At 42.3% G+C, this 127,341-nt stretch overlaps 2 protein-coding genes and 1 long non-coding RNA gene across 4 annotated transcripts; 2 read left to right on the forward strand and 1 right to left on the reverse strand.

The window, feature by feature from the left end:
* The first annotated feature begins 32,850 nt into the window (after positions 1-32,850).
* LOC115199711 (mothers against decapentaplegic homolog 4) lies at positions 32,851-37,814 on the forward strand. The gene is made up of 10 exons (XM_029762049.1): positions 32,851-33,090; positions 33,424-33,598; positions 33,678-33,707; positions 33,824-34,039; positions 34,452-34,559; positions 34,707-34,757; positions 34,864-35,047; positions 35,188-35,356; positions 36,460-36,598; positions 36,896-37,814. The coding sequence occupies exons 1-10, from the start codon at positions 32,851-32,853 to the stop codon at positions 37,105-37,107; spliced, it is 1,524 nt and encodes a 507-aa protein (XP_029617909.1). The 3' UTR covers positions 37,108-37,814.
* Positions 37,815-53,635: 15,821 nt separating this feature from the next.
* Positions 53,636-95,340, forward strand: LOC115199712 (MAP kinase-activated protein kinase 5-like). Of its 2 annotated transcripts, none has more exons than XM_029762051.1 (14): positions 53,636-54,857; positions 68,074-68,147; positions 73,873-73,948; positions 74,469-74,566; positions 74,833-74,941; positions 75,225-75,314; positions 75,495-75,590; positions 75,693-75,773; positions 76,022-76,209; positions 76,468-76,588; positions 76,798-76,928; positions 77,129-77,244; positions 77,407-77,511; positions 95,129-95,340. In XM_029762051.1, the coding sequence occupies exons 1-14, from the start codon at positions 54,822-54,824 to the stop codon at positions 95,215-95,217; spliced, it is 1,410 nt and encodes a 469-aa protein (XP_029617911.1). In that variant the 5' UTR covers positions 53,636-54,821; the 3' UTR covers positions 95,218-95,340. The 2 variants fall into 2 exon arrangements, with proteins under 2 accessions (XP_029617911.1, XP_029617910.1); XM_029762050.1 differs by lacking the exon at positions 95,129-95,340 and adding an exon at positions 81,022-81,544 and having other exon boundaries at positions 53,638-54,857.
* A 13,073-nt stretch (positions 95,341-108,413) lies between these two features.
* Positions 108,414-108,897, reverse strand: LOC115199606 (uncharacterized). The gene is made up of 2 exons (XR_003879384.1): positions 108,825-108,897; positions 108,414-108,481 (listed from the first exon to the last, which is right to left on the reverse strand). It is a non-coding gene; the product is annotated as an uncharacterized LOC115199606 (long non-coding RNA).
* Between the last annotated feature and the right edge of the window lie 18,444 nt (positions 108,898-127,341).

A 127,341-nucleotide genomic window follows, 5' to 3' on the forward strand; every position in this document is an offset into this window, starting at 1 on the left:
TGTCTCAGGGTTTTGCCTGCCAAATGAGTTCTGTTATACTCACAGACACCATTCAAACAGTTTTTGAAACTTTAGGGTGTTTTCTATCCATATATAATAAGTATATGCATATTGTAGTTACTGGGTAGGTGTAGGAGGCAGTTAAAAATGGGCACATATTTTTTCAAAAAATTCTCAATACTGCCCCCTAGCCCGTAGAGGTTAAAGGCTGAATAGCACAAAGCGAGTAAGCAAAGGCACTATGTGTAATCCTGGGATTAAGTGTATTTATTGGTATAATTCTATAATGGCCTATAGTTATCTGTACTTAATCATATAATGGCCCGTAATAATGTTATAGTCAGATAATAGCATGTAGAAATCTTATAATTGCCTATAGTAATCTGTATTTATTATTTTATGGAAATAATGTATTGGCACGCCACCAATATAATTGATCCAAGGAACTAGAGGGGAGGGGAAACCCCACCTAGAGGAAATAACTTAGATTTGGAAACAATGGTGAGATATGGTTATTAGCATAAAGTGGAGGACTATGAAACTTGTATAAGCATGTAACTGTATAAAAGGAGTGGACTGAGACTGAGTCCGGCAGTTGTTCCATGGTCCAACTGGGCTTGTTACTTTGTAATGAAATCTATTTGAATTCACAGGCTCCGGTATCTCAAATCAAAACAAATGTATTTGTCACATACACATACACACACATGTAGAGAAATGCTTGTGCTTCTAGTTCCGACTATGCAGTAATATCTAACAAGTAATCTAACCTAACAATTTCACAACAACTACCTTATACACAAGTGTAAAGGAATGAATAAGAATATGTACATAAAAATATATGAATGAGCGATGGCTGAACGGCATAGGCAAGATGCAGTAGATGGTATAGAGTACAGTATATACATATGAGATGAGTAATGTAGGGTATGTAAACATTATATAAAGTGCCATTGTTTAACCTCTCTGGGCTAGGTGGGACGCTTGCTTCTTCATCAGATGACAATCTTAGGACATTATGTTATACAATACATGCATGTCTGTTCAATCAAGTTCATATTTATATCAAAAACCAGCTTTTTACATTAGCAGGTGACTAGCATGTGACTAGCATTCCCACCGAACACTTCCGTTGAATTTACTAAATTACTCACGATAAACGTTCACAAAAAACATTACAATTATTTTAAGAATTATAGATACAGAACTCCTCTATGCACTCGATATGTCCGATTTTAAAATAGCTTTTCGGTGAAAGCACATTTTGCAATATTCTAAGTAGATAGCCCGGCATCACAGGGCTAGCTATTTAGACACCCAGCAAGTTTAGCATTCACCAAAGTCAGATTTACTATAAGAAAAATGTTATTACCTTTGCTGTCTTCGTCAGAATGCACTCCCAGGACTTCTACTTCAATAACAAATGTTGGTTTGGTCCCAAATAATCCATAGTTATCTTCAAACAGCGGCGTTTTGTTCGTGCGTTCAAGACACTATCCGAAGGGTAAATAAGGGTTACGAGCATGGCGCATTTCGTGAAAAAAAATTCTAAATATTCCATTAACCTTCTTCGAAGCATGTCAACCGCTGTTTAAAATCAATTTTTATGCCACTTTTCTCATAAAAAAGCGATAATATTCCGACCGGCAAAGCCTGTTTACATTCAACGAGAGAGAAAGTAAAAGCATGCTATCCCCTCATGCACGAGCCTCGTCTAATGGCCCTCTGATAGAGCACTTGCCAAACGCGCTAGTGTGTTTCAGCCTGGGCCTGGGTCATTCAGCTTTTTCCTGGGTTCTGGGAGCCTATGGGAGCCGTAGGAAGTGTCACGTTACAGCAAAGATCCTCAGTCTTCAATAAAAAGAGCCAAGATGGACAACAACTTGTCAGACAGGCCACTTCCTGGTCACAATCTTCTCAGGTTTTTGCCTGCCATATGAGTTCTGTTATACTCACAGACACCATTCAAACAGTTTTAGAAACTTTAGGGTGTTTTCTATCCAAAGCCAATAATTATATGCATATTCTAGTTACTGGGCCGGAGTAGTAACCAGATTAAATCGGGTACGTTTTTTATCCGGCCGTGTAAATACTGCCCCCTATCCCCAACAGGTTAAAGTGGCTAGTGATACATTTATTACATACATTTTTCATTACTACTGTGGCAAGAGATGAGTCAGTATGTTGGCAGCAGCCACTTAATGGTAGTGATGGCTGTTTAACAGTCTGATGGCCTTGAGATAGAAGCTGTTTTTCAGTCTCTCGGTCCCCGCTTTGATGCACCTGTACTGACCTCGCCTTCTGGATGATAGCGGGGTGAACAGGCAGTGGCTCGGGTGGTTGTTGTCCTTGATGATCTATTTGGCCTTCCTGTGACATCGGTTGGTATAGGTGTCCTGGAGGGCAGGTAGTTTGCCCCTGGTGATGCGTTGTGCAGACCTCACTACCCTCTGGAGAGCCTTACGGTTTTGGGCGGAGCAGTTGCGGTACCAGGCGGTGATACAGCCCGACAGGATGTTCTCAATTGTGCATCTGGAAAAGTTTGTGAGTGTTTTTGGTGACAAGCCGAATTTCTTCAGCCTCCTGAGGTTGAAAAGGCGCTGCTGGCCTTCTTCACAACGCTGTCTGTGTGGGTGGACCATTTCAGTTTGTCCGTGATGTGTACGCCGAGGAACTTAAAACTTTCCACCTTCTCCACTACTGTATCTGAGTGTCACGCTGGTATAAACGATTCAGAGACAGGCACAGGAATTGTGGTGGCTCATTTCTGCATTACCAAATGAGGAGAGTTACAAACTTCACTCACAAGTCAAGAGTTATACTTAAAACTACATCTTTAATAATTAAGATGCTTTTGCAAAAGCACTTGACCTTCAATGATGTGCTATCTCTAATGAACCATTGAAGAGTGATTACACAAAAATACAAAGATCTTTTATACCCAAGAGCCACCCCTCTCAACGTACATGACGAACAACAGATCTTAGGAACAGCTCACAAAGGTTAAATTTTGTATGAAAGATATCTATAAAACATAGCAGACAGCAACTGCTGTATCAAAAGTGTTCATTGTATAGACCAGTATCTGGTCCTCCTACCCCAAACTGGAACCGTCTCTCCCTGGTACGGTATAGAACAGAACCATTAGCTCATCCAATGGCATAAATCAATTGACAACTCTAGATACTCCCATCTCAAGTAAACCCCCTCTTGACTCCACTCCTGGACAAGAACACTGAGGGGAGTGACTTGCGCACAGACATTGCGGAGACAAATAATTGATTCCCCATTAACCTGTCTGGGCTAGGGGGCAGTATTGAGAATTTTGGAAAAATATGTTCCCATTTTTAACTGCCTCCTACACCAACTCAGAAGCTAGAATATGCATATTATTGTTCAGGTTTGGATAGAAAACACTCTGAATTTTCTAAAACTGTTTGAATGGTGTCTGTGAGTATAACAGAACTCCTATGGCAGTCAAAAACCTGACAAGGTTTCAAGCAGGAAGTACCCTGTCTGACAAGGAGTCGTGCGTCTTGCATCTTTTTATTGAAAAGTAAGGATCTTAGCTGTAACGTGACAATTCCCAGGGCTCCAATAGGCTCTCAGAGCCCGCGAAATAACTGAAGGTTTACGAGGGAGCCTCAGGTTGAAACATATTATCGCCTTTTGTAAGTGGATGCTCCGAGGACCTTTGAATGATGCGCGTGCATGAGTCGCTTCTGAGGAGAAATTTTATTCGGCTGTTTAGGCTCAATGCATACTCCCGGTCGGAATATTATCACTTCTCTACGACATAAATGGCATAAAAATTGGTTTTAAACAGCGGTTGACATGCTTCGAAGTACGGTAATGGAATATTTAGACATTTTTGACACGCCAATGCACCATGCGCGAAACCGGGAAGAAGCATTCTAGAACTCACGAACAAAACGTCGCTGTTTGGATATAACGATGGATTATTTGGGACCAAACCAACATTTGTTATTGAAGTAGAAGTCCTGGCAGTGTATTCTGATGAAGAACAAGCAAGGTAAGAACATTTTTCTTATAGGAAATGTGATTTTGGTGGATGCTGACCTGGGTGGGTATCTAAATAGCTAGCCCTGTAATGCCGGGCTATGTACTTAGATTATTGCAAAATGTGCTTCATCCGAAAAGCTATTTTAAAATCGGACATATCGAGTGCATAGAGGAGTAATGTATCTATAATTCTTAAAATAATTGTTATGCTTTTTGTGAACGTTTATCGTGAGTAATTTAGCAAACTGTTAGTAAATTCAACGGAAGTTTGCCGGGGGTTATGCGTTTTCTGAACGTCACATGCTAATGCAAAAAGCTGTTTTTTGATATAAATATGAACTTGATTGAACAGACATGCATGTATTGTATAACACAATGTCCTAGGTGTGTCATCTGATGAAGATCATCAAAGGTTAGTGCTGCATTTAGCTGTGGTTTGGGTTTATGTGACATGATATGCTAGCTTGAAAAATGGCTGTCTGATTTTTTCTGGCTGGGCACTCTGCTGACATAATCTAATGTTTTGCTTTCGTTGTAAAGCCTTTTTGAAATCGGACAGTGGGGTTAGATTAACAAGATTCTTGTCTTTAAATAGCTGTAAAATAGTCATATGTTTGAGAAATTGAAGTAATAGTATTTCTAACGATTCAAAAACCGCGCCACTGGAATATCAGTAGCTGTTACGTAGGTGGGACGAAATCGTCCCACATACCCCAGACAGGTTAATCACGCCATCCCTTCACATGGTTTAACAATACATTCACATATGACAAGTATCTCACATAAGCATATTATGCAAATAAAACATCTTAATTATCTATGTTACCCAACTAATTCTGATTCATCCTCCACATTCCCCTCTCAAGGGACTCCGTCCCTTCTAGAGAATCAGAACAGTAACGTTACAGGAGAACCAGTGTCTAAACACAGGCTTCATCACAACAGAAAAGACAGTCATCTCTCTGAGTCCCCTCTCAACTTAAAAGAAAATCACAAGATTTAAGAACATACATTCACATAGAAAATACATATATTCTACATAAACCAAAAATTACCAAACAATAACTCATTGCATGGGTTCCTCCACATAACATCCCAAGAAACTCAGCACTGTCTCTTATTTCAATCCAACACATGTTCTAAGCACTCTAGCAATTTGTCTGGGAAGGTTATGATACACAGTCACCTGCAAGAACCCATGAAGAAAAACAAAAAATGCATACAGTTTATGAGATTCAAAGCTATATTTTCCATAGACAGTGAAAAGCACATAATTAATGCATAATGCAGTGCATGCAACAATGGAGTTTAATAAAATAATCTTTAGTTATCTATCACACTCCAATGGATCAGTATAGTATGTTGAAAATGACTATTTCCATCCCAGAAACTAAAATTAGCATATCTTGTTGTACAAATCCAGGTAGTGACTACTAGTTAAAATAAAATGTATCCCCTTGGTGCCTAATGAACATGACCCAAGATAAGCATCATGATTCCACTATTTATAAGGCAATGCCTATAGATCAAATAGATTAGGATCATTTTCACTCTCCAGATCAGAGTTCACCCATGTCATTCACCATGGCATGCTTATAATAGCGTCAACATCTTTAGTTCATAACAACAATCAAAAAAATCATCCCTATCACATTCATTTCTTCACTCATATAGATTTTAACATACTCAACTCAAATCAATCCTTCAGTTTTAAAAATCATTAAATTTCCAAATAAAATCATAATTAGAACCCAGCTAATTATCCAACCAAAATTTTAAAATGACATTGCTCAGTGATTCAAATTGGTACTATCACTCAAAGTAAAAAACTCAATTTTAACAAACATCAATATTAACAGAATGTACATTTATATTAACATCCAGTATAATTATCCCATAATTCTACTATTCATTTTTTTTTAATCACGATTATTATACAGATCAGTATCTCAATGCATTCTTAATCTAAATTACTATAATTTTACGTGGTGTAGACCTCTACAATCAACCTGATACCCCAAAAGTCTAAACAATTTTGGGCACAGTTGACCAACCCCTCCTCCAGGCACTGATTCTTCTGGCGTCCTTTTCGTTCTTCTTCAGATAGCTTTACAGTTCAAAGTGAATGGCCCATTATAATGTCCCAATTTCAATGTTTCACCTTAGACGCCCATTATGTCTTGTCCAATAGTCAACCAGTATACCAGCAACATAAGAGAAGTTTAGAACAGCACCTTTCTCCATGCTCACTCCACGTGGACTCCTCTCACACTCCTGAGAGAAACATGAGAGAAAAGTAGTTGATAGCTTAGATCGGATACTGTACACCGGTTGCTGGCTCGGCCATTTCTCTCAGTAGAAATGGTACGGACAGGGCCATATTCAACGCCTTTGTCACTCTTCTTCAGCCAGTTAGAGGGGGTTTGAGGTACACACACTATTTGGTCCAATTATCTCTTCCATGCATTAAGATACTATCTGATGTCACTTTTCATTATAACCTCGAAAGAACAGATCAGAACAACAATTTAGTTCAGTTCATTAACTACATGATAAATTATTACTTTTACCAATTATTCTTAATACAAATGTATAAACATATTTCAAAGAGAATAACAACAAGTTCTATTGAAACTATTCTTTCAAATTGGCTTATACTTCCCATCACAATTTCAACTCCTTCGCAGGGCCACAGAATCAGGAAGTTAGACCTATAACCCATCGGGAATAGAACAGAACAAACATCACAACAATACAATCCTTCACATATCACTCAAGGTGTGTAAACTTCAATCCAAAACCTCAAAGGACTGAATCCAAACCTCAAAGGACTGTCTCCTCCCCCATTTTTTTAACACATAACTCTCCATGAGAGTAATTTATTAAAAAAACACAACTACTGGTCAAAAGATAAAACAACATTTCAAATAACATAATCAAATGAAAATCACAACTCTGAAAACCTCCAGAAAGAAAAATTATAGTACCCATATGGTTATAGGAAAATAGACTTATCAGCCCACCCTTAGTTAAAGGCAATGCCCTCTATCACATAGGACCAAATTACAAATATGTCTAAGAACTTTAAACTCCATCATAATTATCAATTTCACGAATTACCTTGAAATCAGTATAACAAATTACCTAAAATTCATTATCCAAATGGCTTTCCAATGAGGGTGATCAGGCAACAAGGAAAAGACAGGATACGGGTCAGAGGTCATACAAACCCCTTCACAGAAATGTTTCTTCCTATTTTAGACAAATTAAATTCACATGTTTAATTAAAACTCAGAAAATAAATCTTCAAAAAATTCCATGTGTGTATACCCCTTTAAGATATCTTAGCACTAAGTCAAATGGAAAACTCACCAAATCCAAAGGAAATAGAAAAACATATCAAACATGCTATTTTAAAAACACCAACAAATAGTAATAACAAATGTGTTGTGTGTGGGTATTTGCAAACCCTGAAGTAAAAACAAACAAAAATTTGCCAGGCCTTTCCATTTTGGTAGTTTACGGCCTCAATCTCACTCACCCAAGATTATAGCCCCAGGAAACATTCCAAAGAGAGACAATGAAATCCCCATTTCCCCCCCAAAAAACATAAAACACTTTGTTAGAATTCATAATACTACACCAATTCAGAAACCCAAAAGTTAACTACAAACAAAACCTAATAATAATGATAATTCCACTGTACTCCCTCAAATCATTAATCATTAGTTTTAATCTACATCAATGTATATGTATGCTTAATTGAACATGCGTTACCAGGATAATTGTATCTAAGGGTATAATTACTAGACCAATGTCCAACAAATATGTGATAGCATTTTCTCCTTTGGATTGTTCCTGTTACCCCACTAAATGTATAAACAATTCTGTAAAAAATGTAGGTCATTTCTCAGCATAAGGAATCAGCAATATTTAATCCCAGGCATTTAATAAAATGTTGTTTGGGACGTGTTCTCCCATGTCTCCTTTAACATACATACTTTAGTTGACTTCCATCCGTCCCGGAGGAAAGAATCCTACTCAAACACATCAGACAACACAATGTTTAATTAAGTGAAATCAACACCAAAAATAAACAATAAACAGTAAACAATAAACAAACCCATAACCTCTTTCCAGCAATCAAATCATTTCAACCTGTTGCATAAATTTAGTAAAACACACATTTTGTTTAACAAATCTAAAACCTTTCAGAAGTTTGTGCTGTCTCATCAGTGTAAGAATCAAAACTAACTTTTTTTCACTCATAATATACAATGTTTTCATTCCCCAAAGGTCAATACTGTTCAGCTCGTACATTAATGATCTTCCTTCTGTCTGTACAGGGTCTGAAGTTCCAATGTATGCAGATGATACAGTGATAAATGCACGCAAATAACAAACAACAAGCTACACAAGAACTCACTACTGTAATGGTTCAGATGACAAAGTTGCTCAGGGACTCATGTTTGTATCTCAATAAAAAAATAAAAAATAAAACACAGTCTGCATGTTTCTCACAAAGAAAACAACTGATGCCCCTGAGACAGATGTCTATGTATCAGGGGAAAGGTTCCAGGTGATATCTGATTTTAAGTTCCACGGCATCATACTTGATTCCAACCTCTCTTTTAAAAAGCAAATGAAAAAGGTAATTCAAATAACCAAATGCAACCTAGCTAATTTCCAAAACATATGAAATTGTTTTACTACTGAGGTAACAAAACTATACTTCAAATCTAGGATATTCCCCCACGTAACATACTACTTTACTAGTTTGGCCCAAGCTTGCTTTACAACATTAAAACCCATTCAGTCTGTCGGCAAACAGTCTCTCAAAATGCTTGAGACTATCCTGCCATTAGACACACACAACTGTGATTAATTTGCACTGTCCCTGTAAAAATACAAATAAACTCAAACTGCAATCCACTTTACTGACCTGACATTGTTCCACGTAATGGAAACAGATTATAATGTTAGAATACATTAACTTCCTGTTCAAATTCACTGGTGTTACCTAAACATTCAAACCAAGAATCAATAACCTGAAACTATCACAAACCTTTTACGATTCAACTATCCAGACCTGAATAGCTTACCGCCAAATATAGCACAGCACTCACAACCAACTCTCCTATTTCTTTACCCGTGAGCAAAAATATAACCCCTACTCAAACAACGTTCTGCCTTACCTCTATCATAAGATTAAAACCAAACTTTACAACTTCCTCTTCTCTTTTGGCTTCACATTTATGAAATGTCCAAGACTAAAAATAACATGTAAATTGCCAAATTTATAAAATACTTCATTCAACTCTTTTAAACAAAAAAAAACACATTTCGGTGGGCCTAACTCTTTCGCAATTACCTCTCCGCTCATCATAATTCATTAGATTTAGGTAACTGTCTCTTCCTTGATTCAGTTATTTAAATTCAACTCCCCTTCTCTGTATGTTATTTCCAGCAACAGACAACGAATTATCAAAAATGTATCAAAACTATTTATGTTGAATGAATTCGAAGCTATTAAAACGTTAAGTTTATATCTTCAACAAACACTAGCGACCGTATCTTTCCAGGCAAAACATATCAATAATTGAATTACAATCAGAAAGGCAGATTTTAGACCATTAGCGAATTGGCCAGGAAACGAACCCAGGCCTCCTGCGTGACAGGCAATAATTCTACCACTGAACCACCAATGCTATTTAAATGAACAAGACTTCCCGCAAATAAACCCACTTTACAATTGTCTGTAGTCGTAAAATCAGGCACGTACTACCGAGACAATTCCCAGAAAATACCCCTAATTTAAAGGTCCAAGCTTTACTCCAGCGATGATTCTCACATGCAAAATGAATTGATTAGCAGTCAAAGAGTAAAATCGACATTCATAGACAAGGTAACAGATATTGCGCCTTTTAATGAAAGTAGATTATGTTTTCTCATGCAACGTATTTCAATTACTTTACTACATCACATTAATCACGCAATGATAATTAGTTTGATGGATACCCTAGGCTTTGTACGATATTATAAATTACGTCGAGATTCCATCTTAATTCGCTCTAACTTTATGTAAAAACGGTTTATTTCAATAAATCCAGCAACTCCTCTCATACTGGAAGGAAAAATTAAACAGTTTCAGACCTTAAGGGCAGTTTTATTTCAACTGTTGTACCCAGACGGATATAATCCAATAAGCTTTTGTAGTTACATCGTTAGGGTAAGAAATCAATTTCTAGAGGACAATTTCCCAAACATTGTAGACAGTTTAATAACGCTTAAAACCTCATCTTTATCAAATTATCCATTAAAGATACCAACTCAAAACCTACGTACTGTCACGGCTGTCTGAAGGATTGGACCAAAATGCAGCGTGTTTGTAGTTCCACATATTTTATTTATCGTGAAACTAAATGCAATATACTAAATACTTGAATATACAAAAAACAACAAACCATGACGCAGAGAGGAAAAACACACTACTCAAAAATTAATCACCCACAACAACAGAAAGAACTTACAATTACATTTACATTTACGTCATTTAGCAGACGCTCTTATCCAGAGCGACTTACAAATTGGTGCATTCACCTTATGATATCCAGTGGAACAACCACTTTACAATAGTACATCTACATCTTTTTGGGGGGGGCGGGGAGAAGGATTACTTTATCCTATCCAAGGTATTCCTTAAAGAGGTGGGGTTTCAGGTGTCTCCGGAAGGTGGTGATTGACTCCGCTGTCCTGGCGTCGTGAGGGAGCTTGTTCCACCATTGGGGTGCCAGAGCAGCGAACAGTTTTGACTGGGCTGAGCGGGAACTGTGCTTCCGCAGAGGTAGGGAGGCGAACAGGCCAGAGGTGGATGAACGCAGTGCCCTTCTTTGGGTGTAGGGACTGATCAGAGCCTGAAGGTACGGAGGTGCCGTTCCCCTCACAGCTCCGTAGGCAAGCACCATGGTCTTGTAGCAGATGCGAGCTTCAACTGGAAGCCAGTGGAGTGTGCGGAGGAGCGGGGTGACGTGCGAGAACTTGGGAAGGTTGAACACCAGATGGGCTGCGGCATTCTGGATGAATTGTAAGGGTTTAATGGCACAGGCAGGGAGGCCCGCCAGCAGCGAGTTGCAGTAATCCAGATGGGAGATGACAAGTGCCTGGATTAGGACCTGCGCAGTGTAAGGCAGGGTCGTACTCTGCGAATGTTGTAGAGCATGAACGTACAGGATCGGGTCACCGCCTTGATGTTAGCTGAGAACGACAGGGTGTTGTCCAGGGTCACGCCAAGGCTCTTAGCACTCTGGGAGGAGGACACAATGGAGTTGTCAACCGTGATGGCAAGATCATGGAATGGGTAGTCCTTCCCCGGGAGGAAGAGCAGCTCCGTCTTGCCTGAGGTTCAGTTTGAGGTGGTGATACGTCATCCACACTGATATGTCTGCCAGACATGCAGAGATGCGATTCGCCACCTGGTTATCAGAAGGGGGAAAGGAGAAGATTAATTGTGTGTCGTCTGCGTAGCAATGATAGGAGAGACCATGTGAGGATATGACAGAGCCAAGTGACTTGGTGTATAGCGAGAATAGGAGAGGGCCTAGAACCGAGCCCTGGGGGACACCAGTGGTGAGAGCACGTGGTGCGGAGACGGATTCTCGCCACGCCACCTGGTAAGAGCGACCTGTCAGGTAGGACGCAATCCAAGAGTGAGCCATGCCGGAGATGCCCAACTCGGAGAGGGTGGAGAGGAGGATCTGATGGTTCACAGTATCAAAGGCAGCAGATAGGTCTAGAAGGATGAGAGTTAGAGGAGAGAGAGTTAGATTTAGCAGTGCGTGACAGAGAGAAGAGCGGTCTCGGTTGAATGGCCAGTCTTGAAACCTGACTGATTTGGATCAAGAAGGTCATTCTGAGAGAGATAGCAAGAGAGCTGGCCAAGGACGGCACCCTCAATAGTTTTGGAGAGAAAAGAAAGAAGGGATACTGGTCTGTAGTTGTTGACATCGGAGGGATCGAGTGTAGGTTTTTTGAGAAGGGGTGCAACTCTCGCTCTCTTGAAGATGGAAGGGACGTAGCCGGCGGTCAAGGATGAGTTGATGAGCGAGGTGAGGTAGGGGAGAAGGTCTCCGGAAATGGTCTGGAGAAGAGAGGAGGGGATAGGGTCAAGCGGGCAGGTTGTTGGGCAGCCGACCATCACAAGTCGCAAGATTTCATCTGGAGAGAGAGGCGAGAAAGAGGTGAAAGCACAGGGTAGGGCAACGTGGGCAGGACCAGCAGTGTCATTTGACTTAACAAACGAGGATCGGATGTCGTCAACCTTCTTTTCAAAATGGTTGACGAAGTCATCTGCAGAGAGGGAGGAGGGGGGATGAGGATTCAGGAGGGAGGAGAAGGTGGCAAAGAGCTTCCTAGGGTTAGAGGCAGATGCTTGGAATTCAGAGTGGTGGAAAGTGGCTTTAGCAGCAGAAACAGAGGAAGAAAATGTAGAGAGGAGGGAGTGAAAAGCTGCCAGGTCCGCAGGGAGGCTAGTTTTCCTCCATTTCCGCTCGGCTGCCCGGAGCCCTGTTCTGTGAGCTCGCAATGAGTCGTCAAGCCACGGAGCAGAAGGGGAGGACTGAGCCGGCCGGGAGGATAGGGGACATAGAGAGTCAAAGGATGCAGAAAGAGAGGAGAGGAGGGTTGAGGAAGCAGAATCAGGAGATTCGTTGGAGAAGGATTGAGCAGAGGGAAGAGATGATAGGATGGAAGAGGAGAGAGTAGCAGGAGAGAGTGAGCGAAGGTTGTGACGGCGCAATACCATCTGAGTAGGGGCAGAGTGAGTAGTGTTGGAGGAGAGCGAGAGGGAAAAAGATACAAGGTAGTGGTCGGAGACTTGGAGGGGAGTTGCAGTGAGATTAGTAGAAGAACAGCATCTAGTAAAGATGAAGTCAAGCGTACTGCCTGCCTTGTGAGTAGGGGGGGACAGTGAGAGGGTGAGGTCAAAAGAGGAGAGGAGTGGAAAGAAGGAGGCAGAGAGAAATGAGTCAAAGGTAGACGTAGGGAGGTTAACCTGTTATGGATAGGGGGCAGTATTTTCACGGCCGGATAAAAAACGTACCCGATTTAATCTGATTATTACTCCTGCCCAGAAACTAGAATATGCATATAATTATTAGCTTTGGATAGAAAACACTCCAGAGTTTCTAAAACTGTTTGAATGGTGTCTGTGAGTATAACAGAACTCATTTGGCAGGCCAAAACCTGAGAAGATTCTGTACAGGAAGTACCCTGTCTGACCATTTCTTGGCCTTCTTGATCATCTCTATCCATTACAGTGGATCTCTGCTGTTACGTGACACTTCCTACGGCTCCCATGGGATCTCAGAAGGCGGCAAAAAGCTGAATCGTGGCTTTGCAGGCTCTGGCTGAAAAACATTAGCGCGTTTGGATAGTGGCCAGTAACAGTACTATGAGACTCAGGCTCGTGCACGAGGGGATAGCATGCTTTTATTTTCTCTCTCTTTGTACGTATACACGCTTTGCAGGTCGGAATATTATCGCTTTTTTACGAAAAAAGTGGCATAAAAATTGATTTTAAACAGAGGTTGACATGCTTCGAAGTACGGTAATGGAATATTTAGAAATCTTTTGTCACGAAATGCGCCATGCTCGTGACCCTTATTTACCCTTCGGATAGTGTCTTGAACGCACGAACAAAACGCCGCTATTTGGATATAACAATGGAGTATTTTGAACCAAACCAACATTTGTTATTGAAGTAGCAGTCCTGAAGAACACCAAAGGTAATCAAACTTTTCTAATAGTAAATCGGAGTTTGGTGAAGGCTAAACTTGCTGGGTGTCTAAATGGCTAGCCGTAATGGCTGGGCTATCTACTGAGAATATTGCAAAATGTGCTTTCACCGAAAAGCTATTTTAAAAACGGACGTATTGAGTGCATAGAGGAGTTCTGTATCTATAATTCTTAAAATAATTGTTATGTTTTTTGTGAACGTTTATCGTAATTTAGTAAATTCACCGGATGTTTGCGGGGGGTATGCTAGTTCTGAACGTCACATGCTAATGTAAAAAAGCTGTTTTTTGATATAAATATGAACTTGATTGAACAAAACATGCATGCATTGTATAACATAATGTCCTAGGGTTGTCATCTGATGAAGATCATCAAAGGTTAGTGCTGCATTTAGCTGTGGTTTTGTTTTTTGTGACATTATATACTAGCTTGAAAAATGGGTGTCTGATTATTTCTGGCTGGGTACTCTGCTGACATAATCTAATATTTTGCTTTCGCTGTAAAGCCTTTTTGAAATCGGACAGTGTGGTTAGATTAACGAGAGTCTTGTCTTTAAAATGCTGTAAAATAGTCATATCTTTGAGAAATTGAAGTAATAGCATTTCTAAGGTATTTGAATAACGCGCCACAGGATTCCACTGGCTGTTACGTAGGAGGGACGATTTCGTCCCGCCGGCCCTAGAGAGGTTAAAGTGGAAAACCACACTACAGGCTGATCCAACTTTGATGTAATGTCCTTAAAACAAGTCAAAATGAGGCTCAGTAGTGTGTGTGGCCTCCACGTGCCTGTATGACCTCCCTACAATGCCTGGGCAAGCTCCTGATGAGGTGGCGGATGGTCTCCTGAGTGATCTCCTCCCAGACCTGGACTAAAGCCTCCGCCAACTCCTGGACAGTCTGTGGTGCAACGTGGCGTTGGTGGATGGAGCGAGACATGATGTCCCAGATGTGCTCAATTGGATTCAGGTCTGGGGAACAGGCGGGCCAGTCCATAGCATCAATGCCTTCCTCTTGCAGGAACTGCTGACACACTCCAGCCACATGAGGTCTAGCATTGTCTTGCATTAGGAGGAACCCAGGGCCAACCGCACCAGCATATGGTCTCACAAGGGGTCTGAGGATCTCATCTCGGTACCTAATGACAGTCAGGCTACCTCTGGCGAGCACATGGAGGGCTGTGCGGCCCCCCAAAGAAATGCCACCCCACACCATGACTGACCCACCGCCAAACCGGTCATGCTGGAGGATGTTGCAGGCAGCAGAACGTTCTCCACGGTGTCTCCAGACTCTGTCACGTCTGTCACGTGCTCAGTGTGAACCTGCTTTCATCTGTGAAGAGCACAGGGCGCCAGTGGCGAATTTGCCAATCTTGGTGTTCTCTGGCAAATGCCAAATGTCCTGCACGGTGTTGGGCTGTAAGCACAACCCCCACCTGTGGACGTCGGGCCCTCATACCACCCTCATGGAGTCTGTTTCTGACCATTTGAGCAGACACATGCACATTTGTGGCCTGCTGGAGGTCATTTTGCAGGGCTCTGGCAGTGCTCCCCCTTGCACAAAGGCGGAGGTAGCGGTCCTGCTGCTGGGTTGTTGCCCTCCTATGGCCTCCTCCACGTCTCCTGATGTACTGGCCTGTGTCCTGGTAGCGCCTCCATGCTCTGGACACTACGCTGACAGACACAGCAAACCTTCTTTCCACAGCTCGCATTGATGTGCCATCCTGGATGAGCTGCACTACCTGAGCCACTTGTGTGGGTTGTAGACTCCGTCTCATGCTACCACTAGAGTGAAAGCACCGCCAGCATTCAAAAGTGACCAAAACATCAGCCAGGAAGCATAGGAACTGAGAAGTGGTCTGTGGTCTCCACCTGCAGAACCACTCCTTTATTGGGGGTGTCTTGCTTATTGCCTATAATTTCCACCTGTTGTCTATTCCATTTGCACAACAGCATGTGAAATTTATTGTCAATCAGTGTTGCTTCCTAAGTGGACAGTTTGATTTCACAGAAGTGTGATTGATTTGGAGTTACATTGTGTTGTTTAAGTGTTCCCTTTATTTTTTTGAGCAGTATATTTAGTTTCTACTGTACTGCTAGTTGGTAAAGCTGGCTGGCAATTGATCTCCAATCAGAGGTAGCGTGGATCAGCTGCCTCCAACTGGAGATCAACCCAAAAAAACAACATAGAAATAGAAAAACTAGAACTAAAACATAGAAATAGACAACATAGAAAAACCAAAACACCCCCGTCACACCCTGACCTACTCTACTATAGAAAATGACATCTTACTAGGGTCAGGACGTTACAGTACCCCCCCCCCCAAAGGTGCAGACCCCGAATGCAACAAAAACAAAAGAAACCACAAAACAAAAGGGAGGGTAGGGAGGGTGACAAAAGTCTACGGCGGCTCAAATGCAGTCCACATAACCTTAACCTCCAGCATAGGAGGCGGCTCCAGTTCTGGGCGTACTCCCCGCTCCACCCGCTGATCCTTCTGCTTTATTACCACCTGACCATGGATCGTCGTTGAAAGAACTGGACTGTAGATCATTGCTGGAGGTTCTGGGCTGCAGACCGCCGCTGGAGGTTCTGGGCTGCAGGCCGCCGCTGGAGGTTCTGGGCTGCAGGCCGCCGCTGGAGGTTCTGGGCTGCAGACCGTCGCTGGAGGTTCTGGGCTGCAGGCCGCCGCTGGAGGTTCTGGGCTGCAGACCATCGCTGGAGGCTCCGGACTGGGGAGCGTCGTTGGAGGCTCCGGACTGGGGAGCGTCGCTGGAGGCTCCGGACTGGGGAGCGTCGCTGGAGGCTCCGGACTGGGGAGCGTCGCTGGAGGCTCCGGACTGGGGAGCGTCGCTGGAGGCTCCGGACTGGGGAGCGTCGCTGGAGGCTCCGGACTGGGGAGCGTCGCTGGAGGCTCCGGACTGGGGAGCGTCGCTGTAGGTTCCGGACTGGGGACCGTCGCTGCAGGCTCCGTGCCATGGATCATCACTACAGGATCTGCGCCATGGATCATCACTGGAGGCTTTGTGCCATGGATCATCACTGGAGTCTCCAGGCCATGAATTATCACTGGAGGCTTTGTGCCATGGATCATCCCTACAGGCTCCGGGCCATAGATCATCACTGGAAGCTTCGTGCCATGGATCATCCCTGCAGACTCCGGGCCATGGATCATCACTGGAGGCTTCGTGCCATGGATCATCCCTACAGGCTCCGGGCCATGGATCATCACTGGAGGCTTCGTGCCATGGATTATCACTGGCGGCTTCAGACCATTGATCATCACTGGAGGCTTCCTACGTGGAGCTGGAACCGGTCTTACCGGACTGGGGAGACGCACAGGAGACTGGGTGCGCAGAGCAGGCACAGGCTATACTGGGCCGTGGAGACGCACTGGAGGTATGGAGCTTAGGCCTGGCACACCCCGTCCTGGCTGGATGGTTATTTTAGCCCAGCAATGGCGGAGTGCTGGTACAGGACGAACTGGGCTGTGCTGGTGAACGGGGGGTACCGTGCGTAGTGCTGGCGCAGGATAACCTGGGCTGAAGAGACGCACCGGAGACCAGGAACGCTGAGCAGGCACACTCCTTCCTGGCTGAGTACCTAGAACGGCAACGGTGAGGGGCTTGCACCGAGCGCACTGGGCTGTGAGTGCACATTGGCGACATAGTGCGCATCATCGCATAACACGATGCTTGCTCGGTCACTCGCTCCCCACGGTAAGCACGGGGAGTTGGCTCAGGTCTCAACTCCGACTTCGCCAATCTCCCCGTGTGCCCCCCCCCCAAAAAAAATGTGCCGCTTCCTCTCGGGCTTCCATTGTTTCCTTGCCTGTTCCTCCCAGTATCGCCGTTCTGCTTTCGCTGCCTCTATCTCTTCTTGCAGACGGCGATACTCCCCAGGCCTTGTCCAGGGTCCTGCCCCATCCAGGATTTCCTCCCAGGTCCAGTCAATCGGCCCACGCTGCTTGGTCCTTTGTTGGTGGGTAGTTCTGTTACGGCTGTCGAAAGGAGGGGACCAAAGCGCAGCGTGGTGAGTGTTCATGATAATTATTTAATAATACGAAACACTTTAACAAATGAAACAAAACGAAAGCCACCAGTTCTGTCAGGTCACATAATACAAAACAGAAAACAACTACCCACAAAAACCAGGTGGGAAAAAGCTGCCTAAGTATGGCTCCCAATTAGAGACAACGATAGACAGCTGCCTCTGATTGGAAACCATACCCGGCCAAAACATAGAAATAAAATACATAGAATGCCCACCCCATATCACACCCCGACCTAACTAAACAGAGAAAACGGCTCTCTCAGGTCAGGGCGTGACACACACACACACACACACAAATGCAAGCTTTGCAGGTCCATCAACCCACCTAAATACCTATCACACCCTACAGTAACCTGTGGATCATGAGATAACCTTCATAAATCAGCAGAATCAAATCAAAGTGTATTTGTCACGTGCGCCGAATACAACAAGTGTAGACCTTACAGTGAAATGATTACTTACAGGCTCTAACCAATAGTGCAAAAAAGGTATTAGGTGAACAATAGGTAGGTAAAGAAATAAAAACAACAGTAAAAAGACAGGCTATATACAGTAGCAAGGCTATAAAAGTAGCGAGGCTACATACAGACACCGGTTAGTCGGGCTGATTGAGGTAGTGTGTACATGTAGATATGGTTAAAGTGACTATGCATATATGATGAACAGAAAGTAGCAGTAGCGTAAAAGAGGGGTTGGCGGGTGGTGGGTGGGACGCAACGCAGATTGCCCGGTTAGCCCAATTAGGGCTAACCGGGCTACTACCTAATTGGTCAGCCCAATTAGGTAGTATGGTAGTATGTACATGAGTGTATAGTTACAGTGAGGGAAAAAAGTATTTGATCCCCTGCTGATTTTGTACGTTTGCCCACTGACAAAGAAATGATCAGTCTATCATTTTAATGGTAGGTTTATTTGAACAGTGAGAGACAGAATAACAACAAAAAAATCCAGAAAAACTCATCTCAAAAATGTTATAAATTGATTTGCATTTTAATGAGGGAAATAAGTATTTCACCCCCTCTCAATCAGAAAGATTTCTGGCTCCCAGGTGTCTTTTATACAGGTAACGAGCTGAGATTAGGAGCACACTCTTAAAGGGAGTGCTCATAATCTCAGCTTGTTACCTGTATAAAAGACACCTGTCCACAGAAGCAATCAATCAATCAGATTCCAAACTCTCCACCATGGCCAAGACCAAAGAGCTCTCCAAGGATGTCAGGGACAAGATTGTAGACCTACACAAGGCTGGAATGGGCTACAAGACCATCGCCAAGCAGCTTGGTGAGAAGGTGACAACAGTTATTCGCAAATGGAAGAAACACAAAAGAACTCCCTCGGCCTGGGGCTCCATGCAAGATCTCACCTCGTGGAGTTGCAATGATCATGAGAACGGTGAGGAATCAGCCCAGAACTATACGGGAGGATCTTGTCAATGATCTCAAGGCAGCTGGGACCATAGTCACAAAGAAAACAGGTAACACACTACGCCGTGAAGGACTGAAATCCTGCAGCGCCCGCAAGGTCCCCCTGCTCAAGAAAGCACATATACATGCCCATCTGAAGTTTACCAATGAACATCTGAATGATTCAGAGGACAACTGGGTGAAAGTGTTGTGGTCAGATGAGACCAAAATGGAGCTCTTTGGCATCAACTCAACTCGCCGTGTTTGGAGGAGGAGGAATGCTGCCTATGACCCCAAGAACACTATCCCCACCGTCAAACATGGAGGTGGAAACATTATGCTTTGGGGGTGTTTTTCTGCTAAGGGGACAGGACAACTTCACCGCATCAAAGGGACGATGGACGGGGCCATGTACCATCAAATCTTGGGTGAGAACCTCCTTCCCTCAGCCAGGGCATTGAAAATGGGTCGTGGATGGGTATTCCAGCATGACAATGACCCAAAACACACGACCAAGGCAACAAAGGAGTGGCTCAAGAAGAAGCACATTAAGGTCCTGGAGTGGCTGGAGGGTCCTGGAGGGTTTTGCCACCAAGTACTAAGTCATGTTTTGCAGAGGGGTCAAATACTTATTTCCCTCATTAAAATGCAAATAATTTTATAACATCAGCAGGGGATCAAATACAAAATCAGCAGGGGATCAAATACTTTTTTCCCTCACTGTATAGTGACTATGCATATATGATAAACAGAGAATGGCAGCAGCGTAAAAAGAGGGGTTGTGGGGGGGCTCACAATGCAAATAGTCCGGGTATCCATTTGATTACCTGTTCAGGAGTCTTATGGCTTGGAGGTAAAAATTGTTTAAAAGCCTTTTTGTCCTAGACTTGGCACTCCGGTACCGCTTGCCATGCGGTAGTAGAGAGAACAGTCTATGACTGGGGTGGCTGGGGTCTTTGACAATTTTTAGGGCCTTCCTCTGACACTGCCTGGTGTAGAGGTCCTGGATGGCAGGCAGCTTAGCCCCAGTGATGTACTGGGCTGGGCCGTATGCACTACCATTTGTAGTGCCTTGCGGTCAGAGGCCGAGCAATTGCCGTACCAGGCAGTGATGCAACCAGTCAGGATGCTCTCGATGCTGCAGCTGTAGAACCTTTTGAGGATCTAGGAATTTACTTTCCTGGGGGGGAATAGGCTTTGTCGTGCCCTCTTAACGGCTGTCTAGTTTGTTGTTGATGTGGACACGAATGAACTTGAAGCTCTCAACCTGCTCCACTACAGCCCCGTCGATGAGAGTGGGGGCGTGCTCGGTCCTCCTTTTCCTGTAGTCCACAATCATCTCCTTAGTCTTTGTTACGTTGAGGGATAGGTTGTTATTCTGGCACCACCCGGCCAGGTCTCTGACCTCCTCCCTATAGGCTGCCTCGTCATTGTCAGTGATCAGGTCTACCACTGTTGTGTCGTCTGCAAACTTAATGATGGTGTTGGAGTCGTGCCTGGCCATGCAGTCGTGGGTGAACAGGAAGTATAGGAGGGACTGAGCACGCACCCCTGGGAGCTCCAGTGTTGAGGATCAGTGTGGCAGATGTGTTGCTGCCTACCCTCACCACCTAGGGGCGGCCCGTCAGGAAGTCCAGGATCCAGTTGCAGAGGGAGGTGTTTAGTCCCAGGATCCTTAGCTTAGTGATGAGCTTTGAGGGTACTATGGTGTTGAACGCTGAGCTGTAGTCAATGAATTGCATTCTCACATAAGTGTTCCTTTTGTCCAGGTGGGAAAGGGCAGTGTGGAGTGCAATAGAGATTGCATCATCTGTGGATCTGTTTGGGCGGTATGCAAATTGAGAGGGTCTAGGGTTTCTGGGATAATGTTGTTGATGTGAGCCATTACCAACCTTTCAAAGCACTTTGTGGCTATGGATGTGAGTGCTACGGGTCTGTAGTCATTTAGGCAGGTTGCCTTTGTGTTCTTGGGCACAGGGACTATGGTGGTCTGCTTGAAACATGTTGGTATTACAGACTCAATCAGGGACATGTTGAAAATGTCAGTGAAGACATCTGCCAGTTGGTCAGCATATGCTCAGATCACACGTCCTGGTAATCCGTCTGGCCCTGCAGCCTTGTGTATGTTGACCTGTTTAAAGGTCTTACTCACGTCGGCTACAGAGAGCGTGATCACACAGTTGTCCGGAACAGCAGAACATTTATAACCTATTATTTTACACTTTATGTAGTGTCCTGTAATACTTAGTTTGACATCTACGCGTAAATATATGTTACATTTCTAATCCCAATGAGTGGTTGTTAGGGTGCTAAATGTTCTGGTTACGGTGAGCGTAGTTTCCAAATGTATGTACGATAAGTTGACTCTCTCTGTCTCTCCCTCTCTTTATCTTTCCCCACCCCCTTTCCATTGTGTAACCAAACAATCATGTTTTTGTTAGTCCACTAGGGACTATTTTCATTGCATTATGTTAGTAATCAATAACCTATACCGTGTGTGTGTTTATGTATTTCTGTGTGATTATTTAGTTAGTTAGTAAATAAATAATTAAGCCAATTTGTGTATTGTTGATTCATCACTTATGTTAGGGTTCGTGCAGATTTACGAAGTCAATGCCATTCAAAATGAGTCTGATATGAGGACATAATTAATAATTGACTGTTATTGATGTAAGAGATATTTAGATAATCTTTTGAGTTTAAGTCGGGAGATAGTAACTTGGTAAACAACTTTTTAATTGTTAATTGTTACATGATTAATTTAATAGAGTAATAATTAAACGTAGTAGGTAATTATTCGATAAATAGCAGTCATCACATTAATGATAGTCATGTCACAACACCTTGCTTGCTAGCTAGCCAACTGCGGATAACTTACAGTTACGTCAAAAAAAGTGCAGCTAGAATAACAGCTAAGTAGCTGCAAAGTAGTGACATTGATTTGGATACATCCATTACAATAAGCTGATGAAGTGAGATTTTGCCTGGCATAGAAAATGTGATCACTTGTCAGGACACTGTTGTTTAGAGGAGCTAGCCAACAACACAGCTACAGTAACACAATCACTTCAAACTGAAGATAGAAAGACTGCAAATTATCTGTTTCGTTTGACCTTTTTAAAATTTACATTTTTTGTATATACCCATAAAAAGTATGCCAGTCATGATTTCGACTGGCTGAGAAATGCCTGTCTGTCTTGTCCCGACTCACAACACGTTCATTACTATGGGACATCAGTACGTCGAATTTGAATATTGAAACAATGTTGCAAATGTCGGAGAGACAGACAGCAAGGATTATACAAATCTCGGCTGTTGAAAACTAAATGTTAGTCTAAAAGAAATGTTTGATAATGTCTAGATGCTTTTTATAGTGGAGATCAAGTTTATAAATTGCTAGGCTGGGCTGATGAGACAATGGATTACGCAGTTAGATGGAACAGAGTAAAATAGGCATTTTAATGTCATAGATTTAGCCGGTGGCAACTTGTGGAATAGACACCGGCTGGAATGCGTTTTTTTCAGGATTAGACCCACCCTTTGTATAAACTGGAGTTGCTTACCAAGAAGACAGTGAATGTTCCTGAGTGTCAGGGTTATAGTTTTGACATAAATCTACTTAAAAATCTATTGGAAGACCTGAAAATGGTTGTCTACCAATGATCAACAACCAATTTGACAGATCTTGAAGAATTTTCAAAAGAATAATGGGCACATTTTTTACTTTGAAAAATATAGATTTTGGGTGGCGTTTTCCTTTAAGACTTTCACATTGAATAAAACACATGAATCTAATTATACAGTTGCGAGACAAGAAAATGATCGCTTCAACAGCACTCCTGTCACAACGTCCACGGAAGGTGGCACCTCTCCCCGGTCGGGCGGTGCTCAGCGGTCGTCGTCGCCTGCCTACTAGCTGCCACCGATCTATGTTTCTGTGTCTGTTGGTTTTGTCTGATTAGATCTGCACCTGTTTTGTGTTAGTCAATTAGTGGGGGTATTTAGTTTGTCTGTTTCATTTGGGGATTTGTGCAGGATTGTTCTTTGTCATGTTGTTTGATAGTTGGGAATTTTTGTATGTTTTCCCAGTGAAGCTGCTTGTTTAGGCTTTAGGGTTGCCGGGCTGCGCCGCCTCCTTGTGGATCTTTGGAGCTGTCCTCCTTCCTAGTTGTTTTGCAACCTGCCTTGTTGCGGCATGTTTTCTGTTTTGATTATTAAACGTACGTTTAAACGGATCTCAGTCTCCTGCGCCTGACTTCACCCCTCCTGCTATCAAAGTTTTCCCTGACACTCCTTCATAATGATTAATACAAATTTTAAAATTAAAAAAGCGCAGGATGACAAAGAAAGAAATAAGAAGTATTTCAGTCTTCAGGACTCTGTCAAATAGTGTATGATTAGAGGGAAAGAATATGCATGAGGTTAAAATGCTCCATCATTCTTGCCAATGCAGATTAGTCGAACAAGTCCAAGTTTGTAGTACTGTAGCTACTAGTTGACAGGAGGTTGCACGAATGGGGCGTTAGAGGAGAGACACGGTAAGGAGTAGTGAAGCCCCGGCTGACCGGGACCTCTCAACCCTCCTGTCCCAAGTTCTTTGTGAACTTCCTGACCTTGAACAAGTCTTCCGTGTTGACTGTGGGTCGCATGGTGGATAGTGAGCACAGCATGTCAGACTGGAGGGCAGAGGGACACAGAGAAGACAAACACAAGCATGAGCATGGTTCAGCAATTACACAAATGTGAGAGTTAATGTGCAATACCTGGACGTGTATGTTGAAACAGCAAGTACCAGCATGTTTGTGAGCAGTGAATGTCAGTCAACATACTGAGTATGTATGTGGTGTGCATGTGTGTTTCTCACCATGCAGAGGACAGGCTCCAGCAGCTTGTCACTAGGCACATCCATCAATCAAAGGTCAATTCTATGGCAGCCGGGTCCTCAGGCAATCACGGGATCCCATGCCAACAGTCAATTGACTGTTGGCATGGGATGGCCTTCGCACCTAGACTACCATTACAAACAACATGCTACAATATCTTAAATCTTCTTAATAGTAGAGAAAGAGATAGACCTTTAGTGTGGTGTACAAGAGATGACTCTAATAGAGTTACTAGTATATCGTGTGTATAAATTACTTTTTAGAAGAGTATGGCACCGGAAGAAATGACAGCAGTTTTACGGGCGCCAAACCAATTGTGCTATTATGTGGGGGTTTTTCGCGTTATTTGTAACTTATTTTGTACATAATGTTTCTGCCACCGTATCTAACGGCAAAAAAGAGCTTCTGCATATCAGGACAGCGATCATTCACCTCGGATTAGAGAAATATTTTTTCTTCAACAAGCAGGACGCACAGGATGTACTTCGAACACGTGACAAGTCCAACATCCCCGTCATTGGCAAGAGAAAGAGACGCAGGTACAGAGGACACAGAGCGGGGTGCCTCATAAGGATCCGCAGACGGTGAGTTGGAAAGCTGCCGTTACCGTCCATATTACTTGCCAACGTGCAATCATTGGACGATAAATTAGACGAGGTACGATCACGAATATCCTACCAATGGGACATCAAAAACTGTAATATCCTATGTTTCATGGAATCATGGCTGAATGATAACATGGATATTCAGCTAGCGGGATATACGCTGGTGGTCGGGGGGGGGGGGGGGTGGTCTGTGCATATTTGTAAACAACAGCTGGTGCACGAAATCTAAGGAAGTCTCTAGATTTTGCTCGCCTGAAGTAGAGTATCTTATGATAAGCCGTAGACCACACTATTTGTCAAGAGAGGTTTCATCCATACTTTTTGTAGCTGTTTATTTACCACCACAGACGGATGCTGGCACTAAGACCACACTCAGTCAGCTGTATAAGGAAATAAGCAAACAGGAAACCGCTCACCCAGAGACGGCGCTCCTAGTGGCCGGGGACTTTAATGCAGGGAAACTTAAATCAGTTTTACCTAATTTCTATCAACATGTTAAATAACAAAACAGAGGGAAAACAGTTCTAGATAACCTGTACTCCACACACAGAGACACATACAAAGCTCTCCCTCGCCCTCCATTTGGTAAATCTGACCACAATTCTATCCTCCTGATTCCTGCATACAAGCTCAAATTAAAGCAGGAAGCAGCAGTGACTCGGTCTATTAAAAAGTGGTCAGATGAAGCAGATGCTAAACTACAGGACTGTTTTGCTAGCAGAGACTGGAACATGTTCCGGGATTCTTCCGATGGCATTGAGGAGTATACCACATCAGTCACTGGCTTTATCAATAAGTGCATCGAGAACGTCATCTCCACAGTGACTGTACGTACATACCCCATCCAGAAGCCATGGATTACAGGCAACATTCGCACTGAGCTAAAGGGTAGAGCTGTCACTTTCAAGGTGCGGAACTCTAACCCGGAAGCTTACAATAAAACCTGTTATGCATTCCGACGAACCATCAAATAGGCAAGATTAAATCATACTACACCGGCTCCGACGCTCATCTTATGTGGCAGGGCTTGCAAACTATTACAGACTACAAAGGGAAGCACAGCCGCGAGCTGCCCAGTGACACGAGCCTACCAGACGAGCTAAATCACTTCTATGCTCGCTTCAAGGTAAGCAACACTGAGGCATGCATGAGAGCATCCGCTGTTCCGGATGACTGTGTGATCACACTCTCCGTAGCCGACGTGAGTTAGTCCTTTAACTTCTCAGGGCTACGTGGGATGCTACCGTCCCACCTGCGGGACACACTATTCAACAGCCAGTGAAATAGCATGGCGCAAAATACAAAACAGCAAAAATCTCATAATTTCATTTTCTCAAACAATCAACTATTTTACACCATTGTAAAGATAAGACTCTCGTTAATCTAACCACATTGTCCGATTTAAAAAAGGCTTTACGGCGAAAGCATAAAATTAGATTATGTTAGGACATAAACTTCACAAGAAAAACCACACAGCCATTTTCCAAGCAAGGACATGCATCACAAAAACCAAAAGTACAGCTAGAATATTCACTAACCTTTGATGATCTTCATCAGATGGCACTCATAGGACTTCATGTTATATAATACATGTATGTTTTGCTCAATAAAGTTCATATTTATATCCAAAAACAGCATTTTACATTGGCGCGTGATGTTCAGAAAATGTATTCCCACCAAAACTTGCACATCAATTTACAAAAATACTCATCATAAACGTTGATCAAATTTACAACAGTTATTGAAAGAATTATAGATACACTACTCCTTGACTCAACCGCTTTGTCAGATTTCAAAATAACTTTACGGAGAAAGCAGATTGTTCAATATTCTGAGTACATAGCTCAGCCATCGAAGCAAGCTATACAGCTACCCGCCAAGTTTTGGCATCAACAAAACTCTGAATTAGTATTATAAATATTCTCTTACCTTTGCTGATCTTCGTAAGAATGCACTCTGAGGACTCCTACTGCCACAAGAAATGTTCGTTTTGTTCAAAATACTCCATATTTATGTCCAAATACCTCCGTTTTGTTCGTGCGTTCAGATCACTATCCAAAGGCATAACACGCGAGCGTAAATCAGGACACGAAAAGTCAAAATGTTCCATTACCGGTCGTAGAAACATGTCAAACATTGTTTACAATCAAGCCTTAGGGTCTTTTTAAGATAAAACGTTGATAATATTCCAACCAGACAATAGCGTATTCATTCCAGGAGAAAAAGAAGGAACGGCGCGCATACCCAAGCCCTTTGTCCATAGGCAGTCCACTCATTGACTGAGCTACTATTCTCTGCCCAGTAACAGGGGAATGATGAAACATGTTTCTAAAGGCTGTTGACAGCCAATGGAAGCCTTAGGAAGTGCAACGTGACCCCACAGACACTGTAGTTTCGATAGGGATTCAAAAGAAGAACTACAATTCTCAGATTTCCCACTTCCTGGTTGGATTTTTCTCAGGTTTTTGCCTGCCATATGAGTTCTGTTATACTCACAGACATCATTCAAACAGTTTTAGAAACTTCAGAGTGCTTTATATCCAAATCTACTAATAATATGCAAATATTTGACTCTGGGCCCGAGTATTAGGCAGTTTACTCTGGGCACGCTTTTCATCCGAAAATGAAAATACTGCCCCCTATACCTTAAAAAGTTAAACAGGTCAACATTCACAAGGCAGCGGAGCCAGACAGATTACCAGGACTTGTGCTCCGGGCATGTGCTTACCAACTAGCAGGTGTCTTCACTGACATTTTCAACATGTCCCTGATTGAGTCTGTAATACCAACAAGTTTCAAGCAGACCACCATAGTCCCTGTGCCCAAGAACATTAAGAATAACAACCTATCCCTCAACATAATCAAGACAAAGGAGATGATTGTGGACTACAGGAAAAGGAGGCTGTAGTTGAGCAGGTTGAGAGCTTCAAGTTCCTTGGTGTCCACATCACTAACAGATCCAAAATGTCCCAGATAATATATACTGCTCAAAAAAATAAAGGGAACACTTAAACAACACAATGTAACTCCAAGTCAATCACACTTCTGTGAAATCAAACTGTCCACTTAGGAAGCAACACTGATTGTCAATCAATTTCACATGCTGTTGTGCAAATGGAATAGACAACAGGTGGAAATTATAGACAATTAGCAAGACACCCCCAATAAAGGAGTGGTTCTGCAGGTGGTAACCACAGACCACTTCTCAGTTCCTATGCTTCCTGGCTGATGTTTTGGTCACTTTTGAATGCTGGCGGTGCTTTCACTCTAGTGGTAGCATGAGACGGAGTCTACAACCCACACAAGTGGCTCAGGTAGTGCAGCTCATCCAGGATGGCACATCAATGAGAGTTGTGGCAAGAAGGTTTGCTGTGTCTGTTAGCGTAGTGTCCAGAGCATGGAGGCGCTACCAGGAGACAAGCCAGTACATCAGGAGACGTGGAGGAGGCCGTAGGAGGGCAACAACCCAGCAGCAGGACCGCTACCTCCGCCTTTGTGCAAGGAGGAGCAGGAGGAGCACTGCCAGAGCCCTGCAAAATGACCTCCAGCAGGCCACAAATGTGCATGTGTCTGCTCAAACGGTCAGAAACAGACTCCATGAGGGTGGTATGAGGGCCCGACGTCCACAGGTGGGGGTTGTGCCTACAGCCCAACACCGTGCAGGACGTTTGGCATTTGCCAGAGAACACCAAGATTGGCAAATTCGCCACTGGCGCCCTGTGCTCTTCACAGATGAAAGCAGGTTCACACTGTGCACATGTGACAGACGTGACAGTCTGGAGACGCCGTGGAGAACGTTCTGCTGCCTGCAACATCCTCCAGCATGACCGGTTTGGCGGTGGGTCAGTCATAGTGTGGGGTGGCATGTCTTTGGGGGGCCACACAGCCCTCCATGTACTCGCCAGAGGTAGCCTGACTGCCATTAGGTACCGAGATGAGATCCTCAGACCCCTTGTGAGACCATATGCTGGTGCGGTTGGCCCTGGGTTCCTCCTAATGCAAGACAATGCTAGACCTCATGTGGCTGGAGTGTGTCAGCAGTTCCTGCAAGAGGAAGGCATTGATGCTATGGACTGGCCCGCCCGTTCCCCAGACCTGAATCCAATTGAGCACATCTGGGACATCATGTCTCACTCCATCCACCAACGCCACGTTGCACCACAGACTGTCCAGGAGTTGGAGGATGCTTTAGTCCAGGTCTGGGAGGAGATCCCTCAGGAGACCATCCGCCACCTCATCAGGAGCATGCCCAGGCGTTGTAGGGAGGTCATACAGGCACGTGGAGGCCACAAACACTACTGAGCCTCATTTTGACTTGTTTTAATGACATTACATCAAAGTTGGATCAGCCTGTAGTGTGGTTTTCACCTTTAATTTTGAGTGTGACTCCAAATCCAGACCTCCATGGGTTGATAAATTGGATTTCCATTGATTTTGTTGTCAGCACATTCAACTATGTAAAGAAAAAAGTATTTAATAAGATTATTTCATTCATTCAGATCTAGGATGTGTTATTTTAGTGTTCCCTTTATTTTTTTGAGCAGTGTACATATCATGTGAAATAGTGACATTTTCCATCAGTGCAGCAAGCTTGTGGACTCTATCAAGTACTGTTGAAAGTCTATTTGATCTTTGGGTATACGACGACACCTAGTGTTCGTAAGGTTGATTTCTCCCTAACCATCATTTTTATCCTCCCCTGGTTGTTCACTGTTTGTTGTGAGTGCTATACTACATAATGTCGCCCATGCGCAAAGCGCCATGTTGGAGGAAATTGCTGGGAACGAGAAGCGCTGATACAAATCCGTGTTTTGTTATCCAACTTATCTGATGTTTATCTACGTTTATTTTGAAATTCAAAAGATTTCCTTATGTTATTTTAAATGATCGAACAAAGAAGCACGGACGATCAGCACAATTCGAGCGCAAATGCAAGAGCATAAATAACGCGTTTGCAGGGTATGTGGATGAGGCCGAGACGGGAGGCTAGCGTAGTTTGGGAAGCTAGTGCAGCCTGCCAGCGAAATAGCCTAATCAATGGGCTCAAACCTCCCTTCTTTTACACCGCTGCTGATTAATATCAGGCAAAGTAACAGTGGATAGTTAGCTAACATTTGCAAGACCATATGAACATTTGGACTGAGAATAACAGCTAATTTCTGTTGACATCTTCGTTTTGAGAAGCCAAAGCCAGCACGTTAGCTAACTGGTTGTAGCAACAATAGCATCTTGTGACCGACTACCAGATGTTTTATTATTGTGCATTGGGTTACTTTAGTTACCGTAACTAGCTACTGTTAAAATAGCTGACTAAACTCCACTCCGTTGCAGTTCATCAGAAGCTTCCTTCACCGTGGAGTTTAGTCCGCTAATTTAGCTGTAATGTTAGACGTGTTTTGACCCAAGTCAGCCACAATAGTAGTTTTGACCTATGTGATGCTAGACACAATAAGGATTAGTCACTTGAATTTGTGGTTCGCCTTCAAAATACGTCCCCTCTATTTGAAAGTGATGCAAGTGGATACAAATAGTGCTATCGTTACGTATTTGATCTAGATAATGCTAAACAAGTTTGGAATGTTGCCATATAAATTGAACAAAATATATATATTTTTAAACTAATGTTGAAGTCACACTGTGGCTGTATTAGAGATCAGAATTCCCTTACAAAAAAGATTGCACTTAGAGTATGAGTATACTTAGAGTATGTTGCAAATACTGCATCCTAAATATCAAAAAAAGAATACTGCAGTAATGTTGTGTAACTGCAATTACTGTGTCCAAAATACCGCTGTTACTGCACTTTTACTGCAGTTTCAAAACTGCCATCTTTTTTGTAAGGGTTGAATTGGGGGCATACTTATATTTCACTGTACAGTACATTTTAATGACCAAAGACATGACATTTCTACCTTTTAGATTCTGTGGCATAGAGAAAGTTGACATATCAGACAGGGGAGGTGATATAAATAATAATCTGAGCAAAAGAGAATGTTTTGGGATTTTCACCCTCCAGACATAATTTCCTAAAGGTCTTAATGATGAAATGGCTATGTATGTTATGTTGTAAATGTGAACATGAATTAATGCCCCCATTTCTGATTATTCTGATGTGTTTCTTGCGCTGCAACCATTGGTTTATGAAAACTTGCTTGGTGTGCCGATGTCCTCATTGTGGTTTTACAGACGTGTTTAATACGTTTTATGTACACGCCTTTTATTAGAATATTTATGAAATGCACATTGTTATATTTGGTGACACTTTTTTCCCCTCGACTCCAACCTCGGATGCATTGGAACAGATGTGTGTGGAGCTATGTCTACATAAGGCTGCACATTTTAAACTCACAAAAGCTCTGACGAAGGCCTTGAGTCCGATAGTATCACTGCTCTTTAATAAGCTTTACCTATCAAGAGCAGTGTGTGGGTTTCTTCATTTTTCTTATGAGATATTGGTAAGATACACTGAACAAAAATATAAATGCAACATGCAAGAATTTAAAAGATGTTATTGAGTTACAGTTCATATAAGGAAACCAGTCAATTGAGGTAAATTCATTAGGCCCTGGGAATACAGATATGCATCTGTTGGTCACAAATACCTTTATTTTATTTTTTTTAAGTAGGGGTGTGGATTAAAAAAAAACAGTATCTGGTGTGACCACTCCTCTTCAATGGCAGCTCGAAGTTGCTGGATATTGGCGGGAACTGGAACACGCTGTCGTACACGTCAATCCAGACCATCCCAAACATGCTCAATGAGTGATATGTCTGGTGAGTATGCAGGCAATGGACAAACTGGGACATTTTCAGCTTCTAGGAATTGTGTACAGATCCTTGCGACATGGGGCCGTGCATTATCATGCTGAAACATGAGGTGATGGCGGCGGATGAATGGCATAACAATGGGCCTCGGGATCTCTTTGCATTCAAATTGCCATCGATTAATATGCAATTGTGTTCGTTGTCCTTAGCTTATGCCTGCCGATACCATAACCCCACCACCATGGGGCACGTTGGCATCAGCAAACCGCTCACCCACATGACTCGATATACGCTGTCTGCCATCCGCTCGGTACAGTTGAAACCGGGATTAATTCGTCAAGAGCACACTTCTCCAGGGTGCCAGTGGCCATCTAAGGTTAGTATTTGCCCACTGAAGTAAGTTACGACACCAAACTGCAGTTAGGTCAAGCCCCTGGTGAGGACACTGGGCACGCAGATGAGCTTCCCTGAGATGGTTTCTGACAGTTTGTGCAGAAATTCTTCAGTTGTGCAAAACCCACAGTTTCATCAGCTGCCCGGGTGGCTGGTGAAGAAGCTGGATTTGGAGCTCATGGGCTGGCGTGGTTACACGTGGTCTGCGGTTGTGAGGCCTATTGGATGTACTGCCAAGTTCTCTAAAACAATGGTGTAGGTGGCATATGGTAGAGAAATTAACATTAAATTCTCTGGCAACAGCTCTGGTGGACATTCCTGAATTCAGCATGCCAATTGCACACTCCCTCAATTGGAGACATCTGTGGCATTATGTTGTCACAAAACTGTATATTTTATACTGGCCTTTTATTGTCCCCAGCACAAGGTGCACCTGTGTAATGATCATTCTGTTTAATCTTCTTCTTGATATGCCACACCTGTCAGGTGGGTGGATTATCCTGGCAAAGGAGAAAAGCTCACTAACAGGGATGTAACCAAATTTGTGAAAATTTCTGTGATCTTTTATTTCAGCTCATGTAAAGTGTTGGTCCCATGTTTCATGTTGCGTTTATATTTTTGTTCAGTGTATGTACAGTGCCATAATAACCCACTCTTGTCCTCTTTTTCCCTTAATCCTAGCCCTTGAAGCGGTGGGTTTTGGACGCACAGCAAGTGTGACAATCCATTTAATTTTGTTCTGGGATGCCTTGGACTTCAACTTGGACAACTGGACAACCAGAGTGACAGTGACTGGAGGGGAAACAAACACCCTCTCATATCGAAATCTTTCTTATGCGTTGCTCCACACTATAAACACGACAAAACAGCAACATTTATTGTTGGGACAAATTATTTATTTCCTATACGGAGTAGTATACTCTATTGGACCTCAGGATGTCTATCACCAACATGCCTACGAGTAACGACGCTTGCCTGAGCATTGTACACAGCTTGATGTGTCATAGGCAAGGGGCAGAGAGTGAGACCTTTGCCAAGCGAGCAATAGAAAGTCTAGTGAAAAAGCTGAAGGAGAAGAAGGATGAACTGGACTCCCTTATCACAGCCATCACCACCAATGGAGCTCACCCCAGCAAGTGTGTCACCATCCAGCGGACTCTGGATGGCCGCCTGCAGGTAGGGAGTACACCACTGTCTGGGGATCAAGGGTGTATTCACTAGTACACACCGTAGAAAAACATGTAGTAACAGAAAATGTTTTGCAACCAAAACAATCCTTTGTCATTGTTCAAGTTAGTCTCTCCCGATTTCGGCCCGTTTGCTTCTTTGGTTCCTAGTGAATACACCCCTGGGGTAAGCGGCAAAGGTAAAAATGGCGAGATGAGATGGCATTATGACTGAGGATCTTGTAAAGGTGAAAAGTATAGGGTATGGGACCTATTAGCACTTTTGGGTGAAGAAGAAAGTATTTATTTAGTTAAATCAATGGGTTTAATCTTATGTTCTCAGGTAGCAGGGCGTAAAGGGTTCCCCCACGTGATCTACACTCGGTTGTGGAGATGGCCCGATCTGCATAAAAATGAACTGAAGCATGTCAAATACTGCCAGTTTGCATTTGACCTGAAGTGTGACAATGTCTGCGTGAACCCCTACCACTACGACCGGGTGGTGTCTCCGGGTATTGGTGAGTGCACTGATGCCTCTGGTGTTAGTTTATTTTTTACGGTTTAACTCTTGAGTGATCTTTTTATTTTATTTCACAGACCTATCAAGCTTGACTCTTACCAGCACAGGTAAGTTACCTTCGTTTTGATAATTCCGTTAAAAAAATATACAACTATCTTCTGTTAATGCATGTTTTGTTTGTTGTTGACTTGTATCATGACTGCTGCTCTCTATGTGCTCTCAGCTACCAGCCTGGGACTGATGGTTAAAGATGAGTACGACTTTGACGGCCAGCCCCAGCTGCCCACCATGGATGGGGGTCACTCCCTCCAAACCATCCAGCATCCTCCCTCCAGCCGAGTTGGGACCCCCTCGGAGCCCTTCAGCACCGCTGGCCTGCTGCCCCTCGCTGATGCCCGCACCACCTCCGCCTTCCCCAGCATCTCTGTTGGATCAGGAAGTGAGTGCCTACTCAGTGCCACCCTATCCACTTTATCTCCCCCTAATTTTATTGCTCTTTGTATCCTCCTCACCCAAATCATTAGAGGTCATAGGCAAAGTTTGGGTGGTTTATTTGGCTACAGCTTATCTACTTGTGGCTTGTTGACAGAAGATTACAACACCCCTAAATTAGTCATCTCACAGTAATGTCAAACTCATTCTGCAATGTAATGGCTTAGGAAAAGGAACTTATTATGTTGCCCACCTGTGGTCACTTTCTCTTTTCCCTCTCATTGGCTCTTATTTACACCCCGACTTTCCCCGACCCTCTTTGAAATGTATCGCAGCTCATTTACTAGCTGTATGGGCAGTGTTGAAGTGTGGCTCTCCCTACAATTCTCATCTGTAAGAATCCACCTGTGCCCTTACAGATGCCACCTCCACCTGGACGAGAAACAGCAGCTTCATGCCCAACATGCCTCACCATCAGAATGGGCACCTGCAACACCACCCACCCATGCCTCATCCAGGGCACTACTGTGAGTCCATGCCACCATCAGGATTACTCTCTGTAGTAGTAGAACATGAATTTCACTTTTAGAACATATAATGCCCGCAACTTAGAACTGGGTTGAAGGAGTTACGTTCCAAGATTTAACATTGCTGCTTTCATGTCACCTTCGTAGGGCCTGTGCACAACGAGCATGGCTTCCAGCCCCCCATATCCAACCATCCAGGTAAGTGAAGCACAACACCTATATTCACCCAACAAGGTGTTCAGAGTGCCATGAGTGAGTCTGGAGAGGACTGAGTTTGGGGTGTTGTTGCTGCGGTCTGTTGCAGCGCCCGATTACTGGTGCTCCACCGCTTACTTTGAGATGGACGTGCAGGTGGGCGAGACCTTCAAGGTGCCCTCCACTTGCCCTGTCGTGACCGTGGACGGCTACGTGGACCCGTCGGGTGGAGACCGCTTTTGTCTGGGCCAGCTGAGCAACGTGCACCGGACAGAGGCCATTGAAAGAGCCAGGTACGGCGTCCCAGCCTCCTACCCCCCTTACCGTTTAACTATGATGAGCTTCTAGCTCTGAATGGAGGTGAATTCTTGACATTGCCAGAAGAGTATTTGGTCACCCCACTGATAATAACTGCTGTTCTTTTCACTTCAAGGCTCCACATCGGGAAGGGGATCCAGCTGGAGTGCAAAGGTGAAGGGGACGTGTGGGTCCGTTGCCATAGCGACCACGCAGTGTTTGTGCAGAGCTACTACCTGGACAGGGAAGCCGGCCGCGCCCCCGGCGATGCCGTGCACAAGATCTACCCCAGCGCCTACATCAAGGGAGGTCCCAACTTCTCCGTTTGCTTAGCTTTACCAATGTGTTCATTGTGTTGTTATCAACCCCCTGGTGTCCAAGCTGTGAATTGCATGTAGTTGGTTGTAAATGTACACTACATGACCAAAAGTATGTGGACACCTGCTCGATTATCTCATTCCAAAATCATTGGTATTAATATGGAGTTGCTTTCCACTAATGTTGAAACATTGCTGCGTGGACTTGCTTCCTTCCATTCAGCCACAAGAGCATTAGTGAGGTCAGGCACTGATGTTGGGTGATTATGCCTGGCTTGCAGTCGGCGTTCCAATTCAACCCTAAGATGTTAGATGGGGTTGAGGTCAGGGCTCTGCAGGCCAGTCAAGTTCTTCCACACCGATCTCAACAAACCATTTCTTTATGGACCTCGCTTTGTGCACGGGGGCATTGTCATGCTGAAACAGGAAAGGCCTTCCCCAAACTGTTGCCACAAAGTTGAAGCACAGAATCATCTAGAATGTTATTGTATGCTGTAGCGTTAAGATTTCCCTTCACTGGAACTAAGGGGCCTAGGTCGAACCATGAAAACCAGCCCCATACCATTATTCATCCTCCACCAAACTTTACTGTTGGCACTAGGCATTGGGGCAGGTAGAGTTCTCCTGGCATCCACCAAACCCATATTCATCTGTCGGACTGCCAGATGGTGAAGCATAATTCATCACTCCAGAGAAAGTGTTTTCACTGCTTCTGAGTCCATGGTGGCGAGCTTTACACCACTCCAGCCGACGCTTGGCATTGCGCATGGTGATCCTTCAGCATTCAGCGGTCATGTTCATTGAGCTTGTGTGGCCTACCACTTCGACGGCTGAGCGGTTGTAGTTCCAAGATGTTTCCACTTCACAATAACAGTACTCCCAGTTAACTGGGCAGCTCTACCATGGCAGAAATTTGACGAACTGACTTGTTGGGAAGGTGGCAATGTTTGTCTATGGAGATTGTATGGCTATGTTCTCGATTTTATACACCTGTCGGCAACGGGTGTGGCTGAAATAGTCTAATCCACTAATTTGAAGGGGTGTCCACATACAGTATAGATATGTTGGTTTTTGTTTGTTCCCCTTCCCAGGTGTTTGACCTGCATCAGTGCCACAGGCAAATGCAGCAGCAGGCAGCGACGGCGCAGGCGGCAGCCGCAGCTCAGGCTGCCTCTATTGCTGGGAACATCTCTGGGCCGGGCTCCGTGGGAGGCATCGCTCCCGCCATCAGTAAGCAGCACAATACTTCCCTCCTTTGAGCAACACTCACATACTCCCACAGACAGGACACTTGGCTGCTATTGACTTGCACACAACTTCAAACCTGTTACATCACTCACACCACTTTTATAATAGATATATACAATGCTCACATAGCCCATTCTAAAGTAATTGACCAATTATCACATCAAATTGCAGCATCGGTCAGTCATTGACGATCCGTAGGAATCCATACTAGTTCTGTAGTTCAGATACCTCATCAGTGTGGATGTATACCCAACTCGGGCTCACTCTCTCCTCACCCAGGCCTTTCGGCAGCAGCCGGCATCGGCGTGGACGACCTGAGGAGACTGTGCATCCTGCGCATGAGCTTTGTCAAGGGCTGGGGTCCCGACTACCCCCGGACGAGCATCAAGGAGACCCCCTGCTGGATTGAGATCCACCTACACCGCGCCCTCCAGCTACTGGACGAGGTGCTGCACACCATGCCCATCGCTGACCCCCAATCCTTGGACTGAACCACCAGAGTGACCCCTCCCCTGTGACACTTCATTATGAGAGAACTTGGAATGAGGTGGGGTAGGGGACAGGAAAGACTCCCTGTTTAGCTATACAAGTAAACAAAGACTTGTTTCTCTCTATGGGTCATTCCTCTTCTCTTTGTATATTGTCAAGTACGTCCAAGTCAGGACAGAGGCTCTGATGAAGAAAGGGGGCTACTATTCTCAATCGCCCTGGTGCCCTTCACCAGTGATCCCATCTGGGTAACCTATGCAGTGTTTTCCACAAGCGCATGGAGTATTCAGCCAAATAGAAAAAGTAGCCAGCCAGGCTCCCCTGTTTTTTTTAGTTTTTTTTTGCAGAACAAGCTCTATTTTGGTGGTCTCTGATACATTCTAATGCCTTGATTCCATACAAAATACACAGCAAAATGATTGCATACTTTGAGGTTAACTCCCAGATTGGAAAAGTGTTTACAATTTAAATGACTGAATTTAAGTATTGTTAGTTGTTTAGGATATTGATCATATGATCAGGACTATTTTCTAAGTAAGAACATAAAACCTCTCAACATTTAACCTGCCTACTCTTGAGATTAAAGTATTTTACTGCAAGATATGAATTGCCACAATTGTTTGTTCTTCAGATTGTATTTTATTAAAACAGAAAAATGAAGTAAATAGCCCAATTTTTTTATAAATTAAAGGTTAAATGTCAAATTAAACAAATGTGTTGAGCACTTTTGTCAAATGACAAAATAGGTCTCTAAAATGAACAAAACGCTCAATTAAGTTCTGGGTCCATAGGTGTTAAGAGAAGAGAGAGACTGACAAGATAAGTTACGGAAAGAATTTCAACAAGTGTTCAACTATCTTTGTGAATTGCAGTATGTAATTTATAGTAAAACTCTAATAGTTAACCTAATGTCAGTTTGTGACAAGATAAGCTAGTATAGTTTAGATAATCATTGTACCATCTAAACCGCTGTGAAATATAATTTCCATAACCATAAATATTATTTCAGCTGTTTGAAAACAAAACTTATTGGGAAGCATCTTCCACTTCTTAGACCTTTTTTAAATCTATTTTTTATAAACTCATACACCAGCCCCCCCCCCCCCCCTCGGAGGACACATTTTTTTGTTTTTACAGATTTTCTGCTACATTTACAGTGCTTTCATAAACTATTCAGACCCCTTGACTTTCGCCACATTTTATTACGTTACAGCCTTTTAAAATGGATTAAATAAAAATTTAAAAAGTCTGGAAAAATTTGTCATGATCGCTTGCAGTGACGACGCAAAAAATGACTAGATATCCCCTCTTACCCCCGTCACTGTCCATTTCTTGTTTTTAAACGATGAGAGAAGTGCTACACCTGGTGGAGAGAGATTGTAAGACAGAAATAGTTGCTTTACGCGTGATGTACGTTACGGCATGACACGTCACGATGTAACGGAGGGCCAGTTTTTTTTCAACTTTTCTCCAATACTATAGAGCCATTACCATGTCGATCAACGCTTGAATAGAAACGTAGTTCACACCCCAGATTTTGAAGTCAACACAGTCGCTACAGTCCCGTTAGTTTTCTTTGCAGCCTCGTTTGAATGTCGCGGTTGCGCACATTTGTACGGAATGGGGTGAGTTTATGTTACTCATTCATTGCAGCCCGAGCGAAGTACGGAGAAGCGCTGAATATAAACTTAAACATGAACTCACTCATAAAAACACCAGCTCTTTGCTGTATTCGTTGACAGTCTCTCTGTGGTGATGGTTTTAAAAGTTATTCAATCTTACGTAGGCTAGTAGCTTATTAAACTTGGCTTTGGCCAGGGTAATGGAAGCTCTGTAGCCACGGTGATTTGAGCTATCTGATTGGGCAGCGCAGTAGGTGCACTCGATTTAGTCACAGATTCGCCAGTCTGCGGGGTAGGCAGTGTTTGTCTCATGGGAACACTTTGCTACCTGGTGCGCAGGACTTTTGAATCAAGTGCACCTACCGGCAACAGCTCAACACGATTTCTTAAAAAGGAGCATAAGCCTTTGTCGTTTGTCGGCTTTTCTACAGAAATATTTGGTGATCGACTAGGAATGCCTTGCAGATCGGTTGGCGACCGCTGGTGTAGAGGCACAGATCTGTGGAAGGGTACCAAAAAAATCGTACCAAAAAATGTCTGCAGCATTGAAGGCACCCAAGAACACAGTGGCCTCCATCATTCTTAAATGGAAGTAGTTTGGAACCAGGAAGACTTTTCCTAGACCTGGCCGCCCTGCCAAACTGAGCAATCGGGGGAGAAGGGCCTTGGTCAGGGAGTTGACGGTGGTCACTGACAGTGCTCTAGTGTTCCTCTGAGGAGATGGGAAAACCTTCCAGAAGGACAACCATCCCTGCAGCACTCCACCAATCACACCTTTATGGTAGAGTGGCCAGATGGAAGCCAGTCCTCAGTAAAAGGCACATGACAGCCCGCTTGGAGTTTGCCAAAAGGCACCTAAAGACTCTCAGACCATGAGTAACAACATTCTCTGGTCTGATGAAACTAAGACTCAAGTCTTCGGCCTGAATTCCAAGTGTCACGTCTGGAGGAAACCTGGCACCATCCCTACGGTGAAGCATGGTGGTGGCAGCATCATGCTATGGGGATGTTTTTTAGAGGCAGCGACTGTGAGACTAGTCAGGATCGAGGCAAAGATGAACGGAGCAAGGTACAGAGATCCTTGATGAAAACCTGCTCCAGAGTGCTCAGGACCTCAGACTGGGGCGAAGGTTTACCTTCCAAAAAGGACAACGACCCTAAGCACACAGCCAAGACAACGCAGGAGTGGCTTCGGGACAAGTCCTTGAGTGGCCCAGCCAGAGCCTGGACTTGAACCCGATCTAATATCCCTGCTCCACAGAGAAAATAGCGGTGCAGCAATGCTCCCCATCCAACCTGACAGAGCTTGAGAGAATCTGCAGAGAAGAATGGGAGAAACTCCAAATACAGGTGTGCCAAGCTTTTTGTGTCATACCCAAGAAGACTCAAGGCTGTAATTGCTGCCAAAGGTGCTTTTAATAATGAACTCTTGCCTGTCCCCAACCTGCCTTTTGCCCACTCATTGGATTATAATAAATATCAGAGCTCAAACCATCTGCCTCCCATTTCTGCATCTGAGTCTCGCCTTGTGTCGTTATACCAGCCGATAAGAGTCAAGACTATTGCTCAGTGTTACATTGAAGAACAATCTCCTTCCATGTGTCATTCTGCTGTTTCAGTTCAAAGTTCTCCTGTGTAAATTTGGAGATCTGCTCCAATTCATCCACTTCGTTCGTGAGCTTTACGCCATCTGATGACCGGTACTGTTTTAGGAACTCTTCAGCTGTGTTCTTTGTCACATTTGACTTCTGGATATCATGTGAATAATACATTCTGACAATCACTGTTCATTGAACACAAGAAGGGCAATTTTTGTAGCAGTAATAAAACCTAAATGAGCCTTACTTTTGGATGCAAGGGGGTTGGGTTATCTATGTCCGTTGAGGAGTCTGACTTTTCTCCTTTTTGGGGATGGAACAGAGGCCTTGCCCTGCTTGGGAGCCTGGGGTTGGACATGGTTATCACACAGTGATTTAATCTTGCTTGTTGGGTGGAATCGGTTGCCTGAAACAAATACAAGGTAGAAGACATTACCAGAGTAAGGCTTAAACCAATCTCTTTCCCAATCTGAATGGCATTTAACCTGGCATAACTGTAGTGTGTAGGATTGACTACCATAAGGGAAAGTGGGATAACTAGTCAGTTGACCAACTGAAATGTGTCTTCCACATTTAACCCAACCTCTCGAGGTTTGATCCAGCAATCTTTTGGTTACTGGCCCAACACTCCGACCCTGCCAGGCTACTTTCCGCCCCCTCTATTGACAACAGTTGCAAATATTCCAATAAAACTACAGACCAACATCCATGCAATGGAACACCTATTTTTGTGCCTTACCAAATAAAATGTGGGTATGGGTGGTTCACATCATGCTATTACCTAACCTGTTATTATTTGAATATTCTACCCTTGTTAACTTAAAAGTTAATTCTTACACATGACATTTTGACACATCTCTTGTTCCAGTGTGGACTTTTTTCTCCTGTCTCATTACTTTAGCCAATTACACTGACCAAAAATATAAATGCAACATGTAAAGTGTTGGTAACATGTTATGAGCTGATTAGAATTCCCAGAAATTCTCCATATGCACAAAAAGCTTATTTCTCAAATAAAATTGCACAAATTTGTTCACATCCCTGTTAGTGAACATTTTAGTCTTTGTCAAGATAATCCATCCACCTGACAGATGTGGCATATCAAGAATCTGATTAAACAGCATGATCATTACACAGGTGCATCTTGTTCTGGGGACAATAAAAGGCCACTCTAAAATGTTCAGTTTTTTCACATAACACAATGCCACAGATGTCTCAAGTTTTGAGGGAGCATGACATTTTCATGACTGCAGCAATGTCCACCAGACCTGTTGCCAGAGAATTCAATGTGGATTTCTCTACCATAAGCCACCTCCAACGTCATTTTTGAGAATTTGGCAGAACATCCAACCGGCCTCACAACCGTAGACCACTTGTAACCACGCCTCTTCACCTGCGGGATTGTCTGAAGGGAGGTGGGGCGGGGTGCTGAGGAGTATTTGTCTGTAATAATGCCATTTTAATAATGCCACTTCACCCTCATCAGTGACCATGCCCCACTCACCTGGATGCATAGGGCTAAAGAGAAGAATGCTCGGGTGATGCGGTGGTTTTTGAGGCTCCAACCGTTTCAACCGTTCCCGCATGCACGCATATTTTGCTGCGGTAGCCTGACCTAGGGGGTCGGATCTAGGGGGGAGATGTGTAGCAAAGAAGAGGGTCAAGTGATAAATGGCAGATATGTGAGGGCAGAACTAATAAACGGGCTCTACCCTCTCACTAAAATGGCCACACCAATCAGAACTACAGATCACAAAATGACCGACCGCCAAAACTACAATTCCCAGAAGCAAGGGGAATGCTCAGAAGGTGGGGCCGACCCACAAATAAGGGGTCAAAACAAACCAGGAAGAGAGAGAAGGGGCTGGAAGGATCTGCGAACCATAGAGAAAGAGACGATATATATCGACTGGATTTACCGTGTATGAGCTGGACTGTTTGGACTTACCTGTTGGCGTTTGGACCTGGACCTACCGAGAACCCGATTCGTGTACCGAACCCTGCTATCCTTGACCTCGCCTGCGGCCTGCGTGGACCAGGACGGAGAAACAAACACGCAGGTACTGTCCTGTTTGAAAGAACTCTCCTTCTGGAGTGATTTTGGTCATTTGATTTTGGTAATTTGTGACAAACTCTCCTAATCTTGAAGAGGTTTATCACATGCAAACTCACTTTTGAGAAAAGGGCCTTTGAATGCATTCAGCATTGTTCACACCCTCTTAAGCCAGCCCCACCCATCTCTTTATGGATTCACATGTGAGGTCATGTGCTAAACAGTGAGTAGTGTAGTAAAGATGAAGACTAAAAGTGGTAAAAGTAATAGCTTACAATAAGGAAAAATTCCAGGTAAACAAAGTGTCCAGACAAAAATATTTTATAAATATTAGATGATACTTACCCAGTCTAAATTGATGGGTCACGTGAAAGAAATGCTATAACCCCTAGCCACATCCAGTGGTGAAAAATGTACTACATTGTCATACTTCAGTAAAAGTAAAGATACTTTTACTTGAGTAATTTTCTATTAAGGTATGTTACCCAGTAAAATACTACTTGAGTAATGAGTACTTTTGAGTGCCAGGGAAAATGTATGGAGTAAAAAGTACATTATTTTCTTTAGGAATATGTGCAAGGAGGAGCAGGAGGAGCACTGCCAGAGCCCTGCAAAATGATCTCCAGCAGGCCACAAATGTGCATGTGTCTCCTCAAACGGTCAGAAACAGATTCCATGAGGGTGGCATGAGGGCCCGATGTCCACAGGTGGGGGTTGTGCTTACAGCCCAACACCGTGCAGGACGTTTGGCATTTGCCAGAGAACACCAAGATTGGCAAATCCACCACTGGCAGACGTGACCGAGTCTGGAGACGCCGTGGAGAACGTTCTGCTGCCTGCAACATCCTCCAGCATGACCGGTTTGGCGGTGGGTCAGTCATGGTGTGGGGTGGCATTTCTTTGGGGGGCCGCACAGCCCTCTATATGCTCGCCAGAGGTAGCCTGACTGCCATTAGGTACCGAGATGAGATCCTCAGACCCCTTGTGAGACCATATGCTGGTGCGGTTGGCCCTGGGTTCCTCCTAATGCAGGACAATGCTAGACCTCATGTGGCTGGAGTGTGTCAGCAGTTCCTGCAAGAGGAAGGCATTGATGCTATGGACTGGCCCGCCCGTGTCTCGCTCTATCCACCAACGCCACGTTGCACCACAGACTGTCCAGGAGTTGGCGGATGCTTTAGTCCAGGTCTGGGAGGAGATCCCTCAGTAGACCATCCGCCACCTCATCAGGAGCATGCCCAGGCATTGTAGGGAGGTCATACAGGCACGTGGAGGCCACACACACTACTGAGCCTCATTTTGACTTGTTTTAAGGACATTACATCAAAGTTGGATCAGCCTGTAGTGTGGTTTTCCACTTTCATTTTGAGTGACTCCAAATCCAGACCTCCATGGGTTGATAAATTGGATTTCCATTGATTATTTTTGTGTGATTTTGTTGTCAGCACATTCAACTATGTAAAGAAAAAAGTATTTAATAAGATTATTTATTTCATTCTGATCTAGGGTGTTGTTTAAGTGTTCCCTTTATTTTTTTGAGCAGTATATATATATATATATATATATATATATATAAACCCTTTTGAGGACTCAAACCTCTTCTAGGACACACATTGTCTCTGTTTGCCCTGGCTATATATATATATATATATATATCACATACACACAGTTGAAGTCGGAAGTTTACATACACTTAGGTTGGTATCATTAAAACTCGTTATTCAACCACTCCACAAATTTCTTGTAAATGAACTATAGGTTCGGCTAGTCGGTGAGGACGTCTACTTTGTGCATGACACAAGTAATTGTTTTTGTTTACAGACAGATTATTTCACTTATAATTCAGAGCATCACAATTCCAGTGGGTCAGAAGTTTACATACACTGAGTTTACTGTGCCTTTAAACAGTGTGGAAAATTCCAGAAAATGATGTCATGGCTTTAGAAGCTTCTGATAGGCCAATTGACATCATTTGAGTAAATTGGAGGTGTACCTGCAGATGTATTTCAGGGCCTACCTTCAAACTCAGTGCCTCTTTGCTTGACATCATGGGAAAATCTAAAGAAATCAGCCAAGACCTCGGAAAAAAATTGTAGACCTCCACAAGTCTGGTTCATCCATTGGAGCAATTTCCAAACGCCTGAAGGTACCACGTTCATCTGTACAAACAATAGTACGCAAGTATAAACACCATGGGACCACGCAGCCATCATACCGCTCAGGAAGGAGACGCGTTCTGTCTCCTAGAGATTAACGTACTTTGGTGTGAAAAGTGCAAATAAATCCCAGAGCAACAGCAAAGGACCTTGTGAAGATGCTGGAGGAAACCAGTACAAAAGTATCTATATCCACAACCTGAAAGGCTGCTCAGCAAGGAAGAAGCCACTGCTCCAAAACCGCCATAAAAAAAGCCAGACTACGGTTTGCAACTGCACATGGAGACAAAGATCATACTTTTTGGAGAAATGTCCTCTGGTCTGATGAAACAAAAATAGAACTGTTTGGCCATAATGACCATCGTTATGTTTGGAGGAAAAAGGGGGAGGCAGCATCGCGTTGTGGGGGTGCTTTGCTGCAGAAGGGACTGGTGCACTTCACAAAATAGATGGCATCAAGAGGTAGGAACATTATGTGGATATATTGAAGCAACATCTCAAGACATCAGTCAGGAAGTTAAAGCTTGGTCGCAAATGGCTCTTCCAAATGGACAATGACCCCAAGCATACTTCCAAAGTTGTGACAAAATGGCTTAAGGACAACAAAGTCAAGGTATTGGAGTGGCCATCACAAAGCCCTGACCTCAATCCTATAGAAAATGTGTGAGCAGAACTGAAAAAGTGTGTGCGAGCAAGGAGGCCTACAAACCTGACTCAGTTACACCAGCTCTGTCACGAGGAATGGGCCAAAATTCACCCGAGGAATGGGCCAAAATTCACCCGACTTATTGTGGGAAGCTTGTGGAAGGCAACCCGAAACGTTTGACCCAAGTTAAACAATTTTAAGGCAATGCTACCAAACACTAATTGAGTGTATGTAAACTTCTGACCCACTGGGAATGTGATGAAAGAAATAAAAGCTGAAATAAATCATTCTCTCTACTATTATTCTGACATTTCACATCCTTAAAATAGTGGTGATCCTAACTGACCTAAGACAGGGAATTATTACTTGGATTAAATGTCAGGCATTGTGAAAAACTGAGTTTAAATGTATTTGGCTAAGGTGTTTGAAAAACTTCTGACTTCAACTGTATATACACCCACATATATATATTGGGGTTAAATAAATACAGAAACATATATATAAAACAACTGGACTTCCGGCGCTCACAGAGATGGCCGCCATGCTTCTCGTTCCTAGGAAACTATGCAGTATTTTTTTTTTACGTGTTATTTCTTACATTGATACCCCAGGAAATCTTAGGTTTTATTACATACAGTCGGGAGGAACTATTGGATATAAGAGCAACTCACCATCATTACTACCAGGAATACGACTTTCCCGAAGCAGATCCTCTGTTTGGTCCACCACCCAGGACAATGGTTCGGAACCCAGCCGGCGACCCAAAACAACGGTGCCGTAGAAGGGGCAGATGGAGCGGTCTTCTGGTCAGGCTCCGTAGACGGGCACACCGCGCCCGAGCATACTACTTGCCAATGTCCAGTCTCTTGACAACAAGGTGGACGAGATCCAAGCAAGGGTTGCATACCAGAGAGACATCAGAGACTGTAACGTTCTTTGTTTCACGGAAACATGGCTCACTCGAGACACGCTATCGGAGTCAGTACAGCCACCTGGTTTCTTCACGCGTCGTGCCGACAGAAACGGGCAGCTCTCTGGTAAGAAAAAGGGCGGGGGTGTATGCCTTATGATTAACGAGACGTGGTTTGATCATAACAACATACAGGAACTCAAGTCCTTTTGTTCACCTGACTTAGAATTCCTCACAATCAAATGCCGACCGCATTATCTACCAAGAGAATTCTCTTCGATCATAATCACAGTTGCGTATATTCCGCCCCAAGCAGACACATCGACGGCCCTGAAAGAACTTCATTCAACTCTATGTAAACTGGAAACCACATATCCTGAGGCTGCATTTATTGTATTGTTATTTTATCAGCATATCAAATGCGTGACCCAGGCTGGCAAAACCCTGGATCATTGTTATTCTAACTTCCGCAATGCATATAAGGCCCTCCCCCGCCCTCCTTTTGGAAAAGCTGACCACGACTCCATTTTGTTGCTCCCAGCCTATAGACAGAAACTCAAACAGGAAGCACCCGCGCTCAGGTCTGTTCAACGCTGGTCCGACCAATCGGATTCTACGCTTCAAGATTGCTTCGATCATGTGGACTGGGATATGTTCCGCATAACGTCGAACAACAACATTGATGAATACGCTGATTCGGTGAGCGAGTTTATTAGCAAGTGCATCTGTGATGTTGTACCCACAGCAACTATTAAAACATTCCCCAACCAGAAACCGTGGATTGATGGCAGCATTCGCGCAAAACTGAAAGTGCGAACCACTTCTTTTAATTAGGGCAAGGTGACCGGAAACATGACCGAATACAAACAGTCTAGCTATTCCCCCCGCAAGGCAATCAAACAACCTAAGCGTCAGTATAGAGACAAAGTGAAGTCGCAATTCAACGGCTCAGACACGAGAGGTATGTGGCAGGGTCAACAGTCAATCACGGACTACAAAAGAAAAACCAGCCCCGTCTGGGACCACGATGTCTTGCTCCCAGACAGACTAAACAACTTCTTTGCTCGCTTTGAGGACAATACTCGCTTTGAGGACAATACATAACACTGACATGGCTCGCTACCAAAACCTGCTGGCTCTCCTTCACTGCAGCTAATGTGAGTAAAACATTTAAACGTGTTAACCCTCGCAAGGCTGAAGGCCCAGACGGCATCTCCGGCCGCGTCCTCAGAGCATGCGCAGACCAGCTGGCTGGTGTGTTTATGGACATATTCAATCAAACCTTATCCCAGTCTGCTGTTCCCACATGCTTCAAGAGGGCCACCATTGTTCCTGTTCCCAACGAAAGCTAAGGTAACTGAGCTAAATGACTACCGCCCCGTAGCACTCACTTCCGTCAACATGAAGTGCTTTGAGAGACTAGTGAAGGACCATATCACCTCCACCCTACCTGACACCCTAGACCCACTCCAATTTGCTTACTGCCTCAATAGGTCCACAGACGACGCAATCACACTGCACACTGCCCTAACCCCTATGGACAAGAGGAATACCTATGTAAGAATGCTGTTCATCGATTACAGCTCAGCATTTAACACCATAGTACCCTCCAAACTCGCCATTAAGCTCGACACCCTGGGTCTCGACCCCGCCCTGCGCAACTGGGTCCTGGACTTCCTGACGGGCCGCCCCCAGGTGGTGAGGGTAGGTAACAACATCTCCACCCCGCTGATCCTCAACACTGGAGCCCCACAAGGGTGCGTTCTCAGCCCTCTCCTGTACTCCCTGTTCACCCACGACTGCGTGGCCATGCACGCCTCCAACTCAATCATCAAGTTTGCAGACGACACTACAGTGGTAGGCTTGATTACCAACAATGACGAGATGGCCTACAGTGAGGAGGTGAGGGCCCTCGGAGTGCGGTGTCAGGAAAATAACCTCACACTCAATGTCAACAAAACAAAGGAGATGATCGTGGACTTCAGGAAACAGCAGAGGGAGCAGCCCCCTATCCACATTGACGGGACAGTACTGCAACTTGCCTATGCCGTTTGGCCATCACTCATTCTTATATTTTTATGTACATATTCTTATTCATTCCTTTACACTTGTGTGTGTATAAGGTACTTGTTGTGAAATTGTTAGGTTAGATTACTTGTTAGATATTACTGCATGGTCGGAACTAGAAGCACAAGCATTTCGCTACACTCGCATTAACATCTGCTAACCATGTGTATGTGACAAATAAAATTTGATTTGAAGTTAAAATAATGCCATTGTTAAGTGAGAAAACCACTCTGGAAAAGGGTGGGACAGCTCCTCTGGATGTGAGTATGAAAAATATTTTAATTCACTGTCTAGTGATATGAAGAACCATTTTAAAGTAGAGAAGTGTAGGCTGCAGGTCTCTGTTGGGTTTATTTAGAGTCATCCGTTGGAAAGAACTGATTGATTAGCAGTCAGGGGCCAATCTCGGGTGAAAAAGCATAGTAAGATGATCAGAACATGATAAGCGTTAATGTTGTACACCAGTCATCATATTAGGGATATCTAGGTGAAATATCCTGAAGTATCGGGACATGCGTACTTAGGGAAATATGGGAAATATCAATTTCTCTTCAAAGCAGGACATGTTACTTTCACCTTTTTGTTTCCTTCATTACAGGTTATGAGAATCTACAGTCTGAAGCAATATTCCTTGATCCATGGACTGTACTTGAAATGATACAAGATCACCGGTGAAGTGTTCATTAGAAGTCCTTATCAATCAGTGGAACAGAAGAAGAATTAATCACTACCGGCAGACTGTCAGAACATAATTTCTAATAGTTATCTATGTGGGACTGATACCAGTGTGTAAGAGCTGTTCACTTTTAAAAGACTTGGTGAATGATTACCTTGCCAATAGGACAATTGAATATTATTGTCTTGTAGACAATCATTTTTTTTGTGTGAGTTTCCTACCTAATACAGGATGTGGTAGGAATCGTAAGGGACATCATCATTAAACCTGTTAATACTTATTTTCTATAACTTTGTTTGAAATCTATTTCTTATTGTAACATCAAGTGTTTTATAGAAATGCAAGGTGTTTCATGTGAATGATTCTATGCTTACTGCCAACGTTTTATATACTGTCTATTTTTACATGTTTTTTATTGTTTTCTAAAAATACATTTTGAAGAATATTTATTTTTAAAATGGTCTAGGGGGAGGGTAAGAATATTTCCAAGATAAATACACAAAGCAGAGTACGAGAGGTCAAGAGGACAAGAAGTCAATAGAGTACTAACGATCAACAGAAATAGTTGTTTTTCTGTAATATCAATGGGTTAGAGACAAGGAATTTTTCATTGTCAACCACAGGCTAGGGCTGGGTTATAAAACTACATCCTGTCCCTTTGTTCTGTAGAGAGCATCACTGAGGAGAGAATCACCAAGGACAGGGGAGCATGAACATCTACCATCTACCGCCCCGCATGATTTGTTCATTTTGAATAAACCTATTTTCCTCCCCCTGATTTACTTTGGGGTCTGTGTTATTGAATAATAACATCAACTGCTAACACGTCACGTTAACATTAGCTAAAGTTAACCAAAATTGTTTTTACATAAATCAGGGATTTCCTCATCGTCTGATTCATTTTCAGAGTCAGTTTGGCACTATCGTCCGCCAGAAAGTAGTCCATCACAACTTTTTCCCACTGACCTTTGTCGATAGCGCCTGATAAAATCAGGACAGCAATGTTATTGAGAGCAATAGCAACATATTTGCAGTTCTCCATGGCTAATGTTATATCTTATGAAAAAACATATAAAGGATTATCTATGCATAACAAGCAGCTTATTTTATAGACTCAAGATGCTACACCGCAGACCAATCTGAAACTCATCTCTCGGCAGGTCCACCCCACTCATTATCTCAGCCAATCATGGCTAGTGGGAAGGTTCCTGCCTTTTCTTTTGCTATACCAACTAGGCTCGTAATTTAACAACTTTAGTCGCATTTACAGATGGCATAAAAGTTTGTTATTAAGGCACATGAAAGTTCACATGTTCAAGAAGGCATTTTTGCCAAAAAACGCATTATGATTTTAAAAAATTGTTTACGTTCAAATGGCTCTCCTGTGAAGTCGTGACTTGCAACATACGCCTAGTTTCCTGAAACGGGTCACATTTGGGGAGTTTCTCCCATTCTTCCCTGCAGATCCTCTCAAGCTGTCAGGTTGAATGGGAAGTGTCGCTGCACAGCTCTTCAGGTCTCTTCGGAGATGTTAGATCAGAAAAGTAATTTAGGTTAGGGTTAGAAGAATTAACATTGCAGGTTAGAAGAGTGGCCATGTTCGATAGCATCAAAACGACAACAGGTAACTGCCGACTGACTGATCTACAAATCACCTTGCATCATAAATAACGACTCATTATTATTTGTAGATCAGTCAGTCACAATTTACCCATGATATATTGCGGTTTTGATCGTAAAGCGCCACAAATTTGTGGCCAGTTGAAGCAAAATGGTAATTAAAAGTACCACAAATTTCGACCATAGTAGAACATCATGTCGGAGGATAACAACACAGACAAATTAATCAAGGTAAGGGTGATTCATTTGAATACAGAATAATTGTTTGGATATTGGATTTGGTTATTAAAAGCACCACACATTTTTGGCCAGCTGAAGCCAAATGGTTATTAAAAGCAGCAACGAATGGGTGCAGTTTTGTTTAAAAGATTTGACCACTGTGCAGAAGTTAGCTGGATTACCACCACTCTCAGATACACAATTCAAGAAATATGTTGATTTTGCTTTTCTAACCAGAGATAGACATCTATTTCTCATTGTCTGAAGGACTGGCAATTAGACGTAGAATCAGTCAGTCTTAACCCACGCTACATTTATTTCCTGTAATTTAAGACAATTCATTCGTGAACCAAGGATTAGATCTGTTTTTTACCTTTATCTTTTTGTACAGCACATGTTTATCTGCAACAGAATTAAATTGGGAAACAATTAAGGGCCTGATCAGAGTCAGTGATGGTTGGCACAATCCATCAGTCACTCATCCCCAGCTCAGACACAAAATATTGCTCATTAAAATAAAAAAATGTCTATTTGTAATACTGCATAAGCGAGATTTGGGTATCTAAACACCACTTATGCAGGAAACGGGACAATGGTCACTGAACTCATTAGCAAATATCCCATTGGCTGTACAATTATGAGGGGCATTTGTTAGAATAATATCTAAAAGAGTAGATTTGTTAGGGTGTTTAAAGTTGGAGCGAGTTGGTTTAGTTATCAGCTGAGTTAGATTTAGCTCAGAGGTGGTAATGGATACAGAAACATTTAAATGGCTCTTTATGTATATGGCGACACCACCTCCTCTGCCAACTTTGTCAGACTAAAAACATTATAATCAGTCAGAAACACACCAGAGTCCGGCATAGACTCCTTTAACCAAGATTCAGTTATAACCAGAATGTCCATGTTAGTACAAAAGCCAGATAGAATAAAAATTATTTTCCCCAAAGCTGCAGCTGTGGGATTTCAGATCAGAAAGTCTCTTATAAGAACATGCCATGCTCAGCAGGCTTTCTATTAGAAAATACCATGGGGTTGGCTTGAATTGGAATAGATACAAGACTGCCTAGAACTGAACTATTAGGCTGAACCACTGAATCCATAAGTCCTCCCTGGCTTATTAATTTGTTGTCATTTCAAACAACAATATATTCAAAGTGCTGCCCACTATATTCCAGCTATTGAATTATAATAATCTTTCTATTTCCATGATTCATACAGTTCACCAATAAACTAGGCCTAGATTGTTTGCCCATATTTACCATTCAGCTCTACGTGGCACAAGTTGGAGATGATAACAAAAGTGTAGTAAATGCAGAAATTGATGAAAATGCAGGAAGTTATTTTTGGTTTAAGTTATATTGTTTTATTCTCTTCAATCAGAATGTATAAAGCCCCATTGAAATCCCTTATAATGTATTTGTTGCCACCCTAGGCTAATTTAGAACTTTTATTATTCAAAAACATTAAATACTGTCAAACCGTCAAAAACGTGATATGATATTTTGGCCATATCGCTCAGACCTAGGTCAAAAACTCAATCATGGACACTCTTACCGACAGTTGTGGCTGCTTTGTATGATGTATTGTTGTCTCTACCTTCTTGACCTTTTGTGCTGTGGACTTTTTTGTTTGTGCCATGTTTTAGTGCTGCTACCATGTTGCGTTGTTGTCGTTGTCATGTGTTTCTACCATGCTGTGTTGTCATGTGTTGCTGCCTTGTTATGTTGTCTTAGGTCTCTCTTTATGTAGTGTTGTCTCTCTTGTTGTGATGTGTGTATTGTCCTATATTTATATTGTATACATTTTTTTAATCCCAGGCCCCGTCCCCGCAGGAGACCATTTGCCTTTAGGTAGGCCGTCATTGTAAATAAAATATTTGTTCTTGCCTAGTTAAATAAAGTTTAATTAAAATAAATAAAGGTTAAATAAAATAAAGACATTGCATGCCTCAACCAATGGTTGAGTGCCACGTCATCGACTGGCAGATTGCTGTAACATATGTGGTTAGCTGATAAGTAAAATACCTATACAGGCGTTGTACGATCTTGCATGCATCAGCAACGCCTGGGCAGAGGAATGCGCCCATAGGTTGCATAGCACATTATCGACTGGGTAATTTACTGACAGAATGCTATAACATATTGTAACGACCCTGGGTTTATAACCGCGGATATCGACTCTGCCGCTTGAGCATGTTTTGGGGGCACAGTCGATAGCGCACTGGACTTCGGGCTAGAAGGTCGAGGGTTCGAGACCTGCTCTCTGCCTGTTTCATTACAATATGATGTGGTTAGCTGATGCGTAAAATACCTTATCTTTTTTTTAATTAACAACAAATCAATACAGGAAGTACATGTGGGAACATTATTATACATGAATAATATACAAAGGACAATTGGGCTAGGGGGTACATACACTTAAGTGTATGTACATACATACACTTATTATTCCAACAGCTTTTTTTGTTAGTAGAGTATTTAATTGTCTTAAAATACAGTTCCATTTCTTTTTGCAAGGTAAGAAAATGTGGTGTTTTGTTTGTAAATTTACATTTGTGAATATGAAATTTGGCCAAAAGAATAATGAAATAAATTCCTTAAAAATGTTTCAGCTTATTTCTATCGTAGGTAAAGAATCCAAGAAGTACATCTCTCCACAATAGTGTAAGATCTTCATAAATATGTTCAATTATAAATCTACTGATGTCTTTCCACAGTTTTCTTACGTAAATGCAATGCCAAAAAAGATGCAACACTGTTTCTGGGTGGTCATCACAAAAATAACAATTTGAGTTTGTTTTCCTTAAACTTTTTCATGCCTAAAATACCTATTCAGGCGTTGTACGATCTGGTATGCGTCAGAAACGCCTGGGCAACGAATGTGCCCAAAACTCAACATCTGGCCTTGTTTGACGTCATTACTGCCGACAGTGCAGGCGGCTGCCAACTGACTGATCTACAAAGAACATTGCATCATAAATAACTACTCGTTATTATTTGTAGGTCAGGTACAGTCACAATTTACCCTTGATACATTACGGTTTTGATCCTTTCAAACACCGCCAGAGATAGAGCACGGCCTCTTTGTTCTCGAATTGAACACGATGGACCCTAAGGCCCAATAATTGTCTGTCTTTTTCCTGCCTGTTTTCATAAAAACGGCGAAAATGTGATAAGTGAACCGGGCTCAATGATACTAATATATTTTACTATGATATTGAAAAGTTTCGTGATCACAATCCTCAAATATTTTGAATTGTAATGTCTTCAAATATGTATAATTTTCATCAGGCTTTCGTTATAGACCGTTCTTGTTTAGTTAGACACTATTTTTCCTTTGACAAGTACCGTATCTAGATTGCTAGGGTTTAAGTCACTATACGATTAATATTTATTATCGTTTAGCTAAGTGATATCTAACCTGGATGGCTATTCACTTTTACACTAGATGGCAAATAATGATTGGGACGGTTTGCTAGCAAGCCAGGCTCTTTCAGCGAGCTAATTAAGTTAGCGTCGACGAGTTTTGGTACTCGGCGAACCTCCCCCCGCTTCATGTTCACATGAGGTCTCTCAACAACGCATTTCACTTAGCCAGTTTGCTTGCATTTAACAGTAACGAACCCCGAGACGAAGTCATTAGACCGGTGCGTGTCCTGTGGCTATCTTGCTACTACTGTAGCTAGGCAAGTACAGTAACTAAGTGCTCAAGTATAGCACTCAATGCTGGCTAAAAATAACAAACTCTTTGTCCCCCATTCAGCACCCCACCAAAAGTGGTGAGCCCGTCCACCTTACGACTTTACATACAACCAGTTGGGACTTTGTCGCTCTACATGGTCGATACAGCCAAGTCAGGACGATCAGAAGAGGTTGGAGGCACTGTAGTTTGTGAGACGAACTGGCATGAGGCATCTCTCTCCGCCTGGGTGTCTTCAAGTCGGGTTACCAAAGTAAACGCATTCAACTGGCTTTTTGACCGAACATCAAGCGTCATCCATGGCGTTGGCCTGTCACCAGTAGCTTGTTCCCGGCAGGGAAAACATTAGCTATTTAACATTAACAGTACTGTTAAAGGTCACCCCTTTGTTTTGATTGTAAACTGTGAAAGAAATCCTTAAAAGTTATTCTACCACAGTGGAACATCATGTCGGAGGATAACAACGCAGAAAAATTCATCAAGGTACTGTAATGTTGATTCATTTGAATACAGAACAATTGTTTGCATGTTGGATGTGCTGCTAATGTCATAAGGCTAGGGCTGGGAATTGCCAGGGACCTCACGATGTTATGAAGATACTTCGGTGCCTATAAGATATCTATTGCGATTCTCACGATTCTAGCTATATGTATTGCGATTCGATGTTCCAAACATATTGCTGCAGAAGGACACGAGAGCCAAGAGAGAACGAGTTTATCAGTCATGGAAATAAGTGTTGAAAACACATTTGCTCCATATTTAAAAATAACATTTAGAACCAGCTGTTAAGGAAAAATACAGAAGTTTTGGTGCAGGTAGCTTGCGCAAAAATAATAGGATATGGTCAAAATGATATGATACGATTTATCGTCAGAAATAATATCCGGATATGTAACTATCAATTCCTCCCGTCACTACATAATGCATTGGAATAAGTGTCACTTGACTGATAAGAGTCAGATTGTACTTCAAAGACTGTCAGTTGTTTATTTCTATTGCAGACACATTTCGTTCCTCTTGGTATGTTATTATTGTTTAGAAGAAATGTTTAATGCATAACATACACTCATGCTCATTTGAAATGACACAAATCCGACATGTTTTGGAAAGTTTACTTTTTATTTCATCTCGCATGAAACTTGCCTGGTTTGGTTTTCCACTTAAAGGAACACTCCACCCAAAAGTATATTTTGGTATTTATTTAATTAGTCCATAGTTGACATAGTCCCAAAATATTTGGGTCAAATCAGCAATCAAGTTTTCAAGATATGTAACTTAAAAATACAGAGATCAATAAAAAATATAATAAAGTTACACAATAACGTGGCTATATACATGGGGTTCCTGTACCTAGTCAATGTACGGGGGTACAGGTTAGTCAAGGTAATTTGCACATGTAGGTAGGAGTAAAGTGACTATGCATAGATAATAAACAGCGAGTAGCAGCAGTGTAAAAACAAGGGGGGGGGGGGTATCAGTCAATGTAAATAGTCCAGGTGGCCATTTTATTAATTGTTCAGCAGTCTTATGGCTTGGGGGTAGAAGCTGATAAGGAGTCTTTTGGATCTAGACTTGGCGCTCTGGTACCGCTTGCTGTGCGGTAGCAGAGAAAACAATCTGACCATTTTTTGGGCCTAACTCTGACACCACTTGGTATATCAGTCCTGGATGGCAGGAAGCTTGGCTCCAGTGATGTACTGGGCTGTACGCACTACCCTCTGTAGCGCCTTACGGTTGGATGCCGAGCAGTTGCCATACCAGGCGGTGATGCAACCGGTCAGGATGCTCTCGAGGGTGCATCTGTACAACTTTTGAGGATCTGGTAACCCATGCCAAATCTTTTCATTCTCCCGAGGGGGAAAGGGTGTTGTCGTGCCCTCTTCACGACTGTCCTGGTGTGTTTGGACCATGATAGTTTGTTGGTGATGTGGACACCAAGGAACTTGAAACTCTCGACCCGCTCCACTACAGACCTGTTGATGTTAATGGGGGCCTGTTCCACCCTCCTTTTCCTGTAGTCCATGATGGCTCCTTTGTCTTGCTAACATTGAGGGAGAGGTTGTTGTCCTGGCACTACGCTGCCAGGTCTCTAACCTCCTCTCTATAGGCTGTCTTGTCGGTGATAAGGCTGTTGTGTTGTCAGCAAACTTAGTGATGGTGTTGGAGTCGTATTTGGCCACACAGTAATGGGTTAATAGGGAGTACAGGAGGGGACTAAGCACACACCCCTGAGGGATCCCAGTGTTGAGGATCAACGTGGCAGATGTTGTTGACTACCCTTACCATCTGAGAGTGGCCCGTCAGGAAGTCCATGATTCAGTTGCAGAGTGAGGTGTTTAGTCCCAGTGTCCTTAGCTTAGTGATGAGCTTTCTGGCCACTAAGGTGTTGAGCTGTAGTCATTGAACAGCATTCTCACATAGATATTCCTTTTGTCCATGTGGGAAAAGGCAGCGTGGAGTGCGATTGAGATTGTGTCATCTGTGGATCTGCTGGGACGGTATGCGAATTGGAGTGCGTCTAGGGTTTCCGGGATGATGGTGTTGATGTGAGTCATGACCAGCCTTTTAAAGCACTTCATGGCTACCATGTGAGTGCTACGGGGCGATAGTCATTTTGGCAGTGCATTAATATGGAGTTAATCCCTCCTTTGCTGCTATAACAGCCTTCACTCTTCTGGGAAGGCTTTCCACTAGATATTGGAACATTGCTGCAGGGACTTGCTTCCATTCAGCCACGAGAGCATTAGTGAGGTCGGGCACTGATGTTGGCCGATTAGGCCTGGCTCACAATTGGCGTTCCAATTCATCCCAAAGGTGTTCGATGGGGTTGAGATCAGGGCTCTGTGCAGGCCAGTCAAGTTCTTCCACATTGATCTAGACCAAACCATTTCTGTATGGACCTCGCTTTGTGCATGGGGGCATTGTCATACAGAAACAGGAAAAGGCCATCCCCAAACTGTTGCCACAAATTTGGAAGCACAGAATTGTCTATAATGTCATTTTATGCTGTAGTGTTAAGATTTCCCTTCACTGGAACTAAGGGGCCTAGCCCATACCATGAAAAACAGCCCCAGACCATTATTCTTCCTCCACCAATTTTACAGTTGACACTATGCAGGGGGGCAGGTAGCGTTCTCATGGAATCCACCAAACCCAGATTTGTCCGTCGGACTGCCAGATGGTGAACCGTGATTCATCACTCCAGAGAATACGTTTCCACTTCTCCAGTGTCCAATGGTGGCGAACTTTACACCACTCCAGGCGATGCTTGGCATTGCACATGGTGATCTTAGGCTTGTGCACAGCTTCTCGGCCATGTAAACCTATTTCATGAAGCTCCCCACGAACAATTATTGTGCTGACGTTCCTTCCAGGTGCAGTTTGGAACTGCACCTGGTAGTGAGTGTGTGAGTGTTGCAACTAAGGACAGATTATTGTGAGTGCTGCATCTAAGGACAGATTATTTTTAAGCACTTCAGCACTCGGTGGTCCAGTTCTGTGAGCTTGTGATGCCTACCACTTCACGGCTGAGCCGTTGTTGCTCCTAGCCATTTCCACTTCACAATAACAGCACTTACAGTTGACCTGGGCAACTCTAGCATGGCAGAAATTTGACGAACTAACTTGTTGGAAAGGTAGTCATCCTATTATAGTGCCATGTTGAAAGTCACTGAGCTCTTCAGTAAGGCCATTCTACTGCCAATGTTTGTCTATGGAGATTGCATGGCGGTGTGTATACACATGTCAGCACATATACAAATGTATACACATGTCAGCAACGGATTTTGCAGAAATAGCAGAATCCGCTAATTTCAATGGGTGTCCACATAATAATAATAATATGCTTGCAATAATAGTTTTTAACATGATTTTTCAATGACTACCTCGTCATTTTTATTTTATTTCACCTTTATTTAACCAGGTAGGCCAGTTGAGAACAAGTTCTCATTTACAACTGCGACCTGGCCAAGATAAAGTAAAGCAGTGTGACAGAAACAACAACACAGAGTTACACATAAACAAACGTACAGTCAATAACACAATAGACAAATCTATGTGCAGGGTGTGCAAATGTAGAAGATTAGGGAGGTAAGGCAATGGAGGTGAAGTAATTACAATTTAGCATTAACACTGGAGTGATAGATGTGCAAGTACAGATACTGGGGTGCAAAGAAGCAAGAAGATAAATATCAATATTAGAGGTCGACCGATTATGAATTTTTCAACGCCGATACTGATTATTGAAGGACCAAAAAAAGCCGATACCGATTAATTGGCTGATTTTTTTTTTTTTTTTTTTTATTTATTTTTATAATTTTATATATATATATATATATATGTATGTGTGTGTGTGTGTGTGTGTGTGTGTGTGTATATATATGTGTGTGTGTATATATATGTATTTATATATATGTATTTATATATATGTATTTATATATATATATATATATGTGTATATATATATGTGTATATGTATGTATATGTGTGTGTATATATATGTATGTATATATGTGTGTATATATATAATTTTTTTTTTTATTATTATTTTATTATTATTTTGGGGGGGTTTTGTTCTATTTTTTTATTTAACATTTTTTCAATTTATTTTTATTTGTAATAATGACAATTATAACAATATTGAATGAACACTTATTTTAACTTAATATAATACATCAATAAAATCAATTTAGCCTCAAATAAATAATGAAACATGTTCAATTTGGTTTAAATAATGCAAAAACAAAGTGTTGGAGAAGAAAGTAAAAGCGCAATATGTGCCATGTAAGAAAGCTGACGTTTAAGTTCCTTGCTCAGAACATGAGAACATATGAAAGCTGGTGGTTCCTTTTAACATGAGTCTTCAATATTCCCAGGTAAGATGTTTTAGGTTGTAGTTATTATAGGACTATTTCTCTCTCTATACGATTTGTATTTCATATACCTTTGACTATTGGATGTTCTTATAGGCACTTTAGTATTGCCAGTGTAGTAATATAGCTTCCGTCCCTCTCCTCGCTCCTACCTGGGATCGAACCAGGAACACATCGACATCAGCCACCCTCGAAGCAGCGTTATCCATGTAGAGGAAGGGAAAAAAACTACTCCAAGTCTCAGAGCGAGTGACGTTTGAAACGCTATTAGCGCGCACCCGGCCAACTAGCTAGCCATTTCATATCGGTTACACCAGCCTAATCTTGGGAGTTGACAGGCTTGAAGTCATAAACAGCGCAATGTATTGCGAAGGGCTGCTGGCAAAACGCACGAAAGTGCTATTTTGAATGAATGCTTACGAGCCTGCTGCTGCCTACCATCGCTCAGTCAGACTGCTCTATCAAATCATAGACTTAATTATAACATAATAACACACAGAAACACGAGCCGTAGGTCATTAATATGGTCGAAACCAGAAACTATCATCTCGAAAACAAAACGTTATTCCTGTTACATTGCACAACCTTCAGTGTTATGTCATAATTACGTAAAATTCTGGCAAATTAGTTCGCAACGAGCCAGGCGGCCCAAACTGTTGCATATACCCTGACTGCGTGCAATGAACGCAAAATGACACAATTTCACCTGGTTAATATTGCCTGCTAACCTGGATTTCTTTTAGCTAAATATGCAGGTTTAAAAATATATACTTCTGTGTATTGATTTTAAGAAAGGCATTGATGTTTATGGTTAGGCACAGTCGTGCAGCGATTGTGCTTTTTTCGCAAATGCGCTTTTGTTAAATCATCCCCGTTTGGCGAAGTCGGCTGTCTTTGTTAGGAAGAAATAGTCTTCACAGTTCGCAACGAGCCAGGCGGCCCCCAGGCGGCCCAAACTGCTGCATATACCCTGACTCTGTTTGCAAGAGAAGTGACAGATTTTCCCTAGTTAAAAGAAATTCATGTTAGCAGGCAATATTAACTAAATATGCAGGTTTAAAAATATATACTTGTGTATTGATTTTAAGAAAGGCATTGATGTTTATGGTTGGAGCAACATGTACCTAAGCGATTATATGCAACGCAGGACAGGCTAGATAAACTAGTAATATCATCAACCATGTGTAGTTAACTAGTGATTTTGATTGATTGATTGTTTTTTATGAGATAAGTTTAATGCTAGCTAGCAACTTATCTTGGCTTCTTACTGCATTCGCGTAACCTCGTGGAGTGCAATGTAAAGCAGGTGGTTAGAGCGTTGGACTAGTTAACCGTAAGGTTGCAAGATTGAATCCCTGAGCTGACAAGGTAAAAATCTGTCTTTCTGCCCCTGAACAAGGCAGTTAACCCACCGTTCCTAGGCCGTTATTGAAAAGAAGAATGTGTTCTTAACTGACTTGCCTAGTTAAATAAAGGTCAAAAAATAAAATAAAAGAATCCGCCATATCGGCATCCAAAAATACCGATTTCCGATTGTTATGAAAACTTGAAATCGGCCCTAATTAATCGGCTATTCCTATTAATCGGTCGACCTCTAGTCCACATATTCTAAGTCAGAACCTTTCAGAGTAGTGATGGACGGGCGGGCAGGTGTGGGCAGCGATCGGTTGAAAAGCATGCATTTAGTTTTACTTGCATTTAAGAGCAGTTGGAGGCCACGGAAGGAGAGTTGTATGGCATTGAAGCTCGTCTGGAGGTTAGTTAGCACAGTGTCCGAAGAAGGGCCAGAAGTATACAGAATGGTGTCATCTGCGTAGAGGCGGATCAGAGAATCACCAGCAGCAAGAGCGACATCATTGATGTATACAGAGAAAAGAGTTAGCCTGAGGATTGAGCCCTGTGGCACCCTCATAGAGACTGCCAGAGGTCCGGACAACAGGCCCGCCGATTTGACACACTGAACTCTGTCTGAGAAGTAGTTGGTGAACCAAGTGAGGTGTTCTCAAATGACTGCAAGGCTGTTGACTCTGCCGATAAGAATGTGGTGATTGACAGAGTTGAAAGCTTTGGCCAGGTCAATGAATACAGCTGCACAGTATTGTCTTTTATTGATGGTGGTTCTGATATCGTTTAGGACCTTGAGTGTGGCTGAGGTGCACCCATGACCAGCTCAGAAACCAGATTGCATAGCGGAGAAGGTACGGTGGGATTCAAGATGGTCGGTGATCTGTTTGTTAACTTGGCTTTCGAAGACCTTAGAACGGCAGGGTAGGATAGATAGGTCTGTAGCAGTTTGGGTTTAGAGTGTCTCCTCCTTTGAAGACAGGGATGACCGCGGCAGCTTTCCAATCTTTGGGGATCTCAGACGATACGAAAGAGGGGTTGAACAGGCTAGTAATAGGGGTTGCAACAATTTCGGCAGATAATTTTAGAGAGGGTCCAAATTGTTTAGCCCGGCTGATTTGTAGGGGTCCAGATTTTGCAGCTCTTTCAGACCTTCAGCTATCTGTATTTGGGTGAAGGAGAAATGGGGGAGGCTTGGGCAAGTTTCTGTGGGGGGTGCAGAGCTGTTGACCGGGGTAGGGTAGCCAGGTGGAAAGCATGGCCAGCCGTAGAAAAATGCTTATTGAAATTCTCAATTACCATGGATTTATCGGTGGTGACAGTGTTTCCTAGCCTCAGTGCAGTGGCCAGCTGGGAGGAGGTGCTCTCGTTCTCCATGGACTTTACAGTGTCCTAGAACTTTTTGGAGTTTGTGCTACAGGATGCAAATTTCTGTTTGAAAAAGCTAGCCTTTGCTTTCCTAACTGCCTGTGTATATTGGTTCCTAACTTCCCTGAAAAGTTGCATATCGCGGGGGCTATTCGATGCTAATGCGGTACGCCACAGGATGTTTTTGTGCTGGCCAAGGGCAGTCAGGTCTGGAGGGAACCAAGGGCTATATGTGTTCCTGGTTCTACATTTTTGGAATGGGGCATGCTTATTTAAGATGGTGAGGAAAGCACTTTTAACCCCTGTGCGGCCTCGCATCCAGCAAAAAATCATATCGCTATTAGCATAACAAAATTAAATAAAAAAAATTCAATTTTTTTTTCAAATTATATCGTTTTATAGATACACCTCTCCTGAATCGAACCACGTTGTCCGATTTCAAAATGGCTTTACAGCAAAAGCAAAACATTAGATTATGTTAGAGGAGTATATCGTAAAAGTAGCCACATAGCCATTTTCCGACCAACCACATGCATCACAAATAACCAAAAAACAGCTAAATGCAGCACTAACCTTTGACAATCTTCATCAGATGACACACCTAGGACATCATGTTACACAATACATGCATTCTTTTGTTCGATAAAGTTCATATTTATATATAAAAACAGCATTTTACATCGGTGCGCAACGTTGACTAACTATTTTCCCTCAAATGCATCCGATGAAACAGCGCTACAATTTACTAAATTACTATTCGAAAACATTTTTAAAATGTAATATTGTCATTCTAAGATTTATAGATGAATATCTCTTGAAAGCACCTGTAATGCCAGATTTAAAAATAACTTTACTGGGTAATCACACTTTGCGATAAAAGGCGATGCGATACTCAGAACAATAGGCTAGCAATAGCAATAGGCTAGCCATCTTGGAACAATCGCATATCAAATCTAGTCTTGTATACTATTGTCAATAATCCCTTACCTTTGATTATCTTCATCCTTAGGCACTTCCAGGAATCCCAGGTCCACAACAAATGTATTTTCGTTCGAAAAACTTAATCCTTTATGTTCCATTAGCTTGTTGTTGTTAGCGCGTTCTGAAGGCTGAACCAAAAGTTCCGACGTGCGCGGGGCTACTCTTTCAACAAAATGCATATTTTTCTTATTTAGGTTCATTCAAACATGTCAAACGTTGTATAACATAAATCTGTAGGGCCTTTTTCAACGAGAGCTCCAATAAGATTCGAGGGGGACGATTGCATTGTGTTTCAAAACGTTTCGAAAGGGGAGGGTAACCAGGGGCGCCGGCGTCATAATGGTGATGGCCCTCTCTGTGTGACCACGTTCCACAGCGTATCATTCTGTCAGTTTTCACAGTAGGAGACTCAAATCACTTTGTAAAGACTGGGGACATCTAGTGGAAGCAATAGGAAGTGCTCAATGAACCATAGCTCACGGTGTGATTAATAGGCAATGTGATGAAGTTGAGTTCGCAATTCAGAATTCCACTTCCTGTTTCGATCTGTCTCGGGGTTTTGACTGCCATATGAGTTCTGTTATACTCACAGACACCATTCAAACAGTTTTAGAAACTTTAGGGTGTTTTCTATCCACAAGTATTAATTATATGCATATCCTAGCTTCTGAGTTTGAGTAGGAGGCCGTTTAAAATGGGCACAAATTATTTTCAAAAATCGCTGTAGCGCCCCCTATCCTAGGGGAACGCCAAGAGGTTAAAGAATTACCAGGCATCCTCTACTGACGGAATGAGGTCAATATCCTTCCAGGATACCCGGGCCAGGTCGATTAGAAAGGCCTGCTCGCTGAAATGTTTTAGGGAGCGCTTGACAGTGATGAGGGGTGGTCGTTTGACCGCAGACCCATTACGGACGCAGGCAATGAGGCAGTGATAGCTGAGATCCTGGTTGAAGACAGCAGAGGTGTATTTAGAGGGCAGGTTGGTTAGGATGATATCTAATGAGGGTGCCCGTGTTTATGGATTTGGGGTTGTACCTGGTAGGTTCATTGATCATTTCTGTGAGATTGAGGGCATCAAGCTTAGATTGTAGGATGGCCGGGGTGTTAAGCATATCCCAGTTTAGATCACATAACAGCACGAGCTCTGAAGGTAGATGGGGGGGCAATCAATTCACTTGGTGTCCAGGGCACAGCTGGGGGCAGAAGGTGGTCTATAGCAAGCGGCAACGGTGAGAGACTTGTTTCTGGAAAGGTGGATTTTTTTAAAAGAAGAAGCTCAAATTGTTTGGGCACAGACCTGGATAGTAAGACAGAACTCTGCAGGTTTTCTCTGCAGTAGATTGCAACTCCGCCCCCTTTGGCAATTCTATCTTGTCGGAAAATGTTATAGTTAGGAATGGAAATTTCAGGGTTTTTGGTGGTCTTCCTAAGCCAGGATTCAGACATGGCTAGGACATCCGGGTTGGCAGAGTGTGCTAAAGCAGTGAATAAAACAAACTTAGGGAGGAGGATTCTAATGTTAACATGCATGAAACCAAGGCTTTCACAGTTAAAAGTCAACAAATGAGAGCACCTGGGGAATGGGAGTGGAGCTAGGCACTGCAGGGCCTGGATTAACCTCCACATCACCAGAGGAACAGAGGAGGAGTAGGATAAGGGTACGGCTAAAGGCTATAAGAACTGGTCGTCTAGTACATTCGGAACAGAGAGTAAACGGAGCTGGTTTCTGGGCATGGTAGATTAGATTCAAGGCATAATGTACAGACAAAGGTATGGTAGGAGGTGAATACAGTGGAGGTAAACCTATGCATTGAGTGACGATGAGAGAGAGAGAGAAACATCATTTAGAAACATCATTTAAACCAGGTGAGGTCACCGCATGTGTGGAACTAAAGGGTTAGCTAAGGCGTATTGAGCAGGGCTAGAGGCTCTACAGTGAAATAAGGCAATAATCACTAACCAAAACAGTAATGGTCAAGGCATATTGACATTAGGGAGAGGCATGCGTAGCCGAGTGATCATAGGGTTCCAGTGAGTAGCTCGGCGGGCTGGAGACACGGCGATTCAGACAGCTAGTGGCCCGGGGCTAGCAAGCTAGCAGAAGGGCCTTAGAGGGACGTCGTGACAGAAGAAGTCTGTTGTAGCCCCCTCGTGCTGTTACGGCGGCAGAGTAGTCGTGGGGGGTCAGCAGGGCTCCGTGTGGTGAAAGGGTCCAGGCTAATTGGCAAAATAGGTATAGTGGCCAAAGAATTTGTCCGATGGGCCTCTTCAGCTAACAGTCCGATATGCTCTAGACAGCTAGCGGGCCGCGGCTAACAGGCTAGCAGATGGGTATTCAGGGGACATTGCAACGGAGGAGCCAGTTGAAAAACCCCCTTGGGCAGATTACGTCGGTAGTCCAGACGTGATGCATCGGCGGGGCTCCGTGTTGGCAGTGAAAGGGGTCCAGGCCAATTGGCAAAATAGGTATTGTAGCCCAAGGAGTGACTGATGGACCTCTTCGGCTAGCCGGGAGATGGGTCTAGCAATAGCTAGCTCCAGGCTAATTGGTTCTTGCTTCGGGACAGAGACGTTAGCCAGGAGTGGCCACTCGGATAGCATCTAGCTAGCTGCGATGATCCAGGTGAAAAGGTTCAGAGCTTGCGGTAGGAATCCGGAGATATGGAGAAAAACAAGTCCGATTTGCTCTGGTTTGAGTTGCGCTGTGCAGACTGGCAAGAGTTGTCCGGGCTAAAGGTTAGCTGATGACCGCTAGCAGTGGCTAGCTGACTACTAGCTAGTAGCTAGTTAGCTGGCTAGCTTCTGTTGGGAGTTCCGGTTCAAAAGTAAAGAAAATAGCAGATCCATACCACATTGGGTGAGGCGGGTTGCATGTTGAGGTTAAGAAACATATTTTTTTTAAATATGCGAAGAAAAAAGATATATACACGGGCCAAGACGAGGACAAAGATGTCTGACTGCTACGCCATCTTGGATGATAATGACAAAATAGGAACCAAAGTTTTCGTCAGTGTTTCCAGGTGACCCTAATTAGGTGTTACGTTACATGTTTGCATACTTCATGTAGCTAGCTAGCCAACATATTCATCCTTATTCCTATCTGATTAGATACTGTGGCACAAACATGCTTATCTAGGCCTACGTCAGCGCTGGTACCAGGCGGTATTAGATAACTAACTACGTTTGCTCTGACTCTTAGTACATTTAGCAAGATAGCTAACTAGCGATTAGCATTAGCAGCTAACACAAGTTATTTTAGCAACACCTTGCTAAGACAAACTAGCAAAAAGTAGTTTGCAGACAGTAAGATACACAAACAAATAGTGTAATTATAGAATGCTTGTGGAAAGCAGCATGTCACCAACAATTATGCATCCATCTGACCATACAGAGTGGTCGAGCAACTGCTCTCTCCTTGAGTGTTGGGGGCAGGGTTTGGTGTAGTTGGGGGCAGGGTTTGGTGTAGCTCGGGATGGCAGGTAGCCTAGTGTTTAGAGCGTTGGGCCAGTAACCGAAAAGTTGCTGGATCGAATCCCCGAGCTGGCAAGGTAAAAATCTGTCGTTCTGCCCCTGAACAAGGCAGTTAACCCACTGTTCCCCGGTAGGCCGTCATTGTAAATAAGAATTAGTTCTTAATTGACTTGCCTAGTTAAATAAAAAAACATAGTTTGGTGTGGTTAGTGGTATGCAGGAGAGGGAGAGCGATGACTGAAGAAGCAAATGGAGTAAACTACAACAACGGACTTTGCGTATCACATTTAACAAACCAAACATTGAAATACCGTTATAGAAGGTAAAGTAAAAACCCAGACCAGTATGTGCATCAATACCGGTGTATATAGTAAAATACAGCATATCGTCGAGCCCTACCCAACCCATGACCTATCAATGTGTTTAGTTCAGTTTTTCATTTGCTACATATCCGGACAATGTTTTTTGTGCTTTTTACACTACAGTCCTTTTTCTGGAATAGATTACATTTAAGTGTGACTTTAAACCTCTGGAATGTGATGTCATGGTCAGAATAAGGAGTAGCTAACTACTGTATCAAGCACCCTCAAGCTCAAGGCAGTACGGGTATTGTTAGCCCAAATCTAGACGGCTTTATGAATTATTTAATTTATTCTAAGGGCACTCCATTGCGACAGCTTGTGAGATAAGTCATGGTCCAATGACGGGACATGCTGCTAGCGGGTACAATGTCCAAAACTATATCCATAATTGGTAGAAGGTTCTGATTGGAGAGGTGCCGTTTGCATTGCCGAGCAGTGAACAAGAAAATATGAAATCCAGTTTTTAGATGCAATGTTTTGGTCTGGCTTTGCGCGAACATGTTTCCTCTACTTGGAATCCATTTTCGAAATAATTAAAAAAAGGTTCCTAAATTTGGGCTAGGGTATTATAGACTAATTAGCCTATCAGATGCTTTTAGCTGGAAACACTTTAATGTATTAAGGCTATGTACCGCCCTGTGAAGTGTGAACCCCCTTTCCTCTCTCCAGGTCTGTCTTAAATGTTACCCAGCCAGCCTCTCAGTGTGGACCTCTAATAATCCCCAGACAACCCCTCAGCTGCCTGGCTTAGTCTCCCCTGCTCTTCTCCACTACTCTTAGTGTGTCATTGGGCATCCATATCAGCCATAATATCTGATCCAAGTGGCCCCTGCTCACACAGCTGGGTTAGAATGTGCTAAGGATGGGAGAGAGGGTGGGTTTTTGGAATAGCCTAGCACTGAGAATTGGAACACAGCTTGAGCGTGACTGCACACCAAAAGCTTCAAGGGCCAGAACGGTCCACTAGACTGAAAAGGAAATGCTTCAAGTGACAATTTAGGCTTTTAAAAACAACTCTTCCCTTGCTGTTTGTCAAATATGCCCTAGCTAGCCATAGGATAGAAATGGTGGAAGCAGAGCCCAGAGGTAAGGGATAGGTCATCTCTGGTCCAAGAAAAGCCTTGGACGGAATTGTAACGCATAACAATTACTCAAGTGTCAACACAATAGGAGCTTGACCTAGCAAAAGAGGGATTAGCCAATATTAACTGTGAACAGGGATGCTGCTGCCTACACTTGTTTCGTGTGTGACATTTTCCAATATCTATCTCTTGTGTTTGTCCTCCTCTCCCTCTCTTAGGAGACCTCCATCTTGGAAGAGTACAACATTAACTGGACACAGAAGCTCGGGGCAGGGATCAGTGGACCTGTTAGGTGAGCATTGTTCTATCAGAGTTTCCCCTACTTTTCCTAATTTGCCCAGGGATACTAACTAATTTGTGCAATGTAGGAGATGCATAAATTATTGCATATTAGGACTAAATGCAGATGAGGTTGAAGAGTGGTCCTCCAGAGGAGTCCAGTGCTCTTAGACTGGATGGGGACTAGTGTTAAAGGTCGTGTCACTGTGTGTTTATAGTGCCAGGGCTGGGAATTGCCAGGGACCTCACGATACAATATTGTGCCAATACGATATGTATTGTGATTCTCACGATTCTATATACTCCGATTCGATACTGCAAACTTCTACAGATGCACCATCAAAAGCATTCTGTAGGGCTGCATTGCCGCCTGGTACGCAAACTACACCGCCCACAACCACATGACTCTACATAGGGTGTTCCGGTCTGCCCAACGGATCACCGGGGGTAAACTGCCTGCCCTCCAGGACATCTACAGCACCTGGTGTCATAGGAAGGCCAAGAAGATCATCAATGACCTGAGCCACGGCCTGTTCACCATGCTACCATTTAGCAGACAGAGACAGTACAGGTGTATCAACGCCGGGACCGAGAAACTAGAAAACAGCTTTGATCTCCAGGCCATCAGACTGTTGAACAGCCATTACTAGCCAGCCACCGCTTGGGTACTGTGCCTGGCAACTTAGACTGCTGGCCCATGTATGAAGAGACATTGAACACTGGTCATTTTTACAATGTTTACATATGGTTTTATCCACTTTATATGTATAATGAACAAAATTATAAATGCAACAGTTTAAGGGTTGGTCCCATGTTTCATGAGCTGAAATAAGTGTGTGTGAAGTTTGGGGTCACTTAGAAATGTCCTTGTTTTTTGAAGAAAAGCTGATTAAAATAACATCAAATTTATCAGAAATACAGTGTAGACATTGTTAATGTTGTAAATTACTATTGTAGCTGGAAACGGCTGATTCTTTTTTTTTTACATTTCTTTTATTTTTATGAAATATCTAGAGACCCATTATCAACAACCATCACTCCTGTGTTCCAATGGCACGTTGTGTTAGCTAATCCAAGTTTATCATTTTAAAAGGCTAATTAATCATTAGAAAACCCTTTTGCAATTATGTTGGCACAGATGAAAACTGTTGTGCTGATTTAAAGAAGCAATTAAACTGGCCTTCTTTAGACTAGTTGAGTATCTGGAGCATCAGCATTTGTGGGTTTGATTACAGGCTCAAAATGGCCAGAAACAAAGAACTTTCTTCTGAAACTTGTCAGTCTATTCTTGTTATGAGAAATGAAGGCTACTCCATGCGGGAAATTGCCAAGAAACTTGATCTCTTCGACAGCTGCATCATGCTTGGGTAGCTAGTGCCACATCACCTCCTTATTCAGAAGTCTCCGCAGTGGCTCACACACTTCAGAGAGGCGCGACATGAACTTGGAGAGGTAGTTCACAACACCTATGAACCTCTGCACTGCCTTGGTGTCTTTGTGGTGGGGCATGTCCTGGATTGCCCTGATTTTCTCTGGGTCCGGTCTGAGGCCCTCTGCAGACAGGATGTGGCAATGGAAGCGGACCTCTTTGACTTTGAACTGGAGCTTTCTCAAGCTCAGCCTCAGTCCAGCAAAGCTATCACTTTAGCATCATGGTTTCGGATTGCCTCATCTGTTTCTCCACAGCCGACGACAAGTATGTCATCCGCAATAGGCTGATGGTCAAGCAGGAGTTTTCTTTTTCAGCTGGTACACCTGCTTTTGCGTGCTTTTGGCAGCTTGTACAGTACATCATCAAAGGTCGGCATTATGTACAGTGCATTCGGAAAGTATTCTTTCCTCTTGACTTTCTCTACATTTTGTTACTTTACAGCCTTATTCTAAAATTGATTAAATAGTTTTTTCCCCCTCATCAATCTACATACAAATACCACATAATGACAAAGCAAAAACTGGTTTTTAGACATTTTTGCAAATGTATAAAAAAATAAATCAACTATGACATTTACATAAGTATTTTGACTCTTTCCTCTGTACTTTGCGGAAGCACCTTGGCAGCGATTACGGCCTTGAGTCTTCTTTGGTATGATGCTACAAGCTTGGCACATCTGTATTTGGGGAGTTTCTCCCATTCTTCTCTGCAGATCCTCTCAAGCTCTGTCAGGTTGGATGGGGAGCGTCGCTGCACAGCTATTTTCAGGTCTTTCCAGAGATGTTCAATCGGTTTCAAGTCCGGGCTCTGGCTGGGCCACTCAAGGCCATTCAGAGACTTGTCCCGAAGCCACTCCTGCTTTGTCTTGGCTTTATGCTTAGGGTCGTTGTTTTGTTGGAAGGTGAACCTTCGCCCAAGTCTGAAATCCTGAGCGTTCTGTAGCAGGTTTTCATTAAGGAGCTCTCTGTACTTTGCTCCGTTCATCTTTCCCTCGATCCTGACTAGTCGCCCAGTCCCTGCCGCTGAAAAACATCCCTACAGCATGATGCTGCCACCATCTTTCCTTCAGACGTGATGCTTAGCATTCAGGCCAAGGAGTTCAATCTTGGGTTCATCAGACCAGAGTATTGTTTCTCATGGTGTGAGAGTCCTAGGACCCAAGGAAACCTGACAACATCCCTACGGTGAAGCGTGGTGGCAACTGTGGGGATGTTTTTCCAGTGGCAGGGACTGGTAGACTAGTCAGGATCGAGGGAAAGATGAACAGAGGAGTGTACCATAAAGGCCTGATTGGTGGAGTGCTGCAGAGATGGTTGTCCATCTGGAAGGTTCTCCCCTCTACAGAGGAACTGGGCGGCCAGCTCTAGGAAGAGTCTTGGTGGTTCCAAACTTTTTCCATTTAAGAATGATGGAGGCCACAGTTCTTTTGGCGACCTTCAATGATGTATACATTTTTTGGTACCCTTCCCCAGATCTGTGCCTCGACACAATCCTGTCTCGGAGCTCTACGGACATTCCTCATAGCTTGGTTTTTGTTCTGACATGCACTGTCAACTGTGGGACCATTTTATATAGACATGTGTGTGCCTTTCCAAATCATGTCCAATCAATTGAATTTACCACAGGTGGACTCCAATCAATTTGTATAAACATATCAAGAATGATCAATGGAAACAGGATGTACCTGAGCTCAATTTCGAGTCTCATAGCAAAGGGTCTGACTACCTATGTAAATAAGGTATTTCTGTTGTTATTTGTAAAACATTTGTAAAAAAAAAAAAAAAAAAAAAGTCTAAAAACCTGTTTTTGCTTTGTCATTATGGGGTATTTTGTGTAGATTAAGGCTTTAAAAAAATGTCATCCATTTTAGATTGTCTGGCTTTTTGACAATCACCATGTTGCTAATCCAGTTGGTGGGCTCTGTGACAGTGGCTAGGTGGCCATCCCTCTCATGTTTGTCCGCTGCCTTCAGGGCCACGGGGTCATTTCTTGGGGCACACTGCACCAGTGTGATGCTGTTGTCGAGCACGATAGTGGATGTCACCTTGTGGTGACTCTATTGAAAATGTCACCCGGTAGTGAGTCGAAAACATCCTGGTATGTAGTAACAAGGTGCTGCTTAGTTAATGTCCCTTAACCTCCCTGTTATACCTTGTGCAGCTCTGCAGGGATAGTGAAGTGCATAAACCCAATTTTCTTGCATGTTGAGCCTTTCTGATTGGCCTCTACAATCTCAGTCAATTCTATGTGTGCTCCCCTGACCACACACTCTGTTCTCCACAGTCATACTTAGTTCATTGTCTCACCTGAATATAGCTTCAGTTTGGTTTTGCTGGAGATAAGGTTAATCTTGTCCTTTATGCTCATCATGTCACAGGTTGCTCCTGAGTCTAATTGACACTGCTTTCCTCCATTGTGCAGTTGTAGGTTGACAATACATTTTTTTCCCCCTGTGCATGCATTGCTCCTGGTTGAATAGATATGTCCATTCTCCAGTTCCTCTTCCAGGGCTGGGGTATCCACTGTGTTTAGTTGGCACGAGGCTTGTTTCTTCATGCACATTTTAGCAAATTGATTTACAATTTCACACAGATGTCAAGCCTTACCATAGGCTGGGCATAGCTCCCGTTCTCGTCTGTGATTGTTGCCGCAGTATCTGCATGTCCCAGGGCTTTCCCCTGCTGCACTCAATTGATGTTGGGTTTTTTCTTGCTTAAGTGTAGACTGCCGTCGGGGTCGCCATCCGTTGATGCTGTTGTCCCCTGATCTGTCCTGCGTCATTGCTCTCATTCTCCTATCTGTCAACACTGCAGCCCGGCAGATCTCAATGGCAGAGGCTGGAGTGAGATCACGTTCTCAGAGGAGGCGGCAGCGACGACGACGTACAGCCTCATCAGCAATCCCAAACACCACTCTGTCCCTTATCAGCTCATTTTTTAATTGTTCATAGTCACAAGAGGCTGCTTTCTCTTAATTGGGTCACAAAAGCATCAATTGACTCACCCTCTTGTCTGCAGGTGCTGAAAATGAAGCGTTCAAAGATAAATAAAATATACAGTTTAAAGTATCTCTCGAGGGCAATTAGAATAGCTACAATGTCCTTTTCTTGATCTGCTGTTATATACAAGTTGTGTTTGTAGATGGGATGACACTCACTGCCCATCACTCTTCTCAGTGTTGCTGCCTGCACTTCAGCTGATTTTTTCGTATAATCCAGAGGCTAGCAGATCGCCTTCAAACTCAGCCTTAAAATTAACCCGGTTATTGCCTAAATCGGCAGTCATTTCATCTGGCGGCGGGATGTTGGTAGCCATGCTGACACTGTATGCAATCTAGTTAATGAGGAACAAATTGCTAGTTAACTAGCTTGCTGCTAATGCTGATGCCAAAACCTTGATATCCTAAAGTCCTTACAGCAGCAGTGCACTACAGACTCCAGCAACGTGATGTACACTTATTTTGGGTTCAGTTACTTCTGACACCATGTTTGTGTGATAATAATGGCTCGGACTCAGAGATTTGAGAATACTTCAGTCATGTTAACATGGAAACCATGGAATGCTGGGACGGGCCAGAATGCAACCATAATACATAAGGTGCAGTACACCTGAAGGCCAATAGGTGGGGACCTAGTCCCTCTAACAAGTGGACTACTCCCTGTAACATCTGTCTGTCTCTGGTATTTCACTCCTACTGATCATTGGTTGATGCAAAATGTACCTCCAGGATAGGCTAGGCTTTATTCGTAGTGTAATCTGAGTTTAGGAGCAGAGGTTTTGATTGAATGTTTTGGTCCTCGTTGGGGACTGTCGTTATTTGTTTCTAGGAACAAATTGTAGCCTAGTACTGGTATTTGGCCTACTTTTTTATTTAAATCTGCAAAATGTTACTTTTTGGGTTACCCGACCAAATGTGAGTTATAGATCTGTAATTCTCATTGAAAGCAAGTCTAAGAAGCAGTAGATCTGTTCAGTGTGCGCCATATCTATGCTTTCCGTTAAGTTTTTGCGTCTTTTACTTTCAGTTGTGTACACCAGCTGAAAATACAATATTTTTTATTATGAAAAATATATCTTACTGCAGTTTAGATGGTAAAATGATTCTCTACACAATGACTGATTGTTTTGTCACAAACTGAAAGTAGGCAACTATTCCAATTTTACCAACCAGGAAATGGCGGAGCGATTTCTGCATATTGCACATTTAACTTAATAATAGAGTGGACTACCGTGCACCATGAAAAACTGCCTAAGTATTTTAATATTGTCAAATGTTTTCCTTTAAATGTTTATTTTCCCCTCCAAAGAGTTTGTGTGAAGAAGTCAACTCAGGAACGATTGGCCCTGAAAATCCTAATTGATCGTCCCAAGGCTCGAAATGAGGTTTGAACCATTGTTTTGCTTTTCTGATTGTCTTTTGTACGTCCTTGTGTGTTTGTCGTCTGCGCTGTAGGTGTCTGTTTGGTCAGCGTTGAGTCTCCTGTGTTGACTTTGTCTACGTTCCAAAGGACATCCTATTCCCTATGTAGTGCATTACTTTTAACCAGGGCTCTAGGGGTAAAAATAGTGCACTATATAGGGAATAGTGTTCCATTCAGGAGCATGCACTTTGTCTCGTGTTTTGTCATTGTGTGTCTTCTTGTCTTATCTCCACTCTTCAACTAATACTCAGGGTGGCTGTGTCTGTCACTCACCCACTCAATGTCATCACCAGCCCACGACTTACTTCCCTGATAAAGCACCTCCAATAACTGCAGTTGATCAGCTGTGTGAGGTGAAGTCGAAACGAGCAATGCAGTCACATGCCGCCCCCCTCCCAAATTGACCCACTACTACTGTTTACTTTGTCCGTCAGGCATCTTACTGAGTCTACCTTTAACTCCCTGTTCTGTCCATGATTCAGGTGCGGCTCCACATGATGTGTGCTACACACCCCAACATCGTGCATATTATGGAGGTGTACGCCAACAGTGTGCAGTTTCCTCACGAATCCAGTCCAAGGTGAGGAAGAGCGAGTCCAATGTACCAGCACATACAACATGTTATTGACGGGCTCATTTGAAACACGTGAATGTTATTAACGAATTGCTACATAGTGTATTTACACGTGTTATGCTCCTGCACCAAGTGTTCGTGTATCTGTTTAAATGTAACAATAGGTAACCATGACATTTACAGATGTAACAACGAAACAAAAACTTTTTCCCAGATTTGAGTAGAGGGAAATGCCTTGATTGCCTTAATTTTCCACTTCTATGTGGCTGCAGAGCGAGGTTACTGATCGTCATGGAGATGATGGAGGGAGGCGAGCTGTTCCACAGGATCAGTCAGCACAGACACTTTACAGAGAAGATGGCTAGCCAGGTCACCAAACAGGTAACCCTAAAATTCCTCTGTGGCTCAGTTGGTAGACCAAAGTGCTTGCAACACCAAGGGTTGATTCCTATTGGGGCCACCCATATGGAAAATGTATGCATGCATGACTGTAAGTCACTTTGGATAAAAGTGTCTGCTAAATGTCGTGTATTAGATTTATGCACATTCAAACGTGACAAATTCCTCCTCTCAGACTTCTAATGCACTCGTGCATTAATAACATAACTTCCTGTGAACGTTGTGTAGTTGAGCCTATGTCTGAGTTTACTCTGTCCCCCATCAGATCGGCCAGGCCCTGGAACACTGTCACTCACTGAATATTGCACATCGAGACCTGAAACCAGAGAACCTGCTCTTCAAGGATAACTCCCTGGTGAGGGGATAGATGGGCTTACGGGGAAACGTGCACGCGCACACACACAGCTCTTACTACAGCTGTCTAGTAATAGGCTACAACAAACATGTTGTTGTAATAGGCTACAACAAGCACGTTGCAAGAGTCCTTTCACCTTTTTAGGAAATATGTTCTGACATTCTCCCTTTCATGTTCAAGGATGCACCGGTGAAGTTGTGCGATTTTGGATTTGCAAAGATTGACCAGGGTGACTTGATGACCCCACAGTTCACTCCTTACTACGTTGCACCTCAGGTAAAGATGGGTGCTCTTCTCAGATCTGACACCAGGTTGGGGACCATTTAAAAAAAAAAAAAATCCTGCTTCAATGAGTGTCGTCTTCTCCTCTCACCCTAGGTACTTGAGGCTCAAAGGCGACACCAGAAGGAAAAGTCTGGAATAATACCTACCTCACCCACCCCTTACACCTATAACAAGGTGAGCAACTACCCTACCTCAGCCACGACAAACCATTATCCCACAAATGGCAACATCTCAGTTTTTTTTTTAAGGATTTACAAAAACATCTCACAAGCATCTTCACATGCTGCAACATATTTCCACTAAATGACATCAGTGTTTGCAGGGTTGTGTCGAGCTACTCTTCTCCATTCTCTCTCCCTCCCTCTCTTTCTCTCTCTATACATATGGCCTGGCTCATTCACGTTCCCTTGCTGTGCATACAGAGCTGTGACCTGTGGTCCATTGGGGTGATCATCTACGTGATGCTGTGTGGCTACCCTCCCTTCTACTCCAAGCACCACAGCCGCACCATCCCCAAGGATATGCGCAAAAAGATCATGACGGCCAGCTTTGACTTCCCCGAGGACGAGTGGAGCCAGATCTCTGAAATGGCCAAGGACATTGTCCGCAAGTACGTCCCTACAGCAGGTCTTACTGTGTGTGTGTGTGTGTGTGTGTGTGTGTGTGTGTGTGTGCGCGCGCCAAGGATATTTTCCTCAAATACCTCCCCAACATGGATTGTGGGTGTCTCCACATTTTAAACAGATGGTATGGTTCATGAGTGCTGTTTTAGGCAAAACCAATTTGGACCGCAAACAGTGCTTTAGTGCTGTATTGTTTGGATTGAGTAGGAAGAATCTAGTTCACTAATATTACTCTCCCTCTGTAGGCTGCTGAAGGTGAAGCCTGAGGAGAGGCTGACCATTGAGGGTGTACTGGAACACCCCTGGCTCAACTGCACAGAGGCCCTGGACAACGTGCTGCCCTCCGCACAGATGATGATGGACAAGGTGGGCCTGGATGGATGGACAGAGATGGAGAGCATTTATATAGCTCTCTGTCTCAAAGCATTACATAGACCCAGTCATACTTAATACAGGGCTGTGAGACTCCGGGGACCAAACTTTTGCTGCCTGCCTTAAAAACTTCAATGTTCATGGTGTAACACTTTGCCTTGTGACCCTTCCTGTCTCCCGCCAACTCTCTCTCCCTCTGCCAGGTAATGGTAGCAGGGATTCAGCAGGCCCATGCTGAACAGCTGGCTAACATGAGAATACAGGACCTCAACATCAGCCTCAAGCCACTCAACTCAGTCAATAACCCCATCCTGAGGAAGAGGAAACTCCTAGGGTCCGTTGGTCTCTCTGCCTATCTGACTTGTTACATGCCTCTCTGCCTCTTTTGTAGTTGGTTAGGATCTGCTTCACATTGTCTGACTGTAGAGCCCATAGTGAGGAGTGACTTTCAACAGCACTGCTAAACCAAATATGTGTGTGTGCGGTTGGTGTCTGGTATATGTATATCCTAACTGTGTGTCTTTTGTGGTACAGCAGCAAGCAGAGGGATGGCTTCTTCATCCACGATCCAGAGAACGGCGGCGAGGACGCCAATGTGGCCCTGGAGAAACTCAGAGACGTCATCGCTCAGTGTATCCTCCCACAGGCTGGTCAGTCTCGCGCACACACACACACGCACCACACACTTCACGTCAACCAATACAGGTATACATCTCCTATTGACAAGCACAGACAAAAAGACATGTATGCACTTACGCATTTACTTGGTATACAGCACAGACACTTGACACTTAACTGTGTGTTTGTGGCAGGGGAGAATGAGGACGAGAAACTGAATGAGGTGATGCATGATGCGTGGCGTTTCAACCGAGACTGCAAACTACTGCGAGACGGGCTGCAGGGCCTCAGCTGGGATGGTAGGCACAACACTGCACTATATACGGCATACAGTGTGCAATGTCAGCTTATACAGTTGAAGTCGGAAGTTTACATACACTTAGGTTGGAGTCATTAACTCCTTTTTCAACCACTCCACAAATTTCTTGTTAACAAACTATAGTTTCGGCAAGTCGGTTAGGACATCTACTTTGTGCATGACACAAGGCATTTTTCAAACATTTGTTTACAGGCATATTATTTCACTGGTCAGAAGTGGGTCAGAAGTTTACATACACTAAGTTGACTGTGCCTTAAACAGCTTGAAAAATTCCAGAAAATTATGTCATGGCTTCAGAAGCTTCTGATAGGCTAATTTACATTATTTGAGTCAATTGGAGGTGTACCTGTGGATGTATTTCAAGGCCTACCTTCAAACTCAGTGCCTCTTCGCAAAATCAAAATAAATCAAGCAAGACCTCAGGAAAAAAAAAAAATGTAGACCTCCAGAAGTCTGGTTCATCCTTGGGGGCAATTTCCAAATGCCTGAAGGTACCACGTTCATCTGTACAAACAATAGTACGCAAGTATAAACACCATGAGACCATCCCGCTCAGGAAGGAGACGCATTCTGTCTCCTAGAGATTAATGTACTTTGGTGCGAAAAGTGCAAATCAATCCCAGAACAACAGCAAAAGACCTTGTGAAGATGCTGGAGGAAACAGGTACAAAAGTATCTATATCCTCAGTAAAACGAGTCATATCGACATAACCTGAAAGGCCGCTCAGCAAGGAAGAAGCCACTGCTCCAAAACCGCCATAAAAAAGCCATATTACAGTTTGCAACTGCACATGGGGACAAAGATCACACTTTTTGGATGAATGTCCACGGGTCTGATGAAACAAAAATAGAGCTGTTTGGCCATAATGACCATCATTATGTTTGGAGGAGAAAAAAAGGAGGCTTGCAAGCCGAAGAACACCAACCCAACCGTGAAGCACAGGGGTGGCAGCATCATGTTGTGGGGGTGCTTTGCTGCAGGAGGGACTGGTGCACTTCACAAAATAAATGGCATCATGAGGAAGGAAATGTATGTGGATATATTGAAGCAACATCTCAAGACATCAGTCAGGAAGTTAAAGCTTAGTCACAAATTGGTCTTCCAAATGGACAATGACCCCAAGCATACTTCCAAAGTTGTGGCAAAACGGCTTAAGGACAACAATGTCAAGGTATTGGAGTGGCCATCACAAAGCCCTGACCTCAACCCTATAGAACATTTGTGGGCAGAACTGAAAAAGTGTGTGCGAGCAAGGAGGCCTACAAACCTAACTCAGTTACACCAGCTCTGTCAGGAGGAATGGGCCAAAATTGACCCAATTTATTGTGGGAAGCTTGTGAAAGGCTACCTGAAATGTTTGACCCAAGTTAAACAATTTAAAGACAATGCTACACTCAATTAGTATTTGGTATGTAAACTTCTGACCCACCGGGAATATGATGAAATAAATAAAAGCTGATTTTAAATAATTTTCTCTACTATTATTCTGACATTTCACATTCTTAAAATAAAGTGGTGATCTTAATTGACCCAAGACAGGGAATTTTTACTAGAATTAAATGTAAGGAATTGTGAAAAACTGAGTTTAATGTATTTGGCTAAGGTGTATGTAAACTTCCAACTGTATACAGTATTCAGACCCCTTGACCTTCCACAGTTTATATTACAGCCTTATTCTAAAATTGATTAAATTGTTTTTTTCCCCCCTCATCAATCTACACACAATACACCATAAAAAAGTATAATTATTGTTATTATTTTTTTTACATGTTTGCAAATTTATAAAACAAACTTAAATCACATTTACCTAAGTATTCAGACCCTTTACTCAGTACTTTGTTGAAGCACCTTTGGCAGCGTTTACAGCCTTGAGTCTTCTTGGGTATGATGCTACAAGCTTGGCGCACCGGTATTTGGGGAGTTTCTCCCATTTTTCTCAGCCGATCCTCTCAAGCTCTGTCAGGTTGGATGGGGAGCGTTGCTTAACAGCTATTTTCAGGTCTCTCCAGAGATGTTCAATCGGGTTCAAGTCCGGGCTCTGGCTGGGCCGCTCAAGGACATTCAGAAACTTGTCCCGAAGCCACTCCTAAGTTGTCTTGGCTGTGTGCTTAGGGTCGTTGTCCTGTTGGAAGGTGAACCTTCGCCCCAGTCCAAGGTCCTGTGCGCTCTGTAGCAGGTTTTCATCAAGGATCTCTCTGTACTTTTGTTCCGTGTCTTCTTTCTCTCGATCCGAACTAGTCTCCCAGTCACTGCCGCTGAAAAACATTCCCACAGGATGATGCTGCCACCACCATGCTTCACCATAGGGATGGAGCCAGGTTTCTTCCAGACATGACGCTTGGCATTCATGCCAAAGAGTTCAATCTTGGTTTCATCAGATCAGAGAATCGTTGTTTCTCATGGTCTGAGGGTCTTCAGTTCCTTTTGGAAAACTACAAGCAGGCTCTCATGTGCCTTTATACTGAGGAGTAGCTTCCGCTGGCCGCTCTACCATAAAGGCCTAATTGGTGGAGTGCTGCAGAGATGGTTGTCCTTCTGGAAGGTTCTCCAATCTCCACAGAGGAATTCTGGAGCTGTATCAGAGTGACCATCGGGTTCTTGATCATCTCCCTGACCAAGGCCCTTCGCCCTCGATTGCTCAGTTTGATCGGGCGGCCAGCTCTAGGAAGAGTCTTGGTGGTTCCAAACTTCTTCCATTTTTAAGAATGATGGAGGCCACTGTTTTCTTGGGGACCTTCAATGGTGCAGATATTTTTTGGTACCTTTCCCCAGATCTGTGCCTCGACACAATCTTGTCTCGGAGCGCTACGGACTGTCAACTGTGGGACCTTTATATAGACCGGTGTGTGCCTTTCCAAATCATGTCCAATCGATTGAATTTACCACAGGTGGACTCCAATGAAGTTGTTGAAACATCTCAAGGATGAGCAATGGAAACAGGATGTACCTGAGCTCAATTTCAAGTCTCGTAGTAAAGGGTATGATACTTAAGTAAATAAAGTATTTCTGGGCAAACATTTAAAAACTTTTCTCTTTGTCATTATGGGTTTTTGTGTGTAGATTGCTTTAAAAAAAAAATGTAATCCGTTTTTGAATAGGGCTGTAATGTAACATAGTGGAAAAAGTCTAGGGGTCTGAATACTTTCCGAAGGCACTGTACATCAACACTAATTTCTGTGGAGGAAATCCCATAATTAAAGGGAAGTTCTACCTTTTTTCAGCATAAAATTCTAATTCCTCAGTTAGTAACCTTTACCTGCTCTTGGTTAAAATCACATGATGCACAGCAGATGATGGCATCAGTGTCTCCGGATGATGTCATCGGTAAACACTTATCTTCAATCTCTTTGTTTATCTATGTTTTGTAATCAACGTTTTGAAATGTGTTGACGTTGGATGGTGCTGGAGATGAAAATTATGTTGAAAAAGAGTGGAATTTCCCTAAAATCTGGTTCTAGTCAACATTTCTTTCTTTGGTCTCCATTGTAGGACGGGCCTTCTCTGACAAAGTGGATCGCTTGAAGTTGGCTGAAATAGTGAAACAGGCCATAGAGGAAAAGACACATTTACAAGACTCTCAGTAGCATTTATTTATATTTCCTTTTGTATCATTTATTCTAACATTTTTTAAGCCAATGACTGTAGAGGCATTTTTATGTAAATTAACACGCTAAAACTATAGGATTTTTTTTTTTAAGAACTCACTTGCAAGACTATTGTACTGTAGATATATTGAAAAGAGGCCTTGTTGGCACTATATATTTTTTTTATGAACAGGTGCAAAGAATAAAAAAATCCTTATATTTTAGTAAAAAAAGAAGAAGAAAATCACAAAAATATTATTTTTTGTAACCCACTGGAGGGAATTTTTACAAGCTGCTTGTCCTGGATGTCCACGGTGATGTTTTAATCTCACTCGTTTTTATTTCATTTGATTCTTATTCCTTTACCTTTTTAACAATGCTACAAATTGTATTTATTTCACAAAGAAACCCTTATTTTTTACCATGAAGCCTGATGTTTGATCATTCTGTCAGTTGAACAATATGGGTCTCTAAAGCAGACAGAGGAACTAGGCTTAGACTTGGGTTGTTCACCCACTGGGTGGTAAGTGGTCCAGGGGGTAGGGAGAGGGACCTCAGTGGCAGTGTGAGGGTCTCCTGTTTAGCTCCAGTAGTTAGCTGAGAATACTGCTGTTGTACCTTGAAGCTGCTCTGCTTCAATCTAGATATCAGCAACAGTCAACTCTTTTATGTAATGTGCAATAGTAATTTAAAGCATGTGCATAATTTGTACATAGGTTCTATATACATACATGTTCTAAAATACACTAAATGCCCAAAAGTATGTGCACACCTGCTCGTTGAACATCTCATTACAAAATCATGGCCATTAAAATGGAGTTGGTCCAAATAGCCTGTCCTCAGTAGTGAGTGTTGCAACTGAGTTCCAAACTACCTCTGGAAGCAAAGTCAGCACAATAACTGTTCGTCGGGAGCTTCATGAAATGGGTTTCCATGGCCGAGCAGCCGCACACAAGCCTAAGATCACCATGTGCGATGCCAAGCGATTGGCTGGAGTGGTCTAAAGCTCGCCTCCATTGGACACTGGAGCAGTGGAAATGTGTTCTCTGGAGTGATGAATCATGCTTCACCATCTGGCAGTCCGATGGGTGAATCTGGGTTTGGCGGATGCCAGGAGAGCGCTACCTTCCAGAATGCATAGTGCCAACTGTAAAGTTTGGTGGAAGCGGAATAATGGTCTGGGGCTGTTTTTCATGGTTCGGGCTAGGCCCCTTAGTTCCAGTGAAGGGAAGTCTTAACGCTACAGCATACAATGACATTCTAGAGGATTCTGCGCTTTGAAATGGTTTGTCGAGATCGGTGTGGAAGAACTTGAATGGCTTGCACAGAGCCCTGACCTCAACCCCATCGAACACCTCTGGGATGAATTGGAACACCGTCTGCGAACCAGGCCTAATCGCCAAACATCAGTGCCGGACCTCACTAATCCTCTTGTAGTTTAATGGAAGCAAATCTCTACAGCAATGTTCCAACATCTAGTGGAAAGCCTTCCCAGAAGAGTGGAGGCTGTTATAGCAGCAAAGGGGGGACCAACTCCATTTTAATGCTGATGATTTTGGAATGAGATGTTTGACAAGTAGGTGTTCACATACTTTTGGTCTAGTAGTGTATGTATGTAAAGTCTTATTTATGGCTAACATGGACTCTCCCTGCTGTGGTTAAGAGCTTAGAGAACACTAAACAAGACTGATAAAAAAATTCAATGTAGGTTTTCTACTACAGCACTTGATTATTTGTTACTTGTATGTATGGTATAATATCTTAAAATGTTTAAACATTTTCAAATGTACAGTACCAGTCAAAAGTTTGGACACACCTACTCATTCAAGGGTTTTTATTTTATTTTTACTATTTTCAACATTGTAGAATAATAGTGAAGACATCAAAACTATGAAATAACACATATGGAATCATGTAGTAACCAAAAAAGTGTTAAACAAATCAAAATATTTGTTATTTTAGATTATTCAAAGTTGCCACCCTTTGCCTTGATGACAGCTTTGCACACTCTTGGCATTCTCTCAACCAGCTTCACATGGAATGTTATCCCAACATTCTTGAAGGAGTAGCCACGTGCTGAGCACTTGTTGGCTGCTTTTCCTTCACTGGAGTGCTGCATCATGTGATGCAGCGCTCCATCCATCACTCTCCTTCTTGGTCAAATAGCCCTTACTCAGCCTGGAGGTGTGTTGGGTCATTGTCCCTGTTGAAAAACAAATGATAGTCCCACTAAGCGCACAACAGATGGGATGGTGTATCGCTGCAGAATGCTGTGGTAGACATGCTGGTTAAGTGTGCCCTGAATTCTAAATAAATCACTGACAGTGTCACCAGCAAAGCACCATCACAACACCTCCATGCTTCACGGTGGGAACGACCTATGCGGAGATCATCCGTTCATCTACTCTACGTCTCACAAAGATATGGCGGTTGGAACCAAACATGTCACATTTTGACTCATCAGACCAAAGGACAGATTTCCACCGGTCTAATGTCCATTGCTAGTGTTTCTTGGCCCAAGCAAGTCTTCTTATTGGTGCCCTTTAGTAGTGGTTTCTTTGCAGCAATTTGACCATGAAGGCCTGCTTCACGCAGTCTCCTCTGAACAGTTGATGTTGAGATGTGTCTGTTACTTGAACTCTGAAGCATTTATTTGGGCTGAAATTTCTAAGGCTGGTAACTCCAATGAACTTATCCTCTGCAGCAGAGTTAACTCTGGGCCTCCCTTTCCTGTGGTGGTCCTCCCTTTCCTGTGGTGGTCCTCCCTTTCTTGTGGCGGTCCTCATGAGAGCCAGTTTCATCATAGCGCTTGATGGTTTTTGCGACTGCACTTGAAGAAACTTTCAAAGTGCTTGAAATGTTCCTGAATGACTGATCTTCATGTCTTAAAGTACTGATGGACTGTCGTTTCTCTTTACTTATTTGAGCTGTTCTTGCCATAATATGGACTTGGTCTTTTACCAAATAGGGCTAGCTTCTGTATACCACCCCTACCTTGGCACAACACAACTGATAGGCTCAAACGCATTAAGATGGAAAGAAATAACACAAATTAACTTTGAACAAGGCACACTTGTTAATTAAAATGCATTCCAGATGACTATGAAGCTGGTTGAGAGAATGCCAAGATTGTGCAAAGCTTTCCTCAAGGAAAATGGTGGCTACTTTGAAGAATCTTAAATATAAAATATATTTTGATTTGTTTAACACTTTTTTGGGGGGGGGTTACTACATGACTCTATATGTGTTATTTCATAGTTTTGATGTCTTCATTGTGATTCTACATTGTAGAACAATGGTAAAAATGATGAAAAACCCCTTGAATGAGTGTGTCCAAATTTTGATTAGTACTGTATACAGTTGAAGTCGGAAGTTTACGTACACTTTAGCCAAATACATTTAAACTTATTTTAAGAATGTGAAATGTCAGAATAATAGTAGATTTATTTCAGCTTTTATTTCTTTCATCACATTCCCAGTGGGTCAGAAGTTTACATACACTCAATTAGTATTTGGTAGCATTGCCTTTAAATTGTTTAACTTGGGCCAAATGTTTCGGGTAGCCTTCCACAAGCTGCCTTCCACAAGCTTCCCACAATAAGTTGGGTGAATTTTGGCCCATTCCTCTTGACAGAGCTGGTGTAACTGAGTTAGGTTTGTAGACCTCCTTGCTCGCACAAGCTTTTTCAGTTCTTCCCACAAATGTTCTATAGGATTGAGTCCAGGGCTATGTGATGGCCACTCCAATACCTTGACATTGTTGTCCTTAAGCCATTTTGCCACAATTTTGGAAGTATGCTTGGGGTCATTGTCCATTTGGAAGAGCCATTTGTGACGAAGCTTTAACTTCCTGACTGATGTTTTGAGATGCTGCTTCAATATATCCACATAATTTTCCTTCTTCATGAAGCCATCTATTTTGTGAAGTGCACCAGTCCATCCTGCAGCAAAGCACCCCCACAACGTGATGCTGCCAATTCCCGTGCTTCATGGTTGGGATGGTGTACTTCGGCTTGCAATCCTCCCTCTTTTTCCTCATAACATAACGATGGTCATTATGGCCAAACAGCTCTATTTTTGTTTCATCAGACCAGAGGACATTTCTCCAAAAAGTATGATCTTTGTCCCCATGTGCAGTTGCAAACCGTAGTCTGGCTTTTTTATGGCGGTTTTGGAGCAGTGGCTTCTTCCTTGCTGAACAGCCTTTCAGGTTGTCAGTATAGGACTCGTTTTACTGTGGATATAGATACTTTTGTACCCATTTCCTCCAGCATCTTCACAAGGTCCTTTGCTGTTGTTCTGGGATTGATTTTCACTTTTCGCACCAAAGTACGTTCATCTCTAGGAGACAGAACATGTCTCCCTCCTGAGCGGTATGACGGCTGCGTGGTCCCATGGTGTTTATACTTGCGTACTATTGTTTGTACAGATGAACGTGGTACCTTCAGGCGTTTTAAATTGCCCCCAAGGATGAACCAGACTTGTGGAGGTCTACAATTTTTTTTCTGTTTTGGCTGATTTATTTAGATTTTCCCATTAATGTCAAGCAAAGATGCACTGAGTTTGAAGGTAGGCCTTAAAATACATCCACAGGTATACCTCCATTTGACTCAAATGATGTCAATTAGCCTATCAGAAGCTTCTGAAGCCATGACATCATTTTCTGGAATTTTCCAAGCTGTTTAAAGGCACAGTCAACTTAGTATGTAAACTTCTGACCCACTAGAATTGTGATACAGTGCATTTTAAGTGAAATAATCTGTCTGTAAACAATTGTTGGAAAAATGACTTGTCATGCACAAAGTAGATGTCCTAACCAACTTGCCAAAACTATAGCTTGTTAACAAGAAGTTTGTGGAGGGGTTCTAAAACCAGATTTAATGACTCCAACCTGAGTGTATGTAAACTTCAGACTTCAACTGTACATTTGAACCTTCCTATGGACTTACGTCTTAGCCTTATTTGCGCATTGTGCCCCTTGCAGGCACTTACACTGAGGTGAGTAACATTAGGAAATAAATAATTTTGATTTTCTTATTAATCGATGTGCTGAATGTGTTGACTCCCTGTTTGGCCATGAAAATATGTCCTCTTACATTCAAGTGTATTGAGCAAGGGTTGGTTGCAATGTAAATGCATATTGTCTTATTGTTAGACTGTTTCCTTCAATTCATATTTGATCAAAGCAATGACTCTGTGTGTGTGTGTGTGTGTGTGTGTGTGTGTGTGTGTGTGTGTGTGTGTGTGTGTGTGTGTGTGTGTGTTTGGAGGCTTATGAATCAATGCTGTTGTCTCCCAAATTGCTGCCTACCCCTAACAGCTGGAAGAGAGAGGCTAGTGATGTGTAGCCGAAGTAAGAAGCTAGATATTAGGCCATTCATTAGCTAAATATTAGGGCTATAGGCTAAATATTTACCATTCAAAGTGCAAGAAAAAAAGTTTATAGATTATGAAATGGCAGATCCAGGCTGTGCTCTGTGGTTGCTGGGCATGCAAAGCTCCGCTATTGATGAGGCCTACGTTTTTAGACAAGACAATTATTATACCTGGGCTACAAAAGTGAAAATCAAGTGAGTGCACAATTATTGTCCATAGGCTGTAAACTGTAGTGATGTAGGCTAATTTGAATAACCGCTCAAAATGTCCGGTTTTGTTTCAGGCGGAATAACTGCATAGGCTTACAGCCTAGGCCTGACTATGCAACCGTTTGTGTCTATTTTCAAAAGTTTAGAAGGTCCAGAAAGGTACATTAGCAGGCCACTCATGTATGTATTTTGTCAGGATGTATGTAGCCCATTGTTAAGATTAGCCTACTAGAGGAAAATATGGGCCTCTCTCCAACTCCCCGCTCGTTCTTAATGCTGTAGCCTATTTTACATTCAGCAAGTAAGAGCAAGCGTGTGTCTCTTGTTCAATAGGTTATTAGAAAGCTAAAGAAAATCAGTTGAATTAAGTGTCCAACAAGCTTTTGTAGTCTGGCTTTTCCTGGGACTCCAGAAGATTTAAGAGGAATCGCGGTGGCAGCAGAGAGGCCAGGTGTGTCTCAGACCGTCTCGAGATGTAGCCTATAGCCTATTCAAGTTAGAAGCATATTAGCCCGTAATTCATAAGCTCATTGTTAGGCTTAATACTGCAGTGGATATATCCAGTCAATTTACACAGCAGAAAATGTTTATTAGATAACGAAGTCATAGGTATCCTTACACTATGTACGCTCCCTCCCAGTCCCCAGGTACCAGCTCGAAAAGCTACCCTATTTCAGTTTTTTAGGGACAAGAAATGTATCCTACCTAGGCTGCAACAACACAACGTAATGAAGAATGTTGTTATTGTTAAGTGGGTACAAATCTCTAGTCTAGGACTCCCGAGTGGCATACCGGTCTAAGGCACTATCTCAGTGCTAGAGGCGTCACTACAGACACCCTGGTTCAAATCCAGGCTGTATAACAACCGGCCGTGATTGGGAGTCCCATAGGGCGGCACACAATTGGCCCAGCGTCGTCCGGGTTTGGCCGGTGTAGGCCGTCATTGTAAATAAGAATTTGTTCTTAACTGATTTGCCTAGTTAAATAATGGTTACAACATTTTTTTTTTAAATGCAGTGAATAGCCTACGTCATTTGAATAATAGCTCAAAAGCCTGGTGTTTTGAGTGCATATTATTTTCAAAATAACTGCATCCAGCCCCATAACTGGGCAACCGTTTGGATCAGTTATGGGGTTTTTCTCTGCAGTTTAGCCTACAAGCTCCAGGGACATTAGCAGGCCATTAAGGTGTATTTTCTTCCGGATGTATCTGCGAACGGAAACATACTAAAGCAGGGATTTCTAGTGGCGCGCATATGAATAATGATATTCGCTGAGCGCAGAGGAAGTTATATCAATAGTTTCCACGTTTTTGCTTTGTTTTAAAAGTATTTCAAAATTAGGTGAATACTTCTCAATCATTCTGATTGTGTTCTGATTGTGACGTGTTGTAAAATTTCTCACAGCGTGAAATGCTGCTGTCAGATCTTCCCATAGGTTTTGGATGTGATTCAGATCTGGCCACTTCACTCGCCATTCAAGAACAGTCCAGTTCACCAGTCCTGGGTGCTTTTTTTAATCTCTGGAGTTGTGCTGCTGGAAGACGCACAACCTTCAATGGAGACCCAGTTCTTGGACACTGGGTTGAACATTGGACTACAAAACACCTAACAATCTGCTGATTTCATGATGCCTTGTGCACATTCAAGGCCCGCAGTACCAGATGCAACAAAGCAACCCAACAGCATTACCAGACCTCCCCATGTTTGATTGTAGTGAGTGTGTCAGTTAACACTGATCTGTATTGTCCACAGAACATTTTCCCCGGGATTTTTGGCTTGTTTAGGTGGGTTTTTTAAAAGTTAAATCACACTTTCTTGTCTCCTTCAGCAGTGGGGTCTTCCTATGTCTACCAACAACCAAATGAAGCATTCAAAGAAAATAACACCCTCCCTACAATTAATTATGGGTGAGGTTCGATACTGTGGGGTTGCTTTGCTGCCCCTGATACTGGGGGCCTTGAATGTGTGCAAGACAGTAAATCATCAGATTATCAATGTGTTTTGGAGTGCAATGTTCAACCCAGTGCCAAAAAACTGTTGAAGATTGTGGGTCTTCCAACAGGACAACAACCCCAAACACACACAAAAAGCACCCTGGAATGGTTCAAGAAGAAACGCTGGACTTTCCTTGAGTGGCCAGTGACGAGTCCAGATCTAAATCCCATCCATAACCTACGGTGAAAGCTTAAAACATTGAAGACTTAGAGCAGTTTGCTGCTGCAGAGTGGGCCAAATTGCCAGTAGAAAGATGCAACAAGATCATTGATGGCTACAAGAAGTATTTGTTGGCAGTTATCTTGGCCGAAGGCTGTGCAACCAAGTACTAGCTCCGGGGTGCCAATTTTGTCCATGCCATTTGTCTTTATTTTCTCAGTTAAAATTGTAAACTTAGGTTCACAAAAATATATTTGGTTCTGCAATGTTGAAAATCCAATAGTGTGGAGACAGTTTTTTTCAATTTCAACTTATTTGAGAAGAAATGGGGAATTATTTAAAAGTGCAAGGGTGCCAATATATTTGTCTGCAACTGTACATATCTGCTGTAGATCCACAGATGCAGGCAGCCCCTATAGGCCTACATGTTGACCTCCTAGCTATACTGTATCTGTGTCTCAAATGGCACCCTATTCCCTACAGTTGAAGTTGGAAGTTTACGTACCTTAGGTTGGAGTCACTAAAATTCGTTTTTCCACCACCACAAATTTTTTGTTGACAAACTATTGTTTTAGCAAGTCAGGTAAGACATCTACTTTGTGCATGACACAAGTAATTTTTCCAACAATTGTTTACAGACAGATTATTTCACTTATAATTCACTATCACAATTCCAGTGGCTCAGAAGTTTACATACACTAAGTTGACAGTGCCTTTAAATAGCTTGGAAAATTCCAGAATATGATGTCATGGCTTTAGAAGCTTCTGATAGGCTAATTGACATTATTTGAGTCAATTGGAGGTGTACCTGTGGATGTATTTCAAGGCCTACCTTCAAACTCAGTGCCTCTTAGCTTGACATCATGGGAAAATCAAAATAAATCAGCGTAGACCTCAGAAAAATAATTGTAGACCTCCACAAGTCTGGTTCATCCTTGGGAGCAATTTCCAAACGCCTGAAGGTACCACATTTATCTATACAAACAATAGTACGCAAGTATAAACACCATGGGACCACGCAGCCGTCATACCGCTCAGGAAGGAGACGTGTTCTGACTCCTAGAGATGAACGTACTTTGGTGCGAAAAGTGCAAATCAATTCCAGAACAACAGCAAAGGACCTTGTGAAGATGCTGGAGGAAACGGGTACAAAAGTGTCTGTTTCCACAGTAAAACGAGTCCTATATCAACATAACCTGAAAGGCCGCTCAGCAAGGCAGAAGCCACTGCTTCAAAACCGCCATAAAAAAGCTAGACTACGGTTTGCAACTGCACATGGGGACAAAGATTGTACTTTTTGGAGAAATGTCCTTTGGTCTGATGAAACAAAAATAGAAATGTTTGGCCATAATGACCATTTATGTTTGGAGGAAAAAAGGGGAGGCTTGCAAGCCAAAGAATACCGTCGCAACCGTGAAGCATGCGGGTGGCAGCATCATGTTGTGGGGGTGCTTTGCTGCAGGAGGGACTGGTGCACTTCACAAAATGGATGGCATCATGAGGTAGGAAAATTGTGGATATATTGAAGCACCATCTCAAAACATCAGTCAGGAAGTTAAAGCTTCGTCGCAAATGGCTCTTCCAAATGGACAATGACCCAAAGCATACTTCCAAAGTTGTGGCAGAATGGCTTACGGACAACAAAGTCAAGGTATTGGAGTGGCCATCACAACGCCCTGACCTCAACCCTATAGAACATTTGTGGGCAGAACTGAAAAAGTGTGTGCGATCAAGGAGGCCTACAAACCTGACTCAGTTACACCAGCTCTGTCAGGAGGAATGGGCCAAAATTCACCCAACTTATTGTGGGAAGCTTGTGGAAGGCTACCCAAAACGTTTGGCCCAAGTTAAACAATTTAAAGGCAATGCTACCAAATGGTAATTGTGTGTATGTAAACTTCTGACCCACTGGGAAATAAGAAATAAAAGCTGATTTAAATAATTATCTTCTATTATTCTGACATTTCACAGTCTTAAAATAAAGTGGTGATCCTAACTGACCTAAGACGGGGAATTTTTACGAGGATTAAATATCAGGATTTGTGAAACTGAGTTTAAATGTATTTGGCTAAGGTGTATGTAAAATTCCGACTTCAACTGTATATAGTGCACTACGTTTTTATAAACGTTGCATACTCACAAAATATGCCCCAAAATTAGCATGTGCCTGTTTCCACAAAAGTTCGCATTTATAAAAACTGTACTTGACGTGAGAATGTGTTTTATTCTCCCGCAAACTTTAGACCATGCATTCGTACAGTTTCTAGTGGTTGAAGTATTGTATTGCAGTAAGGCAAAAGTACCCTAATAGCCCTGTGCAAATGGGAAATATGACTTACTCATACCAAAAAATATATAACAAGTTGCAATAATTTGCTGTTAGTGAGAAGAGCGAAAATCTATTTGCTTTGTATTCTAAAATAATTAGAAAAATATTTGTTTTTTAATTAATTTCCATGATCATTGCAGAATAAATGTCTCGCCTTTTCTGACTGTGATGGTTTCATACTTACGAAATAGCCTATTGGCCTACAACAAGTTAGCATAAGATACCATTCGTCCCATCTCATTTAATTGGACCCACTTCACAGCAGTAAATCGATAAGCTACCAGTATTTTGCCCTGTGCGATCCGATCCAAGCACAGTTTAACCGTAGAACAGACGGTTCAGCTTTTCCATTGACGTTTGAAGGCTTCGTCTGAATACTGTAATGTAAAACTTCTTGAGTAGCCTAAATATTTTAATTTAGAAACATAATCCAATTTGTAAGTCGCTCTGGATAAGAGCGTCTGCTAAATGATGTAAATGTAAATAATACATATCATAACCATCGCACCTTTTCTGGCCATGAGTTCATATTCCTGAAGTAGTGATACAACAAATTAACATGCACATCTCTCATTTCATTGGGACTATTAGATAGAGCAAAAAAAACGTGAAATTATAATAGCCTATGCATCCGAAAGGGAGTGCTGTTTATAACATACAGGTGAACAGACAGTAGATTTTTTTTGTATTGAAGTGTGTAGGCTACCACTGTAAGTAGACCTACTGTAGTTGGAAGAAAAAAATCAGAGTAGACAGTGTTTCGAATTCGCGAGCAGTGCAGCATATTTAGGTTTGGTGAAAAAGTCAATGCAAAACATTGAATTCAAACGATCTGTTAACAGGTCCACAACAATTTGCAATTGTTTTTGTGTTTCAGAAACGGTCAAATACAGCAAATGTCACAAAAATATGAAAAATGGCAACACCAGACATTTGATCAAGTTTTCCTTTGATATTTCCTTTAGATATATTGTCTTGGCCTAATTCCAATACTTCCAAAGTATACATAAAATAATTGCATTATTGTCACATAAAATGTGAATAATGGGCGTTGTTCGGCGGAGTTATAATGCTTGTAAACGCGCGGTTTTAAGACGAGTCTGATTTATAAAGGGAAACTTGTGTGTGTGTGTGACGTGGGCCAAGTTTATTAATCTCAATGTTTTTGTACCTGCGCAGTATTTTTAGAAATGGCGCACGCAGATATCTAGTGTAAAATGTCATGCAACGGTTATAAATGAGACCCCAGAGGCCGATGGCCCTGTTAAAAAATAGTGCATTTTATAGGGAATAGGGTCCCATGTGATAAACACTGTATATACAGTATCTCTCCCCTAATGAATTCAGCAGAGAAGGGCTATGGCTCTACCAAAGCAGTACCTTGCCTGTATTATTTATAATTAATCCTGCCTCCATGTTTTATTTTCTTTGGTTGTCTCCTATGTAGCACTTATATGAATCCATTATGGAAGACCTGTATCAATTAGTATTCTTCTTTTCCTTTCTTTGTCCTCTGCCCTCTTGGGCATGTTATGAACATGCTGACTACTTGTATTCAATTAATTCTTTGCAACGATAAGATACGTGTGTGATATTCAGGTCTCAGTGCCTTCAGAAAGTATTCACACCACTCGACTTTTTCCACATTTAGTTGTGTTACAGCCTGAATTTAAAATTGATTAAATTCAGGTTTGTTCTCACTGGCCTCTACACAATACTCCATAATGTCAAAGTGGAATAATGTTTTTTAGAAATGTTTACTAATTAATTAAGCATGGACTCACTCCGTATGCAATAATAGCGTTTACAAATATTACAAAACGTGCATCATGTTTGCAATAAGGCACTAAAGTAATACTGCAAGGAATGTGGCAAAGCAATTAACACTTTGTATTCAGGAGAAAAGGTTATGTTTGGGGCAAATCCAATACAACACATTACTGAGTATCACTCTCCATATTTTCAAGCATAGTGGTGGCAGCATCATGTTATGGGTATGCTTGTAATTGTTAAGGACAGGATAAAAAAAAAATAAAAATGGAATGGAGCTAAGCACAGCCAAAATCCTAGAGGAAAATGTGGTTCAGTCTGCTTTCCACCAAAAACTGGGAGATTAATTCACCTTTCAGCAGGACAATAACCCAAAACACAAACCCATATCTACCCAGGAGTTGCTTACCAAGAAGACGGTGAATGTTCCTGAGTGGCCAAGTTACAGTTTTGACTTAAATCTGCTTGACAATCTATGGCAAGACCTGAAAATGGTTGTCTAGCAATGATCAACAGCTCATTATAATAAAAAAAAAGAATAATGGGAAAAGTTGCACAATCAAGGTGTGGAAAGCTCTTAGCGCGTTACCCAGAAAGACTCACTGCGAGCTCTTATACAGTATATGGTAATTTTCAAATTTTCATAAATTCGTAGAATGTTTGGGAATGACGTAGAGTAGCCCAAGGCATTTATGAAAATTCTATAGCAATGTAGAGTGGGAAAGCGGCCGTGCGTTTTGACAATTAAGACACTGCAGTAAATAAAACCCCCCAAAAAACATTCTCTCTCATCAAGTAAGGGCACATGGGTGTACCATCGCCAATCAGAGCTACAGTAGGCCTTTATGCAAATAAGCCATTTGCCACAGGGGCCTGCCATCATTCACTTTGAACTGGACTGTGTTCACAGGCAGTAGCAATACTACGATTTTAGAACATTAGAACGCATTCTCCAAAAGCCACAAAATATACCTGAATGGATTTCTGGAAATATGTCAATACCATCTGAGTTCTATTACATTTGGGAACTTTACAGACCTATTGATCAAACAAACATGAAAAGGTAAGCTGTCTCTCCCTCAGTTATGCACATCAACAACAGATCAACAACTAATGCTAGTAAGAGCAAGATGAGCTAAAATCTAACGAGGGAACATTAAATAAATTCTCTCAAACCTTTTCAGCTAGTTGGCTATCAAAATTGCACTGATAAGCGATGGGGAATACTATGGTGTCAACTCCGATTCAAAATTGAACGGGCTAGAGTGAGCAAACACTTGAGTCGAGAGACAAGAAATGGGGTCGAGTGAGCAGAGGACCGTCTGTCAAGACTCAGAAATGACTGCACACATCCTGACTCCACACACAGATGTCTTTTCTCCTTCTCACACCAATTTTCCAGTTTACTCTCCAAAATCCATTTTGTTCTCGCAACCGCTTACTATAATTGTATAACGGGGACATTCTAGCCAATGAACATAGCCTGTAGCAGTCTACTGAAATGCAATTGGTCAGGTTTTTGCACCAATCAAGGCTTGACTGCTCTCTATCCTGATTTTTATTTTAACAGCGAGATGAAAGGTGAACGATGTCTGACAATATTAAAAAGTTAAGTTCGATAGAGTTTCTCTACTGAAAAAATCTAACCAACTAGCAAGATAATCAAATATGTCAATATTGAAGTAAGTAGTTATTTGTTTCTTCTGTTATTAAAGCAGGCTATTGAGGCATGCTAGGTTAACGTCAGCTAGCTAGCTAACTAACATTAGCAAATGTTTAACCATGTGGTTTAACCAAAGCCAAGGTGGTTTCGTTTTCTATACGGTCTTTGGTTTAATTAAGAGCTTTGTACTTAAGTCGAGGAGGCGTTTAGTAGAGGAGGATGACTTGAAAGACCAGCATAACTGTGTGACAGAAGAGGGGGAAATGCAGGGTGAAAACAGACAGGGAATACACCTCACTGGGGAAGAGGTCAGTGATTGAAGAGGGGGAGCCAAGAGAGGTCAGGCTCTGAACCTAATAATTGCCAATATTGTAAACCGCTAACCATACTTTGAGATACAATCTGATTGCAATAAAGATGTGATAACTTTTACTCTGTCAGTTTTTCAAGTTACAATAAATGTGAATGACCTCAACTATTTCTCTCTCTCCATCCCTCTTTCCATGCAGGTCCACTGTCACTAATATGTGGTGGTGAAGTTGTTTTCTACTCAGCAGACAGAGACAGAAGATTCAGGAATCTATTCTGTATCAAGTAGGTTACCTTGGCTCTCCTCTATGCACAGCACTCTGGGGACTTCCTGCAGGTAACAATGACATCCACCAATCACCTCGTAACCAATGTTCCCTCAATTTTTTTATTTAACCTTTATTTAATTAGGCAAGTCAGTTAAGAACAAATTCTTATTGACAACGACGTCCTAGGAACAGTGGGTTAACTGCCTTGTTCAGGGGTAGAATGACAGATTTCTACCTTGTCAGCTCGGGGATTCAATCTAGCAACCTTTCGGTTCCTGGTCCAACGCTCTAACCACTAGGCTACCAGTCGCCCCCTAAGCTGCGGGAGTGCGTGGGCGCGAAGAAATATCAGCACGTGCAGAGAAGCACGAGATTGAACTTAATTTCCCCGTTAGTTAACACTTTACTGTGGGAATTGTGATCGAATCAACGCAATATTAGCCACTTTCAAGTCCTCAACTGGCAGCTTTATTAAATAGTACCCGCAAAACACCAGTCTCAACGTCAACAGTGAAGAGGCAACTCCGTGATGCTGGCCTTCTAGCGAGAGTTCCTCTGTCCAGTGTCAGTGTTCTTTTGCCCATCTTAATCTCTTATTTTTATTGGCCAGTCTGCGATATGGCTTTTTCTTTGCAACTCTGCCTAAAAGGCCAGCATCCCGGAGTCGCCTCTTCACTGTTGATGTTGAGACTGGTGTTTTGAGGGTACTATTTAATGAAGCTGCCAGTTGAGGACTTGCGAGGCGTCTGTTTCTCAAACTAGACACTAATGTACTTGTCCTCTTGCTCAGTTGTGCACCGGGGTCTCCCACTCCTCTTTCTATTCTGGTTAAAGACAGTTTGTGCTGTTCTGTGAAGGGAGAAGTACACAGCATTGTATGAGATCTTCAGTTTCTTGGCAATTTCTCGCATGGAATAGCCTTAACGAGTTTCAGAAGAAAGGTCTTTGTTTCTGGCCATTTTGAGCCTGTAATCGAACCCACAGATGTTGATGCTCCAGATACTCAACTAGTCTATAGAAGGCCAGTTTTATGGCTTCTTTAATCAGAACAACAGTTTTCAGCTGTGCCAAAATAATTGCAAAAGGGGTTTCTAATGATCAATTAGGCTTTTAAAATGATTAACTAACACAATGTGCTATTGGAACACAGGAGTGATGTTTGCTAATAATGGGACTCTGTACGACTATGTAGATATTCCATTAAAAATCAGCCGTTTACAGATACAATAGTCATTTACAACATTAACAATGTCTACACTACATTTCTGATCAATTTGATGTTGTTTTAATGGACAAAAAAATCTGCTTTCAAAAACAAGGACATTTCTAAGTGACCCCAAACTTTTGAACGGTAGTGTGTATATAGGACACATGAAGTTGAATTGAGATGATGGTTTTAGCAGTATTCGAGAAGTATGATCAGCAGAGGAGGTCTCATCATTGTATACCATTGAGCTCATTCTTGCCTCTTATTTTAAAGGAGAAATAATGATACATTCCTGACACAAGTTTGAGACTAAGATCATTAGTCTAATAAAAGTCTGAGGTGATCATTTCAGAAATATCTAAGTATGAGCCATAAAGGAGATCTCTGCATTGTATGTGCAACGTCTCCTCCATGTCTCATGTATTTCTCTTATAATTACTACAGAAGCTATACATGAGCTTGATTAATGAGATATGAGACACAATTGAGAATTTCATTTGTTAGCATTAATTTGCCATATTAATAATGATTACCTGTTAAAAATAAGAATAAACTGATACAGTTCAACAAATGTATTCAACAGTGCTTATTATATTAACAATGCATCTCACTTTTCATTCCCAACACAGATTGGGTTCCATTAACTGTAAGAACGTAAATAAAATGAATATACAGCATATGCTCTTGTACCTGATTTAAAACATTAGGTAAACCCCAAAATAATATTGTAGAGATGAAAGTAGGCAGTTGTCACCCACCAGATGTACTGAACAAAAAGTCAAACCTACATGTGACACCAGTAAGCCCTTAACAGTATGTTCTTAAATTAACCTTATTGCAAATATGAACATTGCACATTGTACACAAACAAAAATATTTTAGTAGTCACTACTCTGTATGTCCTGCTCTGGACCTTCACTTGTTGATGAATGCCTTCAGTTTTGCTTCATCGATTCTGGTCCAACCATCCAAGGTAGCACAACGCAAAATGTAGGCTGGAATAAAGTATGTAAAACATTTCATGAATATTTTGACAAATAACACATGACAATTCTACTGAAGTACTCACAGTATGCAAAACACAAACGTCTTAAAAGGACATTGGGGATTTTGGTTTGTTTTAAGTGTATTTAACTTCATTTGACTTGATTGCATTGCTGAATTAGCAAATAATATACTTAAATCCTTTTCATCAAGAATCAATCCTAATTTGCTGTAGGCAGTTTTTAAGTAACAAAGTAACCTAGCTTTGAGAAAATACTTACTTGGAATTCCGCTGAGCTTCTTCCGGTTCGAGGACTAGCTTCCCTTCGGGGATCTTGCCATGGCGTCCAAAGGTAACTGAATTGACACATTCTTCCGCTGAGACAAAATGGTCAAAAAGAAAATGAACAGACGCAAGCAATCTTGCCTAGATGCCTGATGGATGGCAGAACGATGAGAGGAACATGCCACTGTCAGGAAACAAGTCTTGCTCGCCGGACGGCACCGATGGCTATCTCTCCTGTAGCTAACAGTGTTTCTCCAACGATGTCAATGAGAGCGTGCAGCTCTCGGATCTGGACTGGGTCTGAGAGGCGACAATGGCACATACAGTAAATTCATTATTATGTGTTCAAGGTCCAATCACTCTTCCAAAGGTAAACAAAAACACAACAGAAATGGGGTTGGAGAAGTTTTTCAATATAATTTACAATTCAACTTCCCAACATTTAAGTTTGATAGGTGACATGATATTAATTACCTATTCTCAGAATGACTTCCTCCATCCTTCCCTTGTCACGGAACATTTGTTCGACCTCGTCCCTGCAACCATCACATGGCTGCCATGCGGCTGGTGCGTGCCGTCAGACTGGAGCTGGTGCGTTCCATCCAGTGAGGGCTTGTCTGTCCTATTGGGACTGGTGCGTTCGATCCAGTGAGGGCTGGTGCGTGCTGTCCCACTGGGACTGGTGTGTTCCATCCAGTGAGGGCTGGTGCGTGCACTTATATAGGGAGTAGTGCCTTTCCTCAGCTACAGTGTGTTATATGTGCAAAAGTACTATCTCACAACTTGATGAAACCTTCACTCTTGCACAGACATTTAGAAACAAAACATGTCAATTTGAAAAATAAGCCACAGGAGTTTTTTGAATGAGAATTGAGATGAATTTTGAGTGGTAAGACATGTATAAAAGCAACAGATACCATTAATAAGAAGGGGCTAGAAGTGTCTTATATAGTGAGCTAGCGAGTGGCTAGGACAGGCAGGCCCCATACGATTGTAGAGGACTTAATTCTTTCTGCTAAGACAATGCTGGGGGAAAAGGCCCAAAAAGACTATACAGACAATGTCTTCATCAAACAACATTGTTTCACGATGCATCAGTGACATGGCTGGATATGTTTTGAAACAATTACTGCTTTACATACAAGCCAGTGAATTCTATGCGTTCCACCTGGATGAGTCAACAGACGTGGTGGGCCTGGCACAGCTCCTGGTATATGTCAGTTATGTTTATGGGGTGTCAATTAAGGAAGATATCCTCTTCTGCAAAGCACTGGAAACCAGGACCACATTAGAGGATATTTTTAAAGTACTGGACAGCTTTGAGACATCAAATGGACTTTGGTGGTCAAGATGTGTTGGTGTCTGTACTGATGGCGCAAAAGCCATGACAGGGAGACATAGTGGAGTGGTAACGCGCATGCAAGCAGTTGCTCCCGACGCCACTTGGGTACACTGCAGTATCCACAAGAAGCTTTTGCTGCTGAGGGAATGCCTGACAGCTTGAAAGACATTTTGGACACTACAGTGAAAATGGTTAAGAACTGTCGTGTATTTTCTTCACTATGCAATGATATGGGCAGTGACCATGTAACGCTTTTACAACATACTAAAGTGCGCTGAGAGTGTGCTGACCCTGGTGCTAGAGGGGGTACGCAGCTGGAGGTTGAATGTTTGAAGGGGTACGGGAATAGGGTTGCAAAGGGTCAGAAACTTTCCGGTACATTTCGGGAATTTTTCCAGAAATTTTACATGGGAAGTTAAGTCCAGGAATTTGGGGAATTTTGCTTAAATTCATCAAAAAAAGTTAGCTTATAACAGTGAACCTTTTTTGTGGAATACAAAAAAGACAATTCTAGGTCTTGTGGCGTATTTTGGTTAAACTATCCCCAATTCAATGGAATTGCAACCCTCTGATTGCACAGTGCATTCTTCCATCACATGTGTAGTGCACTCTTCCATCACATGTACAGCTGATTCTCAAGATCTTGCACACTAATGAGATGCTATTGAGCCCACGCTACTACACTGTCTGAGCCAAGGACTACATGCTTTCTGATATGTTTTGATTACAGTACTGGGTGGGGTGAATATATTTTATATGACATACATGTTTTTTTTTGTTTACTAGTAAATAGCAGCCTACAGCAACGTGTGTTTTAAATCATTTCTAACTTAACACTTTCTGCTAGTTAGTTTTTGCTACCATGTGGATTTTAGCTTGCTTGAGCCTGCTTAGGAGTGTTAATTCACCTGTTTCCATACATGTTTCATTTTAAAACATTTATCTTACAAATTAGTTGTTTAATCTAACTGCTTAACTATGTATCTCTATGTAATTTTTTTATTTTTTATTTTTTTTACACATATTGTTTCTAATCTTTACAGGAAAATGCCAATGGCACTATCTGATGTGTGGAGACATTTCACTGCAGCTAATGTAGAAGGGAAAGCTGTATACATTTGCAAATACTGTGCCAAATCATATGTAAAGAATGCAACAAGGATGCAGAATCATCTGGCCAAGTGCGTAAAGTTCCCTCAGCGCTCACAACAAGCAACCTCTGACAAAAGTCCTTCTACTTCTATTTGAGGTGAAAATGATGAATCAGACACCTTATCGATAGCAACAGCTCATGGTCTTCCTGGAATCTGAAGTTTTTTTGACTCAATGGAGGAACGTAGTCAGAGAAATGCTGATAAATGTCTTGCTCGAGCTGTGTATGCAACTGGTTCACATCTGATGCTCACAGGCAATGTGTATTGGAAGAGATTTCTGAATGTTCTTCGCCCAGCATATACCCCTCCAACCAGACATGCTTTATCTACTCAATTGCTGGATACAGAGTTCAAGCAAATCATAGAGAAAGCAGACTCTATTGCAATCATCTCTGATGGGTGGTTGAATGTTCATGGGCAAGGAATAATTAACTACATCATCTCTACACCTCAACCAGTATTCTACAAGAGCACAGACACAAGGGACAACACACACACCGGTCTCTACATTGCAGATGAGCTGAAGGAAGTCATCAATAACCTTGGACCACAGAAGGTATTTGCACTGGTGACAGACAATGCTGCGAGCATGAAGGCTGCTTGGCCTAAAGTGGAGGAGTCCTACCCTCACATCACACCCATTGGCTGTGCTGCTCATGCATTGAATCTGCTCCTCAAGGACATCCTGGCACCTAAAACAAGGGATACACTCTACAAGAGAGACAATAAAATGGTTAGGTATGTGAAGGGTCATCAAGTTATAGCAGCAATCTACCTCACCAAGCAAAGTGAAAAGAATAAGAGCACCACATTTAAGCTGCCCAGCAACACTCGTTGGGCTGGTGTTGTCATCATGTTTGACAGTCTCCTGGAAGTGAAGGAGTCTCTCCAAGAAATGGCCATATCACAGTCTGCCGATATGGACAGCCCCATCAAGAGGATCCTCCTGGATTATGTATTTTGGGAGAGAGTTGTAAGCAGCCTAAAACTCCTGAAACCTGTAGCAGTAGCCATTGCACGGATTGAGGGAGACAATGCCGTCCTGTCTGATGTTCAGAGAAGAAATCTGTACTGCCCTGCCCACTTCACTGTTGCTCCAAGCAGAGGAAACTGCAGTTCTGAAATGCATCAAAAAGCGTGAAGACTTCTGCCTTTTTATAGTCCCGTATAGGGTTGCACATTTTGTGGAATCTTTCTGTAGGAATTAATGTAAATATATGCAAATTAATATTAATACCATTTAAATGTAGATGTTTTTTTGCATTGGATATATTTACCATATCATATGGAGACAGAAATATACACCTTTTACCTTATTATAAGTAGACATAATTGCAAAGGATTAAATCCTTCCAATTGAAATATAAAAACAGTTTAGTTACGAATTTAACTTAAATTAAATGAGTTGACTCTTCACATGGGATGATTTCACTGAACAACAAAAGAAAGGGAATATTGAATGTTCCCCAATGATCCATCACATCTCCCCAAAAAACATTTTCAGCATACATCTGTAAAATTATAGAAACTAAAGCTTTGGTTGTTTTCCTCTCAGGCTTCCATGTCTTCTCCCTGGACCTCCTCAATGTCCACCTATTGAACATCAGACTCTGAGGCCTCATCTTCACTGTCACTTTCCAACCTTGTTGAGGATTGCACATTTGAGGCTCAAAAAGCCTCAAATGTGCCCGGATAGCCACCAATTTTTCAACCCTTGTATTGGTCAGCCTGTTGCGTGCTTTGGTGTGTGTGTTCCCAAACAAGGACCAGTTGCACTCTGAAGCGGCTGAATTCTGGAGATATATCCTGCACCTTCTTTGTGGGAAACCTTTGTCTCTTTGGAGGACAATTCTTCTTAGGCTTTCATGTCCATTCTGTGAATAGTAATTTCAATATGTTTGTTTTCAAGAGAATTTGCGTTTTCAATTGTAACGTGCCTGCTTTGACCAATTGATATAAATAACAATAAAAAACCCATCAATCACTCATGATATAATGATAACTACAATCATTGCTTTATCTAAATTCAGTTAATTTAGCAAGCAGATAAAAATTATTGGGTCATATGGACAGAAGTTAGAGATTATAAGTGCTGGGTCCGGATTCACAAAACGTTACTTACTTTTTTTTGTAAGAAGTTTCTTAAGGAAAAAAATAAGTAGTTCATAAGAGTGCAATTCCTCAATGTTCTTAGGAATTCATAGTTTTCTCAGGCACTTTGTAAATATATTTCCTAAGCACAGTAAATATCTTATGTGGCATTGACATTGGTGACGTGCTTGTTGTAGTATATTTTTTAAAACCTTTATTTAACTTAGCTGATAGACACAAACAATATTCTTCCCCAAAGACATAGCAAAACAAAATAATCTGTTTCAGTAGCTATAGTTTGCTAGCTAAGTGTAACCCAGTTCCGTCAAGTCATAGCAGCCAGATGAAGCCAGCTGGCTGCTTATAACATTAGTTTTGGGCAACAGGGTTAAGTACTTACTCACATGGATTCCAAAATCATTGCTAAGAATATTGAAAATGACTGCAGTTTCTACTGGTCATTGTTTTCAGGCTGGTTGGATTGGCGCTAACTAGGTACCAAGCTAAAGCTAGCTAGCTACCCCAGAAGTTTCTAATAACATCTGTATCAAAGATATTTGCAAACATTTTTGATCTTGCTTGTTTGATCCTAATCTAATTTAAAATGCTCACACAGACGTTTTCCGATTCGGTCGAACAAATAATGCCTTATTACCAACGCAGTATTGTACAGCTTTGACTGTGATCGTAATGGTGGCGCTTGGCTTGCACGTGCAAATTCGGAACACAAAACATTCTATAATAGAATTGTGTTATTTGACGCGTCAAATTAAATGTTTATTTGACACGTCAAATAGGGTTGTTTGATGTGTATCTTTTTAGACACGCAAAGACCCAAACGGTGTTCCATAGTCCTAAAGTTAAGTACATTTCCAAGAAGAAATCCTAAAACATTATCTTCAAGAATCGCATTTCTTGTTAACTTTTTTATTAGGAAGAAACATATGAAAAAAATTAAGAACATTTTCAATAACTTTATTGAGGAATGGCAACTTTGCTTAACTTTCTTCATACATTTATAGTTAAGGAAAAAATGGCAGTTAAGAAGACATTTCTTAAGGTTTTGTTGAATCCGGCCCCTGGTAGCTAGCTAGCTGTATTGTTGGAAAATATAGCCCTGAAACTGATATTATTATTTCACCTTGGGGTACGATAATTTAATAATTCAGTTGATTATGATTCTTACCTTCTTTACTTATCAAATTCAAACTATCTGCCAGTGAGGGCCCATGTGGATCACTCATCAGCATCAGCAAAGCAATGATCTCAATCCAATCTCCAACTGTCATTCCCGCCTGTCTTTGACTGGCGTCGAATTACATAAGGAAATGGATTATATGTTCTTTGAAATAAACACAAAACAGTATATGCCCGGGTTGATTAGCTAGTTGCCATGGAGCAAATAGACTTTATATGGTTTTGCCAGGGAGCTCTTCTTACAAACTCATGGGGAAAAGTTGCATCAGTGTTTGCAAGAGCTAACTAAGTAAAATAGCTTTATCTGTTTGTATTTGTAATGCAAGTTTATCACATAATATACTTCAGTCGAGGCCCCATGCATATTCCATTCCAATATAACGTTCACCTAGATGGTAGCCTTATGCATATCAAAAACAAAATAATGTGTTTATGCACAACAACACCCATAGTATTTCAGCATATGTGTGTACTGTTTATAAGGGACAAAATTCTTAACAATTTTATTTGGTAATGCATATTAGTATTGCATCTTGAATCTTTATAAGATGTGTTAGGCCTAACCATGATGTCCTAGCCGTGTCTGAATCCTGGCTTAGGAAGGCCACCAAAAATCCTGAAATTTCCATCCCTAACTATAACATTTTCCGACAAGATAGAACTGCCAAAGGGGGCGGAGTTAGCCTGCAGAGTTCTGTCATACTATCCAGGTCTGTGCCCAAACAGTTCGAGCTTCTACTTCTAAAAATCCACCTTTCCAGAAACAGGTCTCTCACCGTTGCCGCTTGTTATAGACCACCTTCTACCCCCAGCTGTGCCCTGGACACTATGTGAATTGATTGCCCCCCATCTTTCTTCAGAGCTCGTACTGTTAGGTGACCTAAGCTGGGACATGCTTAACACCCCGGCCATCCTACAATCTAAGCTTGATGCCCTCAATCTCACACAAATTATCAATGAACCTACTACCAGGTACAACCCCAAATCTGTAAACACGGGCACACTCATAGATATCGTCCTGACCAACCTTCCCCTCTAAATACACCTCTGCTGTCTTCAACCAGGATCTCAGCAATCACTGCCTCATTGCCTGCGTCCGTAATGGGTATGCGGTCAAACGACCACCCCTCATCACTGGCAAACACTCACCCCTCATCACTGTCAAACGCTCCCTAAAACACTTCAGCGAGCAGGCCTTTCTAATCGACCTTGCCCGGGTATCCTGGAAGGATATTGACCTCATTCCGTCAGTAGAGGATGCCTGGTTATTCTTTAAAAGAGCTTTCCTCACCATCTTAAATTAGCATGCCCCATTCAAAACATTTAGAACCAGGAACAGATATAGCCCTTGGTTCACTCCAGACTTGACTGCCCTTGACCAGCACAAAAACATCCTGTGGCGTACTGCATTAGCATCGAATAGCCCTCGCGATATGCAACTTTTCAGGGAAGTTAGGAACCAATTATACACAGGCAGTTAGGAAAGCAAAGGCTAGCTTTTTCAAACAGAAATTTGTATCCTGTAGCACAAACTCCAAAAAGTTCTAGGATACTGTAAAGTCCATGGAGAATAAGAGCACCTCCTCCCAGCTGCCCACTGCACTGAGGCTAGGAAACACTGTCACCACCGATAAATCCACGATAATTTCAATAAGCATTTTTCTACGGCTGGCCATGCCTTCCACCTGGATACCCCCGCACCTGCCTGCCCGTCCAGCATCACTACTCTGGACGGTTCTGACTTAGAATATGTGGACAATTACAAATACCTAGGTGTCTGGTTAGACTGTAAACTCTCCTTCCAGACTCACATTAAGCATCTCCAATCCAAAATTAAATGTAGGATTTGCTTCCTGTTTCGCAACAAAGCATCCTTCACTCATGCTGCCAAACATCCCCTCATAAAACTGACTATCCTACCGATCCTTTGACTTTGGCGATGTCATTTACAAAATAGCCTCCAACACTCTACTCAGCAAATTGGATGCAGTCTATCACAGTGCCATCCGTTTTGTCACCAAAGCCCCATATACTACCCACCACTGCAACCTGCATGCTCTCGTTGACTGGCCCTCGCTTCATATTCGTCGCCAAACCCACTTGCTCCAGGTCATCTATAAATCTTTGCTAGGTAATGCCCCGCCTTATCTCAGCTCACTGGTCACCATAGTAGCACGTGCTCCAGCAGGTATATTTCACTGGTCACCCCCAAAGCCTATTCCCCCTTTGGCTGCCTTTCCTTCCAGTTCTCTGCTGCCAATGACTGGAACGAATTGCAAAAATCACTGAAGCTGGACACTCATATCTCCCTCACTAACTTTAACCTGTTGGGGATAGGGGGCAGTATTTGCACGGCCGGATAAAAAACGTACCCGATTTAATCTGGTTACTACTCCTGCCCAGTAACTAGAATATGCATATAATTATTGGCTTTGGATAGAAAACACCTTAAAGTTTCTAAAACTGTTTGAATGGTGTCTGTGAGTATAACAGAACTCATATGGCAGGCAAAAACCTGAGAAGATTCCTTACAGGAAGTGGCCTGTCTGACCATTCCTTGAGCTTCTTGACTCTGTTTATTGAAGACTGAGGACCTTTACTGTAACGTGACACTTCCTACGGCTCCCATAGGCTCTCAGAAGGCGGGAAAAAGCTGAATGATGTAATTCCAGCCCCAGGCTGAAACACATTAGCGCTTTTGGCAAGTGCTCTATCAGAGGACAATGGGCTGAGGCGCGTGCACGAGTCGACCCCATGCTTTTATTTTCTTTCGTCTTTTAACCTAAACACAGATTCCCGGTCGGAATATTATCGCTTTTTTACGAGAAAAATTGCATAAAAATTGATTTTAAACAGCGGTTGACATGCTTCGAAGTACGGTAATGGAATATTTAGAATTTTTTTGTTACGAAATGCGTCGTGCTCGTCACCCTTCTTTACCATTCGGATAGTGTCTTGAATGCACGAACAAAACAGGATATTTGGATATAACTATGGATTATTTGGGACCAAACCAACATTTGTTATTGAAGTAGAAGTCCTGGGAGTGCATTCTGACGAAGAACACCAAACGTAATAACATTTTTCTTATAGTAAATCTGACTTTGGTGAGTGCTAAACTTGCTGGGTGTCTAAATAGCTAGCCCTGTGATGCCGGGCTATCTACTCAGAATATTGCAAAATGTGCTTTCACCGAAAAGCTATTTTCAAATCAGACATATCGAGTGCATAGAGGAGTTCTGTATCTATAATTCTTAAAATAATTATTATGCTTTTTGTGAACGTTTATCGTGAGTAATTTAATACCTTTTTTGTAAATTCACCGGAAGTTTGGGGGGGTATGCTAGTTCTGAACGTCACATGCTAATGTAAAAAGCTGTTTTTTGATATAAATATGAACTTGATTGAACAAAACATGCATGCATTGTATAACATAATGTCCTAGGTGTGTCATCTGATGAAGATCATCAAAGGTTAGTGCTCAGGACAGATGACGGATGAACAATTTTTAAGAAAGTTATACATTATTATTCCACTTCCTATGTTTTATAGTAATACCCTCTTGTGCTAGAAACATATTTGTCTGGTGTGGGAGGAGGACATGCATATGAACTCCAAGTTCCTGGACAGAAAGTATTAGTCTTTTCCTAAACCCTAACCATTGTCACCTACTCTCACTCTAGCCCCTTACTTTTACTCTTAAACCACAAACCCTAAGTTTCCAACATGACCTGACGTGTGTTACGAAGTTGAAGGCGGAGCAGAACTCGTACCTGCGTCATCATGGGCGACTTCTTGCAGTTCCTGTTACTACAAAAACCGAGCAACGTCTTCATGTTCGCCAGCAAGTACTTCGCCCCATTTTCCTACTGCCGACCCCCAGGGGGCACCTTCAAAACATCCTCTCCTTGGGGAAAAACACTCCTCTCACAGGCACTTTATTGAGGACAATACTCTTCTGGTTAGCACTTGTCACTAATGTGTAGAGGCCCTAGAGGGTATTGATCAGATATGAATGCTTTTATGGATGTTTTGTAAATTATTTTATGATACTGTTTTTACTGTCTTTTGTATTAGCTGCTTTGAACATTCTTTACACTTCCTGTTTGGCATGATGCTCTCAAGGTGTGTCTCTTTCTCCTGTTGTGTGGTATTACCTATAGCTGACTCCTAGTCACTTTCAAATAGTTTGCCTCTCAATTGGTGTCCACATCAGGCTATTTAATTGTTACCTGTGTGTTAGAATACTGCGTGCCTTGAACATAATTTGAACGATCCCTCCACTGCCACATGCTCCCTCTCTTCCTCTCCAGGATACATTAGGGTATGTTGCTTTGCTGTTGGCACCAATCCCACGCTGCCAGACAACAAAGACTTTCTCCCCCTCATCCTAAACTTTGCTAAATTCAACATTTCAAAGGGTAACTTGAAGCATAAAGCCCATTTTACAGTTGGTTTTGGCTCAGTAAAACCAAGTGAAACACACCAATCCCTGTCCTAATTTCAATAATGTGGTATATCTGGTATTTTTTTGTAGTAAATCTCGCTCATTTGTGCCCTTGGTCTGGAAACTCAGTCATATGTTTAGACCTATTTTCAACTTCAGTATCCAAAATGTGCTAGCTGCTCCCATAGTAATTACAAAAGTGTACGACGCTGAAAATAGGGATTAGGTATAAAAGCTCTTGTATGGTGTCATTAGAATTTTGGTGGGCGCTATGCTGGTCCAAAGGTTCCATGGCCACAATAAAGCTAGATTATGAAGCAGAACCTCATGGTAATTTTCTACCACAATTAATTTGACCAGGACAACAGAGGACCTCCTGCCTGATGCCTTTGGATCTGCAAATAGATACTGAGAAGATGAAAGAGAGCGCCTCTGGCTCTATGTATTTTACTGGTTTGTGACTCACTGACACCAGCCCCGGTTAGAGGGGAATAAAGCAGCCCAAGAGTTAATACACACAGGAACTTTATTCAAACACAGGAGAATATGAGCATTGGGATGTACATGGGTATGTTTCTGTAATGGACAGAAACAGAGAGTTAATATACAGGAGATAAATACACTGGCAACAAAGTACGATATAATGGGATATGGGATTGAACAACAAGGACTGTATCTAATATTGACCTAACAACCATGTATTACATAGCAATACCAGATTAATGACTAGCATGGCAATAGTGCAGTAAGAATAATAGCAAGGACTGTATATTATACAAATAGTAGGCTATTGCACAGAAACACACAAGAGCAAGGACACATCATTGCAGACAATATCAGTAGTAACATAACAGGAATGAGAATTACATAGAATACTGCTACTCTACATACTGCAAAGATAACAACAGCGACAACTTACTTTGTAGTCACTCATCCCATGCACATATGTCCACCCACATTTACAGACTGGAATAACACCGTTGAGGTGCAGGCAATATTTACTCCCGTGTAAAGCGTGGGTCAGGCTGGCTAGCCAATCAGTACCTGGAGAGACTGCATAGCTATTGTCTGATTGGCTGAAGCCATGAGCTGGAGGAGATATTAATCTCTCAGGTGAGGGGGAGAAGGGTGTGGATGGGTGTGTGGCTCCAGAAAGCAAATAAACAAATGCTCACACAAACCGAATGTAAGAGTGGTAATGAAATGAATTACGGCAGCAGTATTTTTATGAGCCAGCAGATGACATTAATCCACCTTCAATTACTGAGCAGCCCAAATGAGTAGGGGCAGAGAGCAGGGGTGCAGGAGGTTTAGGTTTGAGATCAGCTGTGTAGTGTTAGGGCAAAAACCAAAATGGAGGACCGAGTTCGGGAAATGCTACTATAATCCAAACCGAACAGCTTGAGTGCCATTACTCAGAGTTGAAGTCATTAAACACTGTTCAATGGTGCTCATTTAGTAAATTTAGATCAAAGCTGAATCAATGTCTTGCAAGATCACATATAAAATACAAATTAATCGTTATAACAGAACCGAATAGCATAGCAGGTCTATAACATTACTGTTACACCAAAAACACCTAATTTCTAATGAGATTTTAGGGTGGTTAGCTGAAGCTGAATAGTGAAAGAAAAATCATATTGTAAGATAGGGTTTAGAAAGAAAACACAATCACATGTTTCATATCTTTCCATATAAAGTTGAATTGAGATTTATTGTACGTGCAGTACTGGCATGTGACAAATACAATGTGCTCTGTCAACCACTGGAGGGCACTGTTGCCTTTTCTTTTTTACTGTTGACTATTGCGAGAAAATTGAACTTTCAGGAGGAGCCATTGAATACAAGTGAACCTGGAGCAGGGATAGATAGAACATATCAAGCAATTTCTAAAGTAACCAACTGCTTTGGGAAACTCATTAATACTGTACTTTTTTTTTTTTTATCAGCATATTCATTCATTCAGGTTAATGAAGTGAAATGGAAAAACAAGATTGCTTTGTGTGCATTTGTGTTTGGCTCAAAAGAGAATGAAACACTGTCCATCTTAACCACCAGAGAGCAGTATTTATCTATAAATGAAGTGGCATCCTATTCTCGCCACAGATCAAACAACCACACTGAATGATTTAAGTCCTCTGGAGTAATTTAGTCCACTGATGGCACACTATTCCAGGACTAGACCTCCATGCTCCATTAATGACTGTAATCCCTAAAGTGATCAACTTCACCACAGAATGCCTTTAACTTAATTGCCATTAGCATAACTCACATTTTCACATGGAGAGCTTGGTAAACCCTCGCTAACAGACATGCCAGAGCATCACAATCCCCTCCTACTGCTCTGTGGCACGCTGGATCCATCTCTGTCACCTTAACGTTCTGTCTCTGACACACACATGATAAACCCACGCATAAACACACACACACACACAGCAGTTCAAGGTAGGTAGATGATCTACCTCCCATCACAGACAAAAATTGTTGTAACATAATATGCTGGCAAAAAAATATGACTAAATCAGAGCTCAGCTATAGGATGTTGACAGTATAATGTTGTCATGCATCATAAAGCTGCTTATGTGTGTCTGTTTTTATTATCAATAATGCTGTTTATTGCCGTCTGGTCTGTGTGGTGCTATAGCTGAGCTCTGTAGGATTATCCTAATACGTTTCTGATTAGTGTAGCGTTAAAGGCCAGGACACAGGCTGGCCCACTGCTCTACACAGGTAAGCACAACCGTTTGATTGGCTGGGAAGATTGCGGTTGGAGTTGCTATGGTGATGGTGCTGAGCTAGATGACCAGACAGTAGGAGCCATTATACATCACCCGGGCAACCATAGCCAAGTGGCGGGAGACAGCACATCCTGGGACCTTGGCTTGTGTGTGTAAAAGAGAGGGAAAGACAGGGTACAAACTGTTGTGCTGTTTGAGAAACAGACGCCTCACAAGTCCTCAACTGGCAGCTTCATTAAATAGTACCCGCAAAACACCAGTCTCAACGTCAACTGTGAAGAGGCGACTGCGGGATGCTGGCCTAGGCAGAGTGGCAAAGAAAAATACATATCTCAGATTGGTCAATAAAAAGAAAAGATTAGGATGGGCAAAAACACAGACACTGGACAGAGGAACTCTGCCTAAAAGGCCAGAGTCGCCTCTTCGCTGTTGACGTTGAGACTGGTGTTTTGCGGGTACTATTTAATAAAGCTGCCAGTTGAGGACTTGTGAGGAGTCTGTTTCTCAACCTAGACACTAATGTACTTGTCCTCTTGCTCAGTTGTGCATCGGAGCCTCCTACTCCTCTTTCTATTCAGGTTGGAGACAGTTTGCGCTGTTCTGTGAAGGGAGTAGTACACAGCGTTGTACCAGATCTTCAGTGTCTTGGCAATTTCTCGCACGGAATAGGCTTAATTTCTCAGAACAAGAATAGACTGACGAGTTTCAGAAGAAAGGTCTTTGTTTCTGGCCATTTTGAGCCTGTAATCAAACCCACAAATGCTGATGCTCCAGATACTCAACTAGTCTATAGAAGGACAGTTTTATTGCTTCTTTAATCAGAACAACAGTTTTCAGCTGTGCTAACATAATTGCAAAAGGGTTTTCTAATGATCAATTAGCCTTTTAAAATGATAAACTTGGATTAGTTAACACAACGTGCCATTGGAGCACAGGAGTGATGGCTGCTGATAATGGACCGCCTATGTAGATATTCCATAAAAAATCTGCCGTTTCCAGCTACAATAGTCATTTACAACATTAACAATGTCTACACTGTATTTATGATTAATTTGATGTTATTTTAATGGACACATTTTTTTTTGCTTTAATTTCAAAAACAAGGACATTTCTAAGTGACCCCAAACTTTTGAACGGTAGTGTATACATAAACAGCACCCGCATCAAATCTCAACTTACTTTTACTAATACACACTGTCACTCACATGCACACACAGAAGGCGAGCTGTCTGCGAAGAGATAAGAGACTCTGAAGGTGGAAATTAGTTTTGGCGCCTGACTGCTCCTGTCTCACAGGTCATGTGACTAAATCCTCTCGTCATACAAACATGGACATAGAAGACATCCAGCAATCTGCTGTTAAGACTACCTCTTTGTGTGTGTGTGCGTGCGTGTATGTGTGCGTGTGTGTGTGTGGAGCTCATTTGTATAGTGAAGGTCTCTGGTGACCATGAGGGGTAATTGGTGGCAGATAAACACTGGTTATTGAGCAGTGTGTGAATTCACCAATCGGAGAGGGATTTACAATGTTTAGTTTAAAGCGTAATTGCTCTTGAGTTCCCTGAGAGACTTGCCAGAGCCATTAGCTGTTGTTCTGAGTCTATGCCTTGGCTGTGTGTGTGTACGTGTGCAATTCAGTATGAGTGTGTGTGTGTGTGTGCGCGGGCGTCTGTGTGTGTGTTTTCCTACCTTGGCTCCCCTCCAAGCTTTGAGAGCTAATTGGAATTAGAATAACATTCCTCAAAGGCCATTCATTTAGTGAAAGGCTGAGTGCAAATGACTGAGCGTGTTAGAAGCAGGAGAGCACTAACAATCGGCGCTAACACTTTTTATTCTGATTTTAACGAGGGGTAATCACTCGGCTGGAGAGCAAGAGGAGTAAAAGCGGGGGGGAAAAAGACAAGTAGGAGGCACCAATTCTCTCTTCTTTCAGCGATGAGTCACGGCCTTGTTTCTGCCACTCTGGGATGATTAGAGATGCACAGTTACAGCTTTTATTTATTACTGTAGAACTCACCATAGTACTACTGTCACTGCCACTATACTATAGATGCTGCCACTATACTACAGATAATACTCTGAGTCGATATTCACGTAATAATAAGGAATTCCCCTTAACCACGCCCACAAACTGGGGAAAACAAACATTCTTTGCTATTGACCCCCATTGCAAAAGAGCCAACTTTGTAGTAGATTTTATGTTATACAGAAATAACAAAACATGCCAAAAAGCTGCTGTGTGGTTCAATGTATAGTAACCAGGTCAAAACTACCGATATACGGTTCGCAATGCTCCCATGTAGGGAAATAGAGCCTGCGAGAAGAGCCCTGAGGATTCAGGCTATTCGTTGTGGGAAATGTGGGGACCCGGTGTCCAAGTAGGCTACACGTATGTGTGTGAACAACATTTAATCACAGGTAAGAATTTTTACTTGTTCAGTATAGTCTGTTGTACCTTGACTCACTACTTGTAGCTGTATAGTCAGTTTGTTTGTGTTGGTGGTCTTGGCTAGCTTAATGTTCCGGTCGGTAGCTTGCTAGCACTCACTCATTCACGTTGCTGCTAGCACAGTCATGAAAAGGGGCATGAGGGAAGCCCTACAATATTACATTTGTCTATGTAGTGAGGACTCTCGGGAGCAAGCAATGTTGAAAAGTAATCTTTAGACGTAATTTTCTTAATGTAATTGAGTAAAACAAGCAGACAACAAAATTGCATTTGAAAAAGGTCAAGTACAGTATTTGCTGTGCCAATGGGATAACCTAGCTGACATTCTACTGTATTTAATATCGAATGGGACTATGGTACAGACACTCCTACTATACTACAGATACTGCAATTAAGCAAAAAGGTACGAGGGCGTGTGGTATATGGCCACGGCTAAGGGCTGTTCTTACGCACAACTTAACGCGGAGTGCCTGGATACAGCCCTTAGCCGTGGTATATTGGCCATATACCACAAACCCCCTGATGTGCCTTATTGCTATTATAAAACAGGTTACCAACGTAATTCGAGCAGTAAAAATAAATGTTTTGTCATACACGTGGTATACGGTCTGATATACCACGGCTGTCAGCCAATCAGCATTCAGGGCTCGAGCCAGCCACCCAGTTTATAACTAGAGTTATACCATCACTATACTACAGATACTGCCATTGTAGTACAGTCTACACTATCACTATACTACAGGTACTCCCACTATATTACTGGTACTGCCACTCTACTACATATAGTACATTATACAACGGGTGGGTCTAATCCTGAATGCTGACTGGTTAAAACCTCATTCCAGCTGGTGTCTATTCCACAAGTTACCTCCGGCTAAATCTATGACGTTAAAATGCCTATTTACTCTGTTCCATCTGACTGTGCAATCCACTGTCTCATCAGGCCAGCCAATTTATAAACTTGATCTCCACTATAAAAAGCATCTACACATTATCTGACAGTTACTTTAGACTAACTTTTTGTTTTCAACAGCAGAGATTTGTATAAACCTTGCTGTCTGTCTCTCCAACATTTGCAACATTGTTTCAATATTCAAATTTGATCTCCAGCTATAACATTGGCATTAACTTGTCGGGACGAGACAGACAGGCAGGCAGCTTTTCTCAGCCAGTCGAAATCATGAATCAGCATAATTTTATTGGACATACACAAAGAACTATCAATAGAATCATGTAAAACAAAACAAACTGCAGCTAGTTTGCTTTCTTTCCAGCTTTAGTTTGAAGTGATTGTGTTAAACTGGGTTGTTGGCTTGCTCCTCTGAACAGTGTCCTGACAAGATAGCCCATTTTCTATGCCAGGCGAAATCATTTGCTCATTGTTATGGATGTGTCCAAATAAATGTCACTAGAAAATACCTTTAAAAAATGCAAATGGAGCTACTTTGCTGTTATTCTGGCTCCACTTTTTGATGTTACTGTAAGCTAGTCATAGTTGACTAGCTAGCATGCAAAGGATAAGAATGTTGCCAGGCAGTATGGCAATGGGATATTTAGAACGAACTACACGTCTATAGATACGAAACAAAAAGACTAAAAGACTGGGTCTCTGGCAACCGAACTGATAGAACAAATGACCAGCTTGTGGAAGGATAGTCCTCGTAGCTGGGGTTTGGAGGATATATTGGCACGATTTGCCGGCCCTCGACAAACAACACCCTTGTTCTCTGGCATTATCACTTACCTATAAACTGAGTATACAAAACTTTAGAAACAACTTCCTAATATTAAGTTGAATCTGTCGGGGCAAGGTTTCGAAAATGTTCCACAGGGATGCTGACTCCAATGCTTCCCACAGTTGTGTCAAGTTGGCTGGATGACCTTTGAGTGGTGGACTATTCTTGATACACACGGGAAACTGTTGAGCTTGAAAAATCCAGCCGCGATGTAGTCCTTGACAAAAACCGATGCGCCTGGCATCTACTACCATACCCTGTTCAAAGGCACTAAATATTTTGACTTGCCCATTCACCCTCTGAATGGCACAGATACACAATCCATGTCTCAATTGTCTCAAGGCTTAAAAATAATTGTTTAACCTGTCTCCTCCCCTTCATCTACACTGATTGAAGTGGATTTAACAAGTGACATCAATAAGGGATCATAGCTTTCACCTGGATTCACCTGGTCAGTCTATGTCATGGAAATAGCAGGTATTCATAATGTGTTGTATACTCGTAGTATAGTCACTATAGTATCCCTATACTACTGGCTATTTTCCATATACTATTTGTACCTGTACTATCACTGTACTACTGGTACTATCACTGTAGGCTGATTAGAGATGCATATACAGATTTTATATATTATAGAACTTACAATATGTCACTATACAATATGTTATATTTTCCTACAGTTTCACTATTAAATATGATGTACTCAATGAAGTGAGCAATACATAAATCATTAAATCTAAACAGAGAGAGAGAGTGCCAGAAAATTATGGTAGCCTACCATCACTATACTACTGGTACTGTCACTGTAGGCTGAATAGAGATGCAGATACAGATTTTACATATTATATCATTTACAATATATGTCACTATACAATATAATATTTACGTAGAAAGTGACATTTTAAAGCTACAACCCTTGTCTTTTTAGAAATTTTACAAACATCTGACTGCTGGCTATGTCATAAGAATCTCCAAGCTGAAAATGTCTCAGTTCTTCCATGGCCTGCATACCCCCCAAACATGTCACCCATTGAGCATGTTTGGGATGCTCTGGATTGCCAGCGTGTTCTAGTTCCTGCCAATATCCAGCAACTTCGCACAGCCATTGAAGAGTAGTGGGACAACATGCCACAGGTCACAATCAACAGCCTGATCAACTCTATGTGATGGAGATGTGTCACGTAGCATGAGGCAAATGGTGGTCACACCAGATACTGACTGTTTTCTGATCCACAACCCTGACTTTTGTTTATAAGGTATCTGAGAACAACATATCTGCATATCTGTATTCCCACTCAGGTGAAATCCATAGATTAGGGCCTAATGAATTTATTTCAATTGACTGATTTCCTTATATGAACTATAACTCAGCAAAATCTTTGAAAGTCAAGTCACAAAAAGTGCAAATATTTAGTATGCATGAAAAGGGTACATCCATTTCCTTCTCATTCCACATTACCTTGTATGCACCCTTCACATATACCGTTGGTCTATCTAGTTTGTTTACAATAGGAAAAGCAAATGGGAAAAGATGTTTGAAGTTCTCACCTGTTTATCTTATTTAAAAGTTTTAAAAAACTCAATAGCTTGAAAGCCCTGATTGCTAGGGTCATACAATATACAGTTGAAGTCGGAAGTTAACATACACCTTAGCCAAATACATTTAAACTCAGTTTTTCACAATTCCTGATGTTTAATCCTAGTAAAAATTCCCTGTCTTAGGTCAGTTAGGATCACCACTTTATTTTAAGAATGTGAAATGTCAGAATGATAATAAAGAGAATGATTTATTTCAGATGTAATTTATTTGATCACATTCCCAGTGGGTCAGAAGTTTACATACACTCAATTAGTATTTGGTAGCATTGCCTTTAAATTGTTGGGTCAAACATTTTGGGTAGCCTTCCACAAGCTTCCCACAATAAGTTGGGTGAATTTTGGCCCATTTCTCCTGTCAGAGCTGGTGTAACTGAGTCAGGTTTGTAGGCCTCCTTGCTAGCACACACTTTTTCAGTTCTGCCCACATATTTTCTATGGGATTGAGGTCAGGGCTTTGTGATGGCCACTCCAATACCTTGACTTTGTTGTCCTTAAGCCATTTTGCCACAACTGTGGAAGTATGCTTGGGGTCATTGTCCATTTGGAAGACCCATTTGCGACCAAGCTTTAACTTCCTGACTGATGTCTTGAGATGTTACTTCAATATATCCACGTAATTTTCCTTCCTCATGATGCCATATATTTTGTGAAGTGCACCAGTCCCTCCTGCAGCAAAGCACCCCCAAAACATGCTGCTGCTACCCCTGTGCTTCATGGTTGGGATGGTGTACTTTGGCTTGCAAGCCTCCCCGTTTTTCCTCATAACATAACGATGGTCATTATGGCCAAACAGATCTATTTTTGTTTCATCAGACCAGAGGACATTTCTCCAAAAAGTACGATCTTTGTCCCCATGTGCAGTTGCAAACCATAGTCTGGCTTTTTTAAGCGTTTTGGAGCAGTGGCTTCTTCCTTGCTTAGCGGCCTTTCAGGTTATGTCGTTATAGGACTCGTTTTACGGTGTATATAGATACTTTTGTACCTGTTTCCTCCAGCATCTTCACAAGGTCCTTTGCTGTTGTTCTGGGATTGATTTGCACTTTTCGCACCAAAGTAAGTTCATCTCAGGGAGACAGAACGCGTCGGCTGCGTGGTCGGCCCGTGACGGCTGCGTGGCGGCTGCGTGGTCCCATGGTGTTTATACTTGCGTACTATTGTTTTTACAGATGAACGTGGTACCTTCAGGCATTTGGAAATTACTCCCAAGGATGAACCAGACTTGTGGAGGTCTACAATTTGTTTTCTGAGGTCTTGGCTGATTTCTTTTGATTTTCCCATAATGTCAAGCAAAGAGGCACTGAGTTTGAAGGTAGGCCTTGAAATGCATCCCCAGATACACCTCCAATTGACTCAAATGATGTCAATTAGCCTATCAGAAGCTTCTAAAGCATGACATCATTTTCTGGAATATTCCAAGCTGTTTAAAGGCACAGTCAGTTTAGTGTATGTAAACTTCTGATCAACTGGAATTGTGATACAGTGAATTATAAATGAAATAATCTGACTGTAAACAATTGTTGGAAAAATGACTTGTGTCATGCACAAAGTAGATGTCCTAACTGACTTGCCAAAACTATAGTTTGTTAACAAGAAATTTGTGGAGTGGTTGAAAAACGAGTTTTAATGACACCAACCTAAGTGTATGTAAACTTCTGTCACTATACAATATAATATTTTCTTACAGTTTCACTATTAGACGTGGTCAAAATGACGCACTCAATGAAGTGAGCAATACATAAATCATTCAATCTAAATAACAAAACAGCTATGGAGAGAGAGAGCAAGAGAAAAATATTGAGAGAGAATGGCAGCAAATGGCTGAGGTCATTAGGAAGACAGAGTGGGAGAGAGAAAGTGAGGATGATTGAGTGATTTGTATTTATTATGGAACCCCATTAGCTGCTGCCTTTTTGCGGTCTGGCAAAATTAAGGCAGTTATACAATTTTAAAAACATTACAATACATTCATTACAGAATTCACAACACACTAAGTGTGTGCTCTCAGGCCCATACTCCACTATCACATATCTACAACGCAAAAACCATGTGTAAGTGTGTGCATAGTGCATATGTTATCATGTGTTTTGTATGCATGTGTCTGTGCCTGTTTGTTTTACTTCACAATCCCCATTGTTCCATAATGTGTAATATAACCTGCTTTATAAATCTGGTTCTACTGCTTGCATCAGTTACCTGATGTGGAATAGAGTTCCATGTAGTCATGGTGCTATGTAATACTGTGCACCTCCCATAGTCTGTTCTGGACTTGGGGTCTGTGAAGAGATCGCTGGTGGCATGTCTTGTGAGGTATGCATGGGTGTGCGCTAGTATTTTAAAACAGACAGCTCGGTACCTTCAGCTTGTCAACACCTCTTACAAAAACAAGGAAGTTAATCTCTCTTCCACTTTGAGCCATGAGAGACTGACATGCATGTCATTAATGTTAGCTCTCCGTGTACTTTTAAGGGCCAGCTGTGCTGCCCTGTTCTGAGCCACTGCAATTTTCCCAAGTCCCTCTTTGTGGTACCTGACCACACGACTGAACAGTAGTCCAGGTACAACAAAACCAAGGCCTGTAGGACCTGCCTTGTTGATAGTGTTGTTCAGAGAGAGCAGTAGCAGAGTGGAACAGATGCCCGTCACTGGCCAGTGAAACGCCAATGGAGCTTGCAGAGCATTTAGTGAGGGGAGAGGCAGCATCGATTCACCCGCTCTAATCTGGCAGCAGTGTTTGTGTATGTGAGTGAGATAGAGATGGAAAGACAAGAGGGGAGACAGACTGGACTGGGAGGGAAGATGAAGGGAAGGGAGAATGGGGAGGAGAGGGATAAAGATAGAAGGGATGGAGAGAGAGGGGAGTGGAAAGAGAGAGATGGAGAAAGATTTCAGATGATATGGGACATTGACTGTAGGCAGGCCCAGTGTCTGCCCCCATCTTTACTCCTGACCCCCCCCCCCAAGGAGTGATGGAGTGAGCAGAGCGTGCCCCCTCCCACTCACCTCCGGGCTGCCCTCCCCCTCCCTCTGTCCTCCCCAGTTTATCACAGTGCTTCTCCACATGAAGGATTTTACTAAACTCACTGAGCGGAAAATGGGCAGCGGAGAGACCGCAAGAGTTTCATCAAAGAGACATGCATATGCAGAGACGCATGCACACACAGATGCACTCTTTTAGTGCATGCAAACACACACACACACACACACACATAGATATTTTCACTGACTATTTGCAATTGATCTAGTGCACTTGTAAAGATTATCATTATTAACATCAGCATGATTATTTTCGGTGTAGGGCACCAAAAACAGAGGGCTTTGCCTCATTTAGGGTGCTAGCTAATGAGATAACATGACTGACCAAGGTGTGAGGAGTGAGTAGTTTTGGAACAACCCGCAGCATGGTTTAGGAAGAGGACCTAAAAACTAACTTGTGGCCACTGTGGCAGGTATATGAAAAAAATCTACCAGCCACTCAGAATTCTTACCAGCCAATACATTTATTCGCCATAACACAAAAACAGGTTTCGGATTGTCGCCAGTTTTTTTCAGGTTTTCACTCTCAAAAATGCACTTTTTTAATCAAATAACAAAATATGATGTTCCAAGTACACAAATGTTTAAACCACATATGGAGATCACTTGAGGTCTGGGGAAGAAAATATATATATTTTAATGGTATAGTTGCTATTTATTTCAATTGCACACCTCAAGAAACTGGTGTTTGGCTGATGGTGTTTCTGTACAGCACGCACAATAAATAGCAGTTTGCTAAACAAACGTTCCTCGTGCCCTCTTTCTTCGTCTCCTACTCAAAACCTATTGGATAAGAAAGCCAGAAGCCCCTCTCCTCTGACCTTGTCCTCCAATGGGTTTTGAGGAGAAAGGACATGCAATTGACGATGCAATTGAGATCTTCCCACAGGCATTCCCATGCTGTCTTTAGAAAGTTGCAAAAACAAATCACTGATGCATTCATTAATATTATTTACATGTGGGCATTGGATTGAACGAATCTGCGCTCACTGTTTTTTGTGGGAACTGGGAAACAACTGCAGTGAAGCCTATCATTACAACCATTATTATCTGGGTGATTTTTTACCTGGTCGCACTGGTGCTCCCAAAATAAAATGTCAGGTCGCACAACAAAATATCTAGTCGCATATGCGACCAAAATAGAGCCCTGCCTACACTAATATCACCTAATTTTAAAATACTTAGCCTGTGCAACCCTTGTCTTTTTGTAAATTCTACTCAAATCTGACTGCTGACAATGTCATAAGAATCTCCAATGTCCCTGTTCTTCCATGGCCTATCACGACTCAGGATATGATCCAGATGCAGACACGGAAGGCAGATAGTACAGTTCTCAGAGGATTTATTATAAACATGGGGCAGGCAGGGATTCGTTATCAGGTCAAAGGATGGCAAGTAAGCTTGAGGTCAGGGCAGGCAGAATGGTCAGAACTGGGAAAAACTAGGAAACAGAACTAGAGAAACAGGAAGGCGGGAAAGAACGCTGGTAAGACAAGACGAACTGGCAACAGACAAACAGAGAACACAGGTATAAATACACAGGGGATAATAGGGAAGCTGGGCGACACCTGGAGGGGGGTGGAGACAAGCACAAAGACAGGTGAAAAAGATCAGGGTGTGACATGGCTTGCATATTCACCAGACATGTCACCATATCAACAGCATGTTCCAGTTCCCGCCAATATCCATGAACTTCGCACAGCCATTGAAGAGGAGTGGGACAACATTCCACAGGCCACAATCAACAGCCTGATCAACTCCATGCGAAGGAAATGTGTCGTGCTGCATGTGAAATCCATAGATTGGGCCTAATGAATGTATTCCAATTGATTGATTTCCTTATAAGAACTGTTTGTAAAATCTTCAAGTCAAGTTACAAAACGTGCAAACATTTAGTATGCATGAAAAGGGTACACCCTACACCAGGCCTGGGCAAATCTTTTCCATGGAGGGACACAGAATATATTTTTGCCATCGCGGGTCAGAATCATATTACAGGATTATACATCATGTGTATGACTGTGTTGATAGATATACATACATACTGTAAATCACATCCAGATATGCAACTTTTTTTTAACATGCACAGAAACAAACCACATCCATGTTCTCCTTTTGGTAGGTATTTTCATTATTAAACATGCAATGAACTACACGGAGTAAAAAGTACACTGCATTCAGCACCACGGACAGAACTCTTGTTAACGGGTATGCACAAAAACACAAGAAAGAGAGAGAGCTGAACATTACATTTAAACTACTCAATCAGTGTGAGGAGCTAAGTCTCTGATGGGCATTGACTAGAGCAGTGAAGTCAGGTATAGGTTCTGAAGTCGCTGTGCACAGGATTGCTGAGAGGTGAGAGTCAGTAAGAGATGATCTGTGCCTTGACTTGTTATATTTCATCACTGAAAATGTCTGTTCACATACATAGGTTGATCCAAACAGTACAAACATCTGAGCATGACTCCCAATCTTTGGAAAGTTTTGTTCATCGAGAGATGCATAGAACCTTGTCAGTGACATTGTTTTGAATAGTTCTCCAATCGCTGCATCAGACTGAAGATCGATAAGCTCAAGTTGCAGGTCAGTGGGAGCATTATCCACATTGAAGGTGAAAGGAGAGGCAACTCACCGCTCAAAGCATGCAGCAGTGATGTATACTTCTCCCGTTGGTCATCTGATAGGGAACAGACTAGTAGTGTCAGAAGGTGGGTGAGATTGTTGGCTTCTATTTGGCGGGTCAGGAGGAGTAATTTTCCCTTGAAGTCTTTGACAAGGCTGTACATCTGATGTGCAAAAAGGCCCATGCCTTGTAGTTTGGAATTCAATTCATTCATGAGCGCCATGAAGACAAAATCAGCCAACCATTATTTTTCTTGGGATAACCACATATTTTCCTTTCATTTGCAAAAACTCAGCAATCTCCGACTTCAGGTCCCACACCATTGTAAGCACCTCCAAACTCACGTTTGTGTGGTAGGTGAGATCTGCATGAGACAAACTGCCTGTGGTTTAAAGATTTTGCTCTTATGAAGTTTACCACTTTAGTGACTGTATCCACAACATGGCTCATTTTCAGAACACATTTACAGCACCTCCTGATAAGTAATGCAATGCAGAAACATCATTTTCTGATCTTGTATCCTTTTCAAAAGGCCAACGTTTTTTCCTGTCAAGTTTGGGCACCCATCAGTGGTCACACTGGATAACATTTCAAAACTCAAGTCACAGCTTTGCCACACACTTATTAACCTCCTCCAATAAATCTTTCCTTGTGGTTGTGCTCTTCATTGACTGCACTGAAGCAAGCTCCTCTGTAATTTCAAAGTATGGAGTTATGCCTCGTAACAATATCAACAACTGCGCCGTGTCACGTGCATCACTGCTCTCATCCAGGGCCAAGGAGAAATAGGTGAAATTCTTTACCTTGTCTTTCAACTGTTGTTCTATATTCTCTGCAATGTCCTCAACACGCCGTGTCACTGTTCATCTTGACAGGGAAACAATTTCAAACAACTCATTCTTGTCGGGGAAAAGTATTGCTGCCGAGGCAATTAAACATTATTTAATGAATTCGACCTCAGCGAATGGCTTGCTATGTTTAGCAATTTTGTGGGACTAGCTCTCAGAACTCCGTCGTTTGCTGAATGCAGTTTTGTGAAAAGCCCTTGCTGCTTTTGCAAATGAGAAGGCAACTCTTTCGATGCACTTGCCCTCTGCTCAGAAGACATATTCCTATATTTCTCTGCATGCTTCATCTGGAAGTGTCGGGACAAGTTGTATTCTTTCAAGACAGCGATGCTCTCTTTGCACACTAAGCACACAGCTTTCCCTGATACCTCAATAAAATAATATATTGATGTCCACTCTTGCTGGAACACCCTACATTCATTGTCTACTTTCGTTTTCTTAAAAAAAAAAAAAATTGCGCAATTACTAGCTAGCTACTATTTGTAACTGTGACGTGTGTGTCAGCCTGTCAGTCCCTGTCTGTCCTTGTGCAGTTATTTATACCTGCCTTCAAAATAAATGTCCCACAAGCTGTGGGAGTTGAATCATTACACAAACTTAAAAAACTTGATTCAATACAGCCCGCGGAATCATGCTCAGATCACATCATTGGGCATTTAATTTGATAACATATACGTTTTTCAAAACTTGACTTTCGCAAATTCTTCATGTGATCTGAGCATGATTCTGCGGGCCGTATTGAATCAAGTTTGAAGTTTCCTCACCTGTTGGTCTTATTTAAAAATGTAAACTAAGCTGAACTTGACAGCCCTGATTGCTAGGGTCATTTTAAGGTGACAGGCTTGACAATTCATTCAGCCATTTTGGCAGTTACTCACTACCCAAACCAGACGCAACAGGACAAGAGATCTCCTACTGCTATCTAGTGGATGAATTTTGGTTATCAGACCGGGAATATATTAACATCAATAAATATGTAGAAAAATTGTTCCTTTAGGACGAAAAATTACTTTGCACAAGCCCTGCGCTTTTAAAATTGAATTTATGCATGTAAGTATACTGAGATGAGATGGAGGCCCATGGTATAATCTTCAGTATAATCACTGTCTATTTCATAATTTCGCAAAATAGACTTTTGATACTGAAGATTATAACTTATTTACATTTTTCTAAAGAGTAAACACTCTTGAAGTACAGATTTTGGAATGTTTTCTGTTGTTGAAAGTAAAGAAAAAGAACAGACAATAAAAGGTTGTCATTCTTCATAAATTCTCATCAGATATTTACACCACATAAAACAGATCGTAAAGAAGGTTATAATGAAAGTCAAAATCATGGCATGTAAGTATCTAAGTTATTGTTGTACATGTGCTCAAGCTCTGGAAGGTTGTAAGCAGAAAACTGATAATGGTGAGAGTAAGAGGGTGCTAGTTAAACAATCATATACGAGGTATAGTATAGTCATATATAGCGCAAATATAGGTACAGAGTAGTCATCAATGGTATAAAAGTGGTTTTATTTACATTGTCAACAGCTCTCGAACACTGACATTACTATACAACTATAATCTCAATTCTCTGACAGGAAAAGTGGAAGGGTTGCAGTATTGCACACACACAATTACACTTAGCTTCTCACCAAGAACTTGTTTGGCGTAATCTGTTGTAATATGGGATGGTTGGAGTGAAAATCTACCGGAGATGATGGTTGGTGACCACTGCCCCTACACACACTACAAATGTGTCTTTAAATAATCATACAGTCAAACACAGACATAGACCATACCCATTGACAATTCCTACTAATTAGTTACGGTTATGGTTTAAATCACTACACTGAAAAAGAAAAAGGACAGGGGTGATGCGCTGCCAGGACTTGGTGTGTGTGAGAGTTTTGAAACATTTGGAGTTTATAAAAAAGGGAGCTGGTGTTGATGCCAGAGAGTAGTGTAGTGAAGTTGGGAGGAGATGAATGAGGATTTTAGCACCGGACGGGAGAGGGAGGACCTGCTGATGCCAGAGTTCCTCTGTCCAGTGTCTGTGTTCTTTTGCCCATCTTAATATTTTCTTTTTACTGGCCAGTCTGAGATATATATTTTTCTTTGCAACTCTGCCTAGAAGGCCAGCATCCCGGAGTCGCCTCTTCACTGTTGACGTTGAGACTGGTGTTTTACGGGTACTATTTAATGAAGCTGCCTGTTGAGGACTTGTGAGGAGTCTGTTTTAATGTACTTGTGCTCTTTCTCAGTTGTGCACCGGGGCCTCCCACTCCTCTTTCTATTCTGGTTAGAGGCAGTTTGCGCTGTTCTGTGAAGGGAGTAGTACACAGCGTTGTACCAGATCTTCAGTGTCTTGGCAATTTCTCGCATGGAATAGCCTTCATTTCTTAGAACAAGAACAGACTGACGAGTTTCAGAAGAAAGGTCTTTGTTTCTGGCCATTTTGAGCCTGTAACCGAACCCACAAATGCTGATACTCAACTGGTCTAAAGGCGGCCAGTTGTATTGCATTTTTAATTAGAACAAGTTTTCAGCTGTGCTAACAATTGCAAAAAGGGTTTTCTAATGATCAATTAGCCTTTTAAAATGGTAAACTTGGAGTAGCTAACGCAACGTGCCATTGGAACACATGAGTGATGGTTGCTGATAATGGGCCTCTGTACGCCTATGTAGATATTCCATTAAACATCAGCCGTTTCCCACATTTTGTTATATTTCAGTCTCATTCTAAAATGGATTAAATCAAAAATAATCCCTCAATCTACCCACAACAACCAATAATGAGAAAGTAAACAGGTTTTTAGAAATATTTGCAAATGTATTACAAATAAACAGAAATACCTTATTTACATAAGTATTCAAACCCTTTGCGATGAGCTCAAGTGCATCCTGTTTCCATTGATCATCCTTGAGATGTTTGTACAACTTGATTGGAGTCCACCGGTGGAAATTCAATACATTTGATATGATTTGGAAAGGCACACCTATCTATATAAGTTCCCACAGTTGAAAATGCATGTCAGAGCAAAAACCAACCAATGAGGTTGAAGGAATTGTCCGTAGAGCTCCAAGACAGGATTGTGTTGAGGCACAGATCTGGGGAAGAGTACCAAAACATTTCAGCAGCATTGAAGGTCCCCAAGAGCACATTGGCCTGCATCATTCTTAAAAGGAAGAAGTTTGGAACCACCAAGACTCTTCCTAGAGACTCATCCATACTGAGCAATCGGGGGAGAAGCACCTTGGTCAGGGAGGTGACCAAGAACGCAATGGTCACTCTGACAGAGCTCCAGAGTTCGTCTGTGGAGATGGGAGAACCTTCCAGAAGGAAACACTCTCTGCAGCACTTCACCAATCAGGCCTTCATGGTAGAGTGGCCAGACGGAAGCCACTCCTCAGTAAAAGGCACGACAGCCCTCTTGTGAAACAAGATTCTCTGGTCTGATGAAACCAAGATTGAACTCTTTGGTATGAACGCCAATCATCACATCTGGCAGAAACCTGGCACCATCCCTATGGTGAAGCATGGTCATTAGGCATCATGCTGTGGGGATGTTTTTCAGCGGCAGGGACTGGAAGACTAGTCAGGATCGAGGGAAAGATGAACGGAGCAAAGCACAGAGAGATCCTTGATGAAAATCCTCTCCAGAGCTTTCAGGATCTCAGACTGGGACTAAGGTTTACCTTCCAACAGGACAATGACACTAAGCACACAGCCAAAACACAGGAGTGGCTTTGGGACAAGTCTCAATAATCTTGAGTGGCCCAGCCAGATCCCAAACTTGAACCCGATTGAACATCCCTGGAGAGACCTGAAAATAGCTGTGCAGCGACGCTCCCCATCCAACCTGACACAGCTTGAGAGGATCTGCAGAGAAGAATGGGAGAAACTCACCAAATACAGGTGTGCCAAGATATGAGGTTGCAATCGCTGACAAAGGTGCTTCAACAAAGTACTGAGTAAAGGGTCAGAATACTTACGTAAATGTGATATTTCAGTTTTTTATTTTTGCACATTTTACATTTTAGTCATTTAGCAGACGCTCTTATTCAGACTTACAGTAGTGAATGCATACATTTCATGCATTTATTTTTACATTTTTGTATTTATTTTGTACTGGCCCCCCGTGGGAATCGAACCCACAACCCTGGCGTTGCATACACCATGCTCTACCAACTGCACTGTCATTATGGTGTTTGAATTGGAGGAAAAAAAACAATTTAATCCATTTTAGAATAAGGGTGTAATGTAACAAAATGTGGAAAAAGTCAAGGGGTTTGAATACTTTTTGAATGCACTGTACGCAAATATCAGATTAACAATCATTGGTCAAGTTAAATCAGATCGCCTTGTGACGACATGCGGCGGGCCAAAAACTCCATCCCACCTGAACAGACCGAAATTCCA

Source organism: Salmo trutta, chromosome 9, assembly GCF_901001165.1.
Source record: "Salmo trutta chromosome 9, fSalTru1.1, whole genome shotgun sequence".
Classification (NCBI taxonomy): Eukaryota; Metazoa; Chordata; class Actinopteri; order Salmoniformes; family Salmonidae; genus Salmo; species Salmo trutta.

Coding starts and splice junctions, on each gene's coding strand:
- LOC115199712 (XM_029762050.1), top strand. CDS start 54,822: ATGTCGGAGGATAACAACGCAGAAAAATTCATCAAG. Junction 73,949..74,468: donor GTCCCAAGGCTCGAAATGAG/GTTTGAACCATT, acceptor TCCATGATTCAG/GTGCGGCTCCACATGATGTG. Junction 74,567..74,832: donor CCTCACGAATCCAGTCCAAG/GTGAGGAAGAGC, acceptor ATGTGGCTGCAG/AGCGAGGTTACTGATCGTCA.
- LOC115199711 (XM_029762049.1), top strand. CDS start 32,851: ATGTCTATCACCAACATGCCTACGAGTAACGACGCTTGCCTGAGCATT. Junction 34,040..34,451: donor CATCTCTGTTGGATCAGGAA/GTGAGTGCCTAC, acceptor GTGCCCTTACAG/ATGCCACCTCCACCTGGACG. Junction 34,758..34,863: donor CCCCATATCCAACCATCCAG/GTAAGTGAAGCA, acceptor GGTCTGTTGCAG/CGCCCGATTACTGGTGCTCC.